General features: G+C 42.5%; 2 protein-coding genes across 3 annotated transcripts; one reads left to right on the top strand and one right to left on the bottom strand.

Annotated features, from left to right (window-relative positions):
- Positions 1-27,125: 27,125 nt before the first annotated feature.
- adgrd2 (adhesion G protein-coupled receptor D2) lies at positions 27,126-80,689 on the top strand (the record flags this gene model as incomplete). Its single annotated transcript, XM_079517028.1, has 26 exons — positions 27,126-27,152; positions 33,245-33,309; positions 34,602-34,669; positions 36,046-36,285; positions 37,472-38,104; positions 42,524-42,652; positions 44,010-44,104; positions 47,232-47,543; positions 50,544-50,655; positions 52,734-52,871; positions 53,534-53,642; positions 55,021-55,126; positions 55,435-55,487; positions 57,271-57,397; positions 58,413-58,516; positions 59,025-59,127; positions 60,990-61,143; positions 63,929-64,062; positions 64,805-64,920; positions 71,085-71,205; positions 73,237-73,278; positions 73,813-73,866; positions 74,512-74,668; positions 77,292-77,350; positions 77,514-77,544; positions 79,723-80,689. The coding sequence occupies 26 exons, from the start codon at positions 27,126-27,128 to the stop codon at positions 79,728-79,730; spliced, it is 3,297 nt and encodes a 1,098-aa protein (XP_079373154.1). The 3' UTR covers positions 79,731-80,689.
- A 2,533-nt stretch (positions 80,690-83,222) lies between these two features.
- On the bottom strand, positions 83,223-106,756 carry LOC306933314 (steroidogenic factor 1-like). Of its 2 annotated transcripts, none has more exons than XM_079515474.1 (7): positions 106,526-106,756; positions 103,708-103,826; positions 103,077-103,218; positions 101,520-102,256; positions 93,695-93,814; positions 91,669-91,816; positions 83,223-89,545 (listed from the first exon to the last, which is right to left on the bottom strand). In XM_079515474.1, exons 1-7 carry the CDS (start codon positions 106,545-106,547, stop codon positions 89,292-89,294), a joined length of 1,542 nt encoding a protein of 513 aa, XP_079371600.1. In that variant the 5' UTR covers positions 106,548-106,756; the 3' UTR covers positions 83,223-89,291. The 2 variants fall into 2 exon arrangements, with proteins under 2 accessions (XP_079371600.1, XP_079371601.1); XM_079515475.1 differs by lacking the exon at positions 106,526-106,756 and adding an exon at positions 104,774-105,001.
- Between the last annotated feature and the right edge of the window lie 37,423 nt (positions 106,757-144,179).

The following is a 144,179-nucleotide window of genomic DNA, read 5'->3' as shown; positions in this document are numbered from 1 at the left end:
AGGGTCGCACAGGTGGCTGACATCCCCATTGTTGCCATCTCTGCTGTGGCGGGTTCTCCCACTGCGTCTCTCGTACTCTCCATGGCAGAAGTGGTTGTGGAGGTTCCCACTGTTGTGGCAGCGGACGGTTCGGCAAAACAGCCGTGCAAAAACGCTGCAAGTGCGTCACATCGCCACACCTATAACAGCCTGTGTAATAACGTGATCCACTCGGCTTGGGATTATGTGGATGAAACTGTTCGGGCTCAACCCCAGCTGTCACGACAGCCGCTTGTATGATCTGTTGTGCGCCCTCCAACTGGGTCTTGGTCAGCAGTCGAACCATTTCTGTGTGACTTTGTTCCTGCTCATCTGCCTCCTTGCGAGCAAGTCCAACACAGTGCACAATGTGTTCCACATATTGTACGAGGGGCAATCTCACCAGGCCAACCTCTGTCTGCAGATTGGCCCTGACCTTCTCAGGAAGACCTTGTTCAATTTTTGAGTGGACCATAGACCATTCAAAATCATTACGCTCAGGGTCCTTTCCTGTGGCATCCATCCATTCCTGGCATACGCGGGCGACATATTTACGTGGCGGTTCGGAGACCCCCAGCGGAGATATCGTAATCGTATCCGGATGTACGACAGTGGGGTACAAGACTCTCAGCGCACGCCATAGTGCTCCTCTGTGACCCAAGAAAAGGTCTGCGTCTCCAGCCGTCGTGCCTGCGTACAGTCGAAGTCCCGCACGGACAAGAATGTCATCTAGGCCGTCTATGTCAATCAGATTTGCCAGAAGTTGTTTTAAGTCACCCACAGTTAGCTCTGTCCCAGTCAAAAGGTCCTCAAACTTCGATATCCAGCGGTGCGCACCATCCCGCAAAAGGGGAAGTTGACGCACAATGTCAGTCATGTCGACGGACGCCCATGGCTTGTATTCCATATGTCTGCCCTTCCCCAGCACCGGGAGCATCCTGGGGCAGTTATCATCAATGTCAGGTGTGGGCCTCTTTGATCTGCATGGGCATTCGTTCAAGGCCCCCCTGGAGTCTTTCACACGTCTCCGGCTTGAACGTGTGCGAGTGCCGGAATGGCTCTCACAATCACTGCTGTCCTGTTCAAAATCCTCATCACTTTTGTTGAAGTACTTCCTCTTACTCCCACTCTGCCTGTCGTGACTCGGTAACACACGTTTCTCCGTGCGTCCAGCAGCTCTGTCACGGCAGTGTTTGCTCTCCAGCTCTTTCAACGCATCAGAATGGTCATTGTACAATCGAACCAAGTCTTTTTCTTGAGCAGTCAATCCAGCCAAACGCTCCGCCAGGTACGTAGTAGCGGCTGAATCCTCAATATTCTCCCGAAAACTCTTCTCCGCCTCAGAAATCTGCCCACGAAGAACGGTGAGACTATCACCAAGAGAGCTCCGCATCATGACAGCGTCCCCCCTCACTTCCTCCTGTGACAGGTTGCTGCCGCTCATGGCCGGATTGGGGCTTGCTGTCCTTCTGTAGATGTCATCACCTCCATGTAAACTGTGGCTGTGTGCAGCCTTGTCACTGAGATCACCGATCAACTGTTTCTCCCTCACTGAAAGTTCATTCAACTGCGTCTCAATCATACGCAGAAAATGTCTGTGTGCCCTCGTCGACACAGTCAATTCACTGATCAAGTCCATTTTCAGGCGCCGGACCGATCCCAGCTCCTCTTTAATACAGTCTGCTTGTAGCCCAGGTTTTGACTGCTCAGATGTTCTCACGTCCCTGTTGTCCACCTCAGTCTGTGCTGAGTTGTTGCTGTGACCCTCAGTGTCAATGCACTGGTTGTCTGTGCTGCAATCAGCGGAAATCTTCTCATCGGGCCGTACTGACACAGGAGACAATGGTACGGACAATTTCCTGCTCATCTCCTCACTGTCAATATGACTCGTTCTCAGCTGTCGACCTATTTTTACTTGAATCTGATGCCATTTTTCTGAAATTCTGGGAATATTCTTAGATGAGAATTTGTTTTGCACAATGTGCACTGGAGTGGCAGCCATAACTACTAAATTGTAGATAATCTCACTCACTGTCATAAATTCTGGGTGATACACTCTGTACTCTGACTGCAGTCTCCTCTCACCTCACACAGACACGCATACTCATTTGCATACTAGCCCCAAAGAATGAGTAGATAGTCTACAAACTCATGTAAAAACATGTAATACTTTCTCTCTCACACCATCCACACAGGAAAATGTAACATAAAGAAATGAGAGACAAACTACACATAAAAATAAACATAGAAATGCCTCTATATATATTTTTGTTTAGACTAGCAGCTCACTGACTTAGGGAAGAGACCCCCCTTGATCATCTCACACCCACGTCACTCACTGTCCTCATTTACAGGTACATGTAAGCAACGGTTGCTGTAGTTTTGTCCCTAAGGTCAACTTACTTATACAGACTATATATATATTTTGACTAAAACTTTTAGGCTTAACAATCCAAATTAACCTATCTAATTTTACAAAGGATAAATGAAATATCCTAAATGTGATAATTTACAATGAGAAATGTATTCTCATACTAAACTCTAATTTAGCTTGGACCCCCAAATTAAAGCCAATTTAACCTGAATTAAATCCCCATTTTAATATCTATTTTACTCCCCCCTCAGAAACATGTTCCACATGCTTCAGAAATACCTAAAAGAAAAAATAATACTATAGGCCAACCCAAATAATAACACCCAAGCCTAAAGCATAAAACCCTCCCCCGCTCTGTCGCAAAGACAAAGAAAAAGGCCTCCCCAGCATGCGGCATTCAACCCCAACTCACAAAGATGCTCTAGCACACACACAATCATACCATATAAGCTACACCACCATTTAACTCTCAAACTCTGTCAACTCCCTAACAGAAGCAGACTCCAAGAACCTAATTACCAACCTAACCAATAACCTGCCTAACACAGCGTTCAGATGTACACTATGGCCCTAACACGTACGCTTAACACAAGAATCACAAACCTATTCCATCATCCTAACTTCAATCCCAAAGCACGTTCAAAGCCACGTTAAAAGCAACAAAAAATCCACAGATACGCAGGTCCGTCTCGCGTGGCGCAGAAAATCCCCAGACTTTTCCTCACCAACCACCCTCCAACGTCTGGCGCCATTGTGATGTGTCTTTTCTTCAGGGTTCTGTGGAGATTTTACTAAGTTGCTCGTTGAGAATGAATATGGAGATCCAAGCAGGCACATAATCCTTCGTTCCATTTATTGGTCAGCAATCAGTTACAGACAGGTTACAGATATCATCGTCACAGCATATTGAGGCCTGCATCTCAGGCAGGGCCCCCCTTGTCTCTCTCTCTCTGTCTCTCTCTGTATCTCACTCACTCTCTCCTTACTGATTCCCTGCATCATGTCTTATACATTCTTAACATGTGGGTGTCGCCTTGTTCCTGTGTGTGTGTGTGTGTGTGTGTGTGTGTGTGTGTGTGTGTGTGTGTGTGTGTGTGTGTGTGTGTGTGTGTGTGTGTGTGTGTGTGTGTGTGTGTGTGTGTGTGTGTGTGTTGTTGACCCTCAAGGCTTAGTCAACAAGCTACCACAGAGTCAGCAATCAGTCACCACAGGGGTCTTTCTGTTGAAAGCATTCCTTGGGTGGTAAAAGTCACTGAGTCTATTCTATAGCAGGATGGGCTTACAGCTGTTGCAAACTGCCATCTCAAAGTGTCCCTGGGCCACTTTTAGTGACTTGCTATACTGGCCACTCAGGCATGAGACCTGCACCCTGCAAGTGTTATGTGTACGATTATGACATATGTTGAGAGGCATAAGCTATCAAAATATACATCACTATCTAAGTCTACATAATGTGCTATCTAAGGGGCTAGGCTAGGGCAAGTGCTACGGGCCATGGTGGAGTCTGAAGAGGTGGGTTTTCAGACTACGGCGGAAGATTGGGAGTGAGGCTGCAGTTCTGACTGTGATGGGAAGTGCATTCCATAGTTTTGGAGCCAGAAGGGAGAAGAGTTTGGGACGTGTGGAGCGTTGTCCCGGCGTTTTTAGTGAAGGTACCTCCAGCTTCCCTGCGTTGGCTGATCTGAGTGCGCGGGAGGGTTTGTAGGGTTTGTAGGGTACGATCATACTTGTGAGATATGATCGTATACAGTATGGATATTTCTGTATCTGTCTCTGTGTCCCTTTATTCCTATATATGGAGTTCTGTGTGAGGCATGCCCAAAATATGGAGTGTTGTGATGTCAGAACAGGCCATCTCCATATGGAGCCTGGGCAGGGAGGGGCCTTTGTGGCAGTTTTGGACAATTGTGGGACCGACCGACCGACCGACACCGGACTCCCTGTGGTTCTCGAGTTACGGTTCTCACACACACACACACACACACACACACACACACACACACACACACACACACACACACACACACATACACATACACATACACAGAGAGAGAGAGAGACTTGGTGCATATATTGATAGATTGATCCTATAAACAATTTAATATAGGTATGGTTTTGACCACTCAATTCGTAATTAACGTTCCAATTTTGGGACTGTGGCTCATTAAAACAGCTGAGTATAATGGACCCAAATGGATCCCTGACTGGGTATTGTTGTTTACCTGGTACTGCTGGTAGTCGTGGATGTGTGTGTTGTAGTCAGAGGGCTGGTATATGTTGTGGTAACCCATCATCAGCTGCAGGTGTGCAGATGACTCGGTGTGACTCGTGCTGCTGGTGGTGGGGCTGCTGGAGTGTCTCCCTGTACGCATAAGACATTGTTTAGCAACACAAACTACAAACTCTACCAGAGGTGTAAAAAGTACTCGCGTATTTTTGCTTAGTAAAAGTAAAAGTATCAATACTGCAATGTGGAACTACTCCACTAAAAGCAAATGTCTGGAATTCAAAATGGACTTGAGTAAAAGTACAAAAGTATTGGTATCAAAATGTATTTAAAGTACTAAAAGTACTAAGAAGAGAGAGACTTGGTGCATATATTGATAGATTGATCCTATAAACAATTTAATATAGGTATGGTTTTGACCACTCAATTCGTAATTAACGTTCCAATTTTGGGACTGTGGCTCATTAAAACAGCTGAGTATAATGGACCCAAATGGATCCCTGACTGGGTATTGTTGTTTACCTGGTACTGCTGGTAGTCGTGGATGTGTGTGTTGTAGTCAGAGGGCTGGTATATGTTGTGGTAACCCATCATCAGCTGCAGGTGTGCAGATGACTCGGTGTGACTCGTGCTGCTGGTGGTGGGGCTGCTGGAGTGTCTCCCTGTACGCATAAGACATTGTTTAGCAACACAAACTACAAACTCTACCAGAGGTGTAAAAAGTACTCGCGTATTTTTGCTTAGTAAAAGTAAAAGTATCAATACTGCAATGTGGAACTACTCCACTAAAAGCAAATGTCTGGAATTCAAAATGGACTTGAGTAAAAGTACAAAAGTATTGGTATCAAAATGTATTTAAAGTACTAAAAGGAGAACTTCCGTATGTTGACATGTGAAAACTTAACACTGGTTTCAACACAGCCATCTTTTTAGAGTGCATTGTGCTTCAGTATGTTGACAAGCTTCATGGAGATGCTAATTTTCCTTTCCAGCTCGATTTGGCACCTGCCCACAGTGCCAAAACTACTAGTAACTGGTGTACTGATCATGGTATTACTGTGCTTAACTGACCAGCCAACTGGCATGACCTGAACCCCACAGAGAATCTGTATTGTCAAGACGAAGGTGTGAGACACTAGATTCAACAATACAAATGCATTTACGGCTGTTATCAAAGCAAACCTGGTCTTCCATAACACCTCAATAGTGACAAAGGCTCATCACCTCCATGCCACGCCCCATTAATGAAATAATTTGTTCAAAAGTAGCCCAGACCAAGTATTGACTGCATACATTAATATACTTTTCAGATGGTCGACATTTCTCGTTTTTTTAGTGGTCTCGTAAAATATTCTAATATTTTGAGATAGGATTTTTTTTATTTTCATGAGCTGTATGCCATAATCATCAAGATTTTTTTTTAAAAGTTTTAAATATAATATGAAAGTTTCACTTATTGAATTATATTAGGGAAGAAAATGAACTTTTTTTTACAATATTCACATTTTTTGAGAAGGGAGCAGCACATCATAATTATGGTTCTCAAACATTTTCATGTCAAGGCCCCCCAAAATGTATACTGTATCATGACGTATAACAGTATTTGGCTGACTCCCATCTGAAAGGATTTTGTGCCTGGGACCCCCATAAGAGAAGATTTGTCTACATTATTTGATTAATTTTCAACCGACTATACAGCACCAATTTGGCTGTCGACTCACAGTAAAATCTGAATACCTTGTTGTCACAATCACACATTGTAGCAAAACCCTGCTGTTCAAATGAACGGCTGCGGTCCGTTCCACATCAGCAAAGCCACATAGTTCCCAGACAGCTCCCTAGATCCACATTTCATTGTTAACTGAGATAAGCGCCTTAGTTTGGACAGAAACGGCTATCCTTGATACTTTGTCACCAGTTCAGATGCCAAAGCTCAAACATACCTCCTTGGAACATCTGTGACTCTCCTCAACACGCACACACACATCTGTATTTCATCTCATGATGTTTTGAGCTTTTAGATCGGCTAGTTTTGCTACTTTTGTGTAACATAGGGTATTTGCATGACAAAGTAAAAAAGTTAAAATATGGAGACAAGAGGCTTCTGCCTGACGTATGCAATGTGGCCGCCTGGAGCGTTATTATGGATCCCACTGCAGTTCTAGGAAAGCCCTGCTGTGATTGGCCAGTAGTCGTTGTGATTGACAGTTATCGTTTTTTGCGACCAGTCATTAGTCCTACAACTACAACCTATCTCAAACCCTCACCCTAAACCTAACCTCCCACGGGGCAGCACACCTAAACCTAACCTTAACCCATGTCTAACCAATGTCTAGTCTAAACTAAGTATGCACCCCCCTAAACCTAACCCAAACGGCCAAACCTCAGTAAAACTATGCCTTCCCGGGAGCCAATCAGACACATGGTGAGGCGGGTCTACCCTAGAACGTTGGTGGGATTCATAATCACGCCCCCCGCGTGTGTGTGTGGAAATAGAATCGCCCTCTATCATCAAAGTTGCCCATGGATATACTAGCCCACCCAAATTAGATCATGATTAGATAATAATTGATGAGCTACAAGTGACTGACTGCCTGCCTGCCTGACGTTTCTGTCAGGCAGGCTTTTTCGTGCATCATTCAGATGTCCAACTCAGTGTTGTGCAGCCACACCCTATTTTCAGCATTCAGCGCCATTATGGGCCTAATTATGGGCCTAATTATAAGGGCGTAAGTGAGTGCAGTGCAGCGAGTGCTGATTTTGGCAGCAAATTTTGATTTTAGTTTAGTCATAGTCTTTTGAATAAAGTTCAAAGACAAAAAATAATTTTGGCAGGCCTTGATGCTGTCTTAATGTCAGATTTTACGCTTGCTGAAAATAGCCGATCTACAAGCTCACAACGTGTCGTGCTGCGACGTGTTGTGAGCTTGTAGTATTTTCAGCATGCAAGTGCAACCAAGTGTAATTGTGTAAAATTACTTGTCTTTAACTTATCAATCAATCTATAGACCTTAGACCAATAATTCTACAAATGCCTTCACACTTTCAAGTGTTTTCACAAAATGTTGTTCAGACCTTGTAGGTCTGCTATTTTGAATGGCCAACTCCAAAATAGTGCTCGCACGCACGCACGCACGCACGCACGCACGCACGCACGCACACAAAGACACACACACACACACACACACAGACTAGTCATTGGTTAGACTAGTCATTAGTCCTACAACCTATCTCAAACCCTCACCTAAACCTAACCTTAACCCTCTCCTAACCCTTGCGCCCCTCACCAACCTTAATCCGGTCGTTTTAAGGCACCCCTCACCAACCTTAATCCGGTTGTCTTAACGCACCCCTCATCAACCTTATGTCTAACCAAAGGATGCCTCCCACACAGACACTCGCGCGCACACGCACACACACGTACACACAATCTGGCATGCACTGACTCCTACGCACACTCACAGACACGGAGAGAGATATCAGCATTGCTTTTCAACACATATTAATATGAAAACAACTCAACATTGCATTAGGATTATCATACACACGACTATTCACACAGCGCTTTTCTAGATATTCAAAGTTGCTTTACAGGACAAATGTAATTAAAACAACTATAGCGAAAATAGTTACAAAGTTGTTGTTTTTTTTAAGTCGAAGGCTAAAACTAAGAGAAAGGTCAACAAAAAAGGGGTGTGGGGTTTTCTGTAGGGTAGGATTAATCATTGCATATACTGTATGCTTCAGACCATAAACCCATCAGATGCTGTTTATATAGTGCTGTGACTGCTATACCAGTCTAATTAATGAAGTAAAAACAAAAACTTGCTAAACATGGCTGTTTTCCTTTCTAGAAAAGTAAGAACATAATACATACTAATCATGTTTCAATCCAAAACTAGGTTTGTAAAAAAAAAAGAGGAAAATTAGCAAGAGAGGCAAACTTTGCTTTACTTCCCGCATCTGCGTGCAGGTGGGCGGTTACATTGAAACAAACACAACATGAAAACCTTGAATAAAGTAATGATTCTGAATGTAAAAAAAAGAAAGAAAAAAAAAGAAAAGTAAAAAAAATTGATTTAAATAAGTAAATAAATAAAAATAAATGAATTAATTTAGTACCGTACTTTAATGAATTAATTAATGAAATCCTTGAATAAAGTACTGTAAGTCCCCCTGTCCAAGCCAGTGGTTCTTAAAGTGGGGTCCGGGCTGGGCCCCCTAGGGGTCCTCAGAGACTGGTTTCGCCACTCCTGGCTCTGCATTGGTGTCATTCCTACCACACCACACGAGCCCAACTAAAGACCATCTCCTCACGGAGACTGGTTTCGCCACTCCTGGCTCCACCCCAGTCAAATCTTGACTCCTACATCACTCCTATTCTGGGCACTCGTTCTGCATTGGTGTCATTCCTACCACACCACACGAGCCCAACTAAAGACCATCTCCTCACGGAGACTGGTTTCGCCACTCCTGGCTCCACCCCAGTCAAATCTTGTAATGTACACGTTTTTTAATTGTGCAAGCAGAGCGTGCAAGTACTGTAATCGGCTGTGCATGTTGGTGGCGTCGCTCGGCCAATCAGGGACCACGGTATGTTGGTGGCGTCGCTCGGCCAATCAGGGATTGGCTGATGATGTAATGTACGTTTGATGATCGGCTGGGTATGTGTGTATGTATACTGTATGTATGCATACTGTATGTATGCATACTGTATGTATGTATGCATACTGTATGTATGCATACTGTATGTATGCATACTGTATGTATGCATACTGTATGTATGTATACTGTATGTATGCATACTGTATGTATGCATACTGTATGTATGCATACTGTATGTATGTATACTGTATGTATGTATGCATACTGTATGTATGCATACTGTATGTATGCATACTGTATGTATGCATACTGTATGTATGTATGCATACTGTATGTATGTATACTGTATGTATGTATGCATACTGTATGTATGCATACTGTATGTATGCATACTGTATGTATGTATGCATACTGTATGTATGCATACTGTATGTATGCATACTGTATGTATGTATGCATACTGTATGTATGCATACTGTATGTATGCATACTGTATGTATGTATACTGTATGTATGTATGCATACTGTATGTATGCATACTGTATGTATGCATACTGTATGTATGCATACTGTATGTATGTATGCATACTGTATGTATGCATACTGTATGTATGCATACTGTATGTATGTATGCATACTGTATGTATGTATGCATACTGTATGTATGTATGCATACTGTATGTATGCATACTGTATGTATGTATGCATACTGTATGTATGCATACTGTATGTATGCATACTGTATGTATGTATGCATACTGTATGTATGCATACTGTATGTATGCATACTGTATGTATGTATGCATACTGTATGTATGTATGCATACTGTATGTATGCATACTGTATGTATGTATGCATACTGTATGTATGTATGCATACTGTATGTATGCATACTGTATGTATGTATGCATACTGTATGTATGCATACTGTATGTATGCATACTGTATGTATGCATACTGTATGTATGTATGCATACTGTATGTATGCATACTGTATGTATGTATGCATACTGTATGTATGCATACTGTATGTATGCATACTGTATGTATGCATACTGTATGTATGCATACTGTATGTATGTATGTATGCATACTGTATGTATGTATGCATACTGTATGTATGCATACTGTATGTATGTATGCATACTGTATGTATGCATACTGTATGTATGTATGCATACTGTATGTATGTATGCATACTGTATGTATGTATGCATACTGTATGTATGTATGCATACTGTATGTATGTATGCATACTGTATGTATGCATACATACTGTATGTATGTATGCATACTGTATGTATGCATACTGTATGTATGTATGCATACTGTATGTATGCATACTGTATGTATGTATGCATACTGTATGTATGTATGCATACTGTATGTATGCATACTGTATGTATGTATGCATACTGTATGTATGTATGCATACTGTATGTATGTATGCATACTGTATGTATGCATACTGTATGTATGCATACTGTATGTATGCATACTGTATGTATGTATGCATACTGTATGTATGTATGCATACTGTATGTATGTATGCATACTGTATGTATGTATGCATACTGTATGTATGCATACTGTATGTATGCATACTGTATGTATGTATGCATACTGTATGTATGTATGCATACTGTATGTATGCATACTGTATGTATGTATGCATACTGTATGTATGTATGCATACTGTATGTATGCATACTGTATGTATGTATGTATGCATACTGTATGTATGCATACTGTATGTATGCATACTGTATGTATGTATGCATACTGTATGTATGCATACTGTATGTATGTATGCATACTGTATGTATGCATACTGTATGTATGTATGCATACTGTATGTATGTATGCATACTGTATGTATGCATACTGTATGTATGCATACTGTATGTATGCATACTGTATGTATGTATGCATACTGTATGTATGTATGCATACTGTATGTATGTATGCATACTGTATGTATGTATGCATACTGTATGTATGTATGCATACTGTATGTATGCATACTGTATGTATGCATACTGTATGTATGTATGCATACTGTATGTATGTATGCATACTGTATGTATGCATACTGTATGTATGTATACTGTATGTATGTATGTATACTGTATGTATGTATACTGTATGTATGTATGTATACTGTATGTATGTATGTATACTGTATGTATGTATGCATACTGTATGTATGCATACTGTATGTATGTATACTGTATGTATGTATGTATACTGTATGTATGTATGTATACTGTATGTATGTATGTATACTGTATGTATGCATACTGTATGTATGCATACTGTATGTATGTATACTGTATGTATGTATACTGTATGTATGCATACTGTATGTATGCATACTGTATGTATGCATACTGTATGTATGTATGCATACTGTATGTATGCATACTGTATGTATGCATACTGTATGTATGTATGCATACTGTATGTATGTATGCATACTGTATGTATGCATACTGTATGTATGTATGCATACTGTATGTATGTATGCATACTGTATGTATGCATACTGTATGTATGTATGCATACTGTATGTATGCATACTGTATGTATGCATACTGTATGTATGTATGCATACTGTATGTATGCATACTGTATGTATGTATGCATACTGTATGTATGTATGCATACTGTATGTATGTATGCATACTGTATGTATGTATGCATACTGTATGTATGTATGCATACTGTATGTATGTATGCATACTGTATGTATGCATACTGTATGTATGTATACTGTATGTATGCATACTGTATGTATGTATGCATACTGTATGTATGCATACTGTATGTATGTATGCATACTGTATGTATGCATACTGTATGTATGTATGCATACTGTATGTATGCATACTGTATGTATGTATGCATACTGTATGTATGCATACTGTATGTATGCATACTGTATGTATGTATGCATACTGTATGTATGTATGCATACTGTATGTATGTATGCATACTGTATGTATGCATACTGTATGTATGCATACTGTATGTATGTATGCATACTGTATGTATGTATGCATACTGTATGTATGTATGCATACTGTATGTATGTATGTATGCATACTGTATGTATGCATACTGTATGTATGTATGCATACTGTATGTATGCATACTGTATGTATGTATGCATACTGTATGTATGCATACTGTATGTATGCATACTGTATGTATGTATGCATACTGTATGTATGTATGCATACTGTATGTATGTATGCATACTGTATGTATGCATACTGTATGTATGCATACTGTATGTATGTATGCATACTGTATGTATGCATACTGTATGTATGTATGCATACTGTATGTATGTATGCATACTGTATGTATGCATACTGTATGTATGCATACTGTATGTATGTATGCATACTGTATGTATGCATACTGTATGTATGTATGTATGCATACTGTATGTATGCATACTGTATGTATGCATACTGTATGTATGCATACTGTATGTATGTATGTATGCATACTGTATGTATGCATACTGTATGTATGCATACTGTATGTATGTATGCATACTGTATGTATGCATACTGTATGTATGCATACTGTATGTATGCATACTGTATGTATGCATACTGTATGTATGTATGCATACTGTATGTATGCATACTGTATGTATGTATGCATACTGTATGTATGCATACTGTATGTATGCATACTGTATGTATGTATGCATACTGTATGTATGCATACTGTATGTATGTATGCATACTGTATGTATGCATACTGTATGTATGCATACTGTATGTATGCATACTGTATGTATGTATGCATACTGTATGTATGCATACTGTATGTATGCATACTGTATGTATGTATGCATACTGTATGTATGTATGCATACTGTATGTATGTATGCATACTGTATGTATGCATACTGTATGTATGTATGCATACTGTATGTATGCATACTGTATGTATGCATACTGTATGTATGTATGCATACTGTATGTATGCATACTGTATGTATGTATGCATACTGTATGTATGTATGCATACTGTATGTATGTATGCATACTGTATGTATGTATGCATACTGTATGTATGTATGCATACTGTATGTATGTATGTATGCATACTGTATGTATGCATACTGTATGTATGTATGCATACTGTATGTATGTATGCATACTGTATGTATGCATACTGTATGTATGTATGCATACTGTATGTATGTATGCATACTGTATGTATGCATACTGTATGTATGTATGCATACTGTATGTATGTATGCATACTGTATGTATGTATGCATACTGTATGTATGCATACTGTATGTATGCATACTGTATGTATGTATGCATACTGTATGTATGTATGCATACTGTATGTATGTATGCATACTGTATGTATGCATACTGTATGTATGTATGCATACTGTATGTATGTATGCATACTGTATGTATGTATGCATACTGTATGTATGCATACTGTATGTATGTATGCATACTGTATGTATGTATGCATACTGTATGTATGTATGCATACTGTATGTATGTATGCATACTGTATGTATGCATACTGTATGTATGCATACTGTATGTATGTATGCATACTGTATGTATGTATGCATACTGTATGTATGTATGCATACTGTATGTATGCATACTGTATGTATGTATGCATACTGTATGTATGCATACTGTATGTATGCATACTGTATGTATGTATGCATACTGTATGTATGCATACTGTATGTATGCATACTGTATGTATGTATACTGTATGTATGTATGCATACTGTATGTATGCATACTGTATGTATGCATACTGTATGTATGCATACTGTATGTATGTATGCATACTGTATGTATGTATACTGTATGTATGTATGCATACTGTATGTATGCATACTGTATGTATGCATACTGTATGTATGCATACTGTATGTATGTATGCATACTGTATGTATGTATGCATACTGTATGTATGTATGCATACTGTATGTATGCATACTGTATGTATGTATGCATACTGTATGTATGTATGCATACTGTATGTATGTATGCATACTGTATGTATGCATACTGTATGTATGCATACTGTATGTATGTATGCATACTGTATGTATGTATACTGTATGTATGCATACTGTATGTATGTATGCATACTGTATGTATGTATGCATACTGTATGTATGCATACTGTATGTATGCATACTGTATGTATGTATGCATACTGTATGTATGTATGCATACTGTATGTATGTATGCATACTGTATGTATGCATACTGTATGTATGCATACTGTATGTATGTATGCATACTGTATGTATGTATGCATACTGTATGTATGCATACTGTATGTATGCATACTGTATGTATGTATGCATACTGTATGTATGCATACTGTATGTATGCATACTGTATGTATGTATGCATACTGTATGTATGCATACTGTATGTATGTATGCATACTGTATGTATGTATACTGTATGTATGTATGCATACTGTATGTATGCATGCTGTATGTATGCATACTGTATGTATGCATACTGTATGTATGTATGCATACTGTATGTATGTATACTGTATGTATGTATACTGTATGTATGCATACTGTATGTATGTATGCATACTGTATGTATGCATACTGTATGTATGTATACTGTATGTATGCATACTGTATGTATGCATACTGTATGTATGTATGCATACTGTATGTATGCATACTGTATGTATGCATACTGTATGTATGCATACTGTATGTATGCATACTGTATGTATGTATACTGTATGTATGTATACTGTATGTATGCATACTGTATGTATGCATACTGTATGTATGCATACTGTATGTATGTATACTGTATGTATGCATACTGTATGTATGCATACTGTATGTATGTATGTATGTATGCATACTGTATGTATGTATGCATACTGTATGTATGCATACTGTATGTATGCATACTGTATGTATGCATACTGTATGTATGTATACTGTATGTATGCATACTGTATGTATGCATACTGTATGTATGTATGCATACTGTATGTATGCATACTGTATGTATGCATACTGTATGTATGCATACTGTATGTATGCATACTGTATGTATGCATACTGTATGTATGTATGCATACTGTATGTATGTATGCATACTGTATGTATGTTTGCATACTGTATGTATGCATACTGTATGTATGTATGCATACTGTATGTATGTATGCATACTGTATGTATGTATGCATACTGTATGTATGCATACTGTATGTATGTATGCATACTGTATGTATGCATACTGTATGTATGTATGCATACTGTATGTATGTATACTGTATGTATGTATGCATACTGTATGTATGCATACTGTATGTATGCATACTGTATGTATGTATGCATACTGTATGTATGCATACTGTATGTATGCATACTGTATGTATGTATGCATACTGTATGTATGCATACTGTATGTATGCATACTGTATGTATGTATGCATACTGTATGTATGTATGCATACTGTATGTATGCATACTGTATGTATGCATACTGTATGTATGCATACTGTATGTATGTATGCATACTGTATGTATGTATGCATACTGTATGTATGCATACTGTATGTATGCATACTGTATGTATGTATGCATACTGTATGTATGTATGCATACTGTATGTATGTATGCATACTGTATGTATGCATACTGTATGTATGCATACTGTATGTATGTATGCATACTGTATGTATGTATGCATACTGTATGTATGCATACTGTATGTATGCATACTGTATGTATGTATGCATACTGTATGTATGCATACTGTATGTATGCATACTGTATGTATGTATGCATACTGTATGTATGCATACTGTATGTATGCATACTGTATGTATGCATACTGTATGTATGTATACTGTATGTATGTATGCATACTGTATGTATGCATACTGTATGTATGCATACTGTATGTATGTATGCATACTGTATGTATGCATACTGTATGTATGCATACTGTATGTATGCATACTGTATGTATGTATACTGTATGTATGCATACTGTATGTATGCATACTGTATGTATGTATGCATACTGTATGTATGTATGCATACTGTATGTATGCATACTGTATGTATGTATACTGTATGTATGCATACTGTATGTATGCATACTGTATGTATGTATGCATACTGTATGTATGTATACTGTATGTATGTATACTGTATGTATGCATACTGTATGTATGTATACTGTATGTATGTATACTGTATGTATGCATACTGTATGTATGTATACTGTATGTATGTATACTGTATGTATGTATACTGTATGTATGCATACTGTATGTATGCATACTGTATGTATGCATACTGTATGTATGCATACTGTATGTATGTATACTGTATGTATGTATACTGTATGTATGTATACTGTATGTATGCATACTGTATGTATGCATACTGTATGTATGCATACTGTATGTATGTATACTGTATGTATGCATACTGTATGTATGCATACTGTATGTATGTATGCATACTGTATGTATGTATGCATACTGTATGTATGCATACTGTATGTATGCATACTGTATGTATGTATACTGTATGTATGCATACTGTATGTATGCATACTGTATGTATGCATACTGTATGTATGCATACTGTATGTATGTATGCATACTGTATGTATGTATACTGTATGTATGCATACTGTATGTATGCATACTGTATGTATGCATACTGTATGTATGTATGCATACTGTATGTATGCATACTGTATGTATGTATGCATACTGTATGTATGCATACTGTATGTATGCATACTGTATGTATGCATACTGTATGTATGCATACTGTATGTATGTATACTGTATGTATGCATACTGTATGTATGCATACTGTATGCATACATACAGTATGCATACTGTATGTATGCATACTGTATGTATGCATACTGTATGTATGTATACTGTATGTATGCATACTGTATGTATGCATACTGTATGTATGCATACTGTATGCATACATACAGTATGCATACTGTATGTATGCATACTGTATGTATGCATACTGTATGTATGCATACTGTATGCATACATACAGTATGCATACTGTATGTATGCATACTGTATGTATGCATACTGTATGTATGCATACTGTATGTATGTATACTGTATGTATGCATACTGTATGTATGCATACTGTATGTATGTATGCATACTGTATGTATGCATACTGTATGTATGTATGCATACTGTATGTATGTATGCATACTGTATGTATGCATACTGTATGTATGTATGCATACTGTATGTATGCATACTGTATGTATGTATGCATACTGTATGTATGTATGCATACTGTATGTATGCATACTGTATGTATGTATGCATACTGTATGTATGTATGCATACTGTATGTATGTATGCATACTGTATGTATGCATACTGTATGTATGTATGCATACTGTATGTATGTATGCATACTGTATGTATGTATGTATGCATGCTGTATGTATGCATACTGTATGTATGTATGCATACTGTATGTATGTATACTGTATGTATGCATGTATGACTGTAAGACTATGTATGACTGTATGTATGACTGTATGTATGACTGTATGCACATCGTATCCGTATCCACTCTAGAGTCTAGATCTAGACCGGATCAGCAGCCTGCAATGCTACTCCACCCAACCCAGTCTACCATTATAAATAAACACTCAGTACCATATTGTGAAAATAGTAACGTGCGTGCGCGTGTGCGTGCGCGTGTGCGTGTGTGTGTGCGCGTATATACTACAGTATATCTTTGAACTTACACGTGTATTTTTGAGTGGTGTAAACCACTCCTACAACTGGCTTTGTTAGTCTGTGCAGAAAAAAATGAGCATGGTTGCTATGTTCACCCTGTTCACCCGGGTGTGATTTCATTACGTCAGACATGATTTCATTACGTCAGAGAGGCTATATAAGACCTTACACCACTCAGTTCACACGGGTGTGATTTTTATACATACATACAAGTTAGTCATTGTAATTGATTATCATAAGTAAATACAGTTTTCATATCATTTTAGTGGAGTAAAAGTAGAATATTGCCTCTGTGAGATGTAGTGGAGTATAGAAGTATATTGAAAATTGGAAATACTCAAGTGAAGATTCCTCAAAATTGTACAATACTTGAGTAAATGTACTTGGTTACTTTCCACCACACCTATATTAAAGCGATAAGTAGGATATCGTTGCTGTCTGGAGGACATTATTATTTATATAAACCAGTGCTTTACATCTGTGTGTTGGTTAAAGGTTGAACCAATGGAAAGTATTAAAAAGTGTTTTGACGAAAACCTCCTAACTCCATTGGATCCTCAAACTATCTGCCAAACCAGCTAACGCCACATTTATATAAAAATCAGTGCTACAGTGTTGTTTTTGGCAGCACATTTCTAGTTTTCTAGTCACCTGGAATGTTTTACTGTTAGTCTAGTTTTTAGTTTACTAAATATCATAAGATTTTATTCCACTAAATCTACATTACATTTAGTCGACTAAAATGTATTTTGGCGGGCCTTAATGTCGTCGTAATGGCTATACACTTGCTGAAAATAGCAGCTCTACAAGCTCACAACGCGTCGTGCTGCGACACGTTGTGCATGGGCTTGTAGATCTGCTATTTTCAGCATGCAACCAAGTGTAAAATGACTTGTGTCTTACTTATACTGGATCTCTTGTCCACTAGTCCATTGCAAACATATTAGTCTATAGTTTTTATTTGTTGATGAAATTGTGAATATATTAAAGTCTTACTTTTTGTCATCATAGCTTAGTTTTCATGTAGCCTAGTTTCAGTGAACATTTTTCGCCATAGTATTATTCGACGAAATCAACACTGCGGTGCTATACTGTAATAGTGTATCACCCTCATATATCAACATAAACACCCTTTACATCTGTGTGTTGGTTAAAAAATCACACCCGGATGAACAGGGTGAACATAGCAACCATGCTCATTTTTTCTGCACAAACAAAGCCAGTTGTAGGAGTGGTTTACACCACTCAAAAATCACACCCAGATGAACAGGGTGAACATAGCAGCCATGCTCATTTTTTCTGCACAAACAAAGCCAGTTGTAGGAGTGGTTTACACCACTCAAAAATAATTTAACCAATGAAAAGTATTAAAGTGTTAAAAAGCGCTTGAACAAAAACTCCAATTGAGTTGGTCGTTTTTTTGTTTGTTTTTCTGTTAATTTCCTGGCAAATGAACAATAGGTGCTTTCTTCCATGCAGACAGAGAAGAGATATGCAGTATATGTTGCAGCAGAGTTGTGCCTCATGCTGCCACATGGTGGCGGTGTGTCAGTATGTATCAATGGCTGCCTGCCTGCCACACAATGAAGATCCCTCTATTACTAGATCCCTACAGTGCTCCACTCTCTGCAGATGAATCTAGTCCGAAGTCCATTTTTCAGGCCAAGGACCCCTTAGCCCATTAGTTCCCAAAGTGGGGTCCGGGGACCCCCAGGGGTCCTTGAGGGAGTTCCAGGGGGTCCCCAGCTAAATGATAGTTTGGAACCAAATGGACCCTTATGGGTCTGTAACTCTGAGAGTGCACAAATGGAACCAAATGGACCCGGCACTCTCAGAGTTAAATTAACGTTGATTTTACAATATAATATAAATTGGGGGTCCCAGAGATAGAAATCTTATTAAATGGGGGTCCGTAGAACTGGGGGTCCTTGTATTTAATAATGGGTGGAGAATCACTGCCATAAAAATCTTCTTTTATGGGGGTGCCTGGTATGCGGCCCTCAACTTCACTTATATGTGGCCCTCGATATATTATTTATTTCAGCTGTTACAATTCCAAACATGACCCGCTTTAAAAATGTGTAGCTTAATGACTATAAGTATTCAAATGTATTGTATTAATGTCCAATGTATTTGCATTTAAGTTCATAAAGTTAAATGCATTTGAAATTAAATAAAAATTGTACTTTTCAGGATTCCAAAAATCCCAATAATATAAATATATTGAAACAGTAAATAACAGTATTATTATGCAATGTGGCCCCCTGGAGTGAATGTGGAAATTTAGACCCCCACAGTACTACAGTTGTATGTATTGTTTCATAGACGGCTTCATAGACTTGTTTGACAGCAGCGTTGTGAAATTTCAGGTTTGTGTATATAGAGGATATGCACGTGACATCATCATCATACCCAGAAGTTACACCTACTGAGTGGCAAAAAAACGACTTTATGACCTTGACCGCCCACACATCCAAACAGAAAAGCCCTATCTGATTGTATTAAACAACGTTAAACAATGTTAAACTCACTTTGCCACTCGATTTGCCACTCGATTTCCCATTCACTTTAAGCATGCGCACAGCTATTTTTGACTTTTCAATGAATGTGTTGAATTCATGTTAACATGTATTTTCAGACATTTAACCATTTACATACACCCTCAATACTATGTACTTGGTCTGCTCTATGTTAATCTGAGTTCCCACAAGTTTTCGCCAGCTAGCTCCCACATTACAAACGGGAGGGGCGAGGAGGGGCGTTAGGGTTGAAGTGAATAATTTAAAAACAAGAATTGATAACAGGATCTGTCCAGGTGACTCTGTAAATCTGGGAGTGTAGCCTATACTACAAATAGAACCAAAGGACCCTTTTATAACAATAATAATAATAATAATAATAATAAACTTTATTTATAGAGCACCTTTCATGACACAAGTGCAGCGCAAAGTGCTTTACAAGACAAACAAAGTATAAAGATATCAAACAACATAACAATCAAGGCACAATCAAAGTACAAAAAATGCCAAAAACACCAAACAACATCAAAAATGCAAAAAAAGACAATGAAATAGGTAAAACAGTGAGTCGACAAATAATTAAAATCAGAGGATTGAGCCAAATGCTAGAGTAAAAAAATGGGTCTTAATCTGAGTTTTTAAAGACATCTAGGGAGGGTGCCAGTCTAAGGTGCATTGGAAGTTTATTCCAGGCGGTCGGCCCGTGGAAGGAGAACGCTGCTTCGCCATATTTCTTCAATGCCATTCTTTGTGGCTTTTCAAGCAGGCCAGCAGTGGCGGACCTAAGGAGGCGGTTTGGGACATACCTGGGCAAGCAGTCCTGGAGATAGGTGGGGGCGAGGCCATTTAAAGCTTTGTAAACAAGTAAAAGAACTTTAAAATCTATTCTAAAAACAACCGGGAGCCAGTGTAAGGAGGCTAAAACTGGGGTGATATGGTCTCGCATCTTGGTTTTTGTTAGGACTCTGGCTGCGGCATTTTGCACAAGTTGAAGCATGTCAATTGATTTCTTTGGGAGGCCAGTTAAAAGTGCGTTGCATTAATCCAAACGTGAAAAGACAAAAGCGTGGATTAATGTTTTTGCATCATCTAATGACAGGTAGGCTCTGATTCGTGCAATGTTTGAGTCGAACCCCCAGGTTCTTTACTGTGTTTGTAATAAACTCTGAGACTGTACAAATGGACTCTTATGTGTCCATTTGGTTGTATCTCTCAGGTAGCCCATTCTCCAAACCATCATATGTCGCGCACCTCAAAGACAGCTGTCGGTTGTAGTGTTGATATAGGCTTGGCAGGTAGGCACGTGGTAGTCTGCGTGGGGGTCTGCGGGTTGTTGCAACTTGCTGGCTGCAATGCTATCCCAGTCACATTGGCTGATTGCTGGAGGAGTGTCTGTTTGCCTAACTTGCTGGCGGCGCGCGACCGCTTAGACCAGGGGTTCTCAACGTTTTTGGCCGGGGACCCCCAGAAATGCTTTGGCAATGTCTCGGGACCCCCGCCCCGCCCCCTCCCGACCCCCAATATAAATTGACTGCTACAATAACCTGTGTATGCATGTACTGTGTACTATATGTAAACTCTTCATTTCCACTTTCCAGCCATTCAGTTGCAAAAAAATAAATACAAAATCTTTTCTTTTTTTTCTTTTTTAATCATTTGGGGACCCCCCAAAATAATTTGGCGACCCCCCGAGGGGTCGCGACCCACGGGTTGAGAACCCCTGGCTTAGACGATGGGTTGTTGCTGGCATTAAAAGTGTCTGGATGCCTAGAGACGAGGCAGCCAATCAGGACGCCAGGTCGTGACTACAGCATCCAATGAGAAATTGGTCGCGGAAGCCATCCCTAGCCCCATGTAGTAACTCTACAGGACCCCTAGGGGTCCCGGGCCCCCTGTTGAAGACCCCTGTGTTAGTTAGAGTGTACTGTATGTCCCATTAGCAACAGTAACATTTACTGTACACCTGCTTAAGAAGTGGTTCTCAACCTTTTCAGGCCGCGACCCCCCCCCCCCCCCCCCCCCCAGGCAGATCTACAACGCCTCGCAATGCAAAAGGCCTCACACTCAAAGTAAAGATACAGTTGTGCTATTTTCTTCAATAACTTTCCCATTGCCAGATTTGTCATCTTGGAGTGAGCGAGACATTTTGAGGTTGACTGTAGAAGTACAAACTCTTGCCAAGGCGTTACAATAGGACAGACACACAGCAGGGGAAGGTCATAAAAAAACAACCAGATGGCTGTCAGAATTTCAAACCTTTCAGCCCATGTGTCTATTGTGTGGGTATTTGTTTGTCATTTTACACACACGTCCTATAACATTACATAAATGCTCGGGAATCGGGATACATTTTATAACTAACCGTACATTCAATTTGAGTGGCATGCAGTGACCTTGGGGAAGTACTGTAAATGTACAGCTTGCACTCAATGCCGTGCTATGCAAGAATCGGAAAATAACAAGAAGAACTCTCACCGTTTTAATGTAGGATATCGTCTCTGTCGGCAGTAGGGGAAAGTAACTATTAAAGTATAGCCTACATTTACTTAAAGGGGCATTCCACTCATTTTCAACATTTTACTATGTCATTAATATACCTTAGAGCTGTTGTAAATAATAAAAAGGTCCCCCCATTCTGTGTTTCCTAGAACTGTAAGTATGAAAAAAAATCATTAACATGGTGAAACGCATCTTGATGACATCATCAAGATGTGTTTCACCATGTTAATGATTTATTTTCAGACCTCCATTTAGACCTGAGATCAGATTCTAAAAATGTCTTCCAAATCATGACAGTTTTCTGAAAGAAAAACCTACGTTTCTATATCAGTGGTGCCCAACCTTTTTCATGTCGAGGACCCCCAGAATTATCTGCATTTGGCCACGGTCCCCCATCTGAAAATATGTTGTTCCAGAGACCCCCCCAGAAGCAAAGATTGTCCATAGACACCTGCTACTGTACATGACGAGGTGGCAGGCTGGCAGCCAAGAATATGGAGTTTGTATTAAGCATTCCCACACGGGGCGTCATGTTTCTTTCCTTTATCACATCCTGGCTTGTTTCTCGTCTGTATAAGTGTGACGGTTCCCAGTTTATCGAGGCAGGCAAGTGCTTCTGAATTTTTGCACTGGATCCGGTGTACCCAACCAAGAAAAAAGAGTTTACCGTATGCGCTTTCTGGGTCTAATAGGTTATTATCGTAGTTTAGGTAGGAACTTTGCAACCGTGTGGCACCTCTTACTAACCTACTGAAGTCTAAGATACAGTTTGACTGGTCTCCAACTTGCCAGGAAGCATTTGGGCAAGCTAAAGCACTCTTGTGTAACGCTCCTGTTCTGTCGGCTCCACGCTTTGACAGACCGTTTAAGATCTACACTGATGCCAGTCATGTGGGTGCGGGGGCCGTACTCATGCAGGAGGACAATCTAGGAATAGATAAGCCTGTTAGCTTTTATTCCAAGAAATTCAACTCTTACCAGCTAAACTACTCAGTCATTGAAAAAGAGGGATTGGCTTTGATTTTAGCTTTGCAGCACTTTGACGTTTATGTAGGTACCCCTGAATGCCACAGATGAAAAACAGTCTAAGTCCACACTATTGATCCATAATGTATAAATGATAGATAAGGGTTCAGGACAACGAGGCCTTTTCGTGGAGGGGTCAGAATGAAATTTGGACTTAGACTGTTGTTCGTCTGTGGTACTATACAGACCATAACCCTTTGACTTTTCTAAACTCTCTGCAGTGTCCAAACCAGAGGTTGATTCGATGGTCACTGTTCCTGCAGTCCTATGCCTTGGACATTCGTCATGTTAAAGGGACGGAGAACGTGGTGGCCGATGCGTTGTCACGGGCTCCTCATGACTGAGGTCCTAGTCCTACTCATCTCCAGTGGTCCTCCTCATGCCTCTGTCTTTCACCCCTTAAAATGCTTCATTGAATTCGGTTGCTGGGGTGGAAGCCTGTGACAGGGTGGTGGAAGCCTGTGACAGGGTGGTGGAAGCCTGTGACAGGGTGGTGGCGGCCTTTGGAGTTGAGGTTCAGTATGGTAGATAGGATGTTTATGTAAATAGTGGTCCGGTGATCCCCTTGGGACCCTGTCTTTATGGGGGGGGACGGTTCCCTGTATATAATATGGGATAGTATATGGTATTATAGGATATTGTATTATATTGAAGTATGGTATCTTATATTATGTGGTCTGGTGTATATCTTATATTTATTATACACTTTGGTTAGTTGTTTATGGTTTATTTGCTTTCCTATTCTAATTTCTGTTCTCCTTTTCAGAGGATTGGGGAGCAGAGCTAATGATGATCAATCAGCCAAGTGTCGGCACCTGGGCCCGGTGCCGACGCTTATATAAGCCTGCCTGCCCAGTCCTTTCCTCAGTTCTGTTGTTTTCAGTTCTCCTTTGCTCCTCTCCCACCATGCACCTTTTTCATCATTTCTGTTAATACATACAACATGCACACACATACATTTACACTCATGCATACACGCACTACACTACTGACTACTGATTTCCACACCTCATCTGTTTGCTCCTGATTTGACCGTTTGATTCCTTATTTTGATGACTTAATACATTTATATTGTACAGGGGAGTACTGTGTCTCCCCTGTATTTTTGAGTGGTGTAAACCACTCCTACAACTGGCTTTGTTAGTTTACGTGTCTGTCTGTTTGTCTGTCTGTCTGTTCGTACCAAAAAATGAGCATGGTTGCTATGGTCACCCAGTTCACACGGGTGTGATTTCATTACGTTAGACATTACGTCAGACCACAGCTGATCAGTCTATATAAGACCTTACACCACTCAGTTCACACGGGTGTGATTTTTGTTGTGTATCTGGCACCCCTAGGCCAGGTATATAACAATACGTTACAAGATGTGTTTATATCAGCCACATGACATGAAAAATCCCATAGACTTGGTTGCCATATGACGTAATGTCCAAATGCCATGTACTGGAGGGGCGCCACTCAAAAACCTGTAAGTCTAAGTCTGACAGACCCTTCGTCTCAATAGTAAAAAAGTCTGGAGTACAGGTACTGATCCTTATTATAAAGAGAAAGGCCTTTCCATAAGCTGTACTAATGTGTACAGTCATTTCTTTTAAGTTTTGATCAAGATGATTTTTGACAACCATGCATAAATTATAATCAAAATGTCTTAACATTTCACTTTTTGGTTGTGCACTTTGACGTGAATAATTTCATCTTGTTGTCCGTGTTCTAGAAATGCACAGCAGATGTTGCGTGGGTCTCGCTTGCGAGCATCTTGTGTGTTTTGTGTCTGTCGTCGTGTGGAGATACAAAACAAAAGGCCTGTGTGTGTGAACAACACATTATATCATAGCCTACAGCGGATATTATGTTTGTGTGCCGCGCGGCACAGGGGTTGACTCAGGACAGACAAAGCTAGGGCACAGTCGCGTCGACGGTCGACAGAGGCAACTAAAGTTAGTGCGAAGCGCCCGGACGCCTCTTCCCTCTGTCTCTCCTCCCTTTGTTTTCACCTCGACGCCTCCTCCGCAGTGCTGTTTATGTGGCTGCTTTTAACGGCGGTCTCCAGGGCGACGCTGTGACCCCTGCTGTGGCTGACCAGGTCCCCCAGTAGCAGGTCCCTTGATTGATGGCCAAAATGGGCCGTCGTAAAGACTATCTGCAATGGCCAGATTAGGCCAGACAAACATGGCCTCCAATGGCAGAGGCGGGCAGCTAGGAATGTTTGTTTATGAGGGAACATTCCGCCATTTTCTGTGCTGCACAGTTTTACCCCTGCAGTGTACCCCACCCCCCCCCGGCCCTTTAATAATGATCTGTGGATGTAGCACACATTAGTGTGGTCGTGTAAATTGGTCAGGTTTAGCCCACTTCTCCCAAGTACTCACACAACGGATAAAAAGAAAAGCCTCCCTCTCCACATATATTACACGGTCATGTGAGTGCTGTCTTTCCGAGACTTGGATCCCTATTTTCGCCAGTGCCTTACACCTTATCTCTAAACTACTTTGCCTTTATTTACTATTTTGAAAAACATTTTAACTGTTGTTGTTCAACTAGCCGATCTACATCGACGGCTTGTACGTAGATCAGCTATTTGAAATATACAAAAATCATCATCGATCATTGTCATCGTACATCATCATGACGTAACATGTCGATCTGCTCGTCCACATTTTGATGTACATTCTCCTTTCATTGTCAATGGGAATTTAATGCTTGTGTAAAACAAAAATACCGATTTGCTCGTCCACATATGACGTAAATTCTCCATTCATTGTCAATGGGAGTTTAATCTTTGAGTAGGACAGAAATAGCCGATTTGCTCGTCCACATATGACGTAAATTCTCCATTCAAATCTTTGTGTAAGACGAAAATCTACACCAATAGCTGAATATAGGAGGGGTTAGCGCCCCTCAAATCTTTTTTAAAAAACATAAAAAAAGGCAAATAAGTTTAGGAATAAGGGGTAAGGCACTGACGCAAATAGGCCCCTTGATCTATTTCCCATGTAATTATTCAGTATGTTAACATGCTATGCCAGTCAGTCTCATTTCATGGCTGCCTTCCAGATGAGCAGTTGGGTGAGACGAAACCAATTGTGTGTGTGTGTGTGTGTGTGTGTGTGTGTGTGTGTGTGTGTGTGTGCGTGTGCGTGCGTGCGTGCGTGCGTGCGTGCGTGCGTGCGTGCGTGCGTGCGTGTGTGTGTGTGTGGTGCGGGTAGGGGGTGGAGGTGGTCCAAGACTGCACCAGTGATGGACCGATCGCTTCTGGGAAACGCGTTCATCCTCTCTCTCCACATGTAGGTCACCAGCTCTTTTGTCTCTGACGGTTTGAGAGCCCCAGCCAAGTTGTTTGGCGTTTCCATACCATTCATAGAGTCCCTGGGTTGTCATGGAAATACAATGGGTGGCAATGGCAGCAGAGATACAGTGGAAAGAGAGGGGAAGGAAAAAAGTGCAGTAGGAGGCAGCTCAATGATTCCCCCGGGTTCCCTTTGTCCACTCTCGCTCACTGTGCCCCAAAATCTGTTGTTTAAATGGAAGCTATTGACCATATAGTTTTTTTTCCCGCAGGAACAGTATGTGTTGACTCGGGGGCAAAAAAAGCAGGAGAGGTCATATAATGCAAAGAGATCAGATAGATGTGCAAATTTAGAAGTTGTTATTTATTGCACTTGCTGTGTCGTAAATGACCGCAATCTGTTGAATTCGGTCAAACGTGCGGATAAAGGGATGCTAGATTTACGCGTGGTCGTGGAGTTTGTTACTTTGTTTTAAAGCCCTTGAATGGCTTCCCAGTCTTTTTTTTCCCCCAACGTCGCCCGGCGCTCAGTCTTGTCTCGATCGTCCCCTGAAGAGAGTTGGTGGTGTTTACCGAGAGGGGAACAGGGCCTACACATGGCGCCTCTGAAAGGGGTCCCGAATACGCAGCTGTTTGCAGACGGAACACAGAGCCAAGAATTTATATACCTAAAGAGACACTCGTGTATTCAGTGCCAGCACAAACACACAAAGGCGCGATCATTTACTAATAGTGTTGGTGTTGTATCTGTGCAGATTATAATGGTAGCGGGCCAGCCTACAGTTGGGTGCCACCGATATTGTCCCTTATCATTTGACCCATTTAGGCCTGACCTCAAAATTTAAAAAAATGCTTCTAAATCCTCCAGTTTTCTGAAATAAATATTTTCACGATTTTTAAAAAATAGCAGACCTACAAGCTCGTAGCGCGCCACTCGGTGGCGCGCTATGAGCTTGTAGATCTGCTATTTTTCAATAGTTAAATTATAACATAATGTTTAAAACACCAAAAGGGGTTCCCGCCCAAAATGGGTTAACTGTCCTTTTGCGCAGATCACGCAAACCTCAGCAAAAAGAAAAGGACAATATCGATGGCCTCCAACTGTACGTGTCATGGATCAATATCTAAGCGAAATAATTTTGAATGCAAATAAACCTAACCCTTTTCTTTTTCTTGAAGCCTTGCTATGAGTGAAGCTTGTAGCCGCGATTCATATAGGTCATGTTTGGCAGTCGTGTTGATGAAGTATAATTTAGGAGATCTGCATGCGCCGGTGTTTGTCGACCCATTGTTTTATTGATGGTTGCATTACAAATCATACTATGTATGCCAGTTACTGTATGCCGTATACCCCAATTGAAATGGATTGACATCATTGCATGCAATTTGTAATTTATAACTGCTTATGCTGAAATATCGGCCCTGCAGTCGCAATGTGTTTACATGCCTATCTAGATGTACAGTATATTATCTTCTAATAAACGTGTGCAGACTCATCTGCTGGAAAGTACTCATATGGCAGCTCCTAAAAGCAGGGCCAGCAGGACTTAGGGCTGATTTCCAACTCTGACAGTCTTGATAAATCCAACCTCCACCATGGATTCTAAAAAAATATGTGTTTTTTTTGCAATCCAGCTGGAGGATTCCCCTTACGAATGTTGTAATATGAATTATGAATGCCAATAAAGTAAGACATTAACTAGCCAAACTAGCACATCCCCCCCCCCCCCCCACCCCATTTAAATGTTACAGCTGACTCTTCTGTCTAGTCCCTCTGATGGTGTCTGTCACTTGAATGAACAAAAGTTATTTTCAAAAGGTTGATTTGCATTAGAAACAGGTGCCATGACGTCAGTCCGTTGGCAGGGAGCTCCACTCAAGAAAAGGATGCTTCCGCTTCAGCTAGATTCAAATGCCCGACACGTCTTCGTTTTTACATATTTAGGCTCCCTTTTGCCATACACGAGCATGTGTGACGAAAAGCTGATGTGCACAGATTTAATATTTAGAATACAATATTTGCATATTCAGGGCTGCAACTATGGATCATTTTCTTAGTGATTATTCTGTTGATAACGTTCTTGATTAATTGAATGATAGAGAAACGTGTTTTTATTCGTTGTTTTTTATACATATCAACGAATCAATGTGAAGAAAGTCATATTGTGTTTTATAATCATTTAAAAGGATTAGTCTGATTAACCACTTAAGGCCTGTTTTGTACTTCGTTGTACAACAGTGTCACACAAGTGTGTCCGAAAATAGCTGATCTACAAGCATCACAACATGATGCATTGTCAGTTTATAGATGTGATGGAGGGCAGTGATGCAGATCAGCCGGATAATGCTCGCAATGGTGCCGCTATATTAGGACGTCCTTAGGATGCTGGGAGGGACTCGGGCTGAATTTCTTCAGCCGGCTGAGCCGACTATACCCGGTTATTAAGTTAGGAAGGGATCTGCTCTACCACAAGCATGCACACACACCACCACACTTAATTAATGTTCTAGTTGCCAACTTTTAGTTTACATCATATAGCTGAAGGTCTGATTGGAGAATTTGAATAGATGGAAGAGGAAGAGAAAGAGTTGGTTTCTAATAGCCTGGGCATATTTTCCTCATAACATTTTGAACTAAATTGACTGGCCAGGGTTGGGACAAGATGGCTTGAATCTTATTGTGAAGATCATGTGAGGCCTTTCTATTTGAGAACAGTGCTTAAACTGTTAATTAACTAGAAGCTTGTACGCCTGCGGCACGCTCATGTCTAACGCTGCGCATGTGGCAGTGCAATCTGAGTGAGAGACACACACACACACACACACACACACACACACACACACACACTCAAACTGTACATTTTGAAGGAAGGCAGACATCGATTTATCTTTGGCCACTGACTGTTTTTTCCATGCTGCGCAGGTTGTGTGTGTAATCGGTCCATCACATCACTAAAAGGTAAACTGCGAACACCCATAAAGCTGGGTTGAAAACGCAGAGGTAAAGTCAGTGACGTATGACGGCCACAAAGCACATGGGCAGAAATGGCACTTCCTCATACTCCTCAATGTCCGCATACGTCACGGTCTATGACTTGGCCAACCGAACCATGCACAAAGTTGTGCGCGCACAAAGTTGTGCGTGCACAAAGTGCACTCTTCTCAATTGTAAAAATAGATAGCTTGTGTTCTTAACTTTGTAGGGACTTCATTCAGAAAATACATGTACCTCTCCCTGGTTGGAAGGTGCCTGACCTCCAACTCAAATTCCGGTTGTGGCATCAAGCTTATTTATACTTTTTTGAGTGCCTTTTCTTTAGCAAACGTAGCAGCTGAAGGTTGCAAGTTCTCAACTGTAAATGGTGCATTTATATAGTGCTTTTATCCAAAGCGCTTTATTGTGCAATACATTCATTCACCCATTCACACACACACATTCATAAACCGATGGTCGGAGGAAACCATGCAAGGAACCAACCTGGTTGCAATTAGCAATCAATCAGGATAGCAATTAGGTTAAGGGTTCAGAGTCTTGCTCAAGGACACTTCGACACCTACTCTGGGGGAGCCCGGGATCGAATATCCGGCTGCTCCAACATGTGGGAGATAGATGAGTCAACAGACCTTATTGGAATGTACAATACATAGATTAATAAATGTTCAATAGATGAATACATTTTTACTATGTACTGTATCCCTCTACATGCAATATACTGTACATAAAGATGTAAACGTGAATTTACATACTGTATAGTACACCAAATAGAGCTCAACAAACCATGTGCAACCCAGATTCGGCACAAACAAGCGACTAAATTAATTTCGCTCCTATGCCACCAAAATGTGGAACGCTCTACCAACAGTCATTAAGACATGTGAATCCCTTGACTCCTTCAAAACTGCTCTCAAAGGGCACCTACGGACGGCTGCAATTCGAAACTGGCCCCCGTAAAATCTGAATTCCCCCACCCACCCCCTTTTTCTCCTCACTGTATATGTTTTTTTTCCTTCTTTTTACCTCCTCTATGATGATTTCCTGTTTTTAGCTATATGGAAGTGTATATTTGTACGTCTCCAAATGTTATGATACGCAGGCGTACAGGCTTCTAGTTAATTAACAGTTTAAGCACTGTTCTCAAATAGAAAGGCCTCACATGATCTTCACAATAAGATTCAAGCCATCTTGTCCCAACCCTGGCCAGTCAATTTAGTTCAAAATGTTATGAGGAAAATATGCCCAGGCTATTAGAAACCAACTCTTTCTCTTCCTCTTCCATCTATTCAAATTCTCCAATCAGACCTTCAGCTATATGATGTAAACTAAAAGTTGGCAACTAGAACATTAATTAAGTGTGGTGGTGTGTGTGCATGCTTGTGGTAGAGCAGATCCCTTCCTAACTTAATAACCGGGTATAGTCGGCTCAGCCGGATGAATTCAAGGTGTACTTGAGTAAAAGTACAAAAGCCTTGGCATAAAAAAGTAGAAAGTACTCACTATGCAGAATGTCCCATTTAAAGTTTTCAAATGTATTCAAATATTTTGAAAATAGCAGATCGGCTATTTTCAAATGGCCAAAATGTATATAGTGTTTGATGTATGTTTTGTAATAATAATCAAGCTGCTATATGTAGTGGAGTAAAAGTACAAGTATTGGACATCGGAAATACTCAAGTAAAGTACAAATACCTCAGCAACAGAGAGGGGGGGAGGGGTGCAGGCAATTGGAACAGTCGGTCACCCTCGGTATTGCGGCGTTGGCATCCTACTCAGAGACCTAGCTGCTAGGATCCTTTTTGTCTAATCAGAGTGTAAAGACCAGGTGGTGGCTTTTAATGTGGTGGTTAAGTTTTATATCTAAACCTCTAATGGCTTTTACTGCAGTGCAGACACTGGGGAAGGTATGTGGAACTGTGCTATCTATTGTCTGCAGTCGAAGCAAAGCAGAGCTGGACGCTGGCTGCCTAATTCCACTGCTCAGTGAGACCATTACTGTGTTTACATGCAGCACTAAAAAACAGCTTAACTTAACATACGGTGACATTTAGTCCTCTGTAATTTCATTTAAACTTCCAACACTTGCAGTTTAGCAGTCACTGCGTTGGCTGAATTAAACTCCTTTATTTTGTATGTGCTTTATTCTGTCTGTAGGCCTATAATATAGAGTTTTATCAAGGTCTGTTTTTTTTATCAAGTTTTGTTGAGTGTGTCACATCAATGCATGACAAGGCATCTGGCATTTGTCCATTTGGATCTTACACTGAAGAAGCATTTAAGAAAGTATTTGTTTCCAAAATAAATACAAGAAGAAATTGGCAAGTAAAATGCTGACGTTGTCACAGCAATGTTTAAGCATGGATGAGCTGCTTGTCGTTTCAAAAAGCTGACGTCCCATAGGAGCGGATCGAGGACTATGGCGCGAGTGAGCGAGGGGCTCCCCAGGCAGCTCCTCTCAGCTTAGATCCCACATTTGTTGATGTGCGCCTGTGGAGTGTCTTTCACGCAAGTTCAGACCCACAGAGAATACTAATAGCTTCCTTTGTCTTAATCAGGGGTTTTTTTCATTTTTTTTTTCCAGTTTGATCAGTTTACTCTGGGAATTAGTGATGTCATGGCTTTTGTCCCCCTGGAGATGGGGGGGGGGGGGGGAGAGAGAGAGAGAGAGAGAGAGAGAGAGAGAGAGAGAGAGAGAGAGAGCGCACGAGACATAGGAAGTGGTCAAAGGTATGGAGAAGTGTTAGAAATAGAACATTTTCCAACTTTAGACGTCTTCAGATTCGTGTATACAGACAGTATCCATACAGCATAATCTGTGAATGTCTGTATATACACACCAGTGTATGGTCTAATAAGACACTATTGTTCTGTGAACAGATTCCTCAAGAGGTGCAGGTCACACAAGTGTCGGACAAAAGCGGTCCCAACTTTACTGGCGTACTGTACACTGATTACACGAGTAGTAACACACTTTTATTGACCGTGAAGTACACCAATAAAGACATCTTTAAATTAACTTTAGAGTGTCCTTATAGTACGGCATAAATAAGGCACAATGTGGTAAAAATGCCTGCCTCCCCGCCGTGCTTGATGAACTCTCTCTGAGCCTGAATACTTGACACTGCTTGCGTAAGTAAGGTTCTTTTAAAAAATGACCCTATTTGCACGACAAAGCCCTGGCTGGATTCAGGGTGCTGGGAGGTGGTGTGGTGTGTGTGTGTGTGCTGGGGTGGGGTGGGGTGGGGTGGGGTGGGACGGTGGTGTGAGGGGTGGTGGTTATTGGGGGAGAGCCAGGAGGTACACAGGGGCCGCTGGATAGACACACACACACACACACACACACACCACTGTGATCTCTGCTCTGTTCTCTCGTATAGCGGTCTGCTGCTTCCACGGACGGAACCCCTCCTCGAGTTTGGGAGAACAGAACAGGCACTCTGGACATGCTGTACGTCAGGCCGGGCAGACATTTGACGAGGCGACTGGACTGGATTGGGGAGGTCTGCTCGTCCCGTGCATGTGGAATTATTATTGTGGCCAGATTACAAACCACCAGAGTCTTTGCCATCTTGAAGTAACATTGAAATTCTTCAACCGAGGGAACTGGTTACTTCAGATCTACAGTAAGCCTGGACTCTCGCTGTTATTATTATCCCATTCTGGGCGGGGAACCCCTTTTGGTGTTTTAAGCATTGTTATGTTATACTTTAGCTATTGAAAAATAGCAGATCTACAAGCTCATAGCTTGTACATCTGCTATTTTTGAAAAGTTGGAATATATATTCTTTCAGAGCGAAATCTTTGCTTCTGGGAGGTCTCTGGAACAACATATTTTCAGATGGGGGTCGGAGGCCAATTACATATAATTTGTGGGGTCCTTGACATGAAATATTGAGTACCTCTGATACAGAAACATTAGGTATTTCAGAAAACTGTCATGATTTAGAAGACTTTTTTTTTTATTTTGACGTCAGGCCTAAATGGGTTATGGAATATCTTGTCCTGTCCTGTAGTCTAATGTATTCTAATAGGCTGTAGTGTATTCTGTCTTGTCAGTTTAATTTAAAGAGTGCTATTGAATTTGAGGGACCAAATGCGGTATACGGCTAGAAAACGTTTGATTTGGTACTATTGTGGATTTGACTGTGAAATACAGTTCACAGATGTCTGGTTTGAAATTATATTTAAATATTCTTTCTGAAATAAACTCTTGTGTTGTGTTGTTTTGTTTCAGTCTGGGATCACACCAGCTCAGAGATGACTGCTGCTATGCTGATTGGGCTACTGCTCTTTTCAATTCTGGTAACTCCTTTCCACATACTACAATATATATATACAGTTGCAGTATGAATGCTTCATTATTTGCTATGAGGATAATTGTAAATGTAGGTCCGAATTCCTAATCAATAATGGTAACTTTTTCATACAGAACTATTTATTAAGTGTCAAACATGATTGGCAACATTAACCCATAATGCAGGGGTTCTCAACATTTTTGGCTGGGGTCGGGACCCCCGGAAATGCTTTGGCCATGTCTCGAGACCCCCCCCCCCCCCCCCCCCACTCCCCCAATACAAACTGACTGCAAAAATAACCTTAATAATAGAGATAATAGAGAAAATATATCATGAATTAATACTGAAACCAGATATAATCATTAAGAAAGTTCAGTTGCAAAAAAAAATAAGAATTATTATTAATTTGTGTTTTTGAAAACCCCCATTGTTGAGAACCCCTGCCATAATGGATTGCATATAAGAGAAAATGTGTTGGCATGGTATTCTTTTTTTCCTTAGTATCTCACATACATAATGATGATGAATCTGTTCACATATCAAGTCTGAATGTACAGTTGGAGGCCATCGATATTGTCCTTTTCTTTTTGCTGAGGTTTGCGTGATCTGCGCAAAAGGACAGTTAACCCATTTTGGGCGGGAACCCCTTTTGGTGTTTTAAACATTATGTTATAATTTAGCTATTGAAAAATAGCAGATCTACAAGCTCATAGCGCGCCACCGAGTGGCGCGCTATGAGCTTGTAGGTCTGCTATTTTTGAAAAATCGTGAAAATATTTATTTCAGAAAACTGGAGGATTTAGAAGGATTTTTTTTACATTTTGAGGTCAGGCCTAAATGGGTCAAATGATAAGGGACAATATCGGTGGCACCCAACTGTATGTATCTGTTGCACGGCGACATTTACTGTACTAATGTAAAGCGTACTGTAAGTGCAGGTGCTGTGCACTGGGGAACCAACACATGCTGTAGCAGACAGAGGGACGGGCCCACATGGTGAGTGATGCATTACACATTACTAAATGCTGCTTATTCAACTGTTTGGACTTCCCATGCAAAACACTCTTTAATAATTCATTTTTTACATTTTACATCCAAGCTGTCCACCCATAACATTTTGACTGACATTTTACTCATACTTACTGTTTTCGCAGACCTTTTTTATCCAGTGTGGTAAAACTGTATTGGAATACTGAACATAATCTGCAATATAATCTAAAATATCATTATACTTTGCTGCTGCAATGACACTTTAGCCCACACTGTGTGTGTGTGTGTGTGTGTGTGTGTGTGTGTGTGTGTGTGTGTGTGTGTGTGTGTGTGTGTGTGTGTGTGTGCGTGTGCGTGTGCGTGTGCGTGCACGTTTCCTTTCCCATGCAAAAGACAAGCGGCTGGTCCACCTCACATCGGAATGGGCCTACCAGCTCATCAACGACTCCTTGCCCCTGTCCCGGGCGGACGCGTTCTGCGCGGTACATTTCAGCTCCCTGGCCACCCCCGGTCAGCTGGAGGAGCAACAGGGGGTCTGGGAGCTGCACAAGCAGGCTGGCCTGCACTCCCCGGTCTGGGTCAGGGACCCCAGCAGAGCGCAGCTCTCCAAGCCCGTCGCCCTCGCGCGCCAATGTGAGTGGAGCCCCTCTGTGCAGTGCTTATATATGCTGTATGGTTCAGTGGTTCTCAGACCTTTTCAGGTCAAGGACCCCCACATTGACACTTATTAGACCGCAGACCCCTATTTGAAGAGACATGCCAGGGACCCCCATACGAGAAGGTTTTTACGGCTCTAGCAGTGATTCCGAAGCATATTAATTTCATGGACCCCCAGTTTGACATGCATTAGGCTATGGGCACCCGTTTAATGGCATTTCTAATCTCTGGCACACCGATTTATATTGTAAAAACCTATGTTAATTTAACTCTGAGAGTGTACAAATGGAACCAAATGGACCCGTTAGGACACTCTCAGAGTTACAGTTCCATAATGGTCCATTTGGTTCCTAACTATCATTTAGCTGGGGACCCCCTGGAACTCCCTCAAGGACCCCTGGGGGTCCCCGGACACCACTTTGAGAACCACTGTTGTAGTTAGACTCTCTGATAGCACTCTTTCCCACCAATGTGCCCTTTAACCACTTTAACATTGAAGTATATTTGGGCATGGGGTTCATTATGGACTTCAGATATTTCTAATATAGCATAAATAGCAGATCTACAGAGTCACAGTGCATCACAATTCAATTTTCAATTTGCTCTATTGGCATAAGAAAACATACGTTTTACATTACCAAAGTGTGGCAAGTGTCATAGTGTCAAGTGTATATTCATAGGGTGTAAGTGGTTGAACAAATCATGTAGCCTCCAAATGCAGTAGATGGACTGCTCAGTATATGCTAGTAGTGTGGCTGGAGACCGTGGTTGTGCTTGGCAGCTCCCCGATGACGTAGCTGAATGTGGTGACGTGACTGTGAGGCAGAACCTTGTACACTTTGTACCAGCTCAGTGGCCTTGTGGTTAGAGTGTTTGCCCTTTGACTGGGAGGTCGGGGTTCGATCCCTGGCCGGATCATACCAAATACTATGAAAAATGGGACCCAATGCTTGGCACTCAGCATCAATGGTTGGATTAGGTGTAAGTCCCTACGACATACTAGTGTCAAGGGGTGTACATCAAGCTGCCTCAAGCTACATAAACAGGAGATGGGCTCCTGCCCTATGGGCCTCATGGCTCTGCAAGGTTTACTTACTTACTTTACTGTATGTACACTTTATAGAGATGAGTCAATGATTCTCCTTCATGCCCTTGCTTGTAGATTCGCAGTTTCCAGCTCTGAGCTTCCCCAATGAATCCCCGAAGGGCTTCGCCCGCGTCAACATGTCCTTCCCGGCGCTGCCGGCCGTGAGCGTGTGCATGCGCGTCCAGTGGGACCCCGAGTGGGACCAGGTGTCCACCATCTTCTCCTACGCCGCGCCAGTCTTCACCAACGAGTTCCAGCTGCGCGGCCAGGTGGACAAGAAGCGCCAGCGCATCCTGCTGGCGCTCATCATCCAGGGCCAGCACCGCCCGTACAAGTCGTTCCTGCCCAACGACGGGGCGTGGCACCACCTGTGCGTCACCTGGCGCAGGAGCGACGGCTACTGGGCCATCTACGTGGACGGCCAGAGGAGGGACACGGGCTCCGGCGCCGACACGCCCCGGGACATCCACGCGCACGGGATACTCATCCTGGGGCAGGACCAGGACTCGTTCGGCGGGAATTTCACGGAACCCTTTGTTGGAAATGTGACGGACCTGAACATTTGGAATATCTCCCTGGAGAAAGGGCAGCTGCAGGCGCTCAACGCGTGCCTGCCCCTGACGCAGGAGGTGCTTTTCAGGTGGAACACCAACAACATCAGCTTTGACTCTGTGGTGAAGGAGGTTCCAGCCATGATCTTCTGCCCAGGTACAGTGAGCCTCCCTACACACACACACACACACACACACACTGACACACATATACATCACATGACACTTCACTCACTCTGTGTGAATCAAGGGGTTTATCAAAATAACACTTGTTCATGAACTTGTTTTATTAACATGACAAAAACTCAGTTCAAGAAGAATGTTTGTCTGGGAATAGAGTTGGAAAATCTTTACCATTGTTTGATCTTTGTCTTGCTAATCAAATTTAAGTTCATTCAGTTGCACTCTAGTCTTTGTACATTGCTCTGGAAAAGGATATCGAATAGAGAGAGAGAGAGAGAGAGAGAGAGAGAGAGAGAGACTCTATCTCTTTGCATAAGTGATGCGCATCCCTATAGGATAGGTTGTGATGGCCCTTTGACTTTTATTGTAGACAGATTGTGACAAATCTAGCTAATCTGGTACTAATCTATTATCAGTCAGATCCTCCTCCTTTTGCAATCCATCTATACAGTAGAGTACACAGTGTGTTGTCATTCTTAGGGCTGCAACGCATTTAAGTTAACGATCCATTGTCACACGTGTATACACGTCTTTAGAATCAAAACCACGGGGTCCCTTGGACGTGTACAGACAGTTTTTTTTTTAATTCATATCAAACCATTTTATCACTTTTTTATTATTATTATTTTGGGGCCTTCACTTCCTTGTTTACGGCCCCACTAAAGAGGCTCATTACTCTCAATATACGGCGCTCTACCATGGATTTGACCAAAAGGACAATGTTATGTCTTCATGTCTGACTTCAGACATGTCGGGACGGGGCGACTGTGGCAAGAGATAGAGGTAGAGTCTTTCTGAAATGTCTCAACCACTGGCATGAACACTGAAGTGACACACACACACACACACACACACACACACACACACACACACACACACACACACACACACACACACACACACGGAATCCGTATTGTCCAGCTCCTCCTCCTCCTTGTGTGTCTCGTGACCGTCTCGCCAATGAAATCATTCTGGGTGATTTCCCCCCTAAAGAGCCCCTGTTAACCCAGTTATAGTGTGAGACCCTCACCATAACACACACCCACCACCACCCCGAGACCCTCTTATCTCTCAGTCACCGGAGGAGACATGATGTTATAGCATGGATGGCTGCCCACAGTGGATCACAGCTGGGAGGCAGTGTTGCCATGTCGGCTTATTATAAGCGACTTTGGGCTTGTTTTTTCTGTAAAGTTGCGTGTAAAATCTTTTTTTTTATGATTGTTTTGAAAATAGCAGATCTACAAGCTCACAACGCGTCGCAATGAGACGCGTTGTGAGCTTGTAGATCGGCTATTTTCAAACAGCCCAGTCAGGCTTCTTTTGGGCTTGTTTTCATATACCCGCTTGCTTATTTCTCTCACACAATCTGGCATTTTAGACAGGAGACAAACGTTTCGGCTATCCAGCCTTGTTTGTCTCGTTTTGTCTCCTGTCCAAAATGCAATAATAAATTACTGAAATGCAGTCTTGGTGTGTGCGACCCATTACCGTTATTTATATGATATGATTTGAACGGGTAACGCACCTTAAGTCAGAGCGCGGTGGTCACATGAAGAGTCTCTCACAATCTGGCAACTGCTGGGAGGGAGGAGGGAGGGAGGGAGGCGATTCCCACTAGTGGTGGAAGAAGAAAGTACTCACATTGGTTTTACTCGAGTAAAAGTAGCAATACTACAATGTAGGAAAAACTGTTGTTACTTGTTGTTAAGTAAAAGTCCAGTATTGAAATTGTACTCGAGTAAAAGTACAAAAGTATTGGCATCAAAGCAAGGTATCGAGTAGTACCAAGTAGGCAACTCATTATGCAGGATGCACGTCCCATTTCACAAAATGTATAAAAAATATTTAGAAAATTGCAGATCTACAAGCTCACAACGCGCCGTGGCGCGTTGTGAGCTTGTACAGTAGATCTTGTAGAAGTATAGGGCTGAAGTGCATGGTTGTATGTATGTACAGCATAGTAATAATATCTAGTACTAAAGTTTTAAAATACGGAAAATATTTGTCTCTGAGATGTGGTGGAGTAGAAGTTAAAGTATCGGAAAAAATGGAAATACTCCACTAAAGTAAAAGGACCTAAATAATTTTGTTCTTAATCCATTTAGAAAAAAAACTCTGTTTCTATTTCAGTGGTGCTCAACCTTTTTCACGTCAAGGACCCCCAGAATTATCTGTATTTGGCTGCGGACCCCCATCTGAAAATATGTTGTTCAAGGGACCCCCTGCAGAAGCAAAGATTTGAGTTAAAATTAACAACGTTCGCTCTGAAAGAATATATATTCAAAGATTTGTGCCACATTTTCACGATTTTTCACGATGAGCTTGTAGATCTGCTATTTTTTAATAGCTAAAGTACGACATAATGCTTAAAACACCAAAAAGGGGTTCCCGTCCTGAATGGGTTTCCCTAAAGTACTTCAGTACTTGAGTACTAAAGTACTAAATGTACTTTACCCACCACTGGGTAGGGGGATTCCCAAGAAATGATTCTCCGTTCATTTTCCTCATAGACATTTCAGAAAGTATTTATTTAAAGACGTTTACGCCGCGGACAAAGCCAACTCTTGTCGTGACAAATCATGACAACAAACACAATTTTTCGGGCCAAACAAATAATTATATTTGTTTGGTTTAGTAGAAAAAAACGGCAGGTTACACTTTTTTTGTTGTTTTTCTTCTATGTAATAATTTGTTTGGTCCAAAATATTGTGTGTGTTGTCATGATTTGTCACGACTCGAGTTGGCTTCGTACGACGCTTAAAAGGTCTTTAAATAAATACTTTTTGAAATGTCTATGGGAAAAATGCATTGTGATTCATTTCCTGGGCCTGGCGTCGTCATGAAAGGGGGCGGGACTGCGACGCTCTATAGGGTTTGAGACATTGGGGGGGCATAACAAAAGCTTTTCTCACTCACTGTGTGCACGAGAGAGGTTTATGACCATGTGAAGAGCATACTCATTTAGCTAAATTGTTTGGTGTTTTGTTTTAGTCGGCGTGACAATGACAGATTGAGGTAGTTTTCCGTGCTTTTTATTTTATTTTATTACCGGTACTTTCAACCAGTGTTGCTGCTGCCATGTCTGCTTATTCTAAGCCAGGGGTTCTCAAACTTTTTCATGTCAAGGACCCCCAAATTTACACGTTATAGCCCATCTACCCTCATTTGAAAAGATATGCCATGCAGTGACCCCCATAAAAGAAGGTTTTTACGGCTCTAGCAGCACTGATTCTCAACAAAAAAATTCAAGGACCCCCATTGACATGCATTAGGTTACGGACCCCCATTTAATAGCATTTCCATCTCTGGGACCCCAATTCATATTGTAACATTAATTAAAAAAAAGAAAAAAGTTTCTTGACTTTGAAGAGGACTTTTTGGCACCGAAGCTTGCCTATAGATCCTCTCGAGATACAGACGCCCCAGAGCCGAAGGAGGCGTCTACCTTTCTATGTCTATGTGTGTAGCAGCGCTACTGTTTGTTTAACCCATTTTGGGCGGGAATCCCTTTTGGTGTAGCTAAAGCATTACGTTATGCTTTAGCTATTGAAAAATAGCAGATCTACAAGCTCATAGCGCGCCACCGAGTGGCGCGCTACGAGCTTGTAGGTCTGCTATTTTTGAAAAATCGAAGAACGACTGACATAGAAACATGGCTTTTTCAGAAAACTGTCAGGTTGTAGAAGACATTTTTAGAATCTGATCTCAGGTCAAAATGGGTGAGAGAGACATGGCCAGCTCGCCATGTCTGCCACTACGTGGCTTTCTACTCGGTGGATTTCTAACCTGTAATGTTTTCAGATGCATATGTTAGCGTGCTGATTACATTTAAAATGAGTAATACGAATACACTGTCTGGATGTCATCTTGAATTAGATTAAAAACGTATTAGTTCTGTAATCAAAATTACAATTTAGGCATTTAGCAGACTAAAATCAGCTGTGCAGGAACGTGCAGCTACTGTATATGGGAATCAAACGGGTGAATGCAATCAAGATAATTTATATTCATAAGGGTAGCAGTACGTCATCACGCTGCACGTTTTCATTCAAAGGAAGTAATTAAAAGGGGCTTTTTGTGGACTTTTGATGGACTGCATGTATGTGCATTTCTGTATAGTATTATAATACTGTACGTGCATGATTGTGTTTAGGGGAGAGGAACATGTGTTTGTCAGTTTGTCTGAGATTGTGCGCTGGAATAAAGTCATGTTCCATTCTCTCTCTCTCTCTGTGTGTGTGTGTGTGTGTGTGTGTGTGTGTGTGTGTGTGTGTGTGTGTGTGTGTGTGTGTGTGTGTGTGTGTGTGTGTGTGTGTGTGTGTGTGTGTGTGTGTGTGTGTGTGTGTGTGTGTGTGTGTGTGTGTGTGTGTGTGTGTGCGCGCGCGCGCAGTAGTGGGTCCACAGCAGAGAGAGCTGCAGGGCTGCAAGGTACTGGGCAACTGGACAGAACTACAGCATCCTCTGTATGGTCTGGCGGACTGCTCCAAACCGCTGCCTTTTATCTGCAGGAGCAGCCGAGGTGAGCACACTGTTAACTGGCTTTAGAAAGGTTGGTTGATTGATTGATTGATTGATTGATTGATTGATTGATTGAAAACACGCTCGCCCGGGGTCAAATCCGGCGACCTCGGACAATCGTCACCTCCTAAAGGTAACCTCAGTAAAACTATGCCTAAACCTAACCTTATTCCTAAACCAACCCGACCTCACAGAAATACGTAAACAACTACGGAGTTGCAATTCCGTACATACACGCCCAGAAAACCCCAAAACATACGTACATATTACACGACTACTGTTTTGACCCGTGACGGAGGCGTGGCTTTCACTAGTACGGAAGTGCTATTACACCGGAATTGCAATTCCGTACATATTTACGTATTTCTGTGAGACTGGGTAGTTCTAAACATAAACTCAGTAAAACTGCCTATAAACCTAAACTTAATCCTAATCTTAACCTCATTAAAACTATGCCTAACCCTAACCTTATTCCTAACCTAAACATGTAAAACAAGAATACAAGAACCGCTGGGGGGGCGGGCGATCGGATAAATAATTGGGGGCGAGTGTGTTTCAGGGTGAGCCTTCCGGGTGACCATTGATTGAATGTCAGACATTAAGGCTAAAATGATCACTTATTGGTTCTAAAGATTGTCCATCATTTTTATTTTTACCACATGGACCCTAGCAGCCCTGGTCTAGGCATGTCATAAAATGCAATGCTTTAGTGTAAAAGCGTAAAAGGAGGGGACCAATTATAGCCCCCTGGGGCAACCCTGGTCAACTAGGGTTTAAGTGGTTCATATATTAAAAGCCTCTGTCTGCTTCTTTGTGCCCTCATGTGCCCCTCCCTCCCTGGCCTGTAGAACACAGCATTACCAAGCCTATAGTGGCAGTGTTTCCATCAATCAGGAGTAGCTAATGACATGTCCCCTTCTTAAACCTAATGGCAAGGTCATTTTGTGAGGAATTTTATTTGTTTTTTTGCCTAAGTCAGCTCCTCATGACACTGGCCAATTAACTTTGGTAAAAAAAAATGATCTCGCCCGTTTTAGTAAAACTTGCCATTCTCAACAGTGTGACTTGGGCCAAAATAGGAAGTAAAGAAGAAATTAAGTCACGTGTTTTCTTCTTACTTAGGCAGAAAACCCTTACGGGTCCATTTGGTCTCATTTCACACTCTCACAAGTTAATGATCTACACGTATAAGGATCCATTTGGTTACCAACTCCAGCATTTAGCTGGGGACCAGCTGGAACCTCCTCAAGGACCACTAGTTGAAAACCACTGACCTAAAGCATGCATGGTGTATATATATATATATATTGTACCTGCATATACCATATAGATGTTACAGTATGTGGTCTTTCTCATAGAGCGTTACCTCAAGATTACGGAGATAGCGAAGAATCAGAGCTCTCAACCTACTGCCTTCATGGACCACCTGATGAGTCTAACCAACAACTCCCACGTAAGACAAATCAATTAACATATCACCTCCTTTCTCTTTCTTTCTTTCTTTCTTTCTTTCTTTCTTTTCTAAAGCTCTCCAAAGTTCTATATGAGCACCATTGATCCAATAGGTGTGACGGAAATATGTTTTAATAATGTATTTACAACTATGATTGACTATGATTTTGACCTCGGCCAGGATATTTCAAAGCAAATCCTTGGTTCCTGGACTTTAAAAGTCCAGTCATGTCAGTTATTAGCTCAAGGTCTTGCTTTATTGTTCATCTTGGGTAAATGGTGCATTTATATAGCGCCTGGCCCTTTATCCAAGGCATACTTGGATTGTGCATTACACTTTCACCCATTCACACACACATGGCGGAGGAAACCGTGCAAGGCACCAACCTGCACATCGAGAGCAATTAGGGGTTCCGAGTCTTGCTCAAGGACACTTTGACACTAACCCTGGGGGAGCCCGGGTTCGAACTGGGAACCTTGCGGTTCCCATCTGGGCACTCTACCACTGAGCCACTGCCGCCCCTGTGTACAGGTACATAAGAGTGAAACGTATTTTGGTTTGGCTGAGAGTGCAAAAAAAGAGCAAACAAGGAATAAAAAAGTATCATCATGCATGTACATGTGCATATGTTTTCCTTGTAGTAGCAAAGGTAGGTGAACTTTTGTGTGAACATCTTCACAGTAGTGTTTTCCTTTGCCCTGACTCGCTCTGGCTCTTCCTTCACGTATCAGATTGTTTGGGGAAATAATCTGATACATTGCTTTTTTATCTATTGTCCAGTAGCTTTGAGAGTGCGAGACCGTTTTCCACGCGGCAGCATATCTCAAGCAGTCTGCGGTTACTTGGGATGGCTTGAATCCCTCATTTTACTCCTTCTAATTAATTAATTACACTGCAAAAAAATAACTCGTGTGATACGGTATTATAGCACTGTGAAAGTCAAGGTTGTATGAATGTGGCATATATATGAATAGGCCTTGATGGGTGGTCTAGTCTCTGTGGATGTGCTGCTCAGCCTTCCAGTGGCAGGGTGAAGGTTTCCCCATATTAATGTGCAACACCTGCCGTTTTTAGGTAGCACTGGCCTTTAGATCAGCCAAAACAAACGTGATGAGGTGCATGTGGTCAGGCCCGCCTGCCTGCCACCAGTCACAGGCTGTTCAATTTGACCCGTGGCTGCAAAGCATTTTTCTACCCTCGTACCAACCACATGTGACCAGGTATCCAGCCATTAGTACTGAATTTGCAGGTATTGCATTTGCACCAAAATGTGGCTTTCACCCTGAAGTCAGGCAGGGGCGTGCACGCCGTGCAGAGAGTGTTAGAGATCGAGGCACACCACAAGAGGGCACTTTTGGAAAAAAATAGCAAAAATAGCAGATCTACAAGCTAACAACGCGTCGCGCTGCGACGCGTTGAGAGCTTGTAGATCAGCTATTTTCGGGTCGCAAACCAGCACTCTTTATCTACTGGAGATGCGGTCTATTACGTTATTAAAAAATGACATTATTAAAAAATGTGTTCAACGCAAAATGCTGCGTTCCAAGTTCAAGAGACTTCGGAAAAAAAGCAATTCTCCTGAATGCGTGGCATGTTTGCATCTCTTTCACGGTTTCACCGTTAGTAAATGCTGCATTCATGTCATGAGATTTTTGTCGACTGAATCTACAGTTGATTTAGTCGAACAAAATGTGTTTAGGCGAGCCTTGATACCGTCGTAATGACGAAAATAGCCGATCTACAAGCTCACAACGTGTCGCAGTGCGACGTGTTGTGAGCTTGTAGATCTGATATTTTCAGCATGCAACCAAGTGTAAAATGACTTGATCTCTTGTCCACTAGTCCCTTCCTAACATTTTAGTCTAGTTTTTATTTGTTGACAAAATCGTCAGTATATTTAGTCTTAGTTTTAGTCATCATAGTTTAGTTTTCATGTAGTTTCCATTTAGTTTTCGTCAGTGAAAAAAGGTAGTCGACGAACATTTTTCGTCTTAGTTTTAGTCGACGAAAACAACACTGGTTCTATCAATTACACAAGCCTTGAATTCATGGAGCCTAAGCCAATAATTTGATGACCGACAGAGGCTCCGGTAGGATTGACAGATGACCTGGTCATCAAATAAGTCATTCTTGGGATGAACTACTCCCTTAAAGATGGAGTGCCGTGATTTTTTTATTTCCACCATAAAACATGATCATCATGTATTCGTATTATTTTCGTTTTTTGTGTACACGCCCACCAGTTCATTAAAGGGGCATTCCACTCATTTTCAAAATTTTTACTAAAAATAACATGGTGAATCACAAGATGACATTATCAAGATGTGATTCACCATGTGACTTTTTATTATTATTTATTTATTTATTAACAGCTCTAAGGTAGGTATATTAATGACATAGCAAAATGTTGAAAATGAGTGGAATGCCCCTTCAACCCTGTAACACCCGGATTAATTTATACTTGCAAAAAAAAAGGAAGATTTGGGTGGTGATGGATGGTGATCCACCTGAACTGAAGCCGCACCCACAGCAGTTGTTGTATGATAAAGGGGGAGGGGTTAGTCACTATATCACTGCTTTTTTCATTGGCACGTTTTGAATGTTTGAAGGTTTCAGCCTCCAGGAAGAAACCCTAAATACAAAGGGAAGACATCATTGCACATAACAACCACACCAAGGGGTCTCATGAAGTACTGTCACCTCATAAACACACGGAAAACTGGAAAAAATGCAAAAATCGATTAATAGATTGTCACAGGTTCAACCCAACCGAATAATTAACAGCATTTAATAATAATAATATCCGTGTAAAGTTGTGATCCCATCATAGCATCAGAACAACATGCTTCTCCGTCGATTATACTACTAGCAAAGGAACTTGAATTTCCGTGCTCATGCAAAAATGCATGTGTGGTGCACGTGTTTCTGTTTAGTTTCTGTGTTCAGGAAGTGAATGTGATATTGTTTATTGATGTTTTTTGGTGTCTTATAGTCCCATAAGGGATGGGTCTTTATGACAAGAGACGAAAATAATTCATTCATTGTTAATAAGTGTGTGTGTCTGTGTGCGTGTGTGCGACGCTGTGCGTGCGTGCAACGCTGTGCGTGCGTGTTTCTCCAATCCCAGGCGATAGACGGCGTGCTCACGGGGGAGACGTCGACACTGAGCCTGGGTGGCATGTGTCATCTGCTGGACATGTCCAGGCAGGCCCTGGAGGACACCGCCCAGGCGGAGGGAGAGGGGGACGGCGGGCTGCAGCCGGCCGACATGCTGTCCCTGGTCCAGCTGCTGTCCTTGGCCGCGGAGCTCCCTTCCGGAGGAGGAGGAGGAGGGGTCAATGACAGCAGCAACGCGGAGGAGCTCAGCCGGCACTTTGTCAGCCTGGCGGACGGCATCATCAGCCAGGACAACGCCCCCAAGTGGCAGGCCATCAAAGAGGTATGTTTTTTATTTATTAAGTGGTGCAACCACTTCCTTAAGTAGCTTTGTGTGTGCCTGGCTGGGTGGCTGCAGCTGCAGACCTGTGTCTGAGCATGGAAATTGCATTTGCTTGGTTTTCAAAACCAAGTGTCACTGTTGTGCAGCCTAACACACACATAACTGTATATATGATGATTTCAGGTGTATCAGTACAGTACAGTACAGTACAGTACAGTACAGTACAGTACAGTACAGTACAGTACAGGGACCCCCTGGGGACCCCCACATGGTAACTGTCTTCTCAACCGTTTCGCGGGGCGGCTCGCCGGAACCGGCCCGGCCCCCTGGGCGTGTTCCTGGGGGTCTGGATGTTCCGGGGACCCCCGGGGACCCCCACACGGTAACTCTGTCATTTCTCGAAGATGTTTTCCTCACGTCTCGGAGGACAGTCTGGTGAGACCATGGGGGCTAGACGGGCAGTGTCGGTAGGCCAATCAGAGGCAGGCGGGTCGTTAATATGTCTATGCTAGGAAGTAGAATAGCTAACACAGGTGTGATGTTTTGTTGTTGTTGGGTTTTTTTTGGGGGGGGTGGGGGTGTTCTGCCTAAATATTGATAGATTGAAGGTTTAGGTCAGCAGGAAGCAGGGGTGACACACAGCAAAGGTCGTCGTGATCGGGAGTCGAACCCGCGACACGCTGGATTACCAGCCTAGGTGCCCAGACTGCTGGGCCGGCCCGGGCAGAGGTATATTATTATTATCCACCAGTGTGGCGGAAAGTGGGCTACATTTACTCGATTACACTGAGGCTGAGGCCGATTCTTTAAATACGATAAATCGGATCGTGAAAAATCGGTATTGGCAGTCTGGCAGATATTAAAAATCAAATGATCGGAATTGGATCAGGAACAAAAAAACGTGTTTGAGACATCCCTAATTATTAATCATTAATTTAGTTATTAATAATACATCTTCCAGATGGTTCAAAAGGCGCTTTGCATCGTGGATCGTTGTGAGCTTGTAGAAAGTATAAAATAGGACCAGGGCATAAATAATGAATAGTCCAAAAACATTCTGAACTGTGCATTCTGCATAATGAGTACTAGCTACTTTTAAATACATGTTGATGCTATTACTGTACCTTTGTATGTTTTTACATTTACTTTAATTTCGTACGATTTGTCACACACGTTCACCGCAATGAAATTTGTTCTCCGCATTTGACATCATCTCTTGGAGCGGTGAGCCGCAGCCGTGCTGTGCTCGGGAATCATTTTGATTTGTTGATTCGACTCCCTAATCCAACCCATTGGATGCTGGGTGCCAAGCAGGGAGGCATTGGGTCCCATTTTTACAGTCCTTGGTATGACCCGGCCGGGGATCGAACCCCAGACCTCCCAGTTTCAAGGCGGACACTCTAACCACAAGGCCACTGTCTGGTTAAGTGCAACATCAGAGTAGGCTACTTGTTCTTCCACCACCGGTATCCACACTGCAGTGAGATTCAGAGTAGGTTGTCGTTTCAGGTTCGAGCCACTAGAGGTCAGTAGGGTTACATGCATATACATGTTTTTTTTTACATCACTGTCTATCACCAGTCTGAAGGCGGATGGGTTCAAAAAGTGTGGTTTAATACAGGGGTTCCCAAAGTGGGGTCCTTGAGGGACTTCCAGGGGGTCCCCAGCTAAATGATAGTTTGGAACCAAATGGACCCATGGGTCTGTAACTCTGAGAGTGTACACATGAAACCATTCCATTTGTACACTCTGATTTAAATTAACAGTGATTTTACTAAATAAATTGGGGTCCCAGGGATAGAAATGCCATTAAATGGGTGTCCGTGGAATAATGCATGTCAAACTGCGGATCCTTGAAATTAAAATGGTGGAGAATCACTGCTAGAGCCATACAAAAATCTTCTCTTATGGGGGGTCCCTTGCGTATGTTTTCAAATGGGGGGTCCGCAGGCTAATTATTGTCAATTTGGGGGTCCTTGACAAATTGACATGAAAAGGTTTGGGAACCCCTGGTTTAATAAACATTCAAACTTTCACCAGCCCCTGTAAACAGCAAATGCCTGCATGCCTCATGGCTAAAATGATGCATCGAAACATTTCATTTTCACATGCAGTGCATGAATGGCACTAAAATAAAAATACGGTATAGATTGCGTCCAACTCTTTTCAAATAATACAACTAAAAGACAAATAAAAAGAAATGAATGGATCCGTGATCGATATTACTGTTACTTATATGGCAAGTGCTCTGCCTATATGGTCTCCTCTATCAGCGTTCACCTCTAGCCAATACTCCCCCCCCCCCCCCCCCCCCTCCCCCACCCTCCCCAAGGACTCTCAGAGCTCCAAGGCCACCTTTGCCCAGACTGAATGGATAAGAACACTGAAACACTGTGGTTCATACACAAACTCTCTCTTTCTGTCTCTCTCTCTCTCTCTCTCTCTCTCTCCCCCCCCCACACACTCTCTCTCGCTGTCTGTGTCTGTGTCTGTCTCTCTCTCTCCCTCTCTCTCTCTCTCTCTCTCCCCCCCACACACTCTCTCTCTCTGTCTGTGTCTGTCTCTCTCTCTCCCTCTCTCTCTCGCAGAGTACTTTCTGTGCAGGGGATGAGCTCTTAGGTGAGGTGTATTGAATTCGTGAAGGGGGGAGTTCAAAACAGACAAGGGCTAAAAAAGAAAAATCAATGATTGTGCCACACATTATAGGCCCTCTTCATTGAAATGGCGCGTGCGTGCGTGCGTGCGTGCGTGCGCGCGTGCGCGCGCTCTCCAGCCAAACTGCTTGTCGACTGTTGCAGGCCGTACAACAAAAAAAAAAAAAACCATTGAAAGCGGCTGCCGATTGTGCCTCGTCGTTTTGAAAGGCCGTAATGAAATAAAGCTCTCCCATCCATCCATCCATCCATCCATCCCTCGTAGCTGCATGCTTTCGAGGAGGAGGGCAGAGCGGTTGAGTGCGTTGTGCAGCCTGTGACCGCTGCGCTGCTCTGTGTGTTTCAGGTGGTCAGCGGGCCCATGGACGTGGTCAAGAGCATTGACCGCATGGTGGCCAGCCTGGCGCCTCAGCTGATGGCGCGGGACGACAGCCTGCTCATTCACACGCCCAACATCAGTGAGTTAAGACCGTGTGCGTGCGGCGCACGAACACGAACGCACGCACGCACGCACATTCTCTATTTGCTTTCACATTTAACAAGACATTCTTGAACACAGACATTAGTAGCTCAACAACAATTGCTTTAGGTTACAGAGCACGGATACAGGAAGCATACACGCACGCGCGCGCGCACGCACGCACGCACGCACGCACACACGCACACACAATCCCTGCTTCTGGTCACACTGAATACGACGATGCCTTATCTCACAAGACATTTAGCTGCCCTGCGAGACATGATTCGATTTACCTGTTAACTATTGTACATCCACAACTACATGCAAATTCCAAATGACTTCATAAAGCAATAGAAAGAACCCCAAAGCCCTTACGGAGCATTTTGGAAAAGCTTATATTATACCACCAGCACCATGAGATCAGAAACGAGGACCTTTCAGAAATTGTTCGATGATATTCATTTGAAAATATGAGTGCATATTGTTCAGGTGTCATGCGATGAGTCACTTATAGTGATACGTTGTATGTAACCGGCTTACTGTTTACATGAACACATTAAGTTATAGGCTAAATAAAATAAATATAGGTCACCAGTGTTAAAGAATAACAGCAGTTATTATCATGTTCATGTACAGTTGGGTGCCACCGATATTGTCCCTTATCATTTGACCCATTTAGGCCTGACCTCAACATTTAAAAAAATCCTTCTAAATCCTCCAGTTTTCTGAAATAAATATTTTCACGATTTTTCAAAAATAGCAGACCTACAAAGCTCGTAGCGCGCCACTCGGTGGCGCGCTATGAGCTTGTAGATCTGCTATTTTTCAATAGCTAAATTATAACATAATGTTTAAAACACCAAAAGGGGTTCCCGCCCAAAATGGGTTAACTGTCCTTTTGCGCAGATCACGCAAACCTCAGCAAAAAGAAAAGGACAATATCGATGGCCTCCAACTGTAGGATACCTACTTAATTGTGACTTTCCCCTGATGATGGTTTAGGAGGCTTTATGATCCAAGGGAAATACATATTTAGCCTAATCTAAAATATTAAAGCATCATGATATAATAACGTACTGAATTCACAGTGCATTATATGGTGATATTTTTGTGGAGGCTTTCGATGTGCTCGCTTATGATGCCGTATTACTGTTTGTCCAACCATTATGCTAACCAATTTGTATGGTTGAGTATGTTAATTAAATTTAATTAGTGCATCATCAGTGGTTCACATTTCAACCCTGTTGCAGTGTTGATTTTGACAACAAATTTTGATTTTAGTTTTAGTCATTAGTTTCTTGAATAGTTTGTCACATTTTAGTCACCTAGAATGTTTTAGTGCTATATCATAAGATTTTAGTCCGCTAAATCTACCGTCCTAATGACTGATTTTACACTTGCTGAAAATAGCTGACCTACTGTACAAGCTCGCAGCGCGATGCATTGTCTACTATTTTCAGCATGCAACCAAGTGTAAAATTACTTACCTATACTGGATCTCACTAGTCACTTTCGTACATTTTAGTCTAGTTTTTATTTGTGGACGAAATTGTCAATACATTTAGTTTTAGTCATCATAGTTTAGTTTTCATTTAGTTTCCATTTAGTTTGTCAGTGAAAAAAGTAGTCGACGAACATTTTTTGCCATATCTCTGCTGTCCAAAATGTTAATTTTTCAGGAAATGAAAAATATATTTTTTTCAGGAAATAAAGAAGACCTTATATTTCAAAGTTGGTGTTGTAACTTTATATATTGTCAATTACTTCCATGAGAGGGGGAGAGGTGTGGAGTTAGTTACTCTAGCAGACATTTTGAGGGTCCAATGGAGTTAAGAGGTTTTGTCCAAAGCACTTTTTACTACTTTCCATTGGTTCAATATGTTCGAAACAACACACAGACGTAAAGGGTGTTCAATAGCACTGATTTATGCCAACAAAAAAAAATATCAAAAAACTCAAAAATGGAGTTATGAGGTTTCCTCCCGACAGCAACGATAGTAGTATTAGTCGACGAAATCAACACTGTTATTATGTTAAATAAAATGTCACCTGAGCTCACGTGACCTTGTCATTCAGAGTTGGAGGTCCGGCAGAAGACTCTGGAGGAAGGGTCCACGGGTTCGACCTTCTGCGGTCCGGAGGTGGAGAGCGAGAGCACCAGCCTGGACTGCATCTCCGTGCCAGCTCAGATGATTCACAATCTCCATAACAACGGTACGGTGTGCAGCTCGCCATTAACCCATTTAGGCCTGACGTCGAAATTAAAAACATGTCTTCTAAATCCTGACGGTTTTCTGAAATACCCATGTTTCTATATCAGCGGTGCTCAATATTTCATGTCAAGGACCCCAAAAATGATCTGTAATTGGCCACCGAACCCCCATCTGAAAATATGTTGTTCCAGGAACCTCTCAGAAGCAAAGATTTATGAGTTAAAAACATTCGCTCTGAAAGAAGATTTTCACTGCATTTTCACGATTTTTCAAAAATAGCAGACCTACAAGCTCGTAGCGCGGCACTCGGTGCTGCGCTACACTTATTAACCTCTATCTTACAGATGATGCACACGGCTGCACCCAGTGCACTAACGACAATTCTGAGTGATTGAATGAATGTGTGGCATGTCTTCTTCACCCACTTACACTCCCCAAGGTCTCCTATTGAAGTGCAGATGGAGGCATATTGTCATTTTTCTCCTTTTTTTAATACACAACTATTCACACTGGGTGGTTGTCACCGCTAATATGACTAATATTCTGAATTCAACTATTTTTCTACTCACTCGGCGCTGTTTTCCATGGCTTTCCGGTGCTATAGTTACACGACAACTCACGCAACCGTTCATTGTTGTTGTTATTCGTTGACCCCCCATGCAGGCTTCCGTAAGCTCACGTTGGTCAACACGTGGTACGGGTCGCTGCGTCCGCTCTTCAACTCCGAGGAGAACATCACCATGTTTCCTATCGTCACCGATGGCAGTCAAAGGTAGGCGTCAATAATAACCAGAGATGGGGGCACGGTGGAAATAGTCGCCAGTCGCCAATTTTTCATGATCCCGAATCCATTCCAAGCATTAGTTTTGCACAAAATACACTCCTTGGGGCTTGGGCTAAAAGCAACCATAGCCACTTGCCCAAAATGTGCCCATGTCATGACGTCTATGGCCGTTTTTAGCCCAAGGAGTGTATTTCGTGCAAAACAAATGCTTGGAATGGATTCAGAATCATGAAAAACCCCTAGTTTGACCTGTCACATGCTACTTAAAGCAAAAGGAAAGTTTGATATTTTTGACATTTTTGCCTGCCATAGGATGTTAATGGTAGGGTCACAAGAAATCCCTATAAAAAAAAATGCCCAATAGTGACAGCCGGTCAGCAAGTGGGTTCATGAATATATGTATATAGACAATATTTTAGGCCAATAAAAAATACTATAAATACCAAATTCCCACCCGTCCACCTCGGCTGCCGGACTACTGTCCGTTTTGCACAAAATACACTCCTTGGGCTAAAAGCAACCATAGCCACTTGCCCAAAATGTGCCCATGTCATGACGTCTATGGCCGTTTTTAGCCCAAGGAGTGTATTTCGTGCAAAACAAATGCTTGGAATGGATTCAGAATCATGAAAAACCCCTAGTTTGACCTGTCACATGCTACTTAAAGCAAAAGGAAAGTTTGATATTTTTGACATTTTTGCCTGCCATAGGATGTTAATGGTAGGGTCACAAGAAATCCCTATAAAAAAAAATGCCCAATAGTGACAGCCGGTCAGCAAGTGGGTTCATGAATATATGTATATAGACAATATTTTAGGCCAATAAAAAATACTATAAATACCAAATTCCCACCCGTCCACCTCGGCTGCCGGACTACTGTCATGTTTCTGTAGCTACTGGCTTTGCTTGTCTTGATGAGAAACCTACTGGTGATTCTGGGTTGATTAGCATTGGAAGCAGGTGAGCAGGGACGTGCACACACAGACATCAAAGGGGGCTTCAGCCCCTGCCCTTTTACATGTCTGTAAAACAACTGCCCTCTCCAGACCACAAATGCAGCATTTACTATGGTGAAAGAAATGCTAAATGCCACTCCTTTCCATGCCATACCGGAAGGCAGCATTCAGGAAAATTCCTTTTAAGACACATGAACTTGAACAAAAGTCTCCTGAACTTGAACGCAGCATTTTGCGTTGAACTAATTTGTCTCTAAATCCATGTAGTTACACACCGCATCTCCACTAGCTAAAGACTGCTGGGCTGCGCCCCGAAAATAGCTGATCTACAGCGCGACGCGTTGAGAGCTTGTAGATCTGCAATTTGTTGTCCAAAAGTGCACCCTCTTACGAGGTTTCTGTTGAACCAGGTACCTGGGCACCGTTCTGGGCTCCTCCGTCATCAGCACCACAGTTCTGGGGGACGACCAGCCCATAAGCATGGCTGTACACTTCCAGCTCAACCACAAGCCTCAGGTTGGTAAATATAGTAACAATTTACACTTTTTTAAAATTCTTTATAAATTACATATACAGATTCTGTACAGTAAATGCTTTATTTTTATTTTTTTCTCCCTTTTCTTTATTATTTCAATTCTTATTTCAAAGCACGTTGTAACCTTTGTTAAGAAAGTTTATGAAGATATTTGTACTTGTATAGTTAGTTATATTTTTAATATGAATCTAAAATATATATGTATAAACGTTGCTGTGCAGCATTGTGTGAATCTAGATGGTTTATATTCTCCTATGGAATAATGATAATGACTTTACGTTGTCCACAGAATCCCTCCCTTTCACACGAGCCAGTGTGTGCCTACTGGGATTTTGATCTCACGTAAGTACCAGTGAATATGTTGTAGAAGGACATTCGAACACCTAAACGTCATCAATATCACCAAGGCTGTCTCCCTGCTCCCTGCACCAAGGAGCAGAGAACACCACACATACCATACCAAGTGTTGTCTGCATGGGAAACATTCCCATTCTCTGCATTCCTATAATATAGGACATTATGAGTGTGAGTGCATATACTGTGTGTGTACTGCATGTGTGTGTGTGTGTGTGTGTGTGTGTGTGTGTGTGTGTGTGTGTGTCTGTCTGTGTGTGTGTGTGTGTGTGCGTGTGCGTGTGCATGTGCGTGCTTTTAGTATCACTGAATACACTGAATAACCTCGGTTATTAACCGGCCACGTAAGTCGGTTATTTCGCTATGCTTTGACTTTGGCGGCAGTAATTTCACATATGTGGTTTTAGATATTTTAGATTTTAACAGTGTCCATGATGTCATGGACACTGGGCTCTCTTACTTCCTGGACTACGTGTTGTCTCAGTAAGACAGCCCTCCCCCTATCCACAAGGAGGAGCAGTGCACCAAAGCATTATGGGAATTGTAGTCCAGGAAGGGAGTGAGCGAGCCACACACAAAAAGACCCCGGGAAAGTGTCTCTTTTACGGACTGTTCTCACAGTTTGATCACATCCTGGCACCTAGCTGCCCATCAGTTTTTTTTTCTTACATAATATCACACTAATGCACACGTTTGACCACCATTACCATTACTATTTAAATGTCTTTCCAATAGGGTATATATGCACACAGGATAACAACTTTTCTTACTTCCGAGCCCCCGTGGCTCTATTGAATCTATTCCATTCTGGTCAAACAGAGTCAGAGTGCTGCTATTGTGCATGTTGGCCCACTGGAAACACTCTGCTACGCCAGTGGGTCTCAAAGTGTCCTTGAGTGGGTTCCAAATGGCCCCGTACGGGTGTGTAACTCTTGAGGTTGTACAAATGGAACCAAATGGACCCATTTGTCCGACACCCGACCAGAAACCCTAAGCTAAACCTAAACTCACAGGGGCGGCTGTGGCAGAGCAGGTCGTCCAATGATCCATGGGTCGGCGGTTCAAATCCCGGCTCCTCCTGTCCACATGTCAAAGTGTCCTTGGGCAAGACACTGAACCCCACCTTGCCTCCAGTGGTTGCCACCATTGGTGTGTGAAAGTGGGAAGTGAGGAGGCTGGCGTCGACTGTTCGCCGCTTCACCTCCCAATGTATGAATGAATGGACCATTGTAAAGCGCTTTGAGTAGTGCATAGAAACACGTAGTGCATAGAAAGGAAAAATGCAATCCATTATAAATATTAAGCCACAGGCTAGTTTTAACCGGCAACGCATGTGTCTTAACCCAGGGGTTCTCAACGTTTTTTTTTGGCTGGGGACCCCTGGAAATGCTTTGGCCATGTCTCGCGACCCCCGCCCCGCCTTCTTCTAAATCCTCCAGTTTTCTGAAATAAATATTTTCACGATTTTTTAAAAATAGCAGACTATGAGCTTGTAGATCTGCTATTTTTCAATAGCTAAATTATAACATAATGTTTAAAACACCATAAGGGGTGTGTGTGTGTGTGTGTGTGTGTGTGTGTGTGTGTGTGTGTGTGTGTGTGTGTGTGTGTGTGTGTGTGTGTGTGTGTGTGTGTGTGTGTGTGTGTGTGTGTGTGTGTGTGTGTGTGTGTGTGTGTGTGTGTGTGTGTGTGTGTGTGTGTGTGTGTGTGTGTGTGTGAAGAGAGGGAGAGACTAATGTAAACCAGTGATAATGTGTCATTGTTGTTGCAGTCCAGACACCGGTGGCGGGTGGAACACGCGGGGTTGTGAGGTGGTGTCCAGACAACGGGGCTCCACCGTGTGCTACTGCAACCACACCACCAACTTCGCCCTGCTCCTACAGGTCTATGAAGTCCAGGTATAACAGCACACACACACATTCCTTCCAAAATATAGCCAGTCTGAACGGACGGGATCCCCTGTTGGTGTTTTAACCCATTTAGGCCTGACGTCGAAATTTAAAAAAAAAATCAGTTTTCTGAAATACATGTTTCTATATCAGTGGTGCTCAATATTTCATGTCAAGGACCCCCAAACATGATATGTAATTGGCCCCCATCTGAACATATGTTGTTCCAGGAACCTCCCAGAAGCAAAGATTTGAGCTTAAAACGTTCGCTCTGAAAGAATATACATTCAAAGATTTGCGCCACATTTTCACGATTTTTCAAAAAATAGCAGATCTACAAGCTCATAACGCGCCACTCGGTGGTGCGCTATGAGCTTGTAGATCTGTAGATCAATAGCTAAAGTATAACAATGTTTAAAACACCAAAAGGGGTTCCCGCCCAAAATGGGTTATGCTTTAGCTATTGAAAAATAGCAGATCTACAAGCTCGTATAGCGAGCTCGAAGGTCTGCTATTTTTGAAAAATCGTGAAAATGTGGCGCAAATCTTTGAATGTATATTCTTTCCGAGCTAACGTTTTTTCACTCAAATCTTTGCTTCTGGACGTGTCCCTGGTACAACATATTTTCAGATGGGGGGTCGGCGGCCAAATACATATATTTTTGGGGGGTCCTTGACATGAAATATTGAGAACCACTGATATAGAAACATGAGGTTTTTCGAAATCTTTCATGATTTAGAAGAATAGGAAAGGTTAGTTTAGTGGTTAGGCATGTATTATGTTGGATCGTTTTTTTGTCCACTAGTCCCTTCCTAACATTTTAGTGTAGTTGTTATTTGTCGACGAAATTGTCAGTATATTTAGTCTTAGTTTTAGTCACCATAGCATAGTTTTCATTTAGTTTCCATTTAGTTTTCGTCAGTGGAAAAAGGTAGTCGACTGACATTTTTCGTCGTAGTTTTAGTCGACGACAACAACACTGTACTGAACATCTGTGTACGTGTGCGTGTGTGCGTGTTTCAGAGGAGCGCGGAGAACGAGAGAGCCCTGCAGATCCTGACGCTGATCGGCAGTGGAGTGTCTCTGTGTGGCCTCCTCTTCACCTTCATCCTCTTCATCGCCGTCGGGTGAGTTACAAGCGTCGGCCGGGACAATGCGCCGCGCGGCGGCGGTGGATTTGCGTTGCTAGGGAACAGAAGTTTATTCCTTGACGCAACCGACATTCGGCAATTAAACTGAAATAAACATTTTGAGTGTGTGTTTACACTTAAACCCATTTGGTATGTTTATGTTGTCATGATTGTGTGGAAAAGGTCCACAGGAAAAAACATCCTAGGGTGAAAAAAACATGCTGGAGTCACATTTTAGCACATTCATAACGGGATAATAAAAAAGAGAGAGGGAAAAAAAGAGAGAAAACTAATTTGCTCTGCTGTGCACAATAGACGAGAATAGTATTAACCCAACGTGTGTGTGTGTGTGTGTGCGTGTGTGTGTGTGTGTGTGTGTGTGTGTGTGTGTGTGTGTGTGTGTGTGTGTGTGTGTGTGTGTGTGTGTGTGTGTGTGTGTGTGTGTGTGTGTGTGTGTGTGTGTGTGTGTGTGCCCGCGTGTGTGCGCGTGCGTGTGTATTTGCAGGGTCCCTAAGTCAGACCGCACCACAGTGCATAAGAACCTGATCGTGGCACTGGGGACCGCGCAGCTGCTGTTAATGTGCAGTGATTGGGCTTCTGCCAATGAGGTGAGACCACACCCACGCACGCACACACGCACGCATGTATTCACAGTGTAGGAAATAAACAGTAAGATCCCGTGTTTGACCCTGCAGGTCTAACCGAATGCTTCATTCCATTTTGTACAGTTAAATTAACTGATACGGGGAAACATAGCAAGGTGGCAATCTACGGGGAAAAAAGCACATTGACGACATATAGTTCATGTCAGAATAAGCCGAAAATTGATTACATAAACCTGCCGCCACATATTCTATGACTATTATGTGTGCATTCTGAATGGATTTTGAATGGAAAGGTCTCAGTCATTGACATTTTAAAGTTGTGTTAATAATATTAATGCGTTAACTTAATATATTTCCGTGAAGGGACGTGACAAAACGGTTGACAGTGTCTTGTCCCAACTTTTGCTACTCCCCCGTAGCATTCCAAGGTTGTAGAGGAGTTCTCTGTTTTGAGAGACTATACGTATCCCCTGGGTTTTAGCCTTACTTTTTTCTAGAACGGTGGTTTTCAACCTACTTCATATCAAGGCCCATTATTGTCTCCACCAGCCGAAGGCATGGGGAGAGAGTATGTTTTGCACTCTGTCCGTGTGTCCGTCCGTCCGTCCGTCCGTTACCAGCTAATCTCCGGCACCGTTGGCCCGGTCGATGCCAAACTTTGCACACACACTCCCTGGATGCCAACGACAAACCTCTGCCCCAAATAACGGCCTGTTATACAGTAGCACCACTAACCCATGAGGCAGATTCCCAAAATGTTTTCTATAACTGCACTGTGTGAAGCATTGAATGCACACTCCCTACAGGCCAAGGAGAAACCTTTGACCTCCATTTTTCACATCTGCCACCAAGAGGCCGACTTTTGTAAAACAATTGTTTTGATATTATACTCCTCCAGATTCTGTCCAAAAGGTCCCGCACGTCGTTACACAGTATCTCTATAGTCATGTGCTCAAAACGGATCTGTCCGATATTTCATATTCCATCCTAATTGGGTCCCCAGCAAACAGAGGAGCACATAAAGGCCTAGTTCTCCCAAATAATTACTTATTTTCTATCAATCGCACACCCCATGAATCCTTGAATTCATGGTGGGTTTTTTTTGTTTTTGTTTCGTTTTTGTCGCATTCCTGAGCCAATAATTTGATGACCGGTGGAGTCAAACTCATGTCAAACTTTTGTGTCAAGCTTGTAGATTGGCTATTTTTTTCTTTTTTTTTTTATAAAAATATGTCCATGACGTGAAAATGATTGAGAACCACATGCAAACATGCAAAGTATGGCAATATCAGCTAGATCAGGGGTTCTCAACGTTTTTTGACCTGGGGACCGGAAATGCTTTGGCCATGTCTCGTGACCCCCTCCCCACAAATTGTCCGCATAAATAACCTTAATAATAGAGAAAATACATCCTAAATAAATACTTAAACCAGATATAATCATTAAGGAAAGTTTAACTTCACACAGGTGTGATTTTTTTTAAATATATAATCTGGGGACCCTTCAACATAATTCGGCGACCCGATTTTAATTTTGATTAGAAAACATACATTAACCACTTCAACCCTATACATTTCGGCAATTTCGACAATGCGTCGCAACGCATTGTGAGCTTGTAGATCTGCTATTTTCAAAAGATTTTGTACACAGTTTGAACTTGTGAAACGGGACATTCTGCAATATGAGTAGCCTACTTTTACTTTTAGTACTTTAAGTACATTTCGATGCCGATACTTTTGTACTTTTACTCAAGTACATTTTCAATTACGTACTTTTACTTGTAACAAAGTCGTTCTAAATTGCAGTATTGGTACTTTTAAAAACAATTGAGTACTTTTTTCCACCACCGGTTGTGTGGCCACCAGGCGGCGTGCTTGACGGTGACGGCCCTGCTCCATCTGTTCTTCATGGCGTCCTTCTCGTGGATGCTGGTGGAGGGCCTGCTGCTCTGGAGCAAAGTGGTCACGGTGAACATGAGCGAGCACCGCTGGATGAGGCTCTACTACGTCATCGGCTGGGGTAAGAAGAAGATTTAGGCCTCACTCAGACCTTCGCAGCAGACTGCAGTATGCTTGCTGTATACAAAGGGTGTGACACAGCTTGCCCCAATGCATTTCCAATGGGAGTCACATGGTCTGACACAACACTTGTGTTGTATGAGGGGGAGGGGCGCAGTCGAAACACAGCCGAAAGCCATACAACAGCTTGTAGTCCAAAATGTAGTCCTCAAACCATGTGACTTCCATTGGAAATGCATTGGGGCGGCCATGACACTCACAGCATTCATACAACAAGCATGCAGCAATGCTGTCACTAAGAGGAAGCCTTTATAACAGGGGGGTGCCCAATATAAAAGGTAGATTGTGATCTACCAGTAGATCACAAAGGCCGATGGTCGACCACATGACATGGCCCTGAAAATATATATAATTAAAAAGGTGACTTGATTGATTGACATGAGGGTTCCCACACATTTCAGGCCGCAATCCCCCCACCCCCACCCAATAATCATATTGGAACTGGGGACTCCCCAAAATAATCATATTGGAACTGGAGACTCCCCAAAATAATCATATTGGAACTGGGGACTCCCCCAAAATAATCATATTGGAACCGGGGAATACCCAAAATAATCATATTGGAACCGGGGACTCCCCAAAATAATCATATTGGAACTGGGGACTCCCCAAAATAATCATATTGGAACCAGAGACTCCCCAAAATAATCATATTGGAACTGGAGACTCCCCAAAATAATCATATTGGAACCGGGGACTCCCCAAAATAATCATATTGGAACTGGGGACTCCCCAAAATAATCATATTGGAACCAGAGACTCCCCAAAATAATCATATTGGAACTGGGGACTCCCCAAAATGATCATATTGGAACTGGAGACTCCCCAAAATGATCATATTGGAACTGGGGACTCCCCAAAATAATCATATTGGAACTGGAGACTCCCCAAAATAATCATATTGGAACTGGGGACTCCCCAAAATGATCATATTGGAACTGGAGACTCCCCAAAATAATCATATTGGAACTGGGGACTCCCCAAAATAATCATATTGGAATTGGAGACTCCCCAAAATGATCATATTGGAACTGGAGACTCCCCAAAATAATCATATTGGAACTGGGGACTCCCCAAAATGATCATATTGGAACTGGAGACTCCCCAAAATAATCATATTGGAATTGGAGACTCCCCAAAATGATCATATTGGAACTGGGGACTCCCCAAAATAATCATATTGGAATTGGAGACTCCCCAAAATGATCATATTGGAATTGGAGACTCCCCAAAATGATCATATTGGAACTGGAGACTCCCCAAAATAATCATATTGGAACTGGGGACTCCCCAAAATAATCATATTGGAACTGGGGACGGCCAATGCAGTGGTACAGTACGTAAATATCAGAAGTTGTCCCTTATCTGTTCCCCGAGCTTTAAGAGTTGGCTTTGTCCAAGATGGTAGTAGACACAGACAGATACACAGTCTGAGTCTTCTGCCTCCTTTTAGTTTATACAGTGAAATCCATACCTAATAGGAAAATGTTTTCTTTCTTGGTATTAGTTTTTTCTGGTCATTAGCGTGTCATCGAGATATAGCACTGAGTGACCTCTGTCCTAGAGTGACAGAGTCCCATGTGTCTGGAAAAACATCCTGCTACATGCTTACTGTTTTTCATTCCCAAATCTCTCTGCGGTATAACGTGATATAAATTATAATAATGTCTCTGTCGGGCAGAAAGCACGCATCTCCATATCTCTAACGTTTACAGTCTTTCTCTTCCCGTCACTTCATTAAGATCCGAGGGCGATTCTACAAATGCCTTCTAAACGAGTGGTTCTCACACTTTCAAGAATGCTAAAAAAATAGCAGATGTACAAGCTCGCAGCACAGCATGAAGTGACGCGCTGTGAGCTTGTACGTTTTCTTTTTTGAATAGCCAACGCAAAAATCTAAAATGACACGGATGCTTTCCCGTTTTTCACAATGCCCTATACTTTGTCGTGTCAAGCAAAAGTACTGAAAAAAAATAGCCGGTCTACAAGTTCCCAACGCATCGCGTCAGGACTCATCGGGAGTTGGTAGACCTGCTATTTCACAGTTATTGCCGACCATTTTCCTTCCATTCCCGGGAGAAGTAACGTTCTTGGACGTACAGTTGGGTGCCACCGATATTGTCCCTTATCATTTGACCCATTTAGGCCTGACCTCAAAATTTTAAAAAATCCTTCTAAATCCTCCAGTTTTCTGAAATAAATATTTTCACGATTTTTCAAAAAATAGCAGATCTACAAGCTCGTAGCGCGCCACTCAGTGGCGCGCTATGAGCTTGTAGATCTGCTATTTTTCAATAGCTAAATTATAACATAATGTTTAAAACACCAAAAGGGGTTCCCGCCCAAAATGGGTTAACTGTCCTTTTGCGCAGATCACGCAAACCTCAGCAAAAAGAAAAGGACAATATCGATGGCCTCCAACTGTACATGTACGAGGTTTTTCCACCTGACAGCGATGGTGACTAAGGCAGGAACACCACGTTCTCTCTTTCACCCCGACACACACGCACTCGGTATTTAGGTGCCTGTGTGACGACAGCTGTCCCAAATGTTCGCCAGCAGACAGACTAAATAAGACTATCCTAGCCTGCCAAGTGCACTGTAGCAAGCAGCCCCTGTTCTGCCTCTGTGTAAACACTTGTCTTTTAAAACGTACTGCTTTTAATCAGTGTTAACATTTAGGGGGAAGGTGTTGAATGGTTGTTTTTTGTTTCATTGTTTTACAGGACTGCCTGTTCTTATTGTGGGCGTTACGCTGTCTGTATCGCTGGACAAGTACAAGGCAGATAGCCACTGCTGGCTCAACGTGAAGACCGATATGATCTGGGCATTCGTAGGCCCTGTCATATTCGTGTTGGCGGTATGCACTGTTCCTTTTTCTATATACTGCGTGTGCGTGCGTGTGTGTGTGTGTGTGTGTGTGTGTGTGTGTGTGTGTGTGTGTGTGTGTGTGTGTGTGTGTGTGTGTGTGTGTGTGTGTGTGTGTGTGTGTGTGTGCGCGTGTGTGCAGTGGTGGAAAGTAACTAAGTACATTTACTTAAGTACAATTTTGAGGCTTTGTTTTTTGAGGGGCGCTAGCCCCTGCTATGTCCAGCTTTGAGGACAAAGTGAATTCCCATAGACAGTTTGAGGGTTTGTGTAAACACAAACATGTGTAAACACAAACATGTGTAAACACAAACATTGAAGACAAAAGTGAGGACGCAAATTGTGATCGGCCAGAATGAGGTGATGTATGATGTCGTCTCTCTCTCTCTCTCTCTCTCTCTCTCTCTCTCTCTCTCTCTCACTCTTTTGGGGGGCTGGGTACCCCAAAATTAAGCCAAAATACCCCTAATTTCTTTGGCCACCCGTTTTGTATAGCTTTCGCAGCAAGCTACAAACGTCGGATTTGCGTCGTTGCTTCACGTCGCTTGCATGGCTTCCATTGGAAATGAATAGTAGACTGTATCTTTGCATCTCCCCGTTTGAACACAGCATTATACATTGCATGTCAGTTTGCATGATGCGGGGGCACCGGATCGCTGCTTTGTTGCTTTGACACATGATTATTCATTCATTCATTCATTCTGCTAACCCTGATGGATGCACGCCTCCTATAGGTCAACGCAGTGGTGCTCGGTCGCGTTGTCATGGTGACCGTTTCCAGCGCTCGTCGGCGTGCCAAGATGCTCACTCCAAGCTCCGCCTCCAAGATGCACACCTTTGACCTCACCTGGTGAGTCATAATGTAATGCCCCTCTCTCTCTCTCTCTCTCTCTCTCTCTCTCTCTCTCAGTCTCTCTTAGCCTTTGTATTTTCTCCATATGCTTCCTTCATTAAGAATCCTTACCTCTCACTTTGTCTATCTGTGTACAAATGGAACCAAATGGACGCTAACGGGTCCATTTGGTTCCATTTGTACACTCTCTCAGAGTTAAATTAACATTGATTTTTACAATATAAATTGGGGGTCCCGGCGATAGAAATGCCATTAAATGGGGGGTCCCTAGACTAATTCAGGGTCAAACTGGGGGTCCTTGAAATGAAATGGGTTGAGAATCACTGCTAGAGCCGTAAAAATCTTCTCTTATGGGGGGGGGGGGGTCTCTGGCATATATTTTCAAATGGGGGTCCGTGGGGCTAATTAGTGTCAGTGTGGGGGTCCTTGACATGAAAAAGCTTGGGAACCACTGCCCTATAAGGGGACACGGTGGAGAACATGCAAAACTCCACACAGAAAGCAAGGCCCTTTTCACCAACCCCACCTTGTACTTTTTCTTCACGACTCTTCCCTCTGTCCCATTCTCCCTTTTTACTCTCTCACTCACCCTCTCTCTCTCTCTCTCTCTCCTCCCTGTGTGACATGGGTTTGAACCCCTCTCTCTCTCTCCTCCCTGTGTCACTGGGGTTGAACCAGCCAGTCGATACGGTGTGAGAGAGAGAGAAGGAGTCATGCGGTTCAGCAGTCCACTGCCTGTGGGAGCTGTAGGGGCTTATCAGCCCAACACCTGGTCCGAGCACAACAGACTGTGTGTGTGTGTGTGTGTGTGTGTGTGTGTGTGTGTGTGTGTGTGTGTGTGTGTGTGTGTGTGTGTGTGTGTGTGTGTGTGTGTGTGTGTGTGTGTGTGTGTGTGCGCGTGAAAGTGTGTACACATGTCTTGTTAGCGCATAAACAGGTGTAACATTTTGTCCTACAAATAACGCCATTGTTCAGCATACTGATATATTAACGCTTAAAGGGACACTTCACCCTTTTTGCAAAAAAAATATATGTTAATGACGTTTAGGAGATTTAGATGTACACTTTCCTGGGGGTCTTTATGTGTGTAATTTGTGGTTTTAGATATTTTAGGGCTCACTTACTTCCTGGACTCCAATTCCCATAATGCTTTGGTGCACTGCTCCTCCTTGTGGATAGGGGGAGGGCTGTCTAAAGCCCTAACCACACCAAAGGGTCAAGATGGTTTTAGCGTTAACTCCTTGCAACCGTTTGGACCCAAGGTGTTACATGGTGACCCTTTGGTTTGGTTAGGGCTTTACTGAGACAACATGTATGTAGTCCAGGAAGTAAGTGTGCCCAGTGCCCATGACATCAGAGACACTGGGCTCACTGCTAAAATCTAAAATATCTAAAACCACATATTACACACATAAAGACCCCCAGGAAAGTGTTCTAAATCTTCTAAACGTCATTAAAGGGACACTTCACCCCTTTTGCAAAAACAATATATATGTTAATGGCGTTTAGAAGATTTAGAACACTTTCCTGGGGGTCTTTATGTGTGTAATATGTGGTTTTAGATTTTAGCAGTGAGCCCAGTGTCTCTGATGTCACTGGACACTGGGCTCACTTACTTCCTGGACTACATCAAGGTTAATTAAATAAAGTTAGGAAGCGAAGACCGTACGGTGGACTCCATGTTGCTCCCTGGAAGGAAAGAAACGTGCGCAATGGGCTATATGCAGCCAACACTTCCGCGTTCAGCTTCCTTGGTCTCAATTGCGCATGTTTCTTTCCTTCCAGGGAGCAACATGGAGTCCACCGTACGGTCTTCGCTTCCTAACCTTATTTAATTAACCTTGGACTACATGTTGTCTCAGTAAGACAGCCCTCCCCCAAGGAGGAGCAGTGCACCAAAGCATTATGGGAATTGTAGTCCAGGAAGGAAGTGAGCCCAGTGTCCATGACATCAGAGACACTGGGCTCACTGCTAAAATCTAAAATATCTAAAACCACATATTACACACATAAAACCCTCCAGGAAAGTGTTTTAAATCTTCTAAACGTCATTAACATACTTTTGCAAAAAGGTTGATGTTTCCCTTTAACTGATACAACAAGCTCACAACGTCTTGCATCAGGCTCTCAACCCATTAAGTCACCTTAGCTTTTAACCACTTTTACCATTAGGCTATTTTAAACTTTAGCTGTTGTAAAATAGCAGATATGAGCTTGTAGATCTGCTATTTTTTAATGGAAAGGGCAACAAAAAGTTCAATTTATTTATTTTTTGCCACATAAGGACATGTGGTGTCTGGTGTGGGGGGCCAATACAAGCTTATGTGGGGGCCAATAAGAGCTTGTGGGGGGCCAATAAGGGCTTATGTGGGGGACCAATAAGGGCTTGTGTGGGGGGAAAACAAGGGCTTATTTGGGGGCAAATAAGGGCTTGTGGGGGGCAAATAAGGGCTTGTGTGGGGGGGCAATAAGGGCTTATGTGGGGGCCAAAAAGGGCTTGTGTCGGAGGCCAATAAGGGCGTGTGTGGGGGGCCAACAAGGGCTTGTGTGGGGGGCAAATAAGGGGTTATGTGTGGGGGAAAATAAGGACCTTCAAGACGAACATTTGACAAGTAATGATAAATTCCACTATCATAATGAATTATCTTTTAATCTGCCATCAGTCAGTTTTAGTTTCAGACTAATGAGAACATATTGCTTATTTTACTGTCCAATGACATGAAATGGCACAAGGGAAGGACTCCACAAAAAGACCACCCCCACACATGTGCCCTTTTCTGGAGTTTGAGCCCCTGCCCCCCCAGTGCTCTCTGCACGGCCCTGGTTTTCTATATACGTATAGTATATACGATTTAAGAAGACATTTGTAGAATCGGGTCCTCGGGTCTGGATCTCTCGTTAAACGGAGAGAGAGGTGCAGTTCACTGTGTCGTGTTGGGCACATCAATCCCAAAGTGTCTGTTGTAACGCCGTCACTGAAGTGCCAGTGTCACTGGGTCAAGGCTAAAGGCTTCAATGTGTTTGTCCGTGACCAGTGTAAAGCAGGGGTTCCCAAAGTGGGGTCCGGGGACCCCCAGGGGTCCTTGAGGGAGTTCCAGGGGGTCCCCAGCTAAATGATAGTTTGGAACCAAATGGACCCTTATGGGTCTGTAACTCTGAGGGTGTACAAATGGAACCAACATTGATTTTACAATATAAATTGAGGGTCCCAGAGATAGAAATGCCATTAGATGGGGGTCCGTAGACTAATGCATGTCAAACTGGGGGTCCTTGAAATTAAACGGGTTGAGAATCACTGCTAGAGCCATAAAGATCTTCTCTTATTGGGGTCCTTGGCATATCTTTTCAAATGGGGGGTCCGCAGGCTAATTAGTGTCAATTTGGGGGTCCTTGACATGAAAAGGTTTGGGAACCACTGGTGTAAAGTAACTAAGTACATTTACTCAAGTACTCTACCTCGGTACAATGTTGAGGTATTTTCTTTCTTCTTTTTTTTTTTACTTTACTGAAGTATTTGCACTTTTCAGTACTTCTACTCCACTACGTCTCAGAGGCAAATATTGTGCTTTTACTCCACTAGGTTATTTGAGAACTTTAGTTACTATAGTTACTACTACTGTAGATTTTTATTATTATTACAAACCACACTAACCGCTTCAGCCATTTCGGCCATTTGATAATAGCAGATCTACAAGATGTGAGTTTGTAGATGGGATTAGATTTATACAGGATTAGGTTAGATTTATGCAATTTGAACTTGTGAAACATTCTGCACATTAAGTACTTTTGGTACTTTAAGTATATTTTGATGCTGATACTTTTGTACATTTACTTAATTACACTTTGAATACAGGACTTCTACTTGTAACAGAGTATATCTACATTGCAGGATTGATACTTGTACTTAAGTAAAACATGTGAGTACTTTTTCCGTTCTGTTCTGATTGGATCAATGTAATGTAAACCCCCAGATACTGAAAAAAATATGATTAAGTCGTTAATCGCCCTATGCATCCCTATTCTGGGGCTAACATTCTGCAAAAATAGCAGATCTGCAAGCCCACAACGAGTTGTGAGCTTGGAGATCAGCTATTTCTGGTGAAGATGTATGAAAGAGATATTTTCTAGTCTCCCCCTTCCCATGTAAACCCCTTGTAATTCCATTTTCATTGAAAACACCTGTCCTTGGTTCCCCTCACCTACTGTATGACAAGGTCAGTCACCAGAACCATTTTTAAAAACGATATCGTTTTCCATTTTCCAAATATCGTATTATATTAAAAAATATTTTTTTTGGGGGGGGGGGGGGGAATCTACTTTGAGGTGCCCACTCTTCCTTTAGAGCCCTTCTGGTTGCTGTATGGATTCCGTGACATTATCATTCCCTCCCTGGGGATTTGAGAGTAGCCCTCTGCTCTCGAGTACGAGTTATGGCCCTGCGGTGGAGTGTACAATGTGATTTTTTTTTAAAAAATAAAAAAAATGAAAGGCTAGGAAAGGAAGTGCTTCCTTTGTCCTTGTGGTCACAATGCTGAGTGAGAACCCAATCCTAGCACCCAGGTGCAGCAGTAGTGGCAACAATGACGGCAAGAACAAAAGCGGCCGACCATTTCTGCCTTGCCTGCTGAAATGCTGCGTGTGTGTGTGTGTGTGTGTGTGTGTGTGTGTGTGTGTGTGTGTGTGTGTGTGTGTGTGTGTGTGTGTGTGTGTGTGTGTGTGTGTGTGTGTGTGTGTGTGTGTGTGTGTGTGTGTGTGTGTGTGTGTGTGTGTGTGTTGGCCAATTTAAGCACCAAGATGATTGAAAGAGCGACTGCAAAGGGAGTGTGTGTGTGACGGTGTGCAGTCGAAATGTCTGATGAATTGAAAATAGAGGGGGGGGGGGGGGGGACTGCCCATAATTCCGACATCCCGGAGGACAATTATGTAAACAAGTCTAATACAATTATCAATCAATCAATCAATCAATCAATCAATACAATCAATCAATTAACTCATGATGACATTTGGAGGAGGAGATGTTAACTACTAACTACTTCAGCCCTGCATGCTATGCCCGGGGGGGGGAACATTTGTTGAAAAGAGACGAACATTTACAAGCTCACTTTGGTGTAGATGGAAAATAGGAAGGACAAGTACAGCGCCAACTCAGGTCCGTTTTACTGAGTATAGAAGTTCTGAGTGGCTATAACAGGGGGGGGGGGGGGGGGGGGGGGGAGAGAGAGAAAGAATCCACATTAGGATGCCTTGTGAAGTTCCCACACTGCATTCTGCATGACGTGCTACTGTACAGTATATCTGTTCAAGTTGATAAAAAGTGAAAAATGAGTAAAACAAAAGTAATCTCTGAATTTGCAACAACACAGTTTGAAATATTGTGTCTATCAAACAAGAATGGCATTGCGTGCGTGCGTGCGTGCGTGCGTGCGTGTGTGTGTGTGTGTGTGTGTGTGTGTGTGTGTGTGTGTGTGTGTGTGTGTGTGTGTGTGTGTGTGTGTGTGTGTGTTCGTGTTCGTGCTTGTGTGTGTGCGTGTGTGTGTGATCCATGCCTGTATGTGTGTGTATCATTTTATATTTTAGCCAAAACATAGCAGCTCTACAAGCTTTGTGCTGCGCTGTGTAAGCTTGTATATCTGCTATTTTGTTTTTGTTACATTTTGAATCTTGAAAGTTTTGAATATTTTCGAATTATGAAAATATCTGAGAAGCACAGATTTAGAAGACATGTGTAGAATGGGCCTCATGCATGTATAATTTTGGCCTGACATCGAAATTTAAAAAAATGTCTTCTAAATCCTGACAGTTTTCTGAAATTCCTATGTTTCTATATCAGTGGTGCTCAATATTTCATGTCAAGGACCCCCAAAAACATATGTATTTGCCCGCCGACCCCCATTTGAAAATATGTTGTTCCAGGGACCCCCCAGAAGCAAAGATTTGAGTTAAAAATGTTCACTCTGAAAGAATATATATTCAAATATTTTTTTTTTAAATAGCAGACCTACGTACAAGCTCGTAGCGTGGCACTTGGTGCCGCGCTATGAGCTTGTAGATCTGCTATTTGTCAACAGCTAAAGCATAACACAATGCTTAAAGCACCAAAAGGGGTTCCCGCCCAAAATGGATTAATGGGTGAATAAGTGTCCACGCTGCATGTGTCCCAGGGCGGTGACGCGTCCGGTGCTCATCCTGCTGCCGGTGTTGGGCCTGACCTGGCTGTGTGGAGTCCTGGTGCATCTCTCCATAGTGGTGGCTTACGTCTTCATCGCCCTCAATGCTTTCCAGGTAAACACTATACACTCACCCTGGAGTCTCACGTTGCCAAACTGTTGCCTCTCGCATATATTTCCAAATGCTTCCGTCATACAGTCTGGAGCAACGGAAGAAGCTCTGTCATGAGTAAAATATAAAGTGGAAGTGGAGCCTTACCTCCCCACTTCCGTTATACAGTCGCGCACATTTATCCTAATATAAATAGAAAACATCTAAGCATGTATATAGCTTGTTGCTTAGCAGAAAAGGAAATCAAAAAATATATATATGTTTTCGTGAACGGAAATAGCAGCTTCCTTACTCATATTTCAGGAGGCGTAGTTCCAGCATTCGGATTGTGGAATAGTTGTCTGGCTACGCGAGACTACTCTCACCCAAACAGTGGGTCAGGACCCAATTGTGGCTCACGGACCGATTTGTATGGGTCACCACTCGAGTAAAAACCCCATTTTCTTTTCCTACAAAAATAAATAAATATATATATTTAAAAGGTTGAATATGTTATACAGAATATACAGTATATATATTTTTTTGTATCAATTTCTAAAACAAATAAGTAGTAGTGAAAATAAATGATCTACAAGCTCTCAACGTGCGCTTGTAGATCGTCTATTTTCACTAGTATGGGTCCTGGGCAAACGTGTAATCTCTCTTTTGGGTGTCGAGTGCGTGCGTGCGTGCGTGGCTGCATGCGTGGCTGCGTGCGTGGCTGCGTGCGTGGCTGCGTGCGTGTGTGCGTGTGTGCGTGTGTGCGTGCGTGCGTGCGTGCGTGCGTCCGTGCGTGCGTGCGTGCGTGCGTGCACGTGCATGCCTATATACAGGTAACTCCCCTCCAAAGTTATTCATTTTTATCTTATCGCTGTCCGGTGACAGCGGAGACCAACAGACATTTTAAAGGGCTTTACTGGACAGTAAAAGATTACATAGTTACATAAAATGTATTTAAAAGACATTTTCCTGAAGAAGAAAAAGCGGTTTCACCCTCGTCATCTCACTCTGATAACCGGGGATGGGAGAAGTATACTCCTGTGTTTTACTGTAGTAAAAGTATCAATATTGCAGTGTAGATATTACTCTGTTAGAGAAGACCCGTGTACAAAATGTACTTGAGTAAAAGTACAAAAGCATCGGCATCATAATAGGCTTGCCAAAAGCAAAAGTATAGTGGTTGTGCAGAATGTCCCATTTCACAAGTTCAAAAAGACATATTTAGAAAATAGCCAATAATCTACAAGCTTGAGCTTGTAGATCTGCTACCATACCATATTTGCCTCTGAGATGTAGTGGAGTAGAAGTAAAAGTATTGAAATGTGTACTTAATAGTTACTTTACACCACTGCTGATAACACATGCTGAATCAACAACTTCCTCTTTCATCTCTCGCTTCCCAACGTTTGCCCTGCAGTTCCTTCTTCTGCTGCTTGAATCCTTCCTTGTGTTCTTAAAAACCCCTCACTATCTCTTCTGTATCTCTGCCCACACCCCCACCCCCCTCTCCCTCTCTCTCTCTCCATAACTCACCCGTAAAGGTCCTCTTTCTCCTGTTGCTTTTACTTCTCTCACCCCCTGCGCGCCTCCTTCTCCTTCCGGGGTCTTTAATTAATCAGGATGATGAGCTAGCCCTTGCGTGACCCCCACGGGGCGGCTAGTTAATTTAGATTTACTGTGGGTGTCCGGCTGGGGGCCGATAAGAGGCTACAGTAGGAGTCCTCCATGCATGCTATTTGTGTGCAAATAATATATGCAACTTCACGCATTTCATTCTATATTATATCCTGTCTTTAATCTGGACCCTGAGTCTGAAATAAAGTTAGAATTGAATTTAAATTGGGTTGAATTATGATATATATACATATTTTATCATATCTGTATGGGCAAATACATGCATTAGGATTCATTTGTCCCAACATACAGTAGCCTCAGGTGTGCTAGAAAGGGTGTTTGCCTGTATATTTATTTATAATCGTTCTTATATGTTTTCAAAAGGCTTCTAACACTTCCAACCTTACATTTTTGTTGTACAATGTTTTCCCATCTCAACAGGGCCTGTACATATTTCTGGTGTATGCGGTTTACAATAGTGAGGTAAGACGGAGGACTTATAAACCGTCGTCTTTCTTGACCACTGTTACACTATATACTGAACATCAGAATGCGTATCTTTTTGTTTTGATTGCATGCCATTTAGCACAGTCTTAACATACCTGTGTGGTGTTAAACCATTTAGAGCTGAGGTCGATTCTACAAAATGCCTTCTAAATCCTGACAGTTTTCTGAAAAACCTGTGTTTCTATGTGTCAGTCGTTATCAAACATTTTCACTTCAAGGACCCCCAAAAATATATGTAATGGTCCGCCGACCCCCATCTGAAAATATGTTGTTCCCCCAGAAGCAAAGAGATGAGTTCAAAATGTTCGCTCTGAAAGAATATATATTCAAAGATTTGCGCCACATTTTCACGGTTTTTCAAAAAATAGCAGACCTACAAGCTCGTAGCGCGGCGCGGCGCTATGAGCTTGTAGATCTGCTATTTTTCAACAGCCAAAGTATAACATAATGCTTTAAAACACCAAAAGGTGTTCCCGCCCAGAATGGGTTAAACCTGCCTCTCTCTTACAGGTGAGGAATGCCATTAAGAGGATCAAAGAAAAGAGGAAAGCCTTATCTTTCACGGTGAGAGTAAAACAAAAAAAAAACATACAACCATCATACAACTCATATTCATCAACTCTTTATTTCAAGGACCCCCCCCCAATACTCTGAGAGTGTACAAATGGAACCAAATGGACCCGTAAGGAAGGGTCCATTTGGTTACACACCTGTAAAGGCCTTTTCATACTCCAGGTTTAGTTGATAAGGTCTTGGTCGTAAAAAAACAGAGTGACTCACCGTGGCTCAGTGAAGTGAAGTGAAGTGGCCTTAAGGGTCCATTTGGAAACCCAAATAAGGAACTCTAATGTTCCCTATATGACTGCACTGAGAACTGAATTTCTGTTATATGCAAACCTATCCAAAATATCCGTCCTTAGCGTACTGCAGTAGACTGTTTTCTTTGTTGTTTAGCCCCTTTTTGGCCTGACCTCGAAATTAAAAAGAAATCTTCGAAATCCTCCAGTTTTCTGAAATATTTTCACGATTTTTCAAAAATAGCAGACCTACAAGCTCGTAGCGCGCTATGAGCTTGTAGATCTGCTATTTTTCAATAGCTAAATTATAACATAATGTTTAAAACACCAAAAGGGGTTCCCGCCCAAAATGGGTTAATTAACACCAGCTGTGCTTCAACCTGATCGGATGGATCGTCCTGTATCATTCCAGAACTGCTCTCAGCCCATCAGTTTCCTGCCGTCCCAGAAGGCTCCATCAGCCATGTCCTGGGGCCACCGTGCGCTCGCTCCCTCCTCCAGTCCGGAGACCAGCGACACCTCTGGAGGACTCCGCAGCTCTACCTCCACCTCCCTGGTGATCAAGAACGGTACTACTACTACTACTAGTCCATACATTACATACCTGCCATTTCCACCCACCGCAACCACGACTACGGATCCCATAGCTCAGTGGTTCCCAAACTTTTTCATGCCAAGGACCCCCTAAATTGACACTAATTAGCCCCACGGACCCCCATTTCAAAAGATATGCCAGGGACCCCCATAAAAGAAGATATTTATGTCTGCAGTGGTTTTGAACCTGTTGTATACATTTGTACACTCTCTGAGTTACAGACCCATAAGGGTCCATTTGGTTCCTAACTATCATTTAGCTGGGTACCCCCTGGAACTCCCTCAAGTACCCCTGGTTGTCCCCGGACCCCACTTTGGGAACCACTGCCATATGCCACTGATTAATGCGAGTAGTTTAGGAGCATAGGGATATTTCGTGCTAATTTGTCTAAAAGCGCCCTAGCTAATGATTTAACTAGGGCGCCTGAATGTCGCCGGCTCGGGCGCCCCCTAGCTAAATCATTAGAGCATGCCCCGGGCTACATATGTGCAAAATGTGGCGCTTTTAGACAAATTAGTGCAAAATCACCATTCTCTCCCTATGCTGCTCTACTAAAGTTCAGATCAACTGGTCAACCCACTGAGGAGACAAATAGATGAGGACATAATGACAGATTACCTCATATTACTATGACTACTAGAACTGCTCCGGGTATAGCTCAGTCGGTAGAGCTCTCGCCATTGGACCACAAGTTCATGGGTTCGATCCCGACTCGAGCACCGCCAACTCAGCATATGAGTAGCACGGCTTGGGTGCGGCAAGTCGTGCGGGAAGTACGGATGGTACTGTAGGTGTGGCGCTCCACCTCAGCATCCATCTCCCAGGGGTCTAGTGCATTGAAACCGGGTACGATTCCAGGCCAGACCAGCAATCGTTGTGTTTTTTTTGCCACTGGCACAATGATCTCTTGTCATTCGAAGGCATTTTTGTGTGTGCCTCCGTGTTCATATTGTAATATAAACATGTCGGGTCAGTGGTTCCCAAACTTTTTCATGTCAAGGACCCCCCCCCATTTGAAAAGGTAAGCCAGGGACCCTCATAAGAGAAGATCTTTATGGCTCTAGCAGTGATTCTCAACCCGTATAATTTCAAGGACCCTCAGTTTGACATGCATTAGTCTACGGACCCCCATTTAATGGCATTTCTATCTGGGACCCCCAATTTATATAGTAAAATCAATGTTAATTTAACTACCCATAAGGGTCCATTTGGTTCCAAACTATCATTTAGCTGGGGACCCCCTGGAACTCCCTCAATGACCCCACTTTTGGAACCACTGCATTAGGTCACACCTGAAAACTTTGTTTAGACTAGCTTTTTTGAAAACTTTTAGCCTTGCCTTTTTATCATGTTTAAAAAAAAAATTAATCTAAATCTAATGTATACATTTTGCACTTTGTAAACTTTTTTAGGAAAGTCGCTATGTTTATTGGCTGCCTATTAATAGTACTTACCGTACGTAGGCCTGTCTATTTACAACAATATTATCTACAGAAGCTGCATAATTATCTAATTAATGATAACATTGTCCTTGCAGCTGTCATGTCATTCATCAAAGTTATGAAATGCTTGTATCTTGAGTGCAACATAACCGTGTGACAATATGACGCCAAAGCTCCTTAGAGCCTGTGTGTGTGTGTGTGTGTGTGTGTGTGTGTGTGTGTGTGTGTGTGTGTGTGTGTGTGTGTGTGTGTGTGTGTGTGTGTGTGTGTGTGTGTGTGTGTGTGTGTGTGTGTGTGTGTGTGTGTGTACAATACCCCGTTTATAAGATACCCCAAATAATCAATTTTTGTTATGAAGAAGTATATTGTCTCCACCAGGACATAGGCATGGAAGAGATGTTTTGTACCCTGTCCGTGCGTGTGTCCGTCCGTCCGTCCGTGCGTGTGTCTGTGTGTGTGACTGGGCCCAGACAGACAGAGAGCTGGAGACTGGGCCCAGACAGACAGAGAGCTGGAGACTGGGCCTAGACAAACAGAGAGCTGGAGACTGGGCCCATGACAGACAGAGAGCTGGAGACTGGGCCCAGACAGACAGAGAGCTGGAGACTGGGCCCAGACAGACAGAGAGCTGGAGACTGGGCCCAGACAGACAGAGAGCTGGAGACTGGGCCCAGACAGACAGAGAGCTGGAGACTGGGCCCAGACAGACAGAGAGCTGGAGACTGGGCACAGACAGACAGAGAGCTGGAGACTGGGCCCAGACAGACAGAGAGCTGGAGACTGGGCCCAGACAGACAGAGAGCTGGAGACTGGGCCCAGACAGACAGAGAGCTGGAGACTGGGCCCAGACAGACAGAGAGCTGGAGACTGGGCCCAGACAGACAGAGAGCTGGAGACTGGGCACAGACAGACAGAGAGCTGGAGACTGGGCCCAGACAGACAGAGAGCTGGAGACTGGGCCCAGACAGACAGAGAGCTGGAGACTGGGCCCGAGCTGGAGACTGGGCCCAGACAGACAGAGAGCTGGAGACTGGGCCCAGACAGACAGAGAGCTGGAGACTGGGCCCGAGCTGGAGACTGGGCCCAGACAGACAGAGAGCTGGAGACTGGGACCAGACAGACAGAGAGCTCAACTGCCATATCTTTGTCTTTCAGAGAGTTTCAGACAGGAGCACTTTGTGAGCTTCACCTTTAAACCAGTTTCCGGAAACCAAGTGAGTGTGACAATCTCAATGTGAACGTTGCACAATGTAACGCTGCGGAGAAATGTTCTGTCAATTCCACAGCTGAATCTTTGTGTACAGTGTCTGATATATCTGTGTGTGTGTGTCTGTGCGTGCGTGTGTGTGTGCGTGCGTGTGTTTCTATTTTTTCCAGGTGGTTGAGCTTACTGGCTTCAAGCCATCAGGTACTGTTAACTTCTTGACTATTGCTTAGATTTTCTTTTAAATGTATCCAATGTTTTCACTTTTCAGTTTTGTTGAACCAATTTATTTTGTTTTGTTTTGAAACTTTTGCCTCGGCTTCACCTTACACCTTTCCGGCCACTAATATTAGTATGTAGGCCTATGTATTATCTCTCTGCTAAATGGTAAATGGTAAATGGTGCATTTATATAGCGCCTTTATCCAAGGCGCTTTACATAGATGTGCATCAATGGGTGCATCAATTCACCCATTCACACACACATTCATACACCGATGGCGGCAGAAACCATGCAAGGCACTAGCCAGCACATCGGGAGCAATTTGGGGTTCAGTGTCTTGCTCAAGGACACTTCGACACCAACTCTGGGTGAGCCCGGGTTCGAACTGGCAACCTTGCGGTTACCATCCAGCCACTCTACCCCTGAGCCACCGCCGCCGCAATAACTATAACTTATCATGACTAAGGTTCACATGGTTGAGTTACCGTCTAATATCACTGCCTAGATATTAGTCTGGAACTTCGGTGTGGAAGATTTACTTCCAAGGGGGCGGGGTTACAAACGGATTCCAACATCACAGCAAACAAACAAAAAAGTCTCACTTTGAATAGTGGGCTCCGATTGGTCACCCACAACTCAGGGGTGAGCGAAATGTGCCTGGCCAATCTCCAGATTCAATCTAAATAGACCTCTTTGCGTCAGTAAAGAGCATCTATATGCAGTAGAGTAGGCTATAGCTCAAACAGTCACTGGTGAAATATGGTCATGATATCATGGGTTCAAGTTTTTATTATTAGAGAGCATACAGAACATCACGGTAGACTCAATAATGAAAGATAAGGAGGGAGTGGCTAGGAAATGAGAATTTCATTTGCATTTAGACATTGTGTGGTGGTTTTTAGAGCATTTAGACAATTGCGCGGTGGTTTTTAGAGCATATAGACATTGTGCAGTGGTTGTTAGAGCATTTAGACATTGTGCAGTGGTTGTTAGAGCATTTAGACATTGTGCGGTAGTTGTTAGAGCAACAATGACCGTGGAGACGACTTAAACTCAACCCAAAAATCACAAGTAGTTGAAACCACAGAGTAACATATAATCTTAGGCTGCACATCTCGTGCGTCCCGAAACATATATCGTGTCATATAATAGGGACGTGTTACGGAGCTAAAGGGAAATAGCCGATGCACATGTGAAGATCTACAAAAGGTCCATTTATGCCTTAAGCGATCTCCATTTATCAATTTGGTGTTCGGCGTTTTGTGTGAATTGCGGCACTTTCATTTATTATTTCTAAAGCACTGTCTGCCAGTTTAGCAACAGATGGTCCTTCCCTGTATCTAAAAAGGCCAAATCATTTTAAATTGCTTCCAAATTGGCCCAGTAGTATAGCATCACCAGGGAAGCAGTTTTGTAATGGATTTGCTAAATGTTTTCCCCCTCCTTTGTATTGTCCACTGTGTCTGATAAAAGGTGTTTCAGTGGTGCTTGGCGTCCATTGTTGACCGACCAAAACAAAACAGAAGTTCATCCCCCCCTCATCGGGATGAGACAGGGCTAGCTATTCAGGCTATTAGGCATTAAACCACTCAAACACCTGCTCTCTCTCTCACCCTCTCGCTCTCTCATACTCCCTCTGTCTGTGGTACGTCTCTCTGTTATACATGCTCTCTCTCTCTCTCTCTCTCTCACGTTCAACCTGGAGTCCATGTCATTAAAGGGAAGGAAGAAAAACATTCATAAATGTACAACATTTTTCAAACATTAACCCATTAAGAACTGAGGCCGATGTCTTCTAAATCCTAATAGTTTTCTGGAAAAACTATGTCAGTGGTGCTCAAACCTTTTCATGTCAAGGACTCCCAAAATTATGTGTATAATGTATTTGGCCGCAGACCCACATACACATAATATGTTGTTCCAAGGGACCCCCAGAAGCAAAGATTTGAGTTAAAAATATATATATTGAAAGATATGCGCAAATGTTCATGATTTTTCAAAAATACCTTGTATATCTGCTATTTTTGAATAGCCAAAGTATAAAGTAATGGTTAACGTGGTTAAAATGACTTTCCCGGATCAAATGGGTTCATGGATGAGGATTGTATCTTTCTGAACGGTACTAATTTGACACTTCTATTTATTTATTTTTTACCACAGGTTGCTGAAATGCAGAGCGACTGGATCCTCAGTGGATGCTGGACAGACTATTGAGTGTAAATATTCTGTATTTAACGCGGTAAAGGATGTGAACCACAGAATATTTACTGTACCATCTATGTAAAGGATGGGACCACAGAATACTTGTACCATGTGTACAACACACAATCGCTGTTTGTGTTACTCAAGTGCAACACGCATGTATCCAAACATGCAGCTCACACACACACACACGCCCACGCACGCACGCACGCACGCACGCACGCACGCACGCACGCACGCACGCCCAGCACAGGTTGTTTGGAGTGTGATTGATGGTTGACAGCAGGCACTTCAGGGCCACACACACACACACACACACGCATACGTGCACACACGCACGCACACACACGCACAACATATTAGGAGAGCATATCTCCTAATATACAGCTCTCTCACTCTGTTTGGATTGAGTGTTTGAATCGGCTGTAACGACACGATTCAGAGGAAATTGAACGTAAAGCAGTGGTTCTCAAAGTGGGGTCCGGGGAACCCAATGTGGGCCCTGCCTTGCCTCGTGGGGGGTCCCCAGGGGGGTCCGCAGCAAAGGACATAAAAGCTATACGACGACTGTTATTAGTTTAACCATGTTAAACCTATTTTATACTTTTGGTATTCAAAAAATAGCTGAGCTATTCAAAAAGTAGCCGATCTAGCTTGTAGATCTACTACGTGGCGTGTACCCTATTTTTAACAGCACAAATCTACGGGCACAAAACAATTTCAGATTGGCGTACACGGCCAAATAGCCTACAAATCAATGTGGGGGTCCTTGAAATGCGTGTTTGAGAACCACTAACTGCATGGTGTACAGTGTTGTGTCATACAGTGAATTGAACATGGTAACGCTGCCTTGACTCAGATGTTGTTTGTCAATATTTGAAATGTTGCACATACAGTTGGAGGCCATCGATATTGTCCTTTTCTTTTTGCTGAGGTTTGCGTGATCTGCGCAAAAGGACAGGTAACCCATTTTGGGCGGGAACCCCTTTTGGTGTTTTAAACATTATGTTATAATTTAGCTATTGAAAAATAGCAGATCTACAAGCTCATAGCGCGCCACCGACTATGAGCTTGTAGATCTGCTATTTTTGAAAAATCGTGAAAACATTTATTTCGAAAACTGGAGGATTTAGAAGGATTTTTTTAAATTTTGAGGTCAGGCCTAAATGGGTCAAATGATAAGGGACAATATCGGTGGCACCCAACTGTACCGTATGATCAGGGCTCAATTTGTAAAAACAAAAGCGTGAGGGGCATTTTCTTAACCAATAATATGCCCTGTATAATTCTTCATGCTACAAATGGCTAAACCAGCTGACAACACATCATGTGTCATGGTGTGTTGTGTGTGTGACCTTGTAGATGTAAAATGTGTTAAAAGAAAATGCTACTAAAAATGCTAATTCAACAACTATATGGACGCCAGGGTTAAATGTGGTTAAAATACATTAAAACATTTCAATAAAATGTAACATTTTTACATTATTATAAAACATTCATATTTCCCAGAAAAAAAAATGCATGTATTTAATTCAGTCTGACCAGAAGAAGGGATGAAACATTATCTCCCCCCAACGATCATAAAAATGTCCTGGAAACCACACCAATCTGCCAATGCAAAACAAAATACAAATAAGATTGCCCTCGGAGGATTTGATCTGACAACATGGTTGTGATTGGCCATGCCAGGCTAGACCGGACCGGACCGGACCAGACCAGAGGGGTATATCAAAAGAAGAGGCATTCATTTAACCCTCCCCTCCCCCCGCCACAAATTGAACCCTGAACATCTGCATTGAGCCTCGCAACCCCTGTATATACTGTGCTCTGACTGACCAGACAGCAACGTTACGTTGTCAGCGTAGAGAGAAACAAAATGATGTTAGCGCACATGTGCTGCTATATATGTGTATGTATATTACAGAAAGAACGTGTTCCTATTAAAAGGCACCCTATCACCCGTTTGTCTATCTCTCTCTTATTTTGGACACCATGCTAGCGTGTGCTAACCCCCCCCCCCCCCCCCCCCCCCCAGCATTTGGAATTGTTTTGCCTCTTTATTATATTATTTGGCAATTTGGACAATGTTTGACCTGCATTTATAGTAGTTTGTGGCAGTAATGGTCTTTTTCTTTTCGTGGGGGGGGGGGGGGGGGTGGTCTTAAAAGTCCTTAAAATTGTCATTTCACTGAAATATGGGGACTATAACTTATAACAGACCACCAGCTTTTTACGGGCGAGCACTCCGTCGAATGACGAAACGTAAATCGGGGCTCACATGGCTGCAGTCATCAGGGCTTGATGTGGACTGTATACAGTTGGGTTTCACCGATATTGTCCCTTATCATTTGACCCATTTAGGCCTGACCTCAAAATTTTAAAAAATCCTTCTAAATCCTCCAGTTTTCTGAAATAAATATTTTCACTATTTTTCTAAAATAGCAGACCTACAAGCTCGTAGCGCGCCACTCGGTGGCGCGCTATGAGCTTGTAGATCTGCTATTTTTCAATAGCTAAATTATAACATAATGTTTAAAACACCAAAAGGTGTTCCCGCCCAAAATGGGTTAACTGTCCTTTAGCGCAGATCATGCAAACCTCAGCAAAAAGAAAAGGACAATATCGATGGCCTCCAACTGTATGTGGAGCTGTGTTTTGGCAGGCTCCCCGGGCCTTTTCCTCCTTCAATTATAGAACTTAGCCAGCAGCCATGTTGGCTGTTCCCTATCTTTCCTGAGGGAGGGATGCACTCTCAACCAAGAGCCATTATTCACAAGGGGCTTCTTGCTACACGGTACATGTTGAGTCTCTGTAGACGCTCCGCAGTGGTTTGTTTGCCTTGTTCTTCTGTTGCTGTTGTACAATGTATACACATTATGTAACGGTCCTGCATGGGAAAACGTATTAGCCTATATGTGAATATTGTATGTTACATTGTAAAATAAAGAAGAAAATAAAAAAGATGTAAGCTGTTCTAATGTCCTGCTGTGGCAAGGAGGGTTTACTTTCACACCACAAATATATCATTTAGAATGTTTTTTCTTTTATTTTAAATTACTGCTTACAGCTGGTTGCTACGTACAGTATGTTTAAAAAAAAAGCAAAAGCTTTATTTTCTTCTCATGCATCACATTTCTAAAATGGGGGTGTTTACACCTGGAATTAAATAGCCATTGACATCCGACAACAATTTATGGTACTTAGTAATTGCTTGTGCCCTTGGCTAAAGAAATGAACGCTTTGCGGCCAGATTATATTTTAGATACATTGACTAATAATTGACTTTATTCTGAATACAATTTTTTGTATAGAAGTCTTCATGTTCATAATGTATGAATGATGTTTTCTTCTGTAGGTTTCATAGTAGGTTAATATGCATGGTAGACGAGACATTTCACTGGATATATAACTGCATTTTTAATTTATGCACAGAAACTGCTAAATGGTTTGACAATAATCACCAACACAGTGGTGTTTTACTTAATTGAATTTTATTGGTTTGAAGCTATTACAATAAAATATATTTAAAAGGCAAACAAAATAATTTGGTCACTTTCTCTTTCTGTCGAGAAAAGCACTTCAGTAAAGACTGTCAGTGTCAACTCACAGGAAAATAATTCAAAAGCAAAGAGCAAAAAAACAAAACAAAAAACAAAGGCAATATCAAATGAAACAGTTTCACAATAGTAGCATTTTGACTATTAACATAAAAAAACTGATACATTTGCCTGTGTTGAAGTTGATCTTTTTTCCCCACGATGTGATATTCACTTCACAATATAAATATTCTGTACAGGGTGACAATAATAACGAAACATTTTCGTGTCTTTCATTATAAAACCGAGGTGACGGTTTGAGTTAAGGCAGGTGGAGTGATTGTCTCTACGACAACAAGCTGAAATGACTGACCCTGCCAAGTTAAATTGGGAGTACAGAGGAATGATTGGAACAGCCTCGACTGCACAATAATATACAAAGAACGGCACCGCTTAAACCCTATTACACACGTTCTTGACCCCCAGGGGTCTGTACTTGGGCCCCCCTCCTTTTTTGCCTCTACCCCAAATCTCTTTGGCAAAAATAGCGTCTCTATAAGCTGAGCTGAGCTTGTGGGTCTGCCATTTTTTTTATTTAATTTTTTTCAGAATGCTTGACTATTATTAATGACATGCCTAGAACAGGGACGCTAGGGTTCACGTGGTTGAGGGTGGATGTAAATGATATTATTTTGTCTTCAACTCTTTTCAACCTTAAATATAATTGATAATATAATAAACGTTTTTTTTCTCTACTTGGTCTGTGTCTCATAGGAGTGCTGTGGGAAGTTCAGAAACCCTAAACAGTGATGTCATCGTTAGGCAGATTTGTATTAAAACAAGATTGTTTTAATATATATTTAGATTTGTATTATCGTGAGAACGATGGCTTCCGTTATCGCATTGCAACTTTTCAGGAATAGAAAGCACTGCAGTTTCTATTGGCTTGGGCTCCCCTTTTGGGTTTCTGAAGTGCCCACAGCCCTCCTAGACACAGACTGAGTGTAGAAAAATCACACCTGTGTGAAGTGAGGGGCACTCTTATCATCATACATCACATTTACACACTTTTGTCTTTAATGTTTGTGTTTAAACTAGGGATGTCCCGATTCACTTTTTTTGTTTCCGATCCGATCCCGATACAATTTCTGTGTTAGCCGATACCGAATACCTGAGAATAATATTTATAATAATAGAAAAAGAATAAAGATCTTATTTTTAAGTCCACCGACCAGGAATAGTGTTTATAGCTATCTAGCTATATATCTCGTGTTGTGTTTATAGCAGACTCCTCACTCAAATGTGCACTTTTTTTGGGCAACACTTGCCCCAATATTGTATTTACCTGCCATAGTGTCAACCCCTTACCCCTGTGTCGGATCGATGGTTAGACTGGCATATTTGCGGATACCGATATGACCCGATATGACCAAATAAGAGCCGATCCGATACCGATACAGTATCGGGACATCTCTAGTTTAAACAGATCCTCAAAGCTGGACATAGGAGGGGCTAACAGCCCTCAAAAATGGTGGTATTTTCTCATGAACATTAGTGAGGAGCAATTATATGAAGATAGGTTGAAAAGTGGTGAAGTGGTCCTTCGCCTAGCTCTATATTCTGATAGAGTTCAGTAACAGGGGTCTCTTCTCTTTAGTAAACTAATTCAAGACGCAGGAATCAGGATAAACGAGTCAAATTGTAAAAGTGATGTTTGAAATCTTCAGCAACATACTCTGTTACAAGTAAAAGTCCTGGAATTCCAAATGTACTACTTGAGTAAAAGTACAAAAGTATTGGCATTAAAATGTATCCTACGTACTTAAAGTATCAAAAGTAAAAGTACTCATTATGTAGGATGTCTCGTTGCAAGTTTAAAAATGTATAACAATCTTTTGAAAATAGCAGATCTGCTATTTTCCAATGGCTGAAATGTATGTAGGGCTTAAGTGGTTAATGTATGTTTTGTAATAATAATGAAAATCTACAAAGTAACTAAAGTATTCAAATAATTCCAGTGGAGTTAAAAGTATAGTATTTGCCTCTTGAGATGCAGTGGAGTACAAGTAAAAGTATTGGAAATTTGAAATACTCAAGTACAAATAATCTCAAGTGTACTGTAGTACTTAGTGAATGTGTGAATGTACTTAGTTACTTTATACCACTGTAAACTAGTCAAATTGTATGTGATGTTTGAAATGTATGGTTCTCTCTCCTCCTGATTGATTGTACTGCAGTATTGTTATCCCGACCTGAAAATGTATTTTCCGTTCACTAAAGATTGGAAAAGGAGAGATGGGGAGACCCCTGTTACTGAACACTACAGTTGGAGGCCATCGATATTGTCCTTTTCTTTTTGCTGAGGTTTGCGTGATCTGCGCAAAAGGACAGTTAACCCATTTTGGGCGGGAACCCCTTTTGGTGTTTTAAACATTGTTATAATTTAGCTATTGAAAAATAGCAGATCTACAAGCTCATAGCGCGCCACCGAGTGGCGCGCTACGAGCTTGTAGGTCTGCTATTTTTGAAAAATCGTGAAAATATTTATTTCAGAAAACTGGAGGATTTAGAAGGATTTTTTTAAATTTTGAGGTCAGGCCTAAATGGGTCAAATGATAAGGGACAATATCGGTGGCACCCAACTGTATATCAATGAATGATTACTATAGAATCAGAGGGTAAAAATGTGTACTTGTTACACATACAGTACAAGATTGTGTTTCTAAATGATTCTCTGTGATTATTACAGGTATCGCATTTAATGGTTTGATTACGCTAGAATCTCTGTGGCTGTTGTGCACTTACAAAATGTCGTCTTCAACATAATATATATAGCTACGAGCGTTTTAGTGTTAAATTCTCAACACATGTCCATGACAAAACAGTTTGGCACAACATACATTGTTATTATTAAGAAGGTTTTGCAGAGCAGTAACACCGATGTGTCTTAATTGTCCCAAGTAGAAGCATGTAATAGTACATTTAATCTCTTGTAGGCACGGTGCTTTGTCTATCCTAAAGCCTGATTTTCGTAGTTTCCATAGTACAATAGTGTCGTCTGACAACCGGAACCGATTTGAACTGAAATCAGCTCTTTTCGGCAAGCAAACGCCACCATGCAATGGAGACTAAATGAAACTTAATAATGCTCACTTTGTCTTCTTCACCCATCATTTAGAGGCCGATTTTAAAAAGGCCTTCTAAATCCTAGTTCCAAGTTTTTCTGACTGTGTTGGCTATTCAAAAATAACAGAAATACAAGCTCACAGCAAGTCACTTCATGCCATGTATTGTAATGCTGCAAGCTTGTGTACATCGGCTATTTTCAAACAAATTCGGGGGAAAAAAATCTAAAGGATGTTTAGACATTTTTGAATAATCTATGCTATATATTCTGTGGGGGTCGCCCTGGAACAAAACATTTTCAGATGGAGGTCCATCTGAAAATATGTGTGTATATAGGCTATATACACACATATATGTGGGAGTCCTTGACCAAAAAGAATGACGATGCTTTCCCAGATTGAAAGGTGTAAAAACATACAGGCTTTCCAGGTCTGGAGATGTCTGGAACCATCATTTCTTTTTAGAGCTTCCATTCTCATGCCTATACACACATATATGTGGGAGTCCTTGACCAAAAAGAATAACCGATGCTTTCCCAGATTGAAAGGTGTAACAACATACAGGCTTTCCAGGTCTGGAGATGTCTGGAACCATCATTTCTTTGTAGAGCTTCCATTCTCATGCCTATAGTTTAAACTTCATCGTGTGACAGCGTATAGTCGTGGGCCGACAGCAGATATACAAAGCATGCGTGCGTTTTCAGCTTGAGCTTTTTTTGTGCTTTCGGGGCCGGCCGTGGGCAGAGATCGAGGCTAGTCTGTCTGCTAATCAGAAGGTCACCGGCTTGCCTCCCGGCCCGCCGGCCGCCGGGCTATTGCTGCATTCACACGGGCAGATGCAAAGACACAGTCTACCATTCATTGTCAATGGAAGGAAGCCCAGCGGCATGAAGATGCAAAGATGCATCCGACGTTTGTAGCTGCTGCAAAAAAAGCTGCAAAGCTATGCAAACTGAAGCTGCATGAGGCTGGGTTCAACTCCCAAATGCAAATCTACAACGCTACAACTGTGGCTGCAATGAACACACGTCACTACAGACGCACGCTTGATGATGTCAACGTCCCTGTGAGAAACCGATTTCACAAAACGAACAAATGTGATCTTTGCATCTGCCCGTGTGAACGCATGCATTAGTATCGAAGTGTCCCACTCATCATCAATCACATCCATCTGAGCAGCCATCAGCTGGGTGAAGAAGATGAAACCGAATTTCCCCAGTCGGGGAATAATATAAGCTATTCGAATCGAGTCTATCATCAGAAAGGTTTGTATAGCTTGGCTATTTTTTGACGCACAACAAACCAGCCTGCCGTTACGATGAAGTATAAGTCAGGATTCACTTGGTGGGAAATGTGGTCGTGTTCCATGCATGGCCGGATACATGTTTTCCCTCACGGTGTGTGTGTGTGTGTGTGTGTGTGTGCGGGTAAAAAAAGAAAAAAGGTCTCTTTTGGAAGCTGTCCATGGTCTTGTCACTGACCCTACAATGTGCCCCTCCTCTTTCAGGCTTGGGTGGCTTCTTGGTGAAAACTGAAGGACAAACACTTGCCAATATTTGCCTTTGGGCATTCTGCTCAATAAAGGACACAGCTGTGTCTTTGTTGATCATTTCTGTCCTCTCCGTTCACACATGCTGATGATGCAACTAATGTATCTTTTATGTTTTATTTAATATTTCTATTTTGCCTCCCTCTCTCTCGCTCTCCCCTCGATCCGCTGCACTCCCTCAGTGGTCTGGCCAAGAGATGGCTTCCTTTCACTCTCTCCCACACAATATACACACTATGCTCTGGCTCTCTCTCTCTGGCTCTCTCTCGCTCTCTCTCGCTCGCTCTCTCTCTCTCTCTCTCTCTCTCTCGCTCTCTCTCGCTCTCTCACACTCACTCACTCACTCACTCACACTCACACACACACACACACACACACACACACACACACACACACACACACACACACACACACACACACTGTCTCTCTATTGCTTTCCGTCAGTCTGTCTCTTCTCCCATTCCCACCATCTCTCTCGCTCTTCCTTGCCTGGTTGCTCTCTCTCTCTCTCTCTCTCTCTCTCTCTCTCTCTCTCTCTCTCTGAGTCTCTGTATCTATCTATCGCGTGCGTGCGTGCGTGCGTGCGTGCGTTCATTCGCTCCCTCGTTCTCTTGGCAAAACACATCAAAGAGTCAGATGATTAAGTGAATAAGAATGTGCTCTCGTAAACATGTGTGGCTTTGATATATCAATATATTAACATCTAAACAGATTAGACAAAAATGACGCTGGACACATTTCGTGTTCATCTTAAGGTAGGGTGCTGTACGGTTGGTGATGAAAATGCCAAGTGAGTGCTGAAGTGAGACATATTTTGACTGAAGAATGTCATCCATTTTGAAGCCCGTCTTCCTACAAAGAATCCCGAGTAATGACACAGCCTTGAGATTATGAGGTTCCATCTGACATTTTGTTGAAAATTGAGTTCACACAAAGTTACTGTACAATCAGGTCTTTACAGGGGGGGGTTCGTCAAAAACATTACATAAGTGGGCTATAAAAAAAGGTAACATAAAAACATAGTACAATATTAGCTTTGCTAACTAAAGGGTTCGGTATCTCAAAACTACACTGTAAGCAGATGGAACCATATAATTCTCTAATGTTTCTTTTGTACATGAGCTGACCACAGCGCAACCAGGCAAAAAAAAAAAAAGATCAATTGATTGAACCTGCAAAAACTAGCAGCTCACACAGCCCCACTGCCTCCGCAGAGTCAATTGTCATTTCTCTCTCACTCTAATATGCGTGCACACGCACGCACGCACACACATCGCAAGCATCAAAGGAGTGTGCGTGTGTGTGTGTGTGTCCTCCTCACACGCAGGCTCTCTTGGCATGCATCATCTCAATGAGCAGGTTGTTGCAGGGTACCTCTCCGCTCAGGTGCATGTAGCACAGGTAGTCCTCAGCCTGGGTGCTGAGGGCGCGCAGCTCCGTTAGGTGCAGCACCATCTGGCAGAACTTCTCCTGGAACTGCGGGTAGCCGGAGAGCGTGTACTCCAGCAGCGCGCCGTTCACCTGCTCCTGCACGCCCTCCACGAACGCCTGGTTCTCCAACAGCTTCACGTCTGCGAGGAACGAGCAGACGGATGGACGGACGTTACATGCAGGCGAGAGAGGCAGACGCGCAGATGCGTACAGTACATGTAGGTGGGCACATGGGGGACGCACACACAAAGCAGGCGCGGACGCACACGCGGACACAAAGGACAGGAAATCAGTTATAACATACTAGCAAGAATGAAACGTTCTCAAGAAAGCACTCACAAATGCCATATTTTTCTTATAATTCAACACTGGGTATTGTCGACGCGGACTGATGATAATCGGAATATTTGTGCTTTTCTGTCTTAGCTGTGGTGTATAGGGAATGTTGACGGAATATGACGAATTAGTGAGCAAATGTTCTTCTAAAGGACATCAATACAAAATCGGTAATGATCCATACTATACATAGTATATATGTATAGTTTATATGTACAGTGTCATTATATAGATATGTTCTAGCTACGTTCTTAGCTTACGCATGTTCCTTGATAAATGCTTTTTATATATGTGATGTATTCCCATGCTTTTTGTTCTCGCTTAATGTAAGTCGCTCTGGATTAAGAGCGTCTGCTAAATGCCTAAATTGTAAATTGTATCAAATCAATTGATCATCAATCAAAGGTGTCTGTCTGTCTGTCTGTCTGTCTGTCTGTCTGTCTGTCTGTCTGTCTGTCTGTCTGTCTGTCTGTCTGTCTGTCTGTCTGTCTGTCTGTCTGTCTGTCTGTACTACACAGACAGAGCACTACATGTTGCTGTGCAAACAGTGCACAATGTAAAATGTATTTGCGTGGCAGCAGTGAGCATAAGGCCAACAATAAGATGACACACCAGTGGTCTTTGCATTCAGCATCAGCTGAGTCCCGCCAGGAGACTCCATTCATGCCGTAATTAAATGTTTTAGAATCAACGCTCTGAATCATCTTTTCAAACTGCTTAAGGGCAATTAAATTACCCCCGACAAACCTGACTCCGAAAGACGAGGGAGCGAGAGGCAGAGCAAAGAAACCGACGGCAGAGACGAACAAAATATTTCCCGGCTCTGCCAAGTGCTCTCGTCGTTCAAAAGGTCTTTGTTCCCTGCTTTTCTGCCGCTAAATAGCAATCACTTCTGGGAATCTGGGCCGAGCCACGTCTATGCTCTCTCTCTCTCTCGTCTCTCCTCCGATGTACGACTCGCCACGGAATGAATGTAGGTCCACGCAGTCGAATGATAGACCCATCCATTACGCTTTTCTATTTTAATGCCATTAGTGGACAATGGGAGAGGTAGTCTTTGTTAATGTTGCCTTTTGTCAACCCCAGAAATTTAATTAAGTGAGTTTATTTGAGAAGATATAAGGCTAGTTTAGAAAACACTTACAACCTCCCAGATAAATAGATACTGCAAATTATACGATCATTTATGCCATTAATATTGTCTGTGTTGCTATTCAAATGCCGTCAAAAAATAACATCAGTATGTCAACGTGTACCCATAGTTGAGCCTAATACATTTAAATTCTACGTTATTTTTTTTGGGGGGGGGGGTCCTCTTTTGATATGCCCTGGGGGAGATGAGAGTATCATATCACAGGGCTGACACAGCCCTGTCACATCAGGCCCCACTCACTCACAGCACTATAGTGTGACAGTCATACCCTGTGACCGGGGCGGACTGACTGACATCCCTGCATTTGACACTGGGCTGCTGTTACCATGGTAACTCAGCTTTATTTGCAGATACTAATAGGCTATTGCCCGATAACTATAGGGATGCACCGACATGGAAATGATTGGCCGATGTTTAAAGTAACAATTTAGCCGATAGCCGATACTAATACCGATACGTTTATTTTGTTTTTGTTGTTTTTGTTTCCCCCTTTTGTGCCAGGGAAACATCTTCAATACAAGAAATAAATGTTCCGAATCTACAGCTTGGTATAGGCTGCAGTCTATAACCAACTACAGTATAACACACCAACATAGCCAATGCAAAATGTACCAACAACAGATAAATATCGGCTACTGCCATGATGCCATCGGTTAATGTCAGCTGTATTTGCCAATATACCGATATTGACCGATAACGGCAAAATATCAGCCGATATCGATATGTGGCCGATATATCGGTGCCTCCCTATCAAGTATAATGAGGTGCACTCACTTGGGTTAAAGAGGAGAAGGAACTTGAGACAGGCGATCTCCCTACGATCCACCTGCAGTGCCAGGAGGCGTCCAGCGAGCTCCTGGCCTCTCTGGACCAGCCCTGACAACGTCCCCTCGGCTTGGGACAAGATGGCCGACAGCTCCACCTGAGACAAGAAAAGAAAAACTTTTGGTTGGTTCCAAAGTCATGGCCCCAAACTTAGAAGACAGATGTGACAAGTATGTCTAATGTTTGAAGAAGTCCATCTTGTTGTTGTCGTGTGTCCCCCCCCCCCCCCCCCCCCTTTAACTGATAATACATCAAATACTAGAAGGTAGTTAAAAACATACAAAATGCTAAAAGGTTATCTAATAAACATGAGAGTTTTTAGATGCTGGCGGACAAACTACAAAAAATACCGTATGTAGCCTACTGCTTTGTTACAGCTACAGCTGATCAAAAATAAAGGGTTTAAGTCCTAAATGGCATCTATTTCGATACATATTATAGCTATCTGAAACGCATCTTGTATCCTCTGGTGCCTCATTTGTAAAGAGTTAATCAAAAAATGTATATGTATATCCTTAAAATGTTCCTGTTTTCCCTGTCATGGTGGCCTTATTTAATAATATAGTCCTAGAACACGTTTTCTGTTGTTTATGTCTTTTCAAAATCATAGATATCCACATTTGGCATAGGGAATAAAACGGATTTCTATTGTTTTGTTCCAGGGAGTCCCCAACAAAATGTGTCAAATTCACAATCGCAACTAGGTTGTGCCGATACGATCACGTGATCGGAAAATCGGGGGGCAGATTCACGTCATTTTCAAATGATTGGAATCGGATTGGGAGCAAAAAAAAATGACCGTATAGTGTCAATATTATATCCATATCATACAGACTGGATATATACAGTCTGTGATTTTGGATATTGTACTATTGTGATAGTGTTTTGAGCATTTTTGAAAAATCTTGAAAGTATAATAATTTGTGTGAAAAAAGAAAACACACACACACACACACACACACACACACACACACACACACACACACACACACACACACACACACACACACCGGTCTTCTCTTCTGGGGGTCCCTGTAGCACAAAACATTTTCAGATGGTGGGATGTCCGCGGCCAAATACACATGTATCACTTTGGGGGTCTGTGGCATGAAAAGGTTTGAGAAACGCTGCCCTATGTCATGTAGCATCGGTCAATTATTTGGTCAGTTGTCTTTTCCTGCTGCTGCTTGGAGATCTTGAAACATCCAAGTTTGGCAAAAGGAGACTTCAGTGTCTGTCTGTGTGGGATCACTGGTTTCGTCTAGCCTATGAAATGCCATGCATATTATCATCACTGTCTGGCTTACACCCTGCATCTCCATGTTTCATAAATATATTATTGAACTAATGTGTATGTGTGTTAACAAGAGCTTGTGACTAAATGTGACCCGGGGAACTGCAATTGATTGTTAGCATTATAGCCGTTGCTAGCAATAACATTAGCCTATACCTATTACCTAGCTACATGTTTAAGCATTTATTTCATATTTACATACTGATTTCAGCTCTGACATTTATTCCAGACAGTTTTTTGGATAAAAACAACATCCTCTCCTCTCAACCACTAGTGAAAAGCTGTCAACTGTGCAATGACAGCCCTCCATTAATTCAGCTTCCGTCACAAATAATTACTATTGGAACGCAGGTCCTTTTTTGTCCATTCTTGTTTAGGACATACGTCATACAAGGTATCTGATGATCCCCAGTGACGATATTCTTAAGGCTAATTCATATTATATGAATTGCAAAAAGGATATGAATCATATACTTTGTTGCATTTGTGTGTCATTCGACATGAATTGGTGACTGTGAAAAGCGAAAGATGCCGTTGAAACCATTGAAAATACCATCAACTAATATCAACTAAGCGGACGTATAAATGTTTCTGATATATCTAATGATGCCCTGTCTTGCCATTAGTTGTATAGTATAGCTAGTCGACGCTTGGTGTACACTTTGCTATGAAGGACTTTACCTCCTGGCCCGTCACCAGCAGTAGGCTGTCTTCCTTCCCATGTTGCACCTGTCTGAAGATGTGGTCCAGGACCAGAAGCTCAGACCAACAGTTGTGAAGCAGCTTCATCTGATCGCCCACCTACAGACAGACAGACAGACAGACAGGGAGGGAGAGAGAGAGAGAGAGACAGACAGACAGACAGACAGACAGGGAGGGAGGGACGGAGGGAGGGAGGGGAGAAAAAGAGACGGTCAGAGGACATAAACACCTCAGAGTTTGTGCCTGTTTTGATCCCATGTAAAATACACACACACACACACACACACACACACACACACACACACACACACACACACACACACACACACACACACACACACACACACACACATAAACGGAGAGACCATAAAGACGAGATAAGGTAAGATGTAAAGGTCCTTGTATCATATCTGCGGGCCGGTTCTGCGGCAGGTTCAGTGTCTCATATGTCTCATCTCGTTGTATTTACGAGCCTCACTGGTGACCTCTGCGACCTCTTCACCTCTCCCCGTCCTCCGACACCCCACACTACATCAGCCGCGAGAAGGGGACACTCTCTCTCTGTGCGTGCGTGCGTGCGCAATGCATGCACTGCATGCGTGTGTGTCAAATTGCCCCCACTGCAAGTACATATTAGTCTGTAAACCGAAGGACACCACAGTCAGTAACTCTACGGCGGGTGACATGCCACCGTCACAATGCTATTAGAGGGGCTACGACGACACTCGTGGTGGGGCCACCGAATGTGGGCCCCCTAATAGCGTCGTCCAGAGCCCAGATGCACATTCATCTGACATGGGGTCGGTGACAGAATTACTGTCCCACCGAATGAAACTATATATCTGTCCAAAAGGAGAGGTCCAATCTCGTGCCCCATGTATGTATGCAGGCCCCCCGGCCCACACACACAACATCTTGATTCATCGAGGGGGTGGGGGAGGTTTCCAGAGAGAGAGAGAGAGAGAGGAGGAAGCGGGAGGTCTCGGTGACCTGCCGCGTTTCCTCTCCGAGAGGAATTGGACGTACGGCCTAAGCCAAGAGAGCACTTCAAAATAATAATACTAATCCTCTCGCACATTCACAACGGTGGTGGAAATCCTGTTGTAGTATAGAGCTGAGGATGTGCAGCGCCTGTGCTTTGCTGCGTGGAAGAAACCACCTAACTCCATTTTTGACGTTTGGGATTTTTTTTGTTGTTGTTGCATGAATCAATGCTATTGAACACCCTTTACATCTGTGTGTTGGTTTAAAAAACATATTGAACCTCCTAACTCCACTTGAGCTGGATGTTTTTACATTTTCTGAAAAATGTACATTTTCTTCCAGACAGCAGAGACATGGTTTCTCTTGACAATGTTCTTTACATTGCTATTTTTTTTTTTTTTTTTAACTTATTCTCCTCGTCGTGTTGTACATCTGTATCCACTACTGTGGGTTGCAGTGCTGCAAACGTGCTATTTGTAACGTGTCTCTGTAACGTGTCTCTGTATTGTGGGAATGTCACTATAGGCAAAAAACGTCCACATTACTGTGAACATTTTCAAAGATTTTAGAGGTTCACTGTCGTGACACTATTTCCGCGTCCCATTTAGTTGGAACCTACAGTTGGAGGCCATCGATATTGTCCTTTTCTTTTTGCTGAGGTTTGCGTGATCTGTGCAAAAGGACAGTTAACCCATTTTGGGCGGGAACCCCTTTTGGTGTTTTAAACATTATGTTATAATTTAGCTATTGAAAAATAGCAGATCTACAAGCTCATAGCGCGCCACCGAGTGGCGCGCTACGAGCTTGTAGGTCTGCTATTTTTGAAAAATCGTGAAAATATTTATTTCAGAAAACTGGAGGATTTAGAAGGATTTTTTTTTAAATTTTGAGGTCAGGCCTAAATGGGTCAAATGATAAGGGACAATATCGGTGGCACCCAACTGTATATGTGGTCCAATCACCCATCTATAATGGGCTCTGAATGTAGATTATATGCACATCATGGCCTTCATGTGCACTTCCCTTGCATTCTGCTCTGTGTTGTTGAACAGGTGACTATTGGGTCCACAACGCATGACAAAGACTGCCTCGGCAGAAAAACACGGCAAAACAGGCAATGCCCGCAATCAATAAGCCTCCCCCGCCCATGCTCTGTATTCCGTAACAATGTAGTCGTCCACAATGCTGAACAAGCTGCTGTGGAAAGCTGACATTCCCCTGTTATCGTCTGCAACTCTGCATGGAATGTAATTACCCTGCAGGCGAGGGAAGCAACGCTTTCTGCCGGAGAGACTCTCTATTGGCGAATGTGCACAGCATTGTTCTCATGCCGTTCGTGATGTTTGCAATGCTAAAAGAAATGGGCCGCAATTCACCTACAGATACATCGGCGATTCTCAAGGGGCTGAAATTATGAGTGGCAGCTAGCGCATGCAAACAAAGGGGCACTCGTGAACCAAATGGGTCACAGGGCCACTGCAGTGCTGCTTTTAAGCCGGACTCGTATAATTCCTTTCATTGCCCTGAATCAGTCGCAGGCAATATAGCACAAAAGACGTATAGCCAATATGCGAATGGTGTTTTGATGAGAAACATTTTGCCCATCAATGGTAGGCTATATTATATAGGATATTAGAAGACTCCACTTTTAAGGACTCGAGTGTATCCCTGCTGTACAGTCCTACTAGGACTGAATCATGCCAGTCACGTTCGTTCTGAGACGTGTTCTGTATTTCCATGTGTTCCTTGGGTTTTTAGTATAGTTAGTGTTTTACTTTACTGTTTTCCTGTGATTTTGTATTATTGTTTTCCTTGCATCTTAAAAGGAGAATTCCATGCTAGAAGGCTTTTTTACCTTTCTTACCTTTCTTTGTAGTCGTTACGTCCCCACCAAAGAGGTCCAGTTGTTTTTTTGTGCAAAAACTCCTTATTGGCTATTTCCCTATACCATAAGCCCTCAATGAATTGCATTGAATGGGAATTGAATGAGGCTATGGGGTGTTGTGCTAATTCGCTTATTTCCATCAAAATAAGTAGTAAAGTGTGCCGCTTGGGATATTATTTACATTATGAAGAGAGGATATATTTTAAAAAAGCGATGGAAACAAGCGAATTAGCACAACACCCCATAGCCCCATTCAATTCCCATTCAATTAAATGCAATTCATTTAGGGTTTATGGTAGGGGAAATAATTAGGCCAATAATTAGGAGCTTTTGCACAAAATAACACCTGGACCTCTTTGGTGGGGACGTAACAACTACAAAGAAAGGTAAGAAAGCCTTTTAGTATGGAATTCTCCTTTAAATCCAGTTCGAGTTTACTTTACACTTGTGTACTGTACTTTTATTTTGTAGTATGTTTTGTCTCCTGGTTTCCTCCTGTTGCTTTTGTTACCTGTGTTGTATCAACAGTACTGTGATTATCCTAGTGTTTCCACCTTGTCCTGTTAGTTCCCCGGCCTATCCCAGTATTGATGGTAAGTTATTTTCACCTGTGCCCTGTTATCCCTGTGTGTCTATATAATCCCCTGGTGTTGCAGTCAATAGTCATTTCATTGTTGAATGTCAAAGCTTGATGCTGTTCTTGGATTTTTGGTAAATAAACCTCCTTAGACTCCTCTCTATCCTGTGTTTGGGTCCTCACCGTGACAAGCACTACTTTATACCCCCTAATTATCTCCCTAAAAATACATGGGAAGTTCAGCCATAGGTTTTAATTAATTTCTTCTAGCTACCTTAATTAATGAAGTCCAGAATGATAGCGTCTAAAGGTGACTCCATGACTTCTACTGAATGACTCAAACAACTGTATGGCATGCTGGTAAAATATCCATCCAAATGTGCCTATCTAGATTAAGAAAGGTTAAGCCATGCAAGTACAAACGGTTTGTACTGTGTGTTAGTAGGTCTGCTAGTTTAGCTATTTCTGCCTATAATGCCCAAAATAGGAATTGCCAGGTTGAAAGTGGTTTGAAAACAAGTCTTTCATCACTGCAGCCGTAGCCGTACTAAACAAAGGTAGTTGGCTGCATGTTGTTTTTGTTCCCCCCAGCATCTAAACACGGGCATTCTACATGTTCATTTATTTCATCACGTTTTAACAACCTTTTAGGCAGGGCCAAATTAGCCATTGGGCCAATGGGGCCGTGGCCCTTGGCTCTCAGGGGCCCTTATGGGAAAATGTAAAGCCCTGTAATGGGTTTGAGGCCCTGAAAAAAGCTCCTGGGGACCTTCATTGGCCATTGATTTTGTTAAATGTAGGTAAAAGAAATGATAAAAACACAAAGAAACTCAAATTCTGCGTGCACGCGCGCTAGGGGGGCCCCAAAAGATTTACCGGCCCAGGGGCCCTTGTGGGGTTAATCCGTCCCTGCTTTTAGGGCTTGTTTTTGGTTAATAGTAAACATATATAGGCATATATATATATATACTGTGTGTGTATATATATATATATATATATAGCGAGCTCAGATTTTCTGCCTGCAGTACCCATTTACCTTTGAGCACAATAATGTTGACCTTGACCATTACGTCTGAGAAATATTGATGTGACTACACTAGACTATTTAATGGATGCCCCCCAAGGCAACATGTCACACACACACACACACACACACACACACACACACACACACACACACAGATCATACTCAATAAGTCACACTAAAAAGTAGACAAATAAGAGGAGGAATCAAGAGTTATGAAAGAGGTACAGGGTTCAAACTGGTTTTGTCAGTCACTTCGTAGCCAGGAGGGATAAGACTGGCGATTGTAGCATATTTTGGCCAGGGTGCTATAGGGAAGGGAGGCACACAGATGTCCCGCGTTAGCTGATCTAAGTGTGTGGGAACTGGGAAGTGGTGTAGGGGTGGATTGTGTCCTGGATGTAAGGGGGGGGGGGGTGCCCTCCATTGCCTTGTAGGTCATCACCAATGTTTTGAATTGGTTGCAGGCAGCAACGGACAACGGTGATGTTGCGTTCACACGAGGCAGGTGCAAAGATCTCTTGCTCACACGGTCGTTGACGTCATCAAACGTGCGACCGTAGTGACGTGTGTCGAAGGCACGGCGGCCAGCTGGGGAGATTGAGGGAAAAAACAACAATATCCAGCATGTAGCTTTGTATCTGGAAGTTGAACCCAGCTCAGCTTTCAATTTGTAGCTGTTGTAGCTTTAGCAGCGCCAACAAACGTTGGATGTGTCTTTGTATCTTCATGTCGCTAGCTTCCATTGACAATGAATTTTGGTATACTGTATCTTTGCATCTGCCCGTGTGAATGCAGCATCTGTCAGTGAGGGGAACACAGAATGGGGAGGCGTGTTGAAGACCAGGTGTGCTGCAGCATTCTGGAGCAGTTGTAGGGGTTTGAGAGAGCCTGCCGGCAGATCAGCAAATCGAAATAGTGAAACCTGGAGATGACTAAAGCTTGAATAAGGAGCTGGCCAGGCTTGGTGAGGAAAGTTCTGAAACCCCCCCCCAGCTGTATACACAGTGCAAACCTACAGGTGTGCTTGATTGCTGCAATGTACCTGACAGTCTAAATGATCCTTTCTCCTTCCCTCAGAAGCTATCATTGATTTAGTCTCTAAATCACTATTGCACTATTGAAAATCGGTTAAAGGTATATTCAGTGATTTGACTTAATTCAAATATCACTTATTTTTTCTTTTTTTCTGGATAATCCTCCCTACTATAGAGTGTGCTGACCATATAAGGAGTTCCTCCCTGTCCCCAGTGAGCCCCTGGGGTCAAAAAACCCTAGTTTCAGTTTTGGTGGCGGGTGGCAAAACCTTCATCCAATCAGGATGAGAGGGGCCTTCCTCCAATCATGATCGAGTGGGGGCGGGCCTTGGTGCACATGCTGTTGGCCTGTTGCAATTCCCCCCACTGTAGAGCGTGCATGTGCACATTTTGTTACCGGGGCGGACTGGGTGGTTTTCCAAATCACCCAAATCACTGAATGCTCCTTTAAGGGTCTAAGACTGAGCTAGGTGTGACAGACATATGAATTGACCACCAACCACGGACCAACTCTGAACACGGAATGCTGTGATTATCTTCATGGTTGTGGTGTTGCTGGGTTTGTGCTGTGGCCTATGCTCCATGAAGAGGAGCAATATAGGGATATAAGTTTACTAATGTGCAACAGAATGTACAAAAATGTTTTGCAGTGAATCTGACCCGTAACCTCCAATATAGACTTACCGGTATAGTGGACTAGAGGAAAACGATGTAACAGCGAGGCGACAATTCACCTTATCTCATCAGTAAAACAGTTGTTTGATGACCTCTACCAATTGGTTTTATCTTGACAAGTGATTGTCAGTACTTAGATAAATTCAAATGTTATCGATTGCTATTTGTGTCGCACAAGCAAGGCATTCGGAGTGAGACCCAATGCTATTTGTGTCACAAAAACAAAACATTTTGAGACCAATCATGAGCTGATTACAACAACGCAAAACAAACTTGACCCCTATACTTCTTGGCACCACATGCATCCACAACAACAATATCTCTCACATCATCTCGACAACAACAATATCTCTAACTAGGGATTTTGATTTGACATGTAGAGCACAGCACATAGTTATTCATCATATTCTATCTAAATGACATAAATGTAGCCTTTGCAGATGACCTTACAGTCGTATGTGATAGAATATTATGTAGACATAGCACTCTATAGTGTATACTAGTTTCACTGTATAGATATTCTACTGTTAGATGAATGTTAGGTTCTTTGCTTGCTTATGACTCTTGATGACTATTTCTATGTATTTGATGTATTACCATGTGCTGTTCTTGCTTAAATGGCTCTGGATTAAGAGCGTCTGCTAAATGCCTAAACTGTAAATTGTCTAATTTGGGATTTTAATTTGACATGTAGAGCACAGCACAGTTACACCACACAAATGACAAAAGGAATTGGTTGGACTGGCACGGTGATATTATGTCCAGTTATTATGCTGCGTGCGTGCGTGCGTGCGTGCGTGCGTGCGTGCGTGCGTGCGTGGCGTGCACATTGTAGAGATCCTGTACATTGTCTTTGCACTGAACGGATACTTCCACATAAAGCTATAATAGAGTAGAAGAAGTGCTCCTCAGAGCACAGGTCTCCACCAGGTCAGGAACGTTTGTTGTTGTGGCCGTGCATTGTTTGGTATTGAGTAGCCGTTAATAGCCAACTGACAATGACTTACAGTAGATGGAACTTGTAATGTGTTGTAAAGTAAACAATAGTTAAGAGGATTTATTATGGCAGCATCACAAAGAACAACAGTACAAGGACGCTGCGTTCATCATTTGAGGCATTTTGTTCAAAACGGGCCGCACCTGCAAATTTAGATTCTTAGCCAACCACGATAGAATAGAAAAAAATCGGAGCGATCGGTCTTGATCACATGTGTACCAATACACGTGATATTTGGATAGCAATTCGGATAAAAGACAAATATAAAATGTGTTTTACCTCAACATTTTGTTACATTTGTATATAAATATATCTGTAAATGTATATCTGATAGTAATTTGTTACTGGTCTAATGTTGCTTGCTATTTTAAGTCTGGCAAAGGTCAAGGATGTACAGTACATAAAAATACGAATTATTGTGGCGTGCATGCGAGTGTGCGGCGAGAGGGCTTGCGTGCGTGTGTGTGTGTGTGTGTGTGTGTGTGTGGGTCTGTGTGTTTGGTGGGGCATTACATGCTGTCTAGCGGAGGCACTCACTCTGAGTTCCTTGAAGAAGATGCAGCACCTAGCCCCACTCCACAATGGTGAACTGTCTGTGTGTGTGCGTGCGTGCGTGCGCACTCACCCTGAGCTCCTTGAAGAAGATGCAGCTCCTGGCCCACTCCACGATGGTGAACAGCGTCTGGTCGGCCATGCGACACATCACGCTGAAGGTGCTGGGCTTGTCCGCGCGGCAGCGCCCGCCGCTCTGCTCCTGCTGCAGGTGGGCCACGATCTTGCTCTGCACCGCCAGCTCGTCGGGGTCGCAGCGCAGCAGCTCCAGCACCAGCGGCGGCAGCTGGCTGTGGGGAGGGGGCTGGTGGGGGGACGCCGAGTGGGGGTACATGTCGGGGTACGAGGAGTAGGACGCGGCGAGGGACTCCGGAGAGCTGGTGGTGGTGTAGTCGGGGCACTCGGCCTTGATGGCCCGGCCGGAGAAGGCCGTTGTGTACTGTTGGTACTGGGCGGCCGTCAGTGGCACGGTGTGGTGGTGCGACTGCATGGCCATGCCCAGCGACGGGGGTCCGTAGAGGCCGGCCTCGTAGTCCGTGGGGGTCATGGGGATGGGGCTGGAGGGCAGGAGGCCCTTGTTGGACACGACGGCGGCGGGGGGAAGGCAGTGGAGCGAGCCTGTGAAGCCATAGTCGCCCTGGAGAGTGGGGGAGGGCATGGAGGGGATGCCGGTGGTCACAGTCGACGACGTTTCCAGCTTGAAGCCGGTGGAGCGTATCAGAGCCTTCTTCTGCTGCTTCAGGGCTCTGTCCCGCTTGTACATGGGGCCAAACTTATTCCGGCCCCCACGCATGCGGTCCGCCCGCACGGCTGTCGCAGCAAGAGACAAGAGGTGGAGAGAAAAAAAACGGATTTAGGGCCTACAGATGCAGATACTGACTGAGGCTCTACTGCATTCTGTTGCCGTGCCAAACAATGTCTGTCTCTTGCAAAATTCCTTAATGAGCACGAGAGAATTCCAATTATTATTAACGTTATTTATGGAATATTTAATCCTTAACCCCAACTATTTGGGTGGGATATATTTTTTTGTATATAATAATTTGCCAATAGATGGTAAACAGCATGCAGGCTTAGCTTGTCATTTTCATGTTTCCCTTTTTGGTTACATTTTTAAAACTCTGCTGTGCCTCTAGCAGTTTGACTTCTCGGTGTAGCCTAAATACGGCCTTTGATTTAAAACAGGGAGTCTCTGGGGTTTTATCAGCGAGTGAAGAATGTGTCGTTTTTCTACGACGGAAGCAGGTGCTTTTCTGCACACTGCTGTCTGTCTGGGAATAACTATCCCCTTTGTATATAGGCATTGTGATGAGACTTAGCACTGGCCTGCATATCAGGAAATGTTTATCAAGACAGGGCCTCATATTATAGACCATATTACAAGCGACTGTAATATAGCCTAAATATGTTTTTAGGTTTTTTTTTGTAACAGCAAAATGAAACAAATGACAAGAATAATTAGGTTTTTACAAAATGTAATGTGCCCGAATCAACTTGGCCCGTTAATCCTCAGTGTTCATGTAAAAATGTATCCAAATGGATGTGTCAATTTAACGTATATTTGGTGTTATTTTGATCCGTAAGGGTTTCACAGTATATATGGAATAAATGGATAAAGCCTTATAATTACCTTCCAATCTCATTCCGACGTTGAGGCATTTCTGAAACCGACAGAAGGGGCATCTCTTTCGCTGGGTCTTGTCTATTTTGCATTCCTGGTTCTCTGCACACGTGTACCTCTTGTTGTTCTGAACTGTCCTCTTGAAGAAGCCCTGCGACAGGAATTATAATAATGGCACGAAAAACTGATAAATATAAAGGAAAAAGACAATAAACACTGTGTGTGTGTGGTGTGGGTGTGTGTTTGTTTGCGCATGTGTGTGTGTGCGTGCGTGCGTGCGTGTGTGCGTGCATGCGTGCGTGCGCGTGTGTGAGTGCTGCATAGTGCACAACTAACACCTATGAGATCTCATTTTTATATTTGAGCAAGAATCGTGCAGCACTAGTTGGATAATTAATTCATTTTTGTTTTGCTACACGAGAGAGACTTTAAGAGAGGTTTAAGTCAACCACTTTGACATTGTCTTTTTAAATAACGCCACAGTATAGTTGGCTCCTGTATGTAGTATAGAGTTCAGCAACTATACAAACTAAAGATTTTCATCATGGAAAATCGTGTGAGAATCGTGATCTCAATTCTTGCGGAGGAAAATCGAGATACCAGTGCGTGCGTGCGTGCGTGCGTGCGCGTGCGTGTATACCTTGCAGCTCTCGCAGGTGAGAAGCCCGTAGTGATAGCCTGAGACCTTGTCTCCACATACAGGACACAGCTCTTCCAGATCATCATCATATGTGTATTCCATAACCTTCAACGAGATGCCTGTCTCGCGCACACACACACACACACACACACACACACACACACACACACACACACACACACACACACACACACACACACACACAGTTAAAATGGCCAATACAAGCTCACAACGTGTCAATTTAGATACAAAATGTTTTTCAAAATAGTAAAAAAAAAAAAAAAAAAAAAAAAAGGCTAAGAAGTTTAGGGATAAGGGGTTTAGCGGTGACGAAAATGGAGCCAGCCAGTGGCATGAACACACACACACACACACACACACACACAGACACACACACACACACACACACACACACACACACACACACACACACACACACTTTAGGCATTTAGCAGACACTCTTAATCCAGAGCAATGGAAGAACAACACATGGTAGGCTAATACATCAAAGAAGTAATCAAGGATAAGCAAGCTAAGAACCTCACACACGCACCCACACACACACACACACACACACACACACACACACACACACACACACACACACATGCACGCACACGCCGCACATGCATGCACAAAGACAAAGGCCTAGTATATTAATGTGCTTGTATGACGAGTTAATTCGTTTGCTAGCCAATACATGTAGAGCAAAACAATTATTGACACTAGGCCTATGGCATATAGGCCTAGTAGTAGTTGTTTTTTTACGACAAGAAAAATTATTGAAAGACCAAATTGTTTCAGAAGCCCAATGATAGCTTTGACATTGATATATGTTTAATGAAGGTCATTAGAAAGTTATATGCTATACGATTAGCCTAATACTTTTTTTGCATTAATTAGGCTGCAATAACTTCTGACATAAAAACGAAGAATGCAGGTCATGATGACAAAATTTAAAAAAAAACATGTTTGCTTAATTGAGTAATTACATTTAAATTAGACCTATATAGACATGAAGAGTGGATTATTGGCCTTGTGGTTGCGGCGATTTCGGCACACATACCCCGACGTTGCTGATTGCTGATGAACGGTTATTCCAATGAACGAGTGAAGAATAAGATGATTTATTTTTGATTATAATGCCCGACTCTCTCCGATCTCTGCATGTGTTCCAAGTTCCAAGTGGGTATTAATTTAAAAAAATAAAAATAAAAAACGTGTGTCTGTCCACCAATCCACGCGACGCAAGAAGTCAGTGCTGCCCGCAACGAGTGCCGTGGTGCGTGCACTGTCGTGGTGGTGCGTGCACTACCTAGGGATAGCGGAGCAGCAATGCATAGGTGTTCCCTCGCGCTCAACTCATCATCGACCATATACAGCACGACGGCCAATGAACGACCGCTGTGGCAACAGTGGCATGCACGCGCGTTTAACAGTAGGCCTATGGGGAGGGATTCATTCAGGTGGCGTTGAAGGAAAAGGACAGCATCCATGCATGGGAACTTTATTATTATTATAGCCCGTGATTTGTCAACTATATAGGCCTGGCTGCATGCAGGCTGTGTCGGTAATAACAAGCCTTATAGGTTGCAATAATTAATTCTGGCGCGTTCAGGTCCAGAGTCAGACATAATATATAGGCAAAAGGTGCACAGCACACACAGGTCCATTTGAGGTGCCAATGCAGCCAACGGGAAAGATTGTCAAAGAGAGTCAGACATGGCCATTACATTTATCATTATTAGTATAGCCTAATAAAGGTTGCAGACTTGCAGTTACAGTATATAGTCTTATTAAGTTATAGCTATAGGCCTATATGAGTTATAGTATAATAATAATAGTAATAATAATAATAATTATAACAAATTATTATTATTCATATGTATTATTATCATTATTAAAGCTTATTGTAGGAGGCCATATTATTATTATTGATATGGCATGAATTATAACGACAGGTTGCTGTATTATGTGATTCACTGAAAGTTATTATATGGGATTGTACAAATTATACATTATTAGTATGATTATGCTATTATAATAATTATTAGGCATGTTATTAGACTACTGTATGCATTATCACCAACCTACGATTAGAAGCAAATGCAAATCAAATATTATCTTTTACTCCCATAAAACAGAAATATGAAGAATATGAAGTGTTTTGTTTAAAACCGCATCTATAATGCAGAGCTCGTTTCAGTAACGGAATATACATAGCCTATGTCCTTTCTTTATGAAGTTACATTAAATGAAATCCACTTAATTCCGTTCAGCGAGCGTTCGATATTCCGTTCAGGCTCACGTCGAAAACTCGACAGATTATAGATTTGTAATTGTAATAGTCAGAATAGTTATTTTATTGCTCATTATAAATGTATTTTCCATGCAGCCTTTTTAGTCGCATGCTAAAGGCGGCAGTATAGCCTATAGCTTAATAAGTCTTTGTCTGGTGGTTTAATTAAAAATGTTTATTCCGAGGCATAAAATATACAATCTGTAGCCTATATTTAAATAAGTAATTTACATTAAGATGTATGATATCAGTTGTATGACTATATGAGTTTAGTGGAGTTTGCAGACTAGATTGAATGGGCCTTCATTAATTATGGTAATCATTTTTTTTAAAAATATGGATATTGTACATAATGTGCAATATATAAAATGCAACGCAAAATAAATAAATCAAATGAAAGGTTTGTGAATCTTTCTATAGAAAACAATAAACCCAAGACATTGCAGAGAGAGAGAGAGAGAGAGAGAGAAAGAGAGAGAGAGAGAGAGAGAGAGAGAGAGAGAGCGCTGTGTGACTTACCCTGAGCCTTGTCTCCCAACATCTGAACCCACAGCAACGGAATTAAGAAGCAGAGACGCGGAGATTTCTCTCCAACGACAGCTCAAAAATGACGTCTATCTGGACTGGAGAGAGTCTGTATAAAATATATGCTTCAACTTGGCATATAAAAAATATATATATAGGCCAGCGACGAGAGAGAAATATAATGTTCAATCCAAATAGAAAAGCGTGTGTTGTGTTGTGTTGTGTTGTGTTGTGTTGTGTTGTGTTGTGTTGTGTTAACTTGTGGGCACTCGGCGGTGACCACCTAATAAGTGAAACTCCGTCTCGCCGTGTCTCGCTCTTTAGCTGCAGCTCTTCTCCTTATCGCAAAGTTAAGCAACAAAAACTTCTATTGGTCCGTTTATAAAAACCATGTGACGCACGCACACGCACGCACGCCGGTCGGGCACGGTGATGCATGCGCGTGCAAGGCAGCAGCTGCAGTGGTGGAATGGACAGTAACTAATAAGAAGTACATTTACCATATAAGTACTACTTAAGTATAATTTTGAGGTATTTGCACTTTACTTGACTTATACATTTTCTGTATTAGCCTTAAGTTATACCCCACTATACATTTCAGAGGCAAATATTGTACATATACTCCACTGCAATTATTTGAAAACTTTAGTTGCTATAGTTACTTTGCATATTATTACAAAACATAACCATTTGAAAATAGCCGATCTACCTCCGAAGAAATTTGAAAAAGAAATTAGACATTCTGCATAATGAGTATATAGCCTGCATACTTTTTTAGTTTTGGTACAATTTGATGTCAATATTTGTGTACTTCTACTAAAGTACACATTTTGAATTCCGGACTTTTATAACAGAGTATTTTTTTTATATTGCAGTATATGCCTATTGATATAACCTGTTACTTAAGTAAAACAGTATACCACTCACCACTGGCAGGCAGCACCGCCTCGACGGTTGCATTCCAGCAGTATACGTCGATGCCTTAGTGGTGTTCAACTCTTTTCATATCAAGGTCATTTGGGCAAATTGGACCACCATTTGACGACATTAGCCTTATAGTTAACTGTATAAATATGAGTTTTACACTAATTGATGTATTGATGTTGGGAGAGACAACAACAGACACAAACGTTGATCAAAAATAACAATTCTTCTATACACATCCTCTAATTGTGTATTACTTGTAAATTAAGTAATACAGATGTCTAACAATGACTTAACTCTTCTTGAGAGCGTAAAATGTTTGGTTTCATTTTACGCTCTCGAGATTTAAAGATCTATTAAGGGTTCATTTGGTTACCAACCAGCAAGGACCACTGGTGGACCTGGTCCCGGCCCCGGACCACTGGATGAAAACTGCACAGGGTCAACGCACTCGTCTTCTGATGATTTTCACCCTGGATTCATTGTATAGCCTAAATTAACCCATTTTAGCCTGAATAAATGCGGCATAAGACTAATGTCTATATTCTCCCATAATCTTTGTGTTGTGTGATGTCAGTGAAAATCAGATAGGCCTATATAGGCTTAGGCTAGTTGTAGGCCTACTAGCTATATCAGTGAGTGAAAGCCATATCAGTCAGATCATCGGATGTGGTTATAGTTATAGTGCCAATGCCATTATAACATTTAGCCTATATAAAAAAACATTTTAGTTTCTTCTTATATGGCCCTCATGCAGTGTCACTGTGTCAGAATGCATGACATGTGTATGTTACTCCATCGTGTACCTAATTTCGACATAGCCTGCCATACAGAATAATTGATTGATTGATTGATTGATTGATTTAAGTATTTATTAACAGTTTGCAGAATTACAGTATACATTTCAAGCACAACGCGGCCTATATCGGCTTATTCTGGTGTGTGTGTGTGTGTGTGTGTGTGTGTGTGTGTGTGTGTGTGTGTGTGTGTGTGTGTGTGTGTGTGTGTGTGTGTGTGCGCGCGCGCTTGCGTGCGTGCGTGCGTGCGTGTGCGAGAGCGAGAGAGAGAGAGAGTGCGCGCGCGCGCTTGTGCGATTCCAGTAATCATTTTTCAATAACGTCTGAAAAGACATTTTGCTTTGTAAGCGAAGAGTAAAACGAACTATTCTTAGATTTTTACAGGAAATCGTGGGTTGTTTTTTAAGGATCTCTCAGCCCGGCCAGTGTGTGTGTGTGTGTGTGTGTGTGTGTGTGTGTGTGTGTGTGTGTGTGTGTGTGTGTGTGTGTGTGTGTGTGTGTGTGTGTTTGCGCGTGCGTGCGTGTGTGTGTGCGTGCGTGCGTCCGTGCGCGTGTGCATTTGTGACTGCATGCATGCGTGCAGCGTGCGTGTGTGCGTTTCGGGGGGCGTGAGGTTATTGCGCGGAGGCATATGATTTGTTACCATGAGCTATAAGTGTTCTCAAGTAGGCCTTCTATGTCATTCCATTTATAAGACAGGAAAGGACAAAGCTACGTTAACAAAACGGTGGCTCCGATGTTGCTGATCGTTCTTTGTTGGCTGTCGAGATTCTTTTGGTATTATAAAAATGACTTTATTATAACCACCAAAATAAGCAAGGCTGTCAAGATCTGACGATGTTGTTGTTAATGATATGATCCATGTAGCCTAATGTTTTGACTCAAATACATTTCATATGCCTTGCATGAAATGAAAGTATGAAACAGAATAATAATTGTGGATGCCTTGTTGCCTATTATACAAAATGCTGGCATAAGAACCACTTTTCTGCAGTGGTGGAAGAACAAGAAGTATAGGCTTGCCTAAAAGTATATATACCAAAATAAATAGGCCTATACTCCACAAGGAAAACGCATTGCCTATATTCAATATATATTACTTGAGTAATTATAAGTATAGGCATGTAGCAAGTAAAAGTATTAATTAATGCCCCCTCCATCACGCCTCGTGACATTACGTGACATCATGAAGACCCTTACATCTCCATATAATATATTATGGCGCCTTGTGACACGTCACACCACCATATATGGCCATCTCCATATGTAAAGATCACGACACTGACCTCATCTAATCCTGGATATTATAGCCATTCATGGAGAAGACTATCATAACCCATATACTGTATATATGGCCAGTTGCCGGCCAGCAACTCTACACCTGACCTCAAACCCATATAGATCTCCATATGTGGAGTTGACCTGTTCTGACATTTCATTTCATTTGATCCTACGTACCACACCCATCCTTCCTGTTCTGACATTCCATATGTTGATCTGACCTGATCTTAGAGTATATATTAATCAGAGTTGGGGTCCGTTACTCAAAAAAGTAATACACTACACATTACACATTACTTTTGAAAAAAGTAATGCTTTACATTACTTGAGTACGCCCTGGAGAAAGTAACTAGTTACACTACTTGTTACATTACTTTTGCGTTACTCCATAAAATCGCCTGAGATGCAGTCACATAATTTGCCCCTTAAATCTTTATAATCCTAATAAGGAGGACATACACAAAATCTTTCTTTATGCTCTTTAATACCAGGTTGTTGAACAAGTGAAGGAATAAAACAAACAATCAAACTCCACTCACGGCGGGGGCCGCTGCGGGGGGCACTGAAAGCAGCAGCAGGACGCTAAAGCAACCAGTAACTGTAGTGTGATTACTCAATTTGGAGGAGTAGTGTCGTTACTTACTCGTTACCGACAAAAGTAGTGTAATTACAGTAACTACAGTACACCCAACTCTGATATTAATAGAGACGGCACCCGGAGGAAACCCTGAGGGGAAATGGACATAGTGGCCGAATTTGGTATTGCAGCGTGGGCCAGCGCTGGTCCGTTGACTATCATTGCGCACGTTCATGACGACGCGTGAAGGCTATTTCATGCGTGAACGTGTGCAATGATAGTCAACGGCCAGCGCGTTCACGATTTGGCCCAATCCATCCCAGAATGCACTCTGTTCCTACCCGGAAGGAGGAGTGAAATCGCCTCATGCGCTTTTGAGCAACTTAATGCAAGTGGATGGGAGGAGAAATCCGGTGCCGTCTCTATTAATATATACTCTAAGGACCTGATCAAACCCTGTACACTCAAGACACGCTCCATATATGGCCAGTACTGAATTAATCTTTCATCATTAGATCTCCATATATGGAGCTGACCTGTTCGGACATTCCATATGTTGATCCTACATACATATCAACATACTTCAATTCTTGAAATTAAAAATCGATTTTTCGATACCGTTACTATATCGTTACGCCCCTACTAGGCACTGCCGTGTCGCCCACCAGAGATGCCCAGAAAAGTTGCTCAGCGCATCATCTCTGTCTGTCTTGCCTTCAGAATGCTTGCTCAGCAGAAATGTGTCGGGGGAGATAAGATAGATGGAAGACAGCTAGTATCTATCCATCAGTCTTACCCATGACCTTCCCCGGAGAACGACAAGGTCCTCGATTAGACATAGCCTTACATCTACACACTACATCCCGCCGGTGTGTGTGAACTGTCTATTAGGGAGAGCAGGGGCTGCAGAAAACAAACAAGCGCATGCTTCCCGCGTTCCTGACTGAAAGGTAAAGTGTGGAGGAGGAGACCAGACCTCCTGTCACTGTCACTGAAGAGCCACGCACTAATATGTCCAGTGATGTTTGTCTCCAAGTCCAACCACCATTTGTTTTGGTATGTGTGCTGATGCAGGTCAGCGGGGCCCCTATAGCTTATATACGGCGTCACGTCAGACAAGCTCTCCAAAGATCCTATTCGTACAATAAATGAAGAAGCAGGCGGGCCGGGGGACTCCACATGTTTTGACTTCCATCAGTTATATTGCAACGCCCTCTGGCATGGCCGCAGGAAGATATTTACAGTAGGAGGTGCTGAACGTCCAGTGGGGGTTGCGCGCGTTAGCGCCCACCGGAAAATGCGCGTGTATGCGCCTCGTGCGCGTGCATTTTCACAAGGAAAAGTGGCTTTTACTATCCCCTCTCCACACGCATGAGCAAACTGACTCGGGCATGCCAGGATAAGGCGCCGATACTGTGATACAGCATATTTATTAGGCCTAGTATAACAGAAATCTGTTTTGATTAAAATTATTATTATTTTCCCCCTCCTGTCCGAGGGGGGGCTGAGCCTGAGCCCCCCCAGCACCCCCACTTCCCTCAGCCATGCCATCTGGTCATTCTTAATGGGGGGGGGGGGGAGGCAAAAATCTAAATGGGTCATTGAGGTAACAGGTACGGTCGCCACTTTTCCATCTCGCCCCACTACTCTACCTATAGCTGTAGATAACAAACATAATTCATGTTGGTGGATTATATAAAAGGTATTATCATATTCATTTATAATTGTAATAATTTCCAAGAAAAGAAGGAAGTACTCGCAGTTTGTACTTAAGTGAAAGTATCAGTACCCAATCGTATACATAGTATGGTTCGGTATTCAAGAATTACTTGAGTAAAAGTACAAAAGTATTGGCACCAAAATGTACTTAAAGTAAAAAGTAAAAGTACTAATTGGGCATCCTTTAAACATAACAGATGTACAAGCTCACAAAGTGACATGCTGAGAGCTTGTAGATCGGCTATTTTCAAATAGCCGACTCAAATCTATCATTTAAATGTCATATAGATAACATAGTCCGGAAAATCAACTTCAGTACTGGTGTTCTATACCGTAACAGAAACTGTTTTACTTTTACATTAAGAAAGAAACTAGTTCAACAACTCATACTACCAATTCTTGATTATGCAGATGTAGTTTATCAGACTGCCACTAAAACAAACCTTCCCTTGAACTCAGTATATAACCATTTATGCAGATTTGTCCTTGACTGCCCATATTTGACCCACCACTGTACCTTGTACGAAAATCTCACCATCTCCCACCTCAAGAAGACAGCAGCACTGGCTGCAGTTCATCTTTAAATGCATTCATTTAAATTATCCACAGTATTTGAAACAGCTTATGATACCATACACTTCTACACATCAACTTAGACATTGCTCACAGATTTACTTTAATATACCCACATCAGTTGGCAAAAAATAATTTATGTTCAAAGCTCCTTGTGACTGGAACAATCTACCTGTCCATATTCGTTCAATAACATCTTTTAATTTGTTGTCTCCACCAGGCCGAAGGCATGGGGAGAGAGTATGTTTTGCACTCCGTCCGTGTGTCCTTCCGTCCGTCCGTCCTTCCGTCATCAGCTAATCTCCGGCACCGTTGGCCCGATCCATGCCAAACTTTGCACACACACTCCCTGGATGCCAACGACGAACCTCTGCCCCAAATATTCCTCAACGGCCTGTTATAGCGCCACCATGAGGCCGATTTAGGCAAAACACATTTCTGTAGATGACTCGTACACATTTTATCCATACATCACACAATTCGGTATACACTATCTCCATAGTCATGTGATCAACACAGATCTGCACAATTTCCCATCTTCCATCCTGATTGGCTAAGATTGGCTTCCAAAGCTCACATGATTGGTCCGTTTCGAACAAAATGCCACAAATCACAAACACAGTGTCCAATTTCCATGAAATTATACACGCACATTTCCACTAGGCCGAGGACGACATGCCACAATTTTTTCCCCAAATCAGCCTCACGGTGGCGCTATAACAGGCCAAATCCTGTTTTAACCTATAACTGCATCGACAACTTATGTATGTGCACTCCCTAGAGGCCATGGAAAAACATTTTCCCTGCATCCCTCCACATCTGCCGGTTATAGCGCCACCATGAGGCCGATTTCTGCAAAACACATTGTTTATGTTAGTCGCACAGATTTCATCCAAATCTCACGCAAATCGGTACACATGATCTCTGTAGTCATGTGATCAAGACGAGCCTGTTGGATTTCTCAGAGTCTACACTGATTAGCTAAGATTGCCTTCCAAAGTTTTCAGGAGTAGCCCGTTTTGTACAAAATGCTGCACATGTCCTGCTCATCCAGAATTCTATCCTCAGAGATGCTATGAGTGATCTGGCTCTGCATTTCCTCAACAAAATGAAGAAAATTGTTGCAAGAAACAAAAACAAACAAAAAAACATGTTTATATTACTCCTAAACATTTTGCCAAACATCACACACACTCCTATCCTCCTGGTGGAGACCTGTGCCCAGAAGGGCACTTTTTCTAGTTTAAAACTGTGCTGTCCTCTCATCTTGAGACTACCTGTTCATGTTTTCACTAATCATCACTGTAACAGATCCATGATGCAATGATCCATGTGTTATGTCTACTTTATGTCCATGTTATGTGAAATGTTGTTTTGTTGCGGTTTTCTTTTCTTTTTTTTCTGTTTGTTTTTTGTTTATCTATGAATTGTATATTGTTTTGTCTTGTCTTGTTTTTGTCTGTAAAAAAGTGTCTTTATGTAGTGTATTTTGTGAATCGCGGACCCCCTTGAAAACGAGATGGTTCATCTCAAGGGATTGTTCCATCCATCCATCTTCAACCGCTTATCCGTAGTCGGGTCGCGGGGGCAACAGCTCCACCAGAGTGCTCCAGACTTCCCTCTCCAGAGCAACATTAGTGACTTCCTCCTGGGGGATTCCGAGACGTTCCAAGGCCAGTGAGTCGATGTATTTCCTCCAACTGCGCATTGGTCTGCCCCGGGGTCTCCTCCCAGTGGGACGTGTGTCGAGGACCTCCCTAGGGAGGCGCCCGAGAGGCATCCTAACCAGATGCCCGAACCACCTCAGCTGACTCCTTTCCAGGCGAAGGAGCAACGGTTCTACTCCGAGTCTCTCTCGTGTGACTGAACTTTTCACCCTATCTCCCGATTGTTCCTAATAAAGAAATTTCAGACAACGTATATATAGGGCTGAAGTGGTTATATGCATGTCAACAGTTCAAACCTTTCAGGCCGTGACCCTAATTGAACTGCTACTTTTATTTAACCCATTTAGACCCGAGGCAGATTCTAAAAAATGGCTTCTAAATCAGTCAAACAGTTTTCTGAAAAACCTATGTTTCTATGTCAATGGTTCTCAAACTATTGCATGTCAAGGACCCCAAAAATTATTTGTAGCCGACCCCCATCTGAAAATATGTTGTTCCAGGGACCGCCCCAGAAGCAAAGATTTTAATTAAAAACATTCGCTCTGAAAGAATATAATATATATATTCAAAGATTTGCACCACATTTTCACCATTTAAAAAAAATAGCAGAGTTAAGTAAAACATCTGAGTACTTAAAGGGGAATACCATTAATTTTCAAAATTGTACTATGTCATTAATATAGTACATATTTGTGATGTCAGTGAGATGTACTTCATAATCTGATTTTATTCAGACATCCAGTTCTAGGCAACACAGAATGGGGGGACTTTTTTTAAATTATTTCCACACAACAACTCTAAGGTATATTAATGATGTAGTAAAATGTTGAAAATGAGTGGTATTCCCCTTTAATTCTTCCACCACTGAATATAAAATATGATGCTGGGTGTTTATGCATGGTTAGAGAGAGCAGGGAGTACCGGGTTGTACTCACTGTGATGTTTCTCCATCCATCCTGGGTCATCCATCCTGTCTGCACAGTGGGTCCTTAAAGGACCACTTCACCACTTTTTCATCTATCTTCATATAATAGGTCCTCACTAATAATCATGATAAAATGGCACAATTTTTTTTCTACTCAGTCTGTGTCTCATAGGAGGGCTGTGGGCAGTTTACAAACCCGTCCACCAGTGACATCATCAATGGGGAATCCAAGCTAATATAAACTGCAGGCTTTCTAGTCCTGAAAAGTTGCAATGCGAAAAAGGAAGCCATCGTTCTCACGATGATAAAAATCTAAACATTTTAGTAAAAAACATCTTGTTTAAAAAAAATATGCCTAACGATGATGTCACTGGTGGACAGGTTTCTGAACTGCCCACAGCCCTCCTATGAGACACAGACTGAGTAGAAAAGAATGGTGGTATTTTATCATGATTATTAGTGAGGACCTATTATATGAAGATGGGTTGAAAAGTGGTGAAGTGGTCCTTTAATGGTGCTCTGTCCGCGCAGTGGGTCGTATTGCTCTCTGTCTGTTTGTCCAGGAGTAGCGAAGACATTGAGAGAGGTTGTCCATAAACTGTTCCCTACACACGTACAAAAAAAGGAAGAAAAAAGTTAAAAGATACTGATAACACATTCACCTTGAACTCTTCTGTTGAATAATCCTAACCTTTTTGATTGGCAAGTTAGAATTGATTAGGTAATGGCAAAGCCTGGCATGTATGCATGTTCTAAAATAAATGATACATGGAAGAGTTCCTTTCGATGGGGGCTAGTGTACTAGAATAGACAAACGAAAGGATTGCAATTATGTAGATGTATTCATCTCCTTGCAAGGAATTTCAATGTTCAAAACATGTTTATGTAGCAGGGCTAATATATTATACGAGATAATGACTACGCCATCCTTACAGATAGGTGTGAGGGCCTACAAACACATTAACCATATATTGTTGGTTAAGGTTATTGAGGGCTGGTTAAGCTTGTTTATCTGGAGCAAGAGAAGGCCCAGGTTGAAGCTAGCAAAATAACTGTCTGTCTCTGAAGGAGGGCTGGACCTCCCCAATATAAAATGGTATCAGACAGCTGCACAATTACGATTTGTAGCAGCATGGTTAAAAGAAGATCAACCTTCAATCTGGCTAGATATTGAAAATGCACAGTGTGATTGTCCTCTCCGGAATCTCTTGTTTCTCAGAGATCCTACAACAGTAAAGAAATACTGTTGTAGGATCTAACCTTGATGGATCTAACCTTGATGGATCTAACCTTGATGGATAAAGTTATGTATGTTATTGTTATGTATGTATGTATGTATGTATGTATGTATGTATGTATGTATGTATGTATATATGTATGTATACATATATGTGTATTTTATTTTATAATTCTCTGGGGAGTTGTTAATCCATTTAGACTTTCAAGCACCAAACTGAATTTGTCCATATTTGTATATTATTTTTGTATTTAATTTTTTGGTTCGATGTAGGTAATGGGTATATGTGTATAACTGTGTCCTTTGTTCCACAACGTGTCTGAGCTGAGCGGTCTGTTTTTTGGTTTAGTTTTTTAGTTTTTCTGTCTTTGTCATAAAATGTAAAAATCAATAAAAATATTATTGAAAAAAACCCAAAAAAACATATATTGTTATTTGTTATATTATTTATATTTGACAAGGTAACTGAACAAAGGTACCCCAAATAGGTTAAGTGTTCAAAATGAACAGAACCAGAGGCTGATGTATACCAAAAGGGTCAAGTTTATTGAAGCATGAAAAGGAAGTCATGTTAAAATACCAAATGAATAAATAATCAGATAAATATGCCAAACCAAATTCACATAATAAAGAAAATATATTGCGACCATTAGTCGCAGATTACTATGAAAAACTGCAAAACCAGAATGCCACAGACGAATGCCACAGACGTCTGTCTGTGGTACTCATGATCAGTCACGCCACCATATGGCCGTCAGTCCCTCCCTGTACCCTTAAGACCCCACTGCCACCCTTAGGTGTGCGTGCGTGCGTGTGCGTGCGTGTGCGTGCGTGCGTACGGTTGTAATGCACGTAACTCGAGAACCGTTTGACGCACCGACTTCACATTTGACACACGCGTTCCACACCCCCACAGGGAGTGCAGTGCCAGGTATCGAGTCGGTCGGACCCACGGTTCTCCAGAACCACCACAAAAGTGCCAGTGCCAGTGCCAGTGGGTCTAATGAGGCCAACTCCTTTCACCTGGGCCAGGCTCTGCCAGTGGGCCTAATGAGGCCAACTCCTTTCACCTGTGCAATTTCCAGCCTCTGCCTCAGCCAATTGAGGCTCAACCAATCAGGATCTGCCAGTGGGCCCAATTAGCCCTTCACTAAGTCCCTCCCCAACCCATCCTTGTCCAATAGGCACGTTAGCAGCGAAGAAAGCTTGACCTGCATAGCAACCGTTGCTAAACTATTTGGATTGGCATAGAGACACACAGGGACTACAAATTTCAGGCCCCCAAATGAGACAGCGTCCCCACTTCTGGTCCGTTGGCACGGTGTACTGCAGGCCAGCCCATAGAAGTCCATTGAAATTCAACTGTAGTTAGCCTACTTTTAAAATAATATGAAATTAACTGAAGACTATATTGATTTGAATAAAAATATGTTTCCAAATGTATGAAGTGTCTTTGTCAACATATATTGTTGTTTTCTCAATAGAGGATGTATTTCACATTTAATTTACCACTTGAATGAGTTACCCATAATGTTAACGGAGCAGAGGGGAGACGGCAGACAGATAACCTGTCGCTTTTAAGGGACGTCACTGCCTTTACGAGGCTACGAGCGCCGACTTTGAAGAGTGGTATTCTCAATATACATGTAGCCCACCCACTAAATTGGTAATGCTACAAAAACAATATCAGGATGTGTCCACTGTGATTAGTTGAATGCGACCTATTACTCAAATCAGGTGCAAAGAGGTCCGGTTAGCTTAATGTACAGCTATACTGTTATTTTACATGTGCACCAAGTAACTCACATTACTCATGAAATACCCAACACAAGGATTTAATTTTATAATGATAAAATTAGGGTGTATTTATTTCACAATTATAATAGATGCAGAACTGACCCTGCCTCAAAATCCCTCTGACCCTGAATACAAATAAAAACAAAAGTTGAACAACAATAACCTCACAAAACAAAATAAAATATACCCCGGGGTTTGATTTACTCAGTTTATGGTACCAGACGTTGGCGCGCTGTTGGAGCTCATATGGAAATAATCCTCTGTTAGATGGATGGCGTACTCACAGTTCCTTAGAACACATAAGCAGATGCTGCAGTGTCCCAAACTTCTAGTTCCAGGTGAAAGTGTGCTGTAGACAGACTCAAATGCACCACTTTGTGTGCATGTGGACCCTCTGTATGCAGTGGCAAGCTTCGAGCACCTCTATTGTCAGCAATGGTGCAGCAATGTCCTGAAGCACACTATATTAACAGGAGAAACCCACACACTAATGAACTTTCTATCTTTTACAACAAATGTACATTTTTAGTTCTCACATACAATACTGTGGTGATCATACTCACTCGAAACTTGGTGCAAGAACATATATATACTCCAACACACTTCTCCTCCTGCAGCTTAGCTTAGTTTAGCTTAGTTTAACCTAGCATTCATTTGGTTACACTGCTGGTGATGGACATCTTACTGAACAATGCAAACTCCGTTTTTCTTCACAGTTCTAATTAACATAAAACCAAACTGAACACAAAGCCTGTGGCTACCCTCTGCTCTGCAACAGGACTTTAACCTGCAGGATCTTATTTAAACACTTAATGTCTGTTTGTCCACTCGTTTTTCTTCCTCCAGTGTGTTGTCTTTTCCTTAAGTCCCACCCCTTCTTGTTCACCATAGGTTGGCTCAGGTTGATTGACACCCAAGTCACACAATAACAATTCGACCATGAACAAACAGCAATATAGATTGAAAAGTAGATTGAAAAGTAATAGAAATAATGTAACACATCTGTAGCAGGATTCAAAAGTGTAAACAACATTTAGCAAAATTATGCAGGGCACTACATTCTCCCCCTACCAAAAAAGGTCATGTCCTCATGACATGCAAAGCAACACAGAACACACTTTAGTTTATCCACTTGTAAAACGTGCTTTTGTATCTCTGGCCTGAACATAGGTTTACACAATTAGTCTTGTCATTGACCATAACTGTAGTGACACAATGTGTTGTAACTGGTACTGTCATTGGGCTCCCTAATAAATCATAGGTTAATCTCTTTGGAGCCCTTTTGACTCTCTGAGGCCTTGGTATCTCATCTGAGCATTCTGCGACATTGTCTTGTGCCCCAGTTGTGTCACATAGTCCCTGTGTCTCGGTGTCTAGGTCACCCATTTCCTGTGTCTCGGCGTCCCTGTCAACTTCAGCAGTCCCACCTTGCACAAACGGTTCAATCCTATCTGCCTCTACAGAATCCTCAACTCTTTCCTCTTCTCCTAAGTTGTCTATGAGGAGATCTAGATCCAGACTATAGAGTTCCAGGGGTTCTGTTTCTTCATGTTCTGGTTCCAGTGACCTGAGTGGATGATGGTCATACCATAGACCCACTTCCTCATTGTCTGAGTCTGATGCAGATTCATTATCGGGTTCAGGGACTGGTAGACAAAAGAGATCACAATGCTCCGAACCCTTTGCTCTGAGCCGTTTACTGGCTCTCCTCTTAGCTGGTGCCTCCTTTTCCTTTTCAGTCCGCAGCTGCACCCTCTGTCCGACAGGCAGAATGTGATTGCGATGCAGTACCTTTTCAGGACCCTGTCCACTTGCTGGTTTCAATTTGAACACGGGCAACCCGGGCAGTTGACTCTCTACAATGTAGGGAGTGTCTTTCCAGCGGTCAGCAAGCTTATGTTTTCCTTGTAATCCAAGATTCCGGATCAACGCCCTGTCACCCGCAACTAATGGGCAGAAACGGACGGTATGGTCATAGCGTCGCTTGTTTCCCGCATTTTTCTTCTCTGCCACACTTTCTGCCAACTGATAAGCAGCCTGAAGCTCACGTTTCATGTCATTTACATACTTCAAATAGGATTTTGTGTCTGTACCATCACTTGATACTCCAAAGGCCACATCTATTGGCATCCTGGCTTCTCGTCCAAACATTAAGAAGTATGGTGAATAGCCTGTTGACTCGTTCAATGTGCAGTTGTATGCGTGCACAAGATGACTGAGATGCTTGCTCCATCTACTTTTGTCATGTGTCTCAAGGGTGCCAAGCATGTCAAGGAGAGTTCTGTTGAACCGCTCAGGTTGTGGATCACCCTGAGGGTGATAAGGCGTAGTTCTGGATTTCCTTATGCCAAGCATGTTCAACAGTTCATGGATGAGGCGACTCTCGAAGTCCCGGCCTTGATCAGAATGCACTCGTTTTGGCAGTCCGTAGTGAACAAAGTAATGTTCCCACAGGACCTTAGCGACAGTTGATGCCTTCTGATCTTTGGTGGCAAAAGCTTGAGCATATCGTGTGTAGTGATCGGTAATCACAAGCACATTGCAGATGTTTCTGGTGTCAGGCTCAATTGACAGTAAGTCCATACAGATGAGGTCCATCGGTCCATCACTGTCAAGATGTGACAACTCAGCAGCTCTCTTGGGCAGTGTTTTCCTCTGAATACACCTGGGACAGTCTTTACAGTACATTTCAATCTGTGCTTTCATCCGAGGCCAATAAAACCTCTCCCGTATTAAACCATAGGTTTTGTCAAGCCCAAGGTGCCCTGAATGGTCATGCAAGGACTGGAGCACAGTCTCTCTAAACTCATGTGGGAGCAATAACTGCTTCCGAAAAGGTCTGTTTGGTGGCTCACTAATTCTGTACAATACAGAGTCTTTGACCTGTAGCTTCTCCCATTCTTTTAGCAACAGTGAGACAACTGGATGTCTGGTTTTGTTGGCACAGTTGGCACTGTTCTGAGAAACAGCATGCCACACTTCCCCAATGCATGGATCCCTCTGCTGAGAATGTGATATGTCTGTTAAAGTCAGTTTGGGCAGTTGCTGGGTGCTCAGGAAAGACAAGTTGCAATAGGCTCTGGGTATAGCATCTTTGGAGGAGCCCATCAGATCAACAGCTCTGGTGTGGCAGTAGCGAGGGGGACTGCTTGATGACATATGACAGATAGCTTGGACTGTGGGAGCAGCCATGACGGTCTCCTCATCATGAATACCCTCATTTGCGTGAGGGCGGCGTGACAGTGCATCCGCATCAATGTTCTGTTTCCCAGGCCGGTATTTCAGACTGAAATCATAAGTTGATAGTTCCGCCAACCATCGATGTCCTGTTGCATCCAACTTAGCTGTGGTTAGAACATATGTTAATGGATTGTTGTCTGTATGGACCTCAAACTTGATTCCATAGAGATAGTCGTGCAACTTGTTGGTAACCACCCATTTCAGTGCCAGAAATTCCAGCTTGTGCGTGGGATAATTCTTTTCCGCCGGAGACAAGCTTCTGCTGACATAAGCAATTGGGCGCAATCCTCCTCCTTGGTCCTGATAGAGGACACCTCCCAATCCTTCTCTGCTTGCGTCAACATGCAGGACATAAGGCAGTTCTGGGTTAGCGATTCCCAAGACAGGTGCCCCAGTAAGACTTTTCTTTAAAGTCTCAAAAGCTTTCTCACAATCGTCGTTCCACCTGTGTCCAAACGGCTCTGAGGGGCGGTACCATTGTTTTGTTTCGTCTGTTCCCGGCTTAGCCTTAGCCTTTCCAGCAACGATGCACCCCTGCAGTAACTGGTTGAGTGGATAAGAGACCCGGGAGAAATCTTTGACGAAACGCCTATAATACCCACAGAACCCCAGAAACGAGCGGAGGCTACTGATGTTCCCTGGGTGCGGCCACGATTTCACTGCCTCAATCTTTGAAGGGTCTGTAGCGATACCATTCCTAGACACAACATGACCAAGGTAGGTTACAGAGGGGCAGCAGAACTGACATTTATCCAAGGACAATTTGAGCCCTTCCTCTTCTAACCTGTCCAGGACTTTAAGGAGGCGCTGCTCATGTTCCTCCAATGTCTTCCCGAAAACGATGACATCGTCAAGATATACGAGAACTTCCAGTAGGTTCATATCACCAACAGTCCTTTCCATGACACGTTGGAATGTGGCCGGTGCCCCACAAATCCCTTGAGGCATCCGCTCGAATTGATAGAATCCTGCTGGGCAGATGAATGCTGTCTTTTCTTTGTCAGCATCACTTAAAGGGATTTGGTAGTAACCACTCCTGAGGTCAAGCACGCTGAACCACTGGCTACCACTCAGGCAGGACAGAGCATCTTCCACACGAGGGACTGCATATTGATCAGGAATTGTTCTCTTATTCAACGTCCTGTAGTCTACACACATTCGTATGGTTCCATTTTTCTTGCGAACAACAACGATTGGGGAAGCAAACGGGCTTCTGGATTCTGAAATTATTCCAGCCTCTTTGAGATCATAGAGGTGTTTTCTCACATCCTCCAAATCACCTGGTGGTAAGCGTCTGGAACGTTCTCTAAAGGGTTTGTCTTCTGTCACACGAATGCTGTGTTTTGCGCTCTTTGCACACCCCACATCGAATTCACTGCAGGAGAACACCTCTTTTCGCTCCATCATCTTATTACACAACCTGTCCTTCCACTCAGGGGGTACAGGAGAATCACCAAAGTTGAAAGAGGCGGGAGACAGTTGAGATGTAGTTGACTTTGACTCTTTCTTTCCAGGAACTGAAGCCACCACATCTACTGGAAACACATGAGCAATTGGCATTCCTCGTCTCAGCGACACAGGATGAGCTGACATATTCCTCAGGGAGACTGTGATGCGACGACAATTTACAGCAGTTGACTTTTCAACAACAGGGATCACCATAAGTTCTTCAGGGAAACGATCCACATCTGGGCGGTCTATAAGAACAGCTTGGCTGGAGAGACCGCTAGGGACCTTTGGAATGCCAACAACGTTTGCAACTCCCCCAGGTGACAGGGTGACAGGCTTGTATTGTGTAAACCAGACTGTTCCCCTCTTTGTCTCAGCCGTGCCATCCAGACTGTCTCGAAACTTCTCATAGGCTTCCTTTATTACTGGGTGAACAGGGAGGGTGTTTAGGAAGTTGTCCCCCTGATGTGCTTTACAGGACTGGAATAGTCTTCTCACAATAGAGGTGTTGGTGCCTACTACAATAGACACATCACCCTGCATGGCTGGATCAGGACACACAAGCACCAGTGTTTCCATGGTCTCAGATACTCCAACATCGTTTCCATTAAACTCAAGTTTCAAGCACAGGTAACCATCATATGGGTACTGATCCTCACTTAGGCCCCAAATCTGAAGGCACTTAATGGGGGCCAAAGGCAGGTGCTTCAGGTACTTGTCATAAAAGGAACGATACAACAGGGTGACTTGGGACCCACTGTCAAGTAATGCTTTGGCATAGATTCCCTCAATTTGTACAGGGACAGCAGAGCTAGGTCCAATTAAACCCTCTGGCAGATCAGCCTTCCTTTCATTAAGCTTACACTGTGTAGAACGTGTCTTCTCTGGAGCATCAGGCCGTTCCTTTACTGAGCCCCTGAGGAGTTTCCCGTTGACTGTTTCGCTTTCAGGAGGCGCATGTTCACTTTTCTGAGATTCTCTGGGTTCGGGCATTCTCTCTGGAAATGGCCATCTTCCCCACATCTGTAGCAAAAGAAATCAGCACGATACTGCGATCTGGGAGCCCTCTCCTTTCCATGTGCATTTGAGTTTCCCGTACCTTTTGGTTGATATACCTGGTAATTTTGGGCTGGTTGCTGTGCTGTTCTTTCTGAAGCTGCTACTGAGGCAGAAAGCAGGCGCGTAACCTCATTCTTAAACCCTTGAAATTCTTTTCTGAGACTCTCTATGGCTGAATCATTCTCTCCCACGACAGGCTGTACAGACTCTGGCTGTACAGGTACAATGGAGGCAGTAGCACACTCTACACGCTTCCCCATAGCTGAAAAGGGAGCATTCTTTACAGTCAGTCTTTCAAGATTCATTCCTTCCTCTTCTCTGACATCACGAAGAAGCTCAGTGAAACTTGGAGGAGGCTTGAGTTTATAAGTCATCCTTATGCGCAGGGCAGCGAGGTCATGAGGCAGTGCGGCCCTGGCAACCTGTTCAATGCGTACTCTGTTCATGTCAGCTACTTCAATTCCGCCTTTACGATGAACTGCATGCAACAGCTTGTCTAGTCGGAGTAAATATGCTGATAGTTTCTCATCTTCCTGCTGGAATGTATTACGGAACCTCACCATAAGGTCAGCTGCACTGTCTGTGGTCCCAAAAGCTGTTTCGAGGGCTTTAACATAATCATTGGCAGTGGCATGGGGATTGGCTACTCTCAAACAGCGGACAATGTCTGCTGCTGGCCCTTTAAGACTCTCAGCTATTCTCTGTTTCTTGACCACATCAGAACACTGCCACTCATCCAGCATGTGTATGGTCTGTTCAGCCCAAGCCTCATACTCCTCTTCTCCAGGAGGAGTGGGTCTCATACCTGAGAACAAACGGAGTTTGCGATAGCCCGGTCCATCAACAGGCGTGGCTTGACATCTTTGAACTAGTGAGGAAATTGCATTCACAAGTTGTGTGTTCAAATCTGGAGGGTTACTTGGAGTGGGGCTGGGGGTGCTGGATACAGGAGTAAAAGCACGAGCAGAAGTAGGAGTAGGGTTAGGGTTAGGGGGGCTAAGCAGGCCTGCAATATCAGATAATGTTTTTCCTTCATTTGCCAGGAAGGAAATTAACTTAGACTGGAACTCATCCCCTTCACTGAGTACAGGGACACTTTTAGTCTCACTGACATTTACTATCCAAATTCCCAAATCATCAAGTTCTAACCTTTCCGGTATATCTGGTGTAGTCATGTCATTAGTAGTTTCAATCAAAACAAATTGACTTCTACCAGCATGCTCTTCACGCTGCCCCCTTATTTTACTTCTGCCAAACTGTGTAGACCTATCCAGTACGTTATTCAGGACGTCATCAGTAACATTAAGAGGTACCCCACTAAGCACAATTGCTTTTCTTGCATCAATCTGTTTTTCTCCACACCATGCAACTATCTGCGCTGGCTCCATTTTCATACACCTTAAATCACAATACAAAAATTCACCTTGTTACAGTTCAATTACAATTCTTTTTTTTTTTTTTTTACACAAATGTAACCACAGTAACAGTAAACAATCCCGGACGAGCCCCCACGTGTAGCCCACCCACTAAATTGGTAATGCTACAAAAACAATATCAGGATGTGTCCACTGTGATTAGTTGAATGCGACCTATTACTCAAATCAGGTGCAAAGAGGTCCGGTTAGCTTAATGTACAGCTATACTGTTATTTTACATGTGCACCAAGTAACTCACATTACTCATGAAATACCCAACACAAGGATTTAATTTTATAATGATAAAATTAGGGTGTATTTATTTCACAATTATAATAGATGCAGAACTGACCCTGCCTCAAAATCCCTCTGACCCTGAATACAAATAAAAACAAAAGTTGAACAACAATAACCTCACAAAACAAAATAAAATATACCCCGGGGTTTGATTTACTCAGTTTATGGTACCAGACGTTGGCGCGCTGTTGGAGCTCATATGGAAATAATCCTCTGTTAGATGGATGGCGTACTCACAGTTCCTTAGAACACATAAGCAGATGCTGCAGTGTCCCAAACTTCTAGTTCCAGGTGAAAGTGTGCTGTAGACAGACTCAAATGCACCACTTTGTGTGCATGTGGACCCTCTGTATGCAGTGGCAAGCTTCGAGCACCTCTATTGTCAGCAATGGTGCAGCAATGTCCTGAAGCACACTATATTAACAGGAGAAACCCACACACTAATGAACTTTCTATCTTTTACAACAAATGTACATTTTTAGTTCTCACATACAATACTGTGGTGATCATACTCACTCGAAACTTGGTGCAAGAACATATATATACTCCAACACACTTCTCCTCCTGCAGCTTAGCTTAGCTTAGCTTAGTTTAACCTAGCATTCATTTGGTTACACTGCTGGTGATGGACATCTTACTGAACAATGCAAACTCCGTTTTTCTTCACAGTTCTAATTAACATAAAACCAAACTGAACACAAAGCCTGTGGCTACCCTCTGCTCTGCAACAGGACTTTAACCTGCAGGATCTTATTTAAACACTTAATGTCTGTTTGTCCACTCGTTTTTCTTCCTCCAGTGTGTTGTCTTTTCCTTAAGTCCCACCCCTTCTTGTTCACCATAGGTTGGCTCAGGTTGATTGACACCCAAGTCACACAATAACAATTCGACCATGAACAAACAGCAATATAGATTGAAAAGTAGATTGAAAAGTAATAGAAATAATGTAACACATCTGTAGCAGGATTCAAAAGTGTAAACAACATTTAGCAAAATTATGCAGGGCACTACATACATCCCGATCCCGACTGACTTTGTTATTTATGTCTATATTTTGAACATGTCACAGGCTTACTATATATGTTCTACCTACCGCGGAGCTCCGACGGTGTGTTTTACCGCTGTCAACTTGTATAATTAACTTTCAGGTGCGGTCTTACTCTTAATGGATTATGTGTCATAACCCATCACAGTTAACTATGAAAGCTTGCGTTTTTTTGTCACTCAAAATCTCCATACATTTGTCACATGGGGAAAGCCCCCATATAGTGCACCCAGGTCTCGTGACATCACTATGACATAGGTCTCGTGACATCACTATGACATCAGGGATGATAGTAAATCAGGGATCATTATAGTAAAAGCCCATATATGGAGATCCCTGATGTCCTCAATATTAGTATATGGATTATGTCAGATGTTGATCCTTCCCCATCCATCCTTCCTCTTCGATGTCTCCCTTTTGACTGATACCTGTCATTTAAACTCTATGGGCCTGTCCCAAAGTTATTTGTGCGCCCAGCAGCCGGCGAAAACTAGAGTTTTCAACAGGCCCGAAAATTAAGGCCCGGCCCAGCCCTACCTGGGCCCTCAAACCCTGTACACTCAAGACACTGCCGCCCACCGCTGCCACCCTTAGATCACCATATATGGAGCTGACCTGTTCTGACATTCCATATGTTGATCTGACCTCATCAAACCCTGTACACTCAAGACACACTCCATACATGGCCAGTACAGAATTAATTCCATATATTGATCTGACCCCCCCATGTCAAAGCGCCATCACTCGCCCCGTGCCGTCACCCAGGCGGATGCGTGCACGTGACCTCGCCCCACTTCCCGCCCTCAGTGCGTCTTACTGGTTTCACACTTTGGCTATTCAAAAATAGCAGATCTACAAGCTCACAATGTATCTCATCACGACACATTGTGAGCTTGTAAATATGCCGTTTTCAAAAGAATTGTATGCATTTGAAAACTTGTGCTGAGTTGTACTCACTGATGTTTCACCATCCATCCTGGATTGTTGGTGCAGTCTGTCTGCGCAGTGGGTCGTTGGTGCTCAGTGGGTCGTTGCTCAGTCTGCGCAGGAGTAGCTAAGACATTGAGCGAGGTTGTCCATAAACAGGTTCCTGCTACACACACAAAGAAAAAAAAGATGAAAGATACTGGTAACACATTCACCTTGAACTCTTCTGTTGAACAATCCTAACCTTTTTGATTGGCAAGTTAGAATTGATTGGATGAAACGCTGGCATGTATGTGTGTTCTAAAATAAATGATACGTGGAAGAGTTCCTTTCGATGAGGGCTAGGTGTACTAGAATAGACAAACTAAAGGCTTGCAATTATGCACATGTATTCATCTTCTTGCAAGGAATTTGCAAGACAATCAGTGGCGTGCACAGATAGACACTAGGTGGTGCTAGAGCACCTGCTTTGTTGCCCTCTGGACAGCAATGTGCCCTTTTGAAAGTCAGTTTTTTATACAGTTTGTTCGTTTTATTTTTATTTTGTACAGTGTACAGAATGTGGCCCATGGTGACATCGATCAATTGTGGATTCAAAGCTTCTAATAGTGACCGAATACAGTGGTTTGAGACACAAGTATAGGCCATGGTCATTTTTCAGTTTTTTACCCATTATAAAACTACAGAATGTAAGCTTTCATATGATGTACTGTTCATTGAAATTGGAAAATATTTGAAGAAGATATGCCTCGTTTAAACTTGTTAAACAAAAAAACCCAAAGTACAGAAACTGCCTTGACAAGATTTCAAAGTTTTAGCACCTCTGAGCTGAGAGGAATGGGTGTGACAGTATAGCAACTTGTGTCCACCCCTAATCGCTCGCATAATCACTCCCCCACATAGTTGAGTGACGACGACGGGTAAAGTCACTTTATACTTTTATTACAAGATACAGCATCATATCAAGTTAACAATAATGATGTTGTTGTGTTTACTATTGTGTCATAGAAACACAGAAACTCAGCTGCGTGTAACTGGAGAACAAAGATAGCTACGGTCAATCGAAATCGAAATACGCAAAGAAACATAAAAACAGAGACATTTTTGCAATGAAACAACTATCTGTTGGAATAAAAACCTTCAACATTCGAACTGTGATAATGTGGCTAAAAACGAAAAACACAAAAATAAAAATCTAATGTATTTTGGTCAATGTGGACCATTAGCGCCGACTTGTGTCTTCAAACATTGGGACTGGTGACATATTATTTATGCCGCAAAATCTATAAATCTCACACTATTACGGCAGTTCCACGCACCACACAGGATGCCCTTTTCACTTGAGCACCTGCCCCTCTAAATGTGCACACCACTGATTTTATGAGATAATGACTACACCATCCTGCAAAGCGTGCGTGCGTGCGTGCGTGCGTGTGTGTGTGTGTGTGTGCGTGTGTGTGCAAAATGTTAGGGCAATGTGTTAGTTAGGCAAGAGATAAGATAATAAAGTGACAAGTTTATAATTAGCTCTCTTATGGAAGGGCGGGGCACACTAACTATACCGAAATTATATTGGGGAAAGAAAAGGGAACATCAAAACAACTCATGCAACAACATACAGTGGAGGGGGGTAAACATACACACCAATAAAAACCCAAAGGTCCCACAGTGCAGTCCCAACAAAAGAGGAAAGCCATGTGCAGCAGGGCGGAGCCTATAGCCGCAATTTGCAACTCTATTTTTTACTATGGGATTAATCTAGAGTTGCAATACCCTCCATTGACTCCCCATTCATCCAATTTGCTTTTGCAATCTGCTTGTATTAAATGACGGCTCTACATTGCAGCTCTACGCCAAGCTTGAATTATCCTCTTTCAATCTGCCAAGCTTTTGTTTCATGAAAATCCACCGTAGACATGTTATGAGCTGCTTTCTGTCAAGAAATTCTCTGCAGGTGATTCATTTTCTAAGTGTTGGAGTTTGGAATCACCTGTAGCCCCTTTCGGGCCCCTCGGTTACCGTTTCTGTAGTTTGGCAGACGCTACCCTAGGGTCCCTGAGCGCTTATTAAGCCCTCCATGGGATGCAGATTTACATACCCTCCTTCACGGAGAGCCGCGCCACTGCTTGAGTGTTTGTGAGATGTTTCAAAGATGCATAACGCGGCTATAGGAGACAACGGAAACGTGTACGAAATTGCATTAACCGCCGATGCCTTTTTTTGTAGTTTTGGCTTCTCTGAAATTCTCTCATCACTTCCCATGACCCGCCTCCCACGACACAACAGCATTATAAACATCCTGCATGTACGCGGTCGGCCAATCAGAGGCAGTAACTAGGACGTGCAGCTAGCCAGTCTCGGTGCGGGAGGCGGTAAAATGGGAAGTCAATAAGGAAGTCAAGGAAGTGAGGAAGAGAGAATTTCAGAGAAGCCAAAACTTTAAAAAAATATTAAAAATACTTAACGGCATCGGCGGTTAATGCGATTTCGTACACGTTTCCGTTGTCTCCTATAGCCGCGCATCTTTGAAACATCTCACCAACACTCAAGCAGCGGCGCGGCTCTCCGTGAAGGAGGGTATGTAAATCTGCATCCCATGGAGGGCTTAATTAAGAGCTCAGGGACCCTAGGGTAGCATCGGCCAAACTTCAGAAACGGTAACCGAGGGTCCCGAAAGGGGCTAAATCACCTGCAGAGAATTTCTTGACAGAAAGTAGCTCATAACATGTCTACAGTGGATTTTTATGAAACAAACGCTTGGTAGATTGAAAGAGGATAAGTCAAGCTTTCCCTACATCTGCAATGTTGGTGAGTTTAACGTTTTGCAGATCGCAAAAGCTCAAATAAACAACAAAATAAAAGAGACTGGTCCCTTTAATGAAACGGAATCATTATTAAAAGAACAAACAATAAAACCTACTTTGATTTGCAGTGATACTACAGCACTAGCTGCAATTTGCAACTCTAGATTTTTTTATAATGGGATGAAACTAGAGTTGCAATACCCTCCATTGACTCCCCACTCATCCAATTTGGTTTGCGATCTGCTTGTCTTAAACAACGTTAAACTCACCAACATTGCAGCTGTAGTCCAAGCTTGAATTATCCTCTTTCAATCTGCCAAGCTTGTTTTTATAAAAATCCACCGTAGACATGTTATGAGCTACTTTCTGTCAAGACATCCTCTGCAGGTGATTCTTTTTCTAAGTGTTGCAGTTTGGAAGCACTCGTTTTTGTTAACGGGTCGCACTGCTGCCTCCTGCATTATGTGCAAATTCGAAACAGGTGGTACGCAGGGCCGTTCAGTGACATACGACGAGGCTTCCAAACTCCACCACAGAATTTCTTGACAGAAAGTAGCTCATAACATGTCTACAGTGGATTTTTATGAAAAACAAGCTCGGCAGATTGAAAGAGGATAATTCAAGCTTGGACTACAGCTGCAATGTTGGTGAGTTTAACGTCGTTTAAGACAAGCAGATCGCAAACCAAATTGGATGAGTGGGGAGTCAATGGAGGGTATTGCAACTCTAGTTTCATCCCATTATAAAAAAAATCTAGAGTTGCAAATTGCGGCTACTACAGCACAATCAATGCAAGGGGGACATAACAGCAGCACCACAGCTACAAGAAAAGACAGTGATATTACAAAACTAAAACTGCATTTAAATACATTATGTATGTATATATATGTATGTATAGAATGTAGAACACATGTATGCCTTTTACCAGTATCTCCACGTCTATAGACACAGCAGCAGAGCACTTCATTTGTGGTCAACTCATTTGAAGACTGAAACAAATAAATACATTTGAATAAGATCAAATAAAACAATGTTGACACAGACTAAAGTGATAAAACAAACAAAAGCCAGTATAGCAGCATTAGCCGCAACAAACATTTTGGCCTACCATTAAAACAATCAGAACCATAAAGTTGTATGTCTGAGTTATATTAAACAAAGTAAATAAATACAGGTCTTGTACCTGTGACAGTAATTCTGTGGGCAGTTTAGAAACAGTCTTCCAGTGACATCATCATTAGGCAGATTTTTTTTACAAAAATGTTTAGATTTTCATTATCGTGAGAACGATGGCTTCCACTTTCGCATTGCAACTTTTCAGGACCAGAAAGCCTGCAGTGTCTATTAGCTTGTATTCCCCATTGATGATGTCACTGGAAGACGGTTTCTGAACTGCCCACAGCCCTCCTATGAGACACAGACCGAGTATTAGTGAGGACCTATTATATGAAGATAGGTTGAAAAGTGGTCCTTTAACACTGGAAACTAACTGTATTGTAGAGCAGAAAGAAAACACAAAACTATTTATTTTGAAATTAAGTCAATATTCTTCATCTGAATTAAGGTAGATCAAACAAAATAATACAATTGGACAATCAATCTCTTTTCATAATGTCCCTTTAAAGGTGTCCTAGCCCGTCTCCGGACCCCCCGGGTTGAGCTCCTTTGGACCCCTACCACGTAGGGTCCGGTATCACCGGCTTCAAGCGACATGGGATGCAATCTGATGTACCCTGACTTAGCCCTGTGCTGCGGTGTGGGTGTCACGCTGACATATTCCAAACGAAGCATATGAACGCTATAGGAGACAACGAACCTTCTGACCCCCCCCGCGAACGGCTCAGAAGCCGTTAAGTATTTTTAATGTTTGTACGACCGTTTTGGCAGCTCTGAAATTCTCTCTTGTTGACATCCCATTGTACCGCCTCCAGCATCTCGGTTGGCTAGCAGCGCCTCCCTACGCGCCTCGTAGGCGCAGCTAGCCAACCGAGATGTCAACAAGGAGGGACCGAAGAGAGAATTTCAGAGCTGCCAAAACGGTCGTACAAACATTACAAATACTTAACGGCTTCTGAGCCGTTCGCGGGGGGGGTCAGAAGGTTCGTTGTCTCCTATAGCGTTCATATGCTTCGTTTGGAATATGTCAGCGTGACACCCACACCGCAGCACAGGGCTAAGTCAGGGTAAATCAGATTGCATCCCATGTCGCTTGAAGCCGGTGATACCGGACCCTACGTGGTAGGGGTCCAAATTAAGGAGCTCAACCCGGGGGGTCCGGAGACGGGCTAAAGGTGTCCCTGAGTCAAAGTATCCCAAAGTAATCCCCAAAAAGTAATCAGAGTAATCCGAGCATGGTAGAGCTTCTCTTTTGTTAAATAAAGTAGTCCTCAAAGTTATAAAACAAAAAGGAAATGCATTGCTTACTGGAAAAAAGAAAAAGTATATCCTTCTCACCCAACCTTTAAGTCAGGAGTCCTCAGCTGGTTCCATTGTTCACAAACACTGAATTGTTTGCTTCGAGCTCAAAGCTTCAGAAATGTCCGACTAAACTTTACTTAAATTTTGCTTAGTATTGGCTTTAAAAGAGTGTGTTTGACAACCACAGCAAACACTCTTCTAACCATAGACATATATACATAGACGCCCCTTCCGGCTCTGAGGCGTGTGTCAAAATTGAAGGCACTATTTTCCCGACATTCCTTGCGAAGAATAGCGGAAGCTTGTCAAGCTTCCGCGTGCGTAACATAAGTCCCGGAAAAGACGCGCTGTGATTGGCCAGTAGTCACTTGAGTGACAGCGAGAGACATGGAGGAGTCACATGAGTGACGTCACTTGGGAAGCGACGCAGTCGCCTTCAGCAAATGCCTTCAGCACTTCTAAATAATAAAGCTGCGGAGAACTGTTGCTTTGTGTTCACTCTTTAATGTTTTCTGTTAGTAATCTAATCCCCCTGGCTCTGATGTTGTATTGTTAATAACTTTGTTGTTTGTTTGTTTGTCTTGTTTTGTATTGTAATGTATACGGTCATGACTGTTATAAAGATTTGTTAAAAAAAAAAAAAAAAGCCTTCAGCACTGCACTTCCGCCTTCATTGGGATACACGTCGCTCCAATGAACTGCAGCGGCAAATGAGGCATCTATTTCTTAATATCTATGCTTCTAACTGCCTCAAAATGGAACTCAGGCTCGGTGCCTCACTTCCTGTTCCTTTATAGCTTCCTGGCAGTTCACTTCCTGGAAGCGGAACTATTCCTGGAACTATTGCTCACATGCTTTTTCCCCACAGCTCCCCCTGTGATCAAACTTCGTCATTTTGTCAACAGAAAATGGATGACCATGGTTCAACTACACAAAACACAATATATTCTATTCTCCGTACACTACATTTCAGGGTTAAATATTCAACCATAGTTTAACCAATATATTCCCTTGTTATTCCCTGTTTTCTTCCAATTTTCTTTCCCATTTTCTTTCAACCTACTCATACAAGGACAGGAAATACATTATTTATTTCACACATTTATGTGGCAGTGTCACATAACATAGATCCCCAGCCCCAGCCCTATAGGTACCAGCCAAAGAAAGGTTTGAGATTTACCACATTTACATGATTTCTTTGCCGGTTGAATCTTCCCATTTAACTTTGTAGTTAATCGGACCTAACTTTCTCATCACTCTTGCTGGCCCTGACCACTTGGGTGCTAGCTTGGATGAGTATAGCTGTCTAAGGCCCTGGAAAGTGGATGAGCTCTGACCCAGACCAAAATCACCCACCAGGATTGGCCTGTTTTGAACAAAAAGCCTCAAATCATGAATGCAGCGTGCAATTTACGTGAAATCTGAGGAATATATCCCACTCACATTGGCCTGTTATAGTGCCACCAACAGGTGGATCCTTTTATAGTTTTTCATGATTTTCCTAATTTTTGAAGTGGTGCAACCACTTCTTTACGCAGCTTTGTGTGTCTATGGGTGGGTGGCTGGCTGTGTCGGAGCACGAAAATAGCATTTGGTTGGTTTTCACAACCAAGTGTCACTGTTGCGCAGCCTAACACACACACACATATTAACTGTATATATGATGATTTCGGGTGTGACAGTACAGTACAGTAGAGGGACCGCCACACGGTAACTCTGTCATTTCTAGACCGTTTCGGACGCAAGGCGGCTTGCCGGAACCGGGCCGGCACCCTGGGCGCATTCCTGTGGGTCTGGAAGTTTCGGGGACCCCCGGGGACACCCACACGCAGTTGCACCACTTACTTCATATGTGATTTTTATAAGAGCACAAGCCTCCCCCCAGGGAGCCACGACCCCATACCGACTACCAACCAGAGAGGACCCGCTCAATTTAAGCATCTTACTAAGCGAAACTAAGGAAAAGAAACCAACAAGGATATTTTTTTAAATGATGAAAATCATGAAGAACATAGTATCTTGTTTTTCATGGTAAAAATTTGATGAAAACCATGAAAAATGACATGACATATGTTGTTTTTCATGGTTTTCATCATATGTTTTATGTATCGTCAAAAACCATGAAAAACAACGTGATTTTCATCTTTATTTATCGTCAAAAACCATGAAAAACGACTAGTTTTTCATAATTTTTTGCAAGAAAGGGGGGAAAAGCCCTTTTGCAGTGGGGGGCCGTAGCCAACGGCTATATATATTTTGGGGGCATAGAAACAGTTGAGCCCCGAAATCCTAAATGGAAAAGAAAAGTATCTAGTCTAAGTGTTTAATCTATTGGCCTCTTTCCAAAAAGAATCTTATGAACAAGTGATGTTTGTTGATTCACTATTATAAAGAATAATAATAGCAATGATTTTGCTGAACAGCCTGCATTCACTGTCTGCCCCCGTGATCTGTCCTTGACCAAACCAGGGCAGAGAACAACAAGGCACTCAGAGAAGGGAAATTTAATAGAAAGACGACAATAGCATGCAGAGAAAGCCTACATACGATAGGGGCTTCCCTTGGTGTCATTCTACAAGGTCAAACAAAACAAATCTATTTCTCTGATCCAGTTATATACGTTATATTGCTTTTAATGATTAGCAATCTGCTACAAGAATGTTCACCTCTGTATGTACTAACTAAATAAATAAAATAAAATAAATAAAAACAGACAGACTGTCCACTGTCAAGCATCAGGAAAATCATAGTGGCGGTGTTTTGTTCCCTAGTCAGTCCCATTCATCATTTATGTAGCAAATGCCAAATTAGTCTTAAAGGACAACTTTCGTTTTTTTCAACTAAGGTTCATGTTTTAGGTTGTTATTCCGAGAAAGTAAAAGGTGAGTGTTAATTGTCTCCACCAGGCCGAAGGCATGGGGAGAGAGTATGTTTTGCACTCCGTCCGTCTGTGTGTCTGTCTGTCCGTCCGTCCATTACCAGGTAATCTCCGGCACCGTTGGCCCCATCCATGCCAAACTGTGCAAACACACTCCCTGGATGCCAACAACGAACCTCAGCCCCAAATATTCCACAACAGCCTGTTATTGCGCCACCATGAGGCCGAGGACGGCATGCCACAAATCAGCCTCACGGTGGCGCTATAACAGGCCAATTCCTGTTTTTAGCTATAACTGCATCGATCTGTGTATACAACTTTGTATGGCGCACTCCCTATAGAGGCCATGCATGGCAAAACATTTTCCCTGCATTTTCCCTAAAACATGAACCTTGGTTGAAGAAAACTAAAGTTGTCCTTTAAGTCTTAAGACATGCACTGCTGCTGATGTCATTGAGAAGCATGCAGGATATAGCTAAAGGACCACCTAACCCATTTTAAACAGATCGTCATGGGCTATTATAACCAAAATGGTCCTCACTAATGCTGCTTAATAAGATGGCAGAATGTCTGTCAACTCTGTGTCTCAGAGGAGTGTGGAGAGATCAGAAACCTGTCTAACAAAACAGTGACGGCATAGGTTTGGTCAAACCTATGCCTACCAGGTCAACTTTACCAGGTCCCTTTAATACAAGAACATTGGCTTTTATTTCAGCAGGCTAAGAGAAAGGCTGTAGTTTCTATTAGTTTGGAATCCCAGACAGTCAATGTCACCGGTAGGCATGTTTCTGAACTGTCCATAGCCCACCAATGTAGAGTAGGTGTAATGTAGATGTAACTAATGTAGATGTAATGTAGAGTAGATGGAAATTGGTGGCATCATCATAAGATGTGATGATTTGCGTACAGTGTTGTACGCATAGTGAATCAGCAAACATCACTTGTTCACAAGATTATTTTTGGAAATAGGCCAATAGATTAACCAATTAGGCTAGATACTTTTCTTTTCTTTTTCCATTTAGGATTTTAGGGGCTCCAAAATGTTCTTCAAACTGATTGTAGTGTTGTATACGTAGAAAATTGTTGAGCTACAAAGCTCACGAGTTGCGGCTGCAATGTGTCGTGACTCGTGAGCTTGTAGATCTGTTATTTTCGGTCCGTAAATTCGCATTAGAGCTGCACAGTGTTGATGGAAGGGAGCTAGACCAATTCCTCTTGCCCTTGAACAGATTCCTGGATTTGAACAGCACACGTTCCCCTCTGGGCTCTTTTCTGAAGTTGGTCTTTGTGTTCTGTAACAATGGAGTAGTAAAACTTTTTTTTGTTTTACAAGGTTGAACTCAATTGCAACCTTGCATGCTCTTAAACATGAATTAATCCATCATGAAATACAAAAGGGGGGGGGGGGGGGGAAGACAATTGTAAGGCTTTACTTTGTAAACCGATAACTAGGGGATGTATAGGTTTCGGTAGCCTATAGTTACACTGTCAATGTCAGTGTACATCAAAAAAGAGCAAAGATAGACCAGGGGTTCCCAAACTGTGGTGCGTGCACCCCTTGTGGCGCACAAAGTAACGCCCTCTAGGGGGTGCGTGACATGAAAAGGGTAATGGCGGTCTTATGGTGTTATTTAGCACAAATGGAAAAAATCTGGTAAAACACTGTTGTAAGGAGATGTATAGAGCAGCTGTGGGCGTATACAGCAGCTGCGTGTCTCTCAATGCAGTGACATTCTGTGATTATTTGCCATAATCCTATTAAAATATATATATCATTTTCGGCCAAACACGACGAGACTGAGCGCTGAGGGGTGTGTCAGCGGGGTCAGGAGGTAACAGGGGGTGCATGGCCAAAACAGTTTGGGGACCGCTGATCTAGACCAGGGCTGGGCAACTGGCGGCCCGGGGGCCACATGCGGCCCCCACCTTCACTTAATGTGGTCCTCAGGTTGATGTCAGAATACTGATATAATATTGGTTTCAGCTGTTACTATTCCACAACATGCAAACATGACCAGCTTTTATTACTTCAGTCTAAATTAGTAGCTCATTGCTTTAACCCAAGTATAATTAAAGGCATTTGAAATTACATAAAAATGTTAATTTTCAAGGTTCCAATTCAAAAATTGCAAAAATTCAAGATTTAAATTCGAATATAGCAAAAATAGCCGATCTACAAGCTCAAAACGCGTCGCAGCGCGGCGCGTTTTGAGCTTGTAGATCAGCTATTTTTGCTACGACAGTAATATGGCCCTAGGGAGTGAGTGTGGAAATATAGTGGCCCTCTCCATCGTCAAAGTTGCCCACCCCTGATCTAGACCAACCAACCTTTTAGGAAGGTAATTTGAAAGCGTGACTCTGGCCTTAAATCCGGGGCGCACCGGGGTACGGCCACACCCAGGCAGGGTACAACCCCTCATATTCCTTGAACCAAACCCCTCCCAGAATTTGGAGAGGGGTCTATAAAGTTATCAACTGATTATGCCTACACAGTACATTTTTGTAGTGGTTCGAGGGCATAATAAGAAATGCACTAACCACATTATTTTAATTGTAAACCTATTTCCCTCTCACAGTTCTATGGCAGGTGGTTGGTATCACTGGCTTGTATAGACCGAAGCTGAATTGAAAATATAATTTGTATATTTATGAACACCGTGTTGAGAGATGCATGCTATTATTTGGACACCAGCAGATGATCAACTGCAGACGGATGCCAGACTCCCATTCATTTCCAAGGCTACATCAGACTGGGATGGTATATATTAATTAGCTTCAATAATAAAAGACCCTTACAAAATCTTGAATATCAGACAAAATAGAACGCCGCAGTCCCGCCCCCTTTCATGACGACGCCAGGCCCAGGAAATGAATCCCAATGCATTTTTCCCATAGAGTATATATATAATAGAGACTGAACTGGCGCGAAGCTCCGCCCCCCCCAGCTATTCATGTCAGTGGAAGTTGCTCAGTGGCGTTTTGAAGCACCCGGAAGACTGCCGGAAGTCCCTCCCCGGACCTCAACTTTGAGGTCCTGGGTGACGTAGGGCAACCGAGCGCTCAATGTTAAAGCCCAGCTGCACGGGGTTTCCCGGTCATGAATCCACGGGTCCGCCTGTAGTCCCTCCTCCTACCACTAGGACCCAGAGCTTCACCGTTGAATAGCCTCACTGGCCCCTTGATTTTTCCCATAGACATTTCACATTTCAAGTATTTATTTAAAGACCTTTTAAGCGTTGTACGAAGCCAACTCGAGTCGTGACAAATCATGACAACAAACACAATATTTTGGACCAAACAAATAATTACAAAGAAGAAAAACAACAACAAAAAGTGTTGTAACCTGCCGTTTTTTTCTTCTTTCTAATTCTTTGTTTGGCCCAAAACATTGTGTTTATTGTCATGATTTGTCACGACAAGAGTTGGCTTTGTCCGCGGCGTAAACGTCTTTAAATAAATACTTTCTGAAAAGTCTATGAGGAAAATGAACGGGGATTTATTTTCCGGGTCTCTCGAGGGGGCGGGACTGCGACGCTCTATACCAGGGGTGCCCAAAAGGTAGATCGCAATCTACCAGTAGATCACTAAGGTTGTGCAGGTAGAACACATGACATGGCCTAAAAAATATGTAATTTACAGTAAGAACAAAACTATTGGCATCTGCCACTTGAAATAAGGTGACTTGATTGATTGACTTCAAAAGGTCAAACCCACAATGTACCTACTTTCTTTTCAAGAGTGTTGCGCACAAACGTTAGTATTATAGTTATTATTGAAAAGAGGAAAAAAAACTACCAATTCCATTTTTCCCCCTCTATGTTTTCCCATTCCAAGTGCGTTTGTCTTATAACAGCCCCCACAGGTACATTTAATAATTTCTCTCAAGTCAAAAAAGTGTGGGCACCCCTTCTCTATACTGTATGTAATTAATTGTCCTGTTTGTTTCAAGCAAATTTCCTTTCTGATCTGTCAACATATTTGATTATATTTGATCACTACTGCTACAACAAATGTAGCACACCATCATTATTCATTATTACAGACACACATAAAGTATAGTTATTATGTGCACACACCAAGTAGGAGGACTTATAGGCAACATCAATTGCCTACGGCTTTGCAATCCCATAATCGTAATGTAAAATTGTGCAGTATCCCATTACAATATTGTCTGGGAGTGTATACATATCCATCTAATTTACACAAATTAGTCGTTACCCAAAATAAATGTGCAAGAATAGCTATAGAGCACCGAAGTCTGACGTCAATATCGGTAGAGGGCGCAAATCTACAGGTTCATGTACTTTTTATTTGCATTGTAATCCCCTATGGGGGGATTTTAGATCACCTCATATAAGAACTGTGTTTGAAAAATAAACAAATCATCCAGGCCGCTTCACTCATATGGATATGAAGAATCAACTGACTGAGAGAAAACGCTATTGTTACTGCTACTGAATTAGTTAAATTTTCGCTAGAAACAGACTGTATCGTATATGAGTGACTGACTGTCGCAAACGATACAGAGATAACTCCCTGACGCAGAGACAGCTTGTTTATTTTTGGACCACAACGCTTATAGTAGACGATATTAAAATCACCCCATGTAATTCTCCATAGAGAAATTACTTCCGTGAACCAGGGGAAACCAGGGGACGAGCGAGTGACGTCAGGACTTCGGCACTCTATAGCAGGGGTTCTCAACGTTTTTGGCCGGGGACCCCCGGAAATGCTTTGGCAATGTCTCGGGACCCCCGCCCCGCCCCCTCCCGACCCCCAATATAAATTGACTGCTACAATAACCTTAAACCATTTTGGGCGGGAACCCCTTTTGGTGTTTTAAGCATTGTTATAATTTAGCTATTGAAAAAAAAATTGAAAATAATTTGGGGACCCCCTAAAATAATTTGGCGACCCCCCGAGGGGTCGCGACCCACGGGTTGAGAACCCCTGCTCTATAGAATCCTATATTAGCTATAATATATAAGATTACCCAAAATAAATATGTAAGAACCTATAGAATCCTATAGCTATATGAATATAATCCTCTTCTAACCATTTGGCTCCATCTGCTCTTCTGTTTAAGAAACTAAAAATACTGTCTATCTCATGAATAGTCCAGTCCTGTTCTTTCATCTTTACCTTTCAAATATGCTTCCTACACCTTTCAAAATATGTTTTGTGACCAATTCGCAAGTGCATGCTCATAATACTAGACATTAACCAATATTCTCCATCCTCGCTTCAACCGATATACCCAGTTCTCCATTAAACACAAAAGTTATTCTCTCTGGAATACACACCAACTACTCATCTTCACTCAGTAACGTTAAACATAGATTGATCTTCACTTGTTTCTACCATAATGTAGCCCTGCACGCACACACGCACACACGCACACACACACACACACACACACACACAGACCAGTGATCAAAAATGAAGCATAACAAAAGTATTGGACTAATTGGGCCTGGGTGTTCACTGAGTTGTGAGACAGTGGCAGGTCTCCCTTCTTAAATATAGGCTAAGCCCCTCCCACAATGGACCATACCAAACCTGAATTGAATCCTCAATTAACATGCAGTTAATTCCACAATGTCCAGATCGAGACATTGCAATTCATATACGTTTTAACGTGTCACATAGCCTATTACTCAAAGAATCACCCACATAATCATTCATAATTAGAGTACTCAACTTCACACTAACCCACCGTTTAGAATGCTCCGTACACTGGAGTCAATACAATCAACAATATATGAAACCATATATATATCAGGGGCACGGTGCAGGCACAGTCGGTAGTGCTGTCGCCTCACAGCTAGAAGGTCCTGGGTTTGATTCCCGCTGGGGACGCTGTGGGCGCTGCATGGGGGCGTGTTCTCTCCTCCGCGTAAATGGTGTATTTACAGCGCTTTTATCCAAAGCTCTTTACGTAGATTGTGCATTACATTCACCCATTCATACACACACACACACAGCATTACATTCACTCATTCACACACACACACACACACACACACACACACACACACACACACACACACACACACACACACACACACACACACACACACACACACACACACAGCATTACATTCACCCATTCACACACCGGTGGCAACAGCTAGCAAGGACACTTTGACACTAGCCTGGTCCAGCCAGCGTGCTTTCTGGTATAGAGGGGTGGGTAGCGCGTGGAGCAAGTGCTGTATAACATGGGTTCCCAAAGTGCGGTCCGGGGACCCCTGGGGGTACTTGAGGGTACCTAGCTCAATTAGAGATAGTTGGTAACCAAATGGACCCTTATGGGTCTGTAACTCAGATAGTGTACAAATGGAACCAAACGGACCCTAATGGGTCCGTTTGGTTCCATTTGTACACTATCCGAGTTAAATTAACAGTTGTTTTACAATATAAATTGGGGTCCCAGAGATAGAAATGCCATTAAATCGGGGGTCCGTAGCATAATGCGTGTCGAACTGGGGGTCCATGAAATTAATATGTTTCGGAATCACTGCTAGAGCCGTAAAAATCCTCCCTTATCAGGGTCACTGGCATATGTTTTCAAATGGGGGGGTCCGTGGCCTAATACATTGGGGGTCCTTGACACGAAAAGGTTTGGGAACCACTGGTGTATAATATTGGCTCACCGATCTGTGATCTATGAGTGCCTGCCCCTGCCCCCGTGAGGAGAAAACCAGCGTCACCATATTTTGATACGCCTAGACCAGGAAAGTGTCTCGTTCCCCCAGGCTTTCATTTTTGAGGCCGAATGCGAACGGAAATAAAAGCCTGCAGGCTACCGAGGCTATACTTGGTCACTAACTAGTCTGCCATGGTAGTAAAGACCTCCTTGTGGGGTAACCAGACAGTTTGGGTTATTTAAGAGTGCAGTCTGAGGCCTTGGTGTAGCCTACACGAAAGCCTGAGTAGACGTTAACACTTATACCGCCATTGCCGAATCGAGCCATAATGCTACTTACGTTAGCATCGGGTAGCTAGCTGTTGTCACAAGACTCCGTCACCCATCTTAGATCATCGGCACCATAAGAATCCATTCTATCCCTTTCTTTCAATCGCCTGTATCTCCTATTCCTTGTCCCAGATGGCATTGTTGGTCAAAACAACGTTTCTTTGACGACACGGAGCCGACGATGTGGAGCTCTCCAGAGCTCCGGTCTGGATTCACATTGTAAACAAGGCCTGCCCAGCTCCGTGTAGATTCCTAGGTTATGTGTACTTCTAGTGGAACGGAAATGCGGCTTTTCAAAATAAGAGCTCAAATTAAAAAAATGCTGGCGTGAATTAGATCCTAATTTTTCAATAAATGCTAGCGGGCTAAATGTTAACATGATGAAGTGAAATACCATATTCTTTTTAATAATAATTAAAATAAACGGATAATGGCTAATGACAACAATAGTGATGGGATATATAACAGGAAAACGTTGGAATAATTAATAAGATGTGTGCATGTGAATACAGCATAGCAGTGGGCGTGGTTTTGTGGACCTACTAAAAAAAATCGGCCATTCATTTTTCCCATAGTAGATTTACAAATTATTTTAAGCCTAGAATAAAGCCACCCAGGATCCTGGTGAATCATGACCTTTAAAAACCTGTGATTCTGTGGAAAAAAAATTATGGAATAATTAATTATATGATTATGCTATGCTATACATTTAATAAATAGTCCTACCCATATGTATAGCGGTTTTCATCATTCTTTCTATAAGAGAAAGCTGAGGATGAGGCGGGCGAGCAAGCCAATAAGAGAATACAAAAGGGAAGAAGATGATGCTGTGCAGACTCAGAGTGCGTTCCTGTATAAAAGTGTGTACGTGCGTCGTGCGTGCATCCTGTGTGCGTGCGTGCGTGCGTGCGTGCGTGCGTGCTGTGCGTGCGTGCGTGCGTGCGTGCGTGCGTGAGAGAGAAAGAGAGAGGGGAGAGAGAGATAGAGATAGAGAGAGAGAGGGAGAGAGAGAGAGAGAGGGGAGAGCGATAGAGAGAGAGAGAGAGAGAGAGAAGAGAGAGAGAGAGGGGAGAGAGGAGAGAGAGAGAGAGAGAGAGAGAGAGAGAGAGAGAGAGAGAGAGGGGGAGAGAGAGAGAGAGAGAGAGAGAGAGAGAGAGGGGAGAGAGAGAGAGAGAGAGAGAGAGAGAGAGGGAGAGAGAGAGAGAGAGAGAGAGAGAGAGAGAGAGAGAGAGGGGGGGGGGGAGAGAGAGAGAGAGGGGGGGGGGGAGAGAGAGAGAGAGAGAGAGAGAGAGGAGAGAGAGAGAGAGAGAGAGAGAGGGGAGAGAGAGAGAGAGAGAGAGAGAGAGAGAGAGAGAGGAGAGAGAGGAGAGGAGGAGAGAGAGAGAGAGAGAGAGAGAGAGAGAGAGAGAGAGAGAGAGAGAGAGAGAGAGAGAGAGGAGAGAGAGAGAGGAAGAGAAGAGAGAGAGAGAGGAGAGAGAGAGAGAGAGAGAGAGAGAGAGAGGGGGGGGGAGAGAGAGAGAGAGAGAGAGAGAGAGAGAGAGGGGGAGAGAGAGAGAGAGAGAGAGAGAGAGAAGAGAGAAGAGAGAGAGAGAGAGAGAGAGAGAGAGAGAGAGAGAGGAGAGAGAGAGAGAGAAGACGAG

The sequence above is a fragment of the Electrona antarctica genome (assembly GCF_951216825.1).
Source record: "Electrona antarctica genome assembly, chromosome: 12".
In the NCBI taxonomy this organism is placed as follows: domain Eukaryota; kingdom Metazoa; phylum Chordata; class Actinopteri; order Myctophiformes; family Myctophidae; genus Electrona; species Electrona antarctica.
This window is presented reverse-complemented; position numbering and strand designations above follow the sequence as displayed.

Bases quoted from the DNA above. Each gene is read 5' to 3' on its own strand.
- LOC306933314 (XM_079515474.1), bottom strand. From the start codon at position 106,547: ATGTTGGGAGACAAGGCTCAGG. The intron at 93,815-101,519 runs GTGAGTGCGCAC...GTCTGTCTGTAG, and splicing joins TCTTCTTCAAGGAGCTCAGG to GTGGGCGATCAGATGAAGCT. The intron at 91,817-93,694 runs GTAAAGTCCTTC...TTCTTGTCTCAG, and splicing joins TGCTGGTGACGGGCCAGGAG to GTGGAGCTGTCGGCCATCTT.